This window comes from Hermetia illucens, chromosome 1 (genome assembly GCF_905115235.1).
Source record: "Hermetia illucens chromosome 1, iHerIll2.2.curated.20191125, whole genome shotgun sequence".
NCBI classification, from domain to species: Eukaryota; Metazoa; Arthropoda; class Insecta; order Diptera; family Stratiomyidae; genus Hermetia; species Hermetia illucens.
In genome coordinates this window covers 122,335,455-122,457,350 of record NC_051849.1, presented here as the reverse complement: position 1 = coordinate 122,457,350, position 121,896 = coordinate 122,335,455, and the positions used below count along the sequence as shown (strand labels likewise).

General features: G+C 41.6%; 1 protein-coding gene across 1 annotated transcript; it reads left to right on the top strand.

Annotated features, from left to right (window-relative positions):
- The first annotated feature begins 1,546 nt into the window (after positions 1-1,546).
- Positions 1,547-106,929, top strand: LOC119649930 (lysine-specific demethylase RSBN1L). Its single transcript, XM_038052351.1, has 8 exons — positions 1,547-2,130; positions 2,201-2,379; positions 28,227-29,545; positions 29,609-29,749; positions 64,590-64,726; positions 64,786-64,925; positions 104,621-104,911; positions 104,977-106,929. The coding sequence occupies exons 3-8, from the start codon at positions 28,532-28,534 to the stop codon at positions 106,230-106,232; spliced, it is 2,979 nt and encodes a 992-aa protein (XP_037908279.1). The 5' UTR covers positions 1,547-2,130; positions 2,201-2,379; positions 28,227-28,531; the 3' UTR covers positions 106,233-106,929.
- The last annotated feature ends 14,967 nt before the right edge of the window (positions 106,930-121,896 follow it).

The window sequence follows — 121,896 nt, the reverse complement described above, 5'->3', positions numbered from 1 at the left end:
GCGATGTGCAGCACTCCAAGCGGTGAAATTGAGAACGGGAAATGTCAGTTTCGGTTGCCACATGGAGAGCGCCGGTGGCGTCATCTATCCGCTCGCATTCGCAACATTCGAAATAAATTTCGAATGCCGCGAATCCTGCCTCGCCACATCACCATGCACAGTCAGAAAATAAAAGTGCACGAACCCATGTTTATACATTAATAGGTATGCCCCAATCCCCCAGCTGGGGTCACGCCTGATCTGGCCACTCCTCACAGGTCCGTCTGTCTGTTAAAGCCAATTTACTCGGGAAAGACCAAACCGGTTGCCACGAAATTTGGTGAGAATATGTTGTCTGTGTATAGTTTTACATGCAGCCAGTGGAATCATTTTGTGTTGAGTTTAAGGGGGGCTAACCATATATGTGAGGGGGGGGGGGGTGTACATTTTTTTTTTCACAGAATATAGCCATTTAGGTTATCAAATGAAAGGGCTCGGTGAGTCCTTTTTGATATTGGTCTTAATTTTGATATTGGGTGAAAGGCATGGGAGTGAGGACTTAAAATGTGTGCCACGAAAAGTGAAACAGGTCTTGTTCTCAGAATCTATCCAACCGAAAAATTTGAGAAAATTTGCGTTTCGATATCTGAATAAATAAAGTTAATAATGGCATATTACGATATTTTAAAAATTTAACCGAAAACCCCCTTTCAGTTCATCCTACAAAATACAAAATAGCAATTATGAGACATGATTTGAGTTTGATCGCAATGCAACTATTACTAAGCCTACTCTCTAAGACGTGTATGAGTTAGATGTAGAATACAGGAATAGGTAATGTTTGTTTGTGTACGATGAGCACAATTATTTATGTCTTTATTTTTGGAGTTTGGAAATACATTATATGAAGGAATATTTTGCATTATTAGCTATGGAGGAATGGAAAAACTGGCGTAGAGAATTCCTAAACCTTTATACCCGAAGCGCTAAGCTTCCAGTATTCCTCTTTGACAACGAAAACCATTTTTTTTTTGGAATTTTCTCTGAATAAAGGTTGTTTGTTTGTTTATCCTTTTTGGTTAAGTTTTTTGCATTGTATCCATTACGAGAACGTAAGATATTCTTTCTTACAAAATAAAAACAAAATACACTCAACTTCTTGTTACCTCTTTTCTGAATACTTATTTATTACTCGCCACAGATACATCTATTAGTTGTACTGTTCCTAACGACGCGACGGTGTCCGGATTTTGTTTTTGCTCACTGTATATAAAGTAATTTAATCATATGGCAAGTAGCAGATCTTTAATTTAAACAATTTTCACATATGTATGCTGACTCATTTTTTTCATTTTGGAGCAACCTGAAGACATATTAAGCATTTTTGCTACGTTTATGTTTTGTACAAAATGTGTGTTTTCTTGTTTAAAACCAAAGATTTTCAAATGGAATTGTATTTCCCTCTTTAGCCATCAACCGTTTCCAGATGAAGTACAGATGTTACCCGCGAGATGCCCCCACATTCTGCAAGCGGATACTAACATACTACGTGACCCGATTGCGGAGCAGACAAAAGTGCAAAATGGTTGTTGTGTACGGCCGCGCGTGAGACGTTTGAGGTGCTTGCAAAGATATCTTTGCCAATGGTAAAGGTGCAAGTTGTTGACTTTATTCTAAAAAGTGTGTGGCGTAGTGTCTTCGAAATTTGTAATCTGGTGAACCCTGGCCGAATTACAGTTGATTTTGAAAGTGGAAGTTTTCTTTTGACAACTATTGACTACGCGAGTAGTCAACTAGTGAGTTCCTACTGTGCCTAAGAAATAGTGATTATGGCGTCCCAAATGCAAGAAACGCCGCGAAATCTCCAAGAGGGAGTTTATTTTTGCAATGATCCGGAATTTGTAGTTAACAGTGTTGAAAATGACTTACCGGGGTCCAGCGGAAATAATGACACCCGTCACTTTCGACATTTTGATGAAAGTAAGAAGTGTGAAATTGGGATTATGCCTGGAGGAGACGGGCTTATTAGGTGCAAGTCACCCAAGAATCTCAGTTTACAATGTCCTAATCCAGATATACTTCAGAAGCAATCTACTGACCGAAACGTTTCGCCCATTCGCGAGATACTTTACCCAGAAAAAACTTCCAGTAGTAAGTAACCCTCGAAAAATTTGGAATTTTCAGTTGAATGATACTAAAGTACTGCTCCACTTAATTCTAGAGGACACTTCCCGAAAACATCAAAAGAAAGGAGATCACCGCGACAAGGAACATACGAAGAAGAAAAAACACAAAGATCGCGAGAGATCATATGAGCGCGATCGAAATCGAAGTTGTAACAGAGAGAAAGATCGCTATAGAAAATCGAAGGAAAAACTGAGTGATAATGATCGCTATAAGGTAGTCTATTTCATTAAACAACTATCGTTTGACTGAAGTACGCTCATTTTTGGAATTTTATTAATATTAATTGAAAGGATCGATTCTTCTCCAAAATATATAACTTACGATTTTAGTTCGTCATTAAGTCATAGTTCCGACTAAAGAATTTTTGAATGACCAGAGTGCTGCTTAAGGTGGTTATATACAGGAGATTCGTCTCCCAGCGCAAAGCTTGAATTTTTATGCTGAGAGAAAATTATTGCGCATGTTCGATGTTCTTCAATCACTTGCTCGCAAATAATTCCGGCCATCTTTTCGATGCTGCTGGTGTTCTGTAGGAGGGACCCAAAGGAAGGAGAAGTATACATAAGAAGGCCGTCTAGTCGTCACCGACACACGTGCCAATTAGCTACATTGTACCTAACCCTCGTATATGCAATGACAGTCACTGCCCCCTAGAAACTCTATTTGCTCCGTCTGTATGTAGTTTTCTTGGTGTTGTTTAACATGCTGCGCGCAGATGTTACACGCTGCCGAGCAATGAGAACAGACGGAAAATGCCACGTCGAATGAAGTCATTCATCCGCTCGCCATTTCGCAATTAGTGGTCTTTCATCATTTTCATCAGCTTTTCTAAGGTTTTGTGTTAAACAAAGTCAAAGTCAAAATGTACGCACTTAAAGTGAGAAAGAACTCATTTTCGGAAAATTCTAACTCAAAAATCCGAAAAATACCAGGAAAGTGCGCTAAGATGAAATCTAGGCCTCCAAATATGTCCCATTCCTTTATATATGCTCAAATAAACTTACTTTACCAACTTTTAGAAATTGACTGAAAAGCCCCCCTTAGTTTCATCCTACTAAATTTTGCACCCTTTTTAAGGTTTTGTGTGAAGGCTCAAAATATGACCCCTCAAAAAGTGTAGCAGGTCTCGTTCTCCAACCAAAAAGTCTGAAAAATCACAGTAGTGCATCTTTACAAAATGTAGGCCTCAAAATTCATCCGGTTCTGATATCTACAAATAAAGTTAATAATAGATAGGTTTATGGACCAAATATACCAGATTAATGGCGAGTTAAGATTTTATTGTTCTAATCAAATTTGAATTTTCCAATGCGTTTTTCTTGAAACTACATGTTAACAAGTCGGACGTTTCAGGTATGAAAGGTTTTGTGTATTTCTTTTATAAAAAGATTTAAGGGTACATTTGCCCCAATTAGTACGTAGCACGTAATATATGCATATACAGGGTGCGGCAGCATAACTTCTTTTTTTCAAAACTCAATAAAAACTATTGTATGCATCGGAAAATATTTATTTATTTTTTATAATTTAGGTACATGTCTAAAGTTTTTATTTACATTGTTTTGAAGATCAAATCTGTTAGGTGACGTCCCCCACTCTCCATACATTGCGTAAACCGATTTCTGGCGTTTGTCATGACTCTTGTTAGCATAGCAGGTATTATGTTGGCAATTTCTTCTTGGATGTTGGTCTTCAAATCTTTAGGGTTCTTGGACGGTTCACATAAACACGGGATTTCAAAAAACCCCATAGAAAAAAATCACAAGGGGACAGATCGGGGGAGTGTGCCGGCCATTCCTCTAATTGAGATAAGGCGCTCTGGAAGATGTTCCCTCAAAACAGCCATCGATGCTCTTGAAGTGTGTGCTGTTGCACCGTCTTGTTGGAACCAAGTGTCCCCCAAATCCAAATTTTCTAGCCGTGGGAAAAAAAAATTCTGTAGCATGTTTACATACCGGTCCGAATTCACTGTCACTGTAACCTCATTTTCCTCAAAAAACCAGGGACCAACAACTCCAGCTGAGGAAATTGCACATCACACTGTGACTTTGGGTGAATGCAAAGGCTTTTGATGCAATTCTCGAGGGTTGGTGTCAGCCCAGTAGCGCATGTTTTGTTTGTTAACCGACCCACACAAATGAAAATGGGCTTCATCGCTAAAAAAAAACAATAGCACAGAAGCTCACACGCGTTCATCCGAGAATTGAAGTCACGTTCGCCATCTTATAGGGATGAAAATGAAGATTATCACCAAGAATTCTTCTCACAGAACGATCGGATAGTCCAAGGGCAGATGCGTGTTTGCGCGCAGAACGCCGTGGCGATCGCAACATTGACGCTCTCACTACTTCAATGTTCTCAGGTGATCTAACGGGACGAGGGACTCCAGTTCTTGCTTTTGTCGCACTTTCAGTTTGTCTGAATGTAGTGACCCATGTAACAATTGATTTGCGGTCTGGGACGGGAGCCAACGGGGCTAAATTAAAGCGATTCCGAAATGCACGCTGTGTTGCAATAACCGAACATCCGCTTGAAAAGTAAACCTCAACGGCAAAGGCACGCTCCTCACTATTCCAACGCATGATGGTGAGTGAACCGTGTCGGGACAAAATTTTACAGTATCCCCTCTTGAACGAGACCACTAGCGCTCCGCTATGACATCAACTGAGTGGCGCGCATTTGAAAAAAGGAAGTTATGCTGCCGCACCCTGTATTATGTAAAAATATCAACATTCAAATAATATTGACATTCAAATTTTGGAATTTGCGAAGAAGCGACAAATTTGATCTATTATAACTTAGTAAAAGGGCGATTTCCACCAAACTTGGTAGGATCATTGTGGTACTAACATGATCTTAAGGGGGGATTTCCAGCTAATTACTAAAAATTATAGTAATATAATAGTATTAACTTTATTTGAGCAGATATAGGTATGTAGAGTACTTCGCATCCTAGGGACCATATAGTGGCAGCCTCTTGTTTTTTTTCAGATTTTTGGGTTGGGTACTTTCTGAGAATGGGTTCATTAAAGAAATGATTATTTTCAACCCCCACTCTTCCCAACTTTTCAACAAATGTTAAAACTAAGATCGGGTTCGAAAAGTACTAACCGAGAACTTTCATTTGATGCCCCACATGACTATATTTGATGAAAAAAATGTACACCCCCTTTAGGATGTAAATTCGACGTAGAATTATGTAACTCACTGTATGCATGAGAGTTCACGGTTCCCACCTCTCAGCCAAGTTTGGTATCAATCGCTATAACTATCTATTATTCAAATACACTATGTCACAAATATTTTCAAGTTTTAGCTATTTTTAAGGCGTTTCTAGCAAATTCGAAGAATTTGAATGTCTACAGCACACAAAAGTGAATATTCTGACATAATAGAGGTATATACATCACGTGCCAATTATAAATGGAACAAATATTCAAATAGTTTTATATAAAAACATACAAAACTTGTGTCCAGCCTTATAGACTTTCCGGGTGGGATCATCCTCATCCATACGGATTAAGTGACCCGCCCACCGTAACCTATTGAGCCGGATTTTATCCACAACCGGACGGTCATGGTATCGCTCATAGATTTCGTCATTGTGTAGGCTACGGAATCGTCCATCCTAATGTAGAGGTCCAAAAATTCTTCAGAGGATTTTTCTCTCGAACGCGGCCAAGAGTTCGCAATTTTTCTTGCTAAGAATCCAAGTTTCCGAGGAATACATGAGGACTGGCAAGATCATAGTCTTGTACAGTAATAGCTTTGACCCTATGGTGAGACGTTTCGAGCGGAACAGTCTTTGTAAGTTGAAATAGGCTCTGTTGGCTGACAACAACCGTGCGCGGATTTCATCATCGTAGCTGTTATCGGTTGTAAATACTACTCGCAAACTTCATTTGCACATCCATATTCGTTTACTTACGAATGCCTGTCTTCACTGATGTACAAACAATTAAAACAAGCCAAAAAAACTAAAATGTCCCCATGGACCCCGCCGTTAATATAAGTTTATTTTATACGATGATGACGTCATACACGTCTTACAGTGCAATAAGTTTACCTGAAATCATCATCATCATCAATGGCGCAACAACCGGTATCCGGTCTAGGCCTGCCTTAATAAGGAACTCCAGACATCCCGGTTTTGCGCCGAGGTCCACCAATTCGATATCCCTAAAAGCTGCCTGGCGTCCTGGCCCACGCCATCGCTCCATCTTAGGCAGGGTCTGCCTCGTCTTCTTTTCCTATCATAGATATTGCCCTTATAGACTTTCCGGGTGGGATCATCTTCATCCATACGGATTAAGTGACCCGCCCACCGTAACCTATTGAGCCGGATTTTATCCACAACCGGACGGTCATGGTATCGCTCATAGATTTCGTCATTGTGTAGGAATCGTCCATTCTCATGTAGGGGGCCAAAAATTCTTCGGAGGATTCTTCTCTCGAACGCGGCCAAGAGTTCGCAATTTTTCTTCTTACCTGAAATGCAAAAGTTTAATCTTCTATAACTTTGTTAGTAATAGATTGCATTCAAATTCAGAATTATGTCCTATATTATCGCCTGTATTGATGCCAGATTTTGCACTTCTAGGATGAATTGTAGATGGTCGTTCCGGTAAATTTTTAATTCGATTTTTTTCAGATTTTTCGGTTAATTAGTTTCTGAAAATGGGCCCTTTAAATAAATGATCAATTTCGATCCCCCGCACTCCCTACTTTTTCGATAAATTTCAAAACTAACATCGGCTTCGAAAAGTACTAGCCGAGACCTTTCATTTGATACTCCGCATGACTATATTTGATGAAAAAATGTAAACCCCCTTTTTCATGTATGGGGATCTCCCTCCCCTTAAACTCGACGTAAAAAGATGTAATTCACTGTATGCGTGAGCGTTCACAGTTCCCACCTTTCCACCAAATTTGGTGTCAATCACTATAGCCGTCTCCGAAAAAATACGTGTGACGGACAGACAGTAAACCGATGTTAATAAGGTTTTGATTTACACAAAACCTTGAAAATCGGCTGCCACTATACCTCAAAATCTACCCAATAAAATTCTTTGAAATTTTCACAAGTTATTCAAAACACTACGGTTCGCAAAATAGGATAATGGTGATTAATCGGCCGGGGTTTTTCAGGCATTAAAAAAACGTAAAAAATACCAGGGGGATGAAAAATTTTGTTTTCAAAGAACAAACAACCCCCATGTGGGGTATCAAATAAAAGGGCTCGATTAACACTTTTTGAAAATGATCTTATTTCTTATATTGAGTAAACCATAGGGGATTAAGGGCGCAAAATGTGTCCCCCAAAAGTGAAATTTCTCAGAACTTTTCCAATCGAAAAATTGGAATGATTTATCTATATGGAATCTAGGATTCCAAATACATCCCGTTCCGATATCTGCACAAATGAAGTTAATAATAGTATACTGCTGCCTTTATATGGTGCCTATGCTCCGAAAGATGCCCCACATCAAATACTTCCAAATTAACTTAATAATGGTATATTATTATAATTTTTAGTAATTGGCTATAAAACCCCCCTTAAGTTCATCCTAGTACCACGAATTTTGCAGTAATAGACTATAACATATAGCGTGATCCTACCAAGTTTGGTAGAAATCGCATTGTTACTAACAAAGTTATAATAGGTCACATTTGTAGCTTCTTTGCGAATTCAAGACTATGAATGTCAATATCACCTGAAAGTGGATATTCTTACATGAAATATGCATATATTTCGTGCTACGTACTAATGGGGCAAATTTACACTCAAATGTCTTTATATAAGAAATACAAAAAACAGTTGATACAAGTGTCCAGGTTCCGGTTTATCGACTTGTTAAAATGTTGTTTCAAGAAAAACGCATTGGAAAATTCAAATTGGATTAGAACAATAAAATCTTAACTCGCCATTAATCTGGTATATTTGGTCCATAAACCTTCAGTTTCTTCAAAAACGACATGTAAAGCCTTGGATTCAATACTTGGTAAAGAGCGCTAAAAGAGGCGAAGTCGTTCGAACATACTTCGGACTGATAAATTCACGCTTCCTTTACGGCAATTGACATAAACCTGACATATGAGGCAAAGTTTCCGGTTTAACTATAGATTTTATTTTAAGAATAGCAGACACGTGTTTCTGGCACAACATGTGTCCTTCAGTGCTGGTTTTATAAACACGTGTCTGCTATTGTAAAATAAAATCTATAGTTAAACTGGAAACTTTTCCTTTTAAGGGTTTTACTTAAAAAGAACTATAGAAAACAAAGAAACTATTTTGATAAAACTGACCTATGACATTTTATCTGTTCGACACTATATTTCCAAATGACTCGGAATATGGAAAAATAAATCGCTTTCCCCAAATATTCTACGTTATATCTGAATACAATTGATGGCAAAAAAAATCGATTTCTCGGATCCAACACACGAAATGACCCCCTTAAGAGATTATATACGGTTGTGTACCCAGAGATATAGGAATTTTTTTATTGAATATTATTAAAGTACATTATGCCGAGAATATTTTTACCAGATTTTATAAGGATCGGAGCATTATGTCTGAAGTTATACCAATTTATAACGTGTTAGGTGGCTGCAGTAGTGTAGTTGTGTATAGGCTTCTGAACCTTTGATGTCATATATACTGCTTGTAGTTGGAGCCACGGAATAAATTAGAATGGCCTATAGTCAGCACTGGAATCGACAACTCCATGTAAGTTCAAAGTTAGTTTTGAAAGAACAAACTTGAAACTTTAAACGCGATTATCTCATAATCGTATTTTTTGGTAGTACTGTCGCGATGGACACGGTTACTTAACAAGTCGGGAAATCGGAAGCTAGCACTTCAAGTGTGAAAGGTTTTGTGTGTTTTGAGTGGACATTTGTACCTAACTCGTAATGTTTATGAATTTAGTATACCAGACCACTCACTTCAGCGTGATACTGACATCTAAAGTCTTACATTGCAGTAAATTTGCACTAAACGGCAATTTTGATCCATTAGAACTTTTTTAGTAATAGTGCGATTTCTACCAAACTTGGTAGTATTATGCTCAATATTATAATCTATATTACTGGTAAACTTGATGATTCTAGGGCAAACTTAAGGTTACTTTCCACTCAAGTTCTGAAAAATATAGTAATAATAAATACAATAGTATACTATTATTGACTTTCCGTGATATTATGACGTAGGCCTATATACCATGTGCATGGATTGCTTTAATTTCTTCGAATTTTTCAGTTGAGTACCTTGAAATAATTGACCCCTTTCAACCAATGTCAAAACTAATATCGCTTCGAAATGTACTAATCAACTCTAGAGTTAAGAATATTTGTATTTGTAAATACGAATATATTCATACCATGATTTTCTATGAACACCAATAAATATTTGAATAAGTGAATATTCTCATATTTATACAAGAGAATATGAATATGGCTATATTCTTGGTTCCCAGTGTGAATACAAATGTATTTATATTTTCGAGTGTGAATACGAATTTTCTGGGTTCATGTTTCCACGTACCAATACGAATTCTTTTATATTCTAATGTCCTTGATATAAGTACTTCCAAACGCTAACTCCGCCGTTCTGATGCAACACTGTTAAAAATGGTTTGAGAACGAGGCCTGTTAAACTTTTCGGGGCACAGATTTTTAGCCCTCATTCCCCTATGTTCCGCCTAGTATGTAAAATGGGACCAGTTTCGAAATGTACTAATCGATCCCTTTCATTTGATACCCCGCATGATTTCCCCCTTTCTAATGTACTCGTTAGTTTTGACTTAAATTGCAAAATGAGTGAGTGTGGGGACTAAATGTACAGATTTAAAGTGAGAACTACACAACCCAAAAATCTGAAAAAAAATCAGAGCAGTGCGTCTGTAAGTTTTGTCAAAGATACCTAAACCAACTTGTTGAAATTGACTGGATAAACCTCCCAAAGTTCATCCTAAGAGTGCCAAATTTTGTAGCAGTGTAGAGGATAATATCGAACATAATACTACTTTTAGCAGTTCAAAATTATCAATTTCGTGCAAATAAGCTGACGTTATAATTAACGTACCTAGTGAAATTCTAAAGTCCCATATATAAAAAAGCAACTTTTTCCCAGCCCTTTTTAAGTTTTTCGAAATTGTTTTACTGTCTGTCTGTGTGTCACACCTATTTCCTCAGAAACCGAAATCATCATTATTATCAACGGCACAACAACCGGTATCCGGTTTAGGCCTGCCTTAATAAGGTACTCCAGACACCCTGGTTTTGCGCCGAGGTCCACCAATTCGATATCCCTAGAAGCTGTCTGGCGTCCTGACCTACGCCATCGCTCCATCTCAGGCAGGGTCTGCCTCGTCTTCTTCCTCCACCATAGATATTCATCAATGTGTAGACTGCGGAATCGCCCATTCTCATGTAGGGGACCAAAAATTCTTCGGAGGTTTCTTCTCGCGAACGCGGCTAAGAGCTCGCAGTTTTTTTTGCTAAGAACCCAAGTCTCCGAGAAATACATAAGGACTCGCCAGATCATTGACTTGTAAGTAAGAGCTTTGACCCTATGGTGAGACGTTGAATAGACGTTGAGACGATGAATAAATGGTGCAACTGATGTCCATATTCCAACAGCTTCACAGCGAGAAAATCTGATCTGTTGCTGATCTGCCTGGAGTGAAGCCTCTTTGGTATTGGCCAATGATGTTCCGGCCGTATGGGGCTATCCGCCCTAGCAAGATAGTGGAGAGATGATAGATGGTACTCAGCAACGTGATACTTCTATAATTGCTGCACTGCGTGATATACCCTTTTTTAAGGTTTTGTGTAAACACAAAACCTTATTAAAATCGGTTTACTGTCTGTCTGTCTGCCCGTCTGTCTGTCTGTCACACGCATTTTTCTCGGAGACGGTTACAGAGATTGACACCAAATTTGGTAGAAAGGTGAGAACTGTGAACGCTCACGCATATAGTGAGTTACATCCTTTTACGACGAATTTAAGGGGGAGTCCCCACACCTACAAAAGGGGGGTGTAAATTTTTTTTTCATCAAATATAGTCATGTGGGGTATCAAATTAAAGGTCTCGGTTAGTACTTTTCGAAGCCAGTCTTAGTTTTAACTTTTGTTGAAAAGGTGAGGAGTGCCGGGGGTTGAAAGTGGTCATTTTTTTAACGAATCCATTCTCAGGAACTACCCAACCGAAAAATCAGAGGGCTGCCACTATATAGTGCCTAGGCTCCGAAATACCCTCCATACCGATGCCTATTCAAATAAAGTTAATAATAGTATATTGCTGTAATTTTTAGTAATGGACAGGAAAACCCCCCTTAAGTTCACCCTAGAATCACAAAATTGCAGCAATGTAGCCTACGGTATAGAGCATGATCCTGCCAAATTTGGTGAAAATTGCACTATTACTAACAAAGTTATACTAGGTCAAAACTGTAGCCCCTCTGCAAATTCAAGACTATGAATGTCAATATCACTTGAAAGTGGCTATTTTCACATAATATATGCATATTTTACGTGCTACATGCTAATGGGACAAATGCACATTCAAATCTCTTTATAAAAGAAATACACAAAACCTTTCATACCTGAAGCGTCTAGCTTCCAGTTTCCCGACTTGTTATTTATGGGATAGATAATGCCTCATTGCCAATCGTCAGGCATTGATTCGTTATCCCATACTTTGAGCATCAGTTGATGAGCCACTTGGTGTAATTGGTCGCCCCCATATTTAACCAATTCGGCTGTAATTCCATCGGCTTCTGGCGACTTATGGTTTTTAAACCGATGAATTGCAACATTACTCGGTATGCAGCATTCTTCTGTTTCGTTGCTGGCGTACATTCATCGTCAAACCAGCCGTTCCGACTCTTTTTGCGGCTGGGGCCGAGTATGTTTGTGGCCATATTTATGATAACGTTTTTCAGGTGATTGTGAAGATTATTTGTTGATGCTTCATCTCCAGGATCTCTGTTGACTGCAGTTATTGCGGCATCCATTTCGCCCTTATAGGTGTTGCGGAGGGCTGTGTTGTGAATGGCTTCGGTATTCACTCTCACCTGATTGTCAGAGGGGATTGTAGGTGGTGTCGTAATTCGAGCTCGGAGCACTATTCCAACGAGATAGTGGTCTGAGTTTATATTGGCCCCCCTGCATGTTCTGACATTTATCAGGGCTGAGAGGTGGCGACGTTCAATCAACACGTGGGCAATTTGGTTGAAAGTGGTCCCGTCTGGAGAGGCCCACATATGTTTGTAGACTGGTTCCAAAAAGGGGAAATTATTTCAAAGACTCGTTCTCAGAAACTGCCCGACCTAAAAATCTGAGAAGTAATGGTGGTCCGCGCGCATTTTATCTCACTTTTCTTCAGTCTTTGTTTTCCTGAGTATAGTGCAAAGTACGTTGCCTCAAACCCTCCTCCTTGACCTGGGCTACTATCTACTCAAATAGAGTAAATAATAGTATATTACTATATTTTGTTATATTTACTGCGAATCCCCCTTAAGCTCATCTTAAATCCGTGAAATTTCACAGAAATATAGAATTGAATAGTTTGAAATCGTACTATTATTAACAAAGTTATGGTAAGCCAAAGTTAGAGGAGGGGGGTGTTTCGGCTAGTTTCGAAAAGTATCAAATGAGCCCTTCCATTTGAAACCCTTTCGCATATTTGGGAAGTTGTTTTATTTGAAGAGTTTCACAGACTATACGTTCTCACTGAATTTCGTGACAATAGATTCAGCCGGTTCCAAATAAATTGGGTGTGACAGACAGACAGTCATTGAATTGATTTATATAAGATTTTGTTTTACACAAAATCTTAAAAACAAAAGCAATTGAACATTTTTTTAAAATCGATGCCATTCTTTAAAAAAAATGCATTTTGAAAAATCTTTCTTTCGGCAATTAAACAATACAATGCACTAACCAACATTTTTTTGAAAATCTGATTTTTTTCGTAAAAACGTTGTATGTTAGGACTTGAAATGATTACTTAACCAACCAATCTTTAATGATTTTCGCGGTATATCTTGGGTCGTTATCGGAACGGAAAACTATTTCGCTTTTAGGTGCTGGGATATTTGCAATAATTTTTTAAATATTAAATATTGATATTAAATTGTTATGAATATATCGGAATATGTCCCTTTTTCAAGTTCAGTTTATTAAGTTTTTCTCTATGCTTCATAGTTTATACGAAATCTCTTACATTTATCTCCACTTCTCTTCCAATTCCATTTTCCTTCATCTGCATAGTAGCTGTTTTTTGCTCTATTTTATCATTAGCTGTTCACGATTCACACTTCTTGACAAATTCTAGACGGGTACTGCCCAATTTAAAACGATATACATAGCCCGAGCCATGGTGTGTCATAATTCAAGCCAAGAAACTTCAGTAGACTGGCAACTCGCAGTTACTCATAAAAATATAAAACCGTCAAAATTAAATTCCCGCGTGAAATGCCAAGGACGTTGAAATATTGTTTCATGCCTTGCTGCACAAATAAACCACAAAACACGCAGAAAGCATTTTTAGCTGTCTCGAAAGGAGATATTCGAAAGAAGTGGATCGCCATCATCCGACGGAATCTAGTTTCTTTGGAGTCAGGTTTAAATTGTGAGGATCACTTGAATTTGAATTTACATTTTTTAAACTTTATCTTCAGTCTTAATTGATAATATATAACTGCGTTAGAAGTTTGTGTCACTGTTATTCAAGTTCAAATCAAGTCATAAGACAAGAGATCCTCCAGAATATTCAACCGGCCCAAGGTTCGAATACCGCTCAGTGCAAATCCATATTTTTTGCGGCCTGTGAACCTTTCAGAAACGTATGTTCTATCGCCGCCCAGGTGTAGATGCGAGTGAAGTTTCTCGTACACCTGTGTTCGGGCATTATATTCCCCAAAGCCGTATAAACATTGTCCTTGCGCATTAACGGCACTCCACCACTGCATTGTTTCTATAACTTTTACTCTGGCACATGTAAATCAATTATGTAAAAATGTGGCGAAGATTTGCATTAATTTAATTTCTCATACTTGTAAAATGCAAAATGTATTTGAAGCAATCGATGGAGATAGATATTAATGAATATTTCAATACTTGACTAACAACTACTTAGTATAATTAATATGCGGTAAACAACATATTGAATTTTCCGTTTTGACACCTTTCTTTCCGGGGACGTGGAAGTTGCCACAATTGGCTATACAGATTTTTACCATTACTGCTGAAACGTAAGGTAAATTGAAGGATTGTTCTTTCGCATAACAATTTCCCACTTCTTCTGTTAATAGTTGATAGATTACTTGAAAAGTAAAAAGTAGCAAACATTAAACAGCAAGTTTTCACGTAGATAAGATTCAAATTCCTCGCTCCGTGACGTCGCATGAAGTGCGAGCTAATCACCACGTTTTCTTTTCCGGCCTATGAGACATCAATTTTTAAATCATTATAATTAATAAATGAGCGGTCCGAAATGATTTTTTTTAACGAATATGGAAATTGGGCAAGTGAAACTACTATTTCGGTGTAAAGAAAACATATAGCTATTTTCTAATGCGGGGAGTCTATTGAGCCGGGTTTATCGAGAACTGTGGAACTACTGCGATTACTTATGCGGGAACACTGAGAAACATTGCATTCATGCATCTAGAGAAAGCATTTGACCGTGTGCCAATAAAAAAAAACATCTGGTATACATAGCGCAATATCTAGTGCCAGAGGAACTCGTACGATGAATTAAATTGCTCCGCCGCGGTCCGAAGAGTAAAGTTCAAAATGTGGCGGGTATATAAAAATTGCTCATACCTCTATTGTGGTTCATCAAGGAAGTGCCTTCTCTCCACTTTCCTTTCTTCTTGTTATGGACACTGCCACACGAGACGGAAAACTTGTGTAATTCGCGCTGACGAGAACCCACTTGCTAAGACTGACTTGCGGTTTCGTCCAGGGCAGAGCCAACTCGTCAAATGCTGCCTCACCTCTGCCCTGGGAGCAGCGGTATTTGTTCCCTTATATTAATTCAAAAACACGACATACGTATGAATTATAATGAATACAAAACCACCTTGTCAAATTTTAAGCCTAGCTGGTCGAGACTAAACTAAAATTTTCTTTAAGAATCGATGGATTTCTAAGCCCACCATCCACTTAATGGTGGTCCGGACCAGTTGGAAAGCAACATACTTTCTCGAAAATGTCAAGCGATGACGGCTTTAGGGTTTCTTACCAGGGCAGAGGCAAATCGTCAGACGCTGCGTCACCTCTGCCCTGGGAGCAGCATGACCGTAGCGGCTCGCAGATGTTGAGTGGTCCTTTATATAATTCGTAGAACACGAAATGATTACGAATTATATTGAACGCAAATCCGCCTTATTGACCAGAGCTTGGCCAGAGCTGAAAATATCTTTTTTGAGAATGATGGGGTCCTAAGTCCGCATCAACTTAATGCTGGACCGGACCAAATGGGGAGCAACTTACTCTCATTGGTGACAGTGGGATTTGTATTTGTATTTGACGTCGGATACCAGTCGACTCAGCTGTGAATAAGTACCTGAAACACATCAGGGTAATAATCTCGGGCGAGCGCAATGCTAACCACGTTGCCTCTTATAGGGTACTTCCTGTTGTGTACCGTCACGGTCCCGAATGAAGTGCTCTAACACATCTCAAAGCCCTGACCCAATTGGATTAATGCGCCAACGGTTATTATTATTATTTTTACATAAAAAAAATCAGAGAACCTATTCACACCTGACACTCGCATTTTCGGTTTACGATTCGGTAAGGTTAGCTTGGCCATCATATCGATTGTTTTTTAAAAAGTTCGATACTGCCATGTAAAAACACGATTAAGCCTTTCCATGAGATGCACTATATCCACGTACCGGAAGTTTAAGGGGGTTTTCCTATGTTACGGTTTCCAGAATTCGTTTTTTTTTATATATATTTTGAAACTATAATAATATAAGTGTAAACTACAAAAATTCTAGAGCGGAATTCAGAATATTCATCGAATAAATAGAATAGTAAATAGAAGAGCGCCGGTCAGCTTACAAAATCTGTTCCGCTCGGAACGTCTCATCATAGAATCAAAGCTCTCACTGTACAAGACAATAATCTTGCCAGTCCTCATGTATTCCTCGGAGACTTGGGTTCTAGCAAGAAAAATTGCGAATTCTTGGCCGCGTTCGAGAGAAGAATCCTCCGACGAGTTTTTGGCCCCCTACATGAGGATGGACGATTCCGTAGCCTACGTAACAACGAAATCTATGAGCGATACCAGTCAGGTTGTAGCTCAATAGGTATGGATGAGGATGATCCCACCATCTATAAGGGCAATATCTATGGTGTAAAAAGAAGACGAGGCAGACCCTGCTTGAGATGAAACGATGGCGTAGGCCAGGACGCCAGGCAACTTTTAGGGATATCGAAATGGCGCAAAACCGGGATGTCAGAAGTTCCTTATTAAGTAGGCCTAGACCGTTGATGATGATGAAGTAAAGTTGTTGATTTGATCGCTCTGAAATTTTCACACATTATTCTACCCATTTGTAGTTCTTGTCCGAACCACGATTATGTAGATGTTCGCCCCATTGATTATTTTTATTATTTATTTTGAATGACAAATAAATTCAATTTTTGAAGATTATACTTTACAATTCCGCCTATTTAATGTTTAGCAAGGTAAAATTATAATCCCATCTGTGAATTAGGAATTAAGAATACACTCAGAGTTTCCTGATTGTCGTAAGAGGGAACCAAATGGAATAGAAACTTGTGAGCCAACAACCTACAAATTTTAAAATTTTATTGGTTTCGAAACGTCAACAATGGTTGGCTATCGAAAACGAGACTATGATTGGTTCCTGTAATGTGCGCGCGCTCCTTAACAACCGTAACAAGAGTCCTCAAAATGCTCGGTTTCTCCAATTCGAACGAGAGTTCCTACGATATCAGCTGGACATTCTGGGCGTAAGTGAAGTAAGATTGCGAGTGTGTGTGTCTGTGTGTATGGTGGGGGAGAAGCTACAGCCTCTGAGCACTCAGGCCGTGTTGGCCCATTGTACTCACCTCCCCCGTCTAACGGAATATTCCGGATTCGTTAACGTATCGCAGGATTTCCGTTAGTGGATGTGATGCTACCCGTCGCAATTGGAGAACATCGGCACCAAAGATCTGATGCCTGATGCGTCCATAGGCGGGGCATTCACATAGGAAATGCTCCGTGGATTCTGCTTCCTCATTACAGGAGGGACACGTATCATCTTCGGTAATTCCTATTCTGAACATATGCCCAGCAGCCTGTCAGAATGCCCACAATACACCTGCAACTCCTCCTGCTTTTCGACAGGATAAACTTTGCGGTACGTATGTTGGGTTGTGGCAGGAAAAGTTTGGTGTGTCGAGCAGCATTTAGACTCTGCCACTTGTCATTATGGGAAACTTGTTCCTAGTTTTTGAAAACAGATTTAGCCAATTGCTGGCTCCGGTCCCGGCATAGGGGAGATTGACCCCTCTTTCGCTAAAGCGTCCGAGATTTCATTTCCCTCTATGCCACAGTGACAAGGTACCCAGAGTAGTTCCACCGTATTGAATCTAGACATAGAGTTCAAACGGTTTCTGCATTCCTGAACGATTTTCGAGGTGATCAAAGGACTGCTCAATGCCCTCAGTGCAGCTTGACTGTCACTGCAGATTGCGATGCGCCTGCCTTTCAACCGCTCGTCAATCACCCAGTTTGCCACCCTTAGGATCGCATAAACTTCGGCTTGAAAAACCGTTGCATATTGTCCCAAAGGAAAAGCCCACTTCTCATTTTTATTCGAGAGGTTGACTCCGGCTCCAGAACCGTCTTCTGTTTTTGAGCCATCGGTGTAGAAGACTTCCGTATATTCCGCCACGCATTCCTCTGGGTCTTCCCCCTCCACATCCGTTGTTTTCCCATAGATCTAATCGAATTACTCTATGAGCTGCTCTCATTGCAGTGCTTTGAATAAATATATCCAAGGGCTGCAAATTGAGTAGTGCATTCAGAGTTGCGCCGGATGTCGTGCTCATGGCACCAGTGATACCCAGGCAAACAGTTCTTTGCAGTGCGGCTAGTTTACGGTGAAAACCTTTTTGTCTCACGTTAACCGACCACACTACGGATGCATATACGAACATCGGCCTAATGATGGCAACGTATATCCACATTACCACATGAGGCCAGAGTCCCCATGTGGAGGCAAAGGTCCGTCTGCACAGCCTATAAGCTGTGAGAGCTCGTTTCATCTTTACCTCTACATGTTTGTTCCAAAGAAGTTTTTTTATCTAGAGTGACCCCCAGATATTTCACTTCTTCGGAGAGTTGAAGGGTAGTACTCCTCATCTCAGGGAGACAAATTCCATCCAGTTTTCTCCTTTTTGTGAATAAAACCATTGCGGTTTTATTTGGATTAACTGACAAACCATGTCTAAGGCACCAGCTGTCTATCAAATCAACGGCACGTTGTATATTCCTACACACCGTTCCAAGATCCCGATCAACAGCAAGTATAGCCACGTCATCAGCATAAGCTTGAGCGTGTATTGGCAAATTTTGCAGTTCGCATAGCAGTGAGTCGATCAGCATACTCCACAGAAGCGGCGAAAACACCCTTCCTTGGGGGCAGCCCTTCGTTGCTTCCGTAGTCAGGTAGCGATCGACCCCTACCTCAGCGCACAGCAATCTTTGCGTTAGCATAGCATGGATCCACTTAATTAAAGCATCATCAACACCATGCGCTCTGGCGGCATCACAAAGTTTTTGAATAGGCGGACAGTCAAAAGCCCCTTCAATGTCCACGAACACCCCCATCGCGTACTCACCATTCAAAGTTGCATCCTCTATCTTTGTGACCAAAGAATGAAGAGCAGACTCACAGGACTTTCCACGTTGGTAAGCATGTTGGTTTTCACTAAGTGGGTGTGACCTAAGTGCGTTTCCACGAATGTGACGCTCCACCAGTCTCTCCAAACCTTTCAGCAAGAATGAAGTCAAGCTGATCTATCTGAAGTTCTTTGGATTTGAATTGTCATCTTTCCCAGGTTTCGGTATGAAAACTACCTTAACCTGCTGCCAAGAAGAAGGCACGTAGCCCAGAGCAAGACATCCTCGAAAAATATTTCTTAGAGGTCGCTCCAAATGCTCCATACCCTCCTTTAGCATTGCCGGATAGATGCCATCCACGCCAGGTGCTTTGAAATGTTCAAAGGACAGTATGACAGCTCTCACCTTTTCATGGGTAACAACCGCTTTCGCAGTGTTCCAGTTCCCCTTGCAACGCTTGCGTGTTGAAGGGGTTGCAAGAACCGTCAACTCTCCCCCTACCACTTCTCTCACCCGTTCTCCCGGGTGGTGTACTTCCAGGAGGGTCTGTACTGAGTCCAGTCTGGAGCTCGTGAAAGTACCGTCGGGTTTTCTAAGAGAATCCAACTTGGCCGACTCATCCCTTTTGAGGGCTGCACAGCCTTGAAGTCTCCCTTTCGCCTTCCAGTTCCCCACAGTACGCTCTAAAGGATTCTCGTTTCGAACACCTCACGAGCCTCTTATATTCACGTTGTGAGTTCCCGAAATTTAACCAATCTTCGTTCTTGTTACTTTTGCAAGCACGATTTAGAAGTCGCCTGTTTGATTTCCTGAGTTTTTGCAGTTCTCGGTTCCACCAAGGAACCGTTTTACCGCTTTGGCCTAGGACAAGCCTCTCCATAGCACTCTAAAAATGTGCAGTTCAGAGTTTTCAATTCAACTTCCAGCACCAAAGGAGTCCTTAGTCGCCTAGGGAACTGTACTTTATTGCCAAGAAGTTCATTGAACTTTGCCCAATCCGTGTTCCTAGGGTTCCGTCTTTGTACTGCAGACTGTTCGCCCGCAATAGTCAGATTGAATTCTAGATATCGGTGATCTGACAGTGAGACTTCGTCTAGCACTCGTCAGTGTGTAATCAACTTTAACAATTTTGGGGTACAGATTGTTAGGTCAATTACTTCGCTTTTTCTTGGTCCCACGAACGTAGGGGCGCACCCTACGTTTGCAGTCATAAGACCAGCTGAAGTGATGAAATCAAATAGCTTCTCTCCTCTTGGATTGCATTTGCTATTGCCCCAACAAATATGTAAGATTTTGGGACTCTGGATAGTATTCCTCTCTTGACCAGACTAACGGCATGTGCTTTTGTCCTCTGGAAAGGCCCCCCCCCCCCCCTCATAAGATCTGGCTGACTGCGGAGTCGTGGAAGTTGCGGCTGCCGGTGGGCGTGACCCGGGCTGATACCGTACGAAATCCCTGGAAGATCAGCGTAGTGTGCGCCGTAACAAAAGAGGATTTGTTAATGCACTGTTAAGGGATACCGCAGAACGCAATGACTTCAGAAGCGTATGCCGTATCAAAAAAGAGCTTGCATGGGATCGCAAATCTTTCGATGGTCTTGTGAACGACATCAACGGTCGACTTCTCATCCACCATGACGGAACTTGACTGGTACCATATAGTGGCAGCTTCTTGATTTTCTTCAGATTTTTCTTTTGGTAAATTTCTGAGAATGGGCGCGTTAAAGAAATGATCACTTTCGACCCCTCGCACTTCCCACCTTTCTAACAAATGACAAAACTGAGACCGTCTTCGAACGGATTTGTCAAGAACTGCGGAACTACTGACGCAATACACGCTGCGTGGTTACTCATGGAGAAACATCGTGAGAAGCATCGCCCTCTTTACATTGCCTTTCTGGATCTAGAGAAAGCATTTGACCGTGTACCATACGAACTCATCTAGTATGCTTTACGACAACATTTCGCTGCGCTGGGTTCAATTGCTCTACCACGATCCGAAAAGTAAAGTTCGAAGTATGGCGGGTGTATCAAAACCGCTTCGTGTCTCTGTTGGTGTTCATCAAGGAAGTGCCCTCTCACCACTCCTCTTTGTTCTTGTTATGGACACCGTCACACGGGATATGCAACGTCCAGCCTCCTACACACTGCTTTATGCAGATGATGTTTTCCTAGCATCTGATAGCAAAAATGATCTCGAGCAACTTGTTCAAAAATGGAATGATCGCCTCATGCAACACGGTCTCAGATTGAATTTAAACAAAACTGAATTTTTGACGACCGATCCCCATGAAACAGGCACAATCACTGTCAGCGGCAGTGATCTGCCCAAAACTGAGCGATTTAAATACCTCGGGTCAACGCTATCAGCCAAGGAGAACTGCGTTATGAAATTCCTTAACGCATTAACGCAACCTGGATGAAGTGGCGTTCCACAACTGGTGTTCTTTGTGGTCGACGTATTAACGAACGTTTCAAATCTAAAATCTACCGCAATGTCCTCCGTCCAGTCGCTCTCTATGGTTCTGAGTGTTGGCCGACCATAAAAGACAATGAACGGCGTCTTGTGGTAATGGGGGCGAAGATTCTACGTTGGACTAGTGGCGTCACACGTTTAGATCACATCCGAAATGAGGATATCCGCGATCGTTATGGGGTTGCACCGATCGTGGAAAAGTTGCGAGAGAGGCGTCTTCGATGGTATGGTCACGCAATTCGTGCAAACGAGAGTTCACTTGCCAAGATTGGTCTGAACATCGAAGTCGATGGTAAACGACCAAACGGCAGAACTAAACAACGGTGGCTTGATAGGGATTTGAAAGCCTCGAGATTGCACCCAGATCAGGCATTCGATAGAACCAAATGGCGAAGCCGATCACGACGAGCCGACCCCGCTTGTGAACGGGACAAAGGCTGAAGAAAAAGAAGAAGAAAAACATCTAGGCGACATCGACACTCCAATACCACTTACCTATCTCGTCCCTATCCGAAAGGTGCAGGATGACATTCCGTGCCCCTTTGCCGCTGAAGTTGCTCCTCTTGTGTATAGTCTTCTTGCGACAGCAATTCAAAAATAGACCTGAATCTGTGGAAGAATCAAATCTAGAGAAAGTGCAGCAATCAAGAAGCGTTGTATGATTGACTTAAAGGACTTGCTTCAATATTGTCCTATAATTTGACTATTGAAAATATAAACGAAAATAGTCTTTTTACGGTTATTCATTACCTTATTAAAATCGATTCAATGTCTATCACACTCGATTTACTCAAAAGTGGCTGAACTAGTTGTGACGAAATTTAGTGAGAAAGTGTGGTCTGTGAATCCTTTTACAAATAACATAGCAAGTGGCGCCCTTTTGTATAGAGTTTGTGTGGTTTGGTTATTTTCAGCGATTAAATTATGTCCACATGGAATTTAAAGAGAAGCTCCCAATATATACAAAGGAGGGTGTCAATATTTTTCTCACAGAATATAGCCAAATCTAAAGAGTTTTGACTTCAATTGTGAAGTGTGCGACTAAGGATTCAAAATGTGCACATTTAAAGGGAGACAGGACTCATTTTCAGAAATCTGCCAACCCAAAATTCTGAAAAAAAATCAAGATGATGCGCTTATATGAAATTTAGGCCTCCAAATATGTCCCATCCCGATATCTGTTCAAATAAACTTACTAATAGTATATTGCCAACTTTTAGAAATTGACTAAAAATCCCCGTTAAGATCATCCTAGGATTATTAAATTTTGCACCAATATAGACACAGTATCGCGTATTAGCAAGTTTCATTGATATCCGGGTACCAAACTTATGGCAGTTCAAATTTATCAATTTCGCTTGAATTTACTGCATTTTAAATCATGTAAATTAGCTGAAATAGCTTGAAATAATTAATATTCAAGGGAAAGATTAAAATTCCATTCATAGGAAATATACTTCTCCTCAGCCATTATTAAGGTTTTGTGTAAAATCTACGAAATCTAGGCCTTAAAATATATCCGTTTTCAATATCTGCACAAATAAAATTAATAATAACATATTTCCATATTTTAAAAATTTACCCGACATCCCCGCTTAAATTCATTCTACTTCTATTGGTGTAAGGATTAACATAAGGCACAGTTTGGTCAAGTTTGAAGAAAATCCAACTATTATTAACAAAGTTATAGAGGGTTAATTTTTTTCTTTTTTTTTTGTGAATTTCGTGCATTCTACAAGGTATATGACGTCATCATCACATATCAATTCGTAAATACCACAACAGAGTGAGCTCATATGACTGGAAGGGTCCAAGGAAATATTTTGTTTTAGATTTTTTTAATCATTTGTATATCAATAACAAGCAGACATAGTATGTATATATACGTGCTATTGAAGTTTGCTGGTGGTGTCTAATTCAGATATATATTATTATGCATTAAACCAGCAGGTATTCAATATACCTACTATATATGCTTTTGTGGACAAAGTAAATCGCAAATATGGATAGGATCAATTTATATACTGCAGGTTTATGTATGGGAAACGCTTGGTGAACCAACACCACCAGCTCTACTACCAAACCCTATCTCCACCTTCACATGGCGACCACTGGGAACTCTTTCTTAACGAAAAGCTGCAGACGGAGAAGGATGAAGGCGAATCTCCCGCACCACAAAAACGGGACAAATTGTACCAACTGGTCCTCCAGCTTCGGGGTTGGGTAGGACTGACAACCCTACAGGGAAAACCGAAGTTACGAAGCCAGAGCAGGAGCCTCGGACTGGATGGATTTTACATCGACGAACCTGGCAACGAAAAAGGAGTAACGATTTGCGCATTTTCTCATGGAACGTGCGCTCCCCTGTACATAGATGGAGTTAAGCTGGCCTAGATATCCTGTCCCAATATAGGGCTGATGTGACAGCATTGCAGGAGATGCGTTGGACAGGGAGCGGTTTCCTGGAGAAGAGTCGCTACACCATATATTATAGCGGCCATCCAGTAAAAAATGTGCTCGGAGTAGGTTTTTTAGTCAGCCACAAAATGAAACTTGCTGTTATCAACTTTGAAAACATAAGCGAACGTTCGTTTTGAGAATGAAGGGGGTCCTAAGTCCGCATCAACTTAATGCAGGACGGTTATGTACTCTGCGCTTGCGAGGCAAACTTAGAAACATAAGCCCCAATAACGTTCACGCCCTACAGAGGAGACTGCAGAGTCGGAGAAGGATACCTTTTTCTTCAGGTCTGTGAATTCGAAAAGTACAGGGAGCAACCGTATCAGGCGCGCAAGTTTTACCAACAAGTCAGCAGGATGAAGCCTTACACACCTCGATGTTCATCCTGCCGAGATAAAGAGGAAAATTTGCGACAGAATGGGCGTATAGAGGTATATGGGACAGCCCCATATGCCCAGAACATCATTGGCCCATAACAAAAAGGCTTCACTCCAGGCAAATCAGCAACAGAGCAGATTTTCTCTCTGCGGCAGGCGATGGAAAAACTGTTGAAATATGGAAATCCGTTTCACCATCTTTTTATCGACTTTAAAGCCACCTATGATAGGATAGCCAGGGTAAAACTGTACATGGCCGTGAGAGAATTCGGTATCTCGAAAGATTGACTAGACTGACCCTGACCAATGTGCGAGGTCAAATAAAAGCAGCAGGATCACTCTCAAGACCATTCGACATCAACAACGTTCCACGACAAGGGGATGCCCTATCATGCGATCTCTTTAACCTGGTCCTGGAGAAAGTAATCCGTGTTGCTGAGGTAAATGCGTGGGGTTACGATCATCTTTAAGTCCACTTAACTACTGGCCTATGCTGACGATATTGACATCATGGGAAGAACGATCCGAGACGTACAAACTGCTTTCATCCAGATCGAGCAGGCGGCGTGAGATCTTGAGCTGCACATCAATGAAGACAAGGCAAAATATATGGTGGCAACGTCAGCACCGAAAACCAAACAACAAGCAACATCGAACCGCACTGGTCAAACGGGAAGAATAAAACTAGGAGACTACAATTTTGAGACCGTTGATAATTTCTCCTGTCTAGGGCCGAAAATCACATAACAGCTACGACGATGAAATCCGCGCACAGTTGTTGGCAGCCAACAGAACCTATTTCAGCTTACAAAAAATGTTCCGCTCGAAACGTCTCACCATAGGATCAAAGCTCTTACTGTACAAGACAATGATCATGCCAGTCCTCATGTATTCCTCAGAGACTTGGGTTCTTAGCAAGAAAAATTACGAACTCTTAGCCGCGTTCGAGAGAAGAATACTCCGAAGAATTTTTGGCCTCCTACATGAGGATGGACGATTCCGTAGCCTACATAACAACGAAATCTATGGGCGATACCATGACCATCAGGTTGTGTATAAAATCCGGATGAATAGCTTACGGTGGGTGGGTCACTTAATCCGTATCGATGAGGATGATCGAGCCCGGAAAGTCTATAAGGGCAATATGTATGGTAGAAAAAGAAGACGAGGCAGACCCTGCCTGAGATGGAACGATGGCGTACGTCAAGATGCCAGACAGCTTTTAGGGATATCGAATTGGTGGACCTCGGCGCAAAATCAGGATGTCAAAAGTTCCTTATTAAGGCAGGCTTAGACCGGATACCGGTTGTTGCACCGTTGATGATGATGATGTTTATGTACAGTACTCGGTATTAGGCAGTTTGTTTGTTTAAAGTGAGGATAATATCTATGTCTGTAATATGTACGTATATATCGCAGTTTTGAAAAATATGAAGGAATGTGTCGGATTTGTAGCTATATGCGGATGGAAAAGTGTGCGTAGAAGTTTCTCACATAAAATGAACACAATGCGGTATTCCGATATATTTTTATTGCCAAACAAAAATTCTAAAAAAAAATGTTAAATTATCAAGTGTCATATAGTAGCACATGGATTTTGAATGTGATATGTAAATACCTTTTAGCGATTATTCTGGTTGAGATAGTGGCTACTTCACAAAGCTGCAATTAATTTGAAAGACACTATATATCATCTATCCCTTCGAAGAAAATGACGTAGACTGCATATTCCCTGTACTAAGCTTGAGGACGGACATTTGTAACGTTACGGTTCCAAGCCCTTAGAAAAGCTTATTAGTCATAATAACTCCCCGACTTCAAGCTGTTTCAAAATCTTCGCACCGTTCCCTTTTCAAAGTTTCTTGCGTGCCTTCTCACACAACGTTGACTTGCATAGCTTGCGACACTTATTCGTACTACCGTTGATAAAGTTCAGCCATAAAGTTTTACAGTATACACTTACTGATTTAAAAGTTTAGTTCCTTGGAGTAATTCTCATTCTGCCCGCTATCGTATTCAAAATTGTGTCATCATACAAAACCCGTTAATTGGCCCTAATAGCCTTGATTGCAAGTTGTACTTTGGTTTGGTTCTCCAAAATCGATTCACTGTCTGTCTGTCTGTCACATGCACTTTCTCCAAAACGGATACACCGATCTAAAAGAAATTTGGTGAACATGTGGGAAACTATGAAATCCCACGTATACAATGAGTGACATAAATTTGGATGGAGTTTAGAAGGGGCATGCAAAGGCAGGGTATAATTTTTTTTTCACCGAATATAGGCAGTCATGTGGGGTATCAAATGAAAGATCATTATTAGTAGTTTCCGAAACAGATGTTAGTTGACGTAAATTGTGAATCACGCGAGTAACGAGTTAAAAAGTACACACTTAAAATGAAACAGTATTCATTCTCGGAAAATAACCAAACAAAAAATTTGTAATGCGCTTATGAAATTTCTAGGCCCCAAGTGTGTCCCAATCTAATATCTGCTCAAATGAACTTACTAATAGCATATTATCAATTTTCTGAAACTGACTGAAAAGCTCGCCTTAAGTTCCTTTTAGGAGTACTAAATTTTTTCACCAGCATAGAGGACGATATCGCGCGTACTGCTGCCAATTGAAGGAAAATCCGGTAAATTATTGCATCTTAAACCATGTAAATAAAATACTCACATCATAATTAGCGGGAATTATTGACATTTGAGGGAAATATTAAAATTCCATTTATCATTAATCTATCGCTCCCCCAGGCTTTTTAGGGTTCAATGTCAGTCTGTCTGTCACACGCACTTTTCTCAGAAACGGCTATACCAATTGACTCGAAATTTGATGAGAATGTGGTGGATTGTTGACGCAATGAAAAACTGAAGGATATGAAAAAAATCAGTGTGATGCATCTATATAAAATCTAGGCTTCAAAACATTTCCCGTTCCGATATCTGCACAAATAAAGTTAATAATAGTGTATTACCATATTTTGGAAATTTACCTGGAAGCCGCCTTAAGTTCATCCTAGAAGTACAAAATTTGGATCTATTAAAGTAATAATAATTTGAAAAAAAAAAATCGAAATGCTATTATAATAACAAAGCTGAAAAACAAGAATGTCAAAATTGTGTATTTCATGTGAATTTATCCCACTCTAATACGTATCATATAAAGTACATGATATGAATGGCAGGGTTCACGGGGACATTTTCGATTGCCTTGCTGCTGCTCAATAGGATTGACATTTGTGTATATATGTATGCTTTCATGCAAAGAGTAAAGAAAGGCGTCAAGATGCACTGGGTAAATGATGCGAACATATATACAGTATAGGGTAATATGCAATGTTTTGTTTTAGCATGAGCAATATTGTGCTCTTGATACGTATGTGCATATATATCATATAATATGTGTGGCATCTGAAGGAATATTTTGCATTCGTAACTATGTTTGAATAGAAAACGTGCATAGAGAGTAGGTCATATAAGATCGGCGTAAAACCTTTATACTTGAAGTGCCGAGATTCCGATATTTCGACTTGTTTGTATCTGTTATAGGTTACCTTCTTCACATGCGCTAATAATTTTCAACTAGTAGTGTGAAGCATTTGAATTTGAATATTATCAATACAGTGCTTACAAGATCAAATTATTTGAGGAAGTGTATCTTTAAAAAAATGCAGGATAGTTGAATTTTTAACTGTGTACACCCGGAACTGTCATACACATCTTTCCTCGAATAGGGAAACACAAAACTTGTTATACCGAAAGCGTCTAAATTCCGGTTTCCTGACTTGTTCATTTTTAGTCTAATTTGTTTAAATTTCCTTTCTAAATTATTTTTTTGCTGTTATTCCTTTTTGATACTTACAGTGTGGAGCAGGCCGCCGTCATAGTTCAGAGAGCATTAAAAGCTACACTTCAAAAACTAGCATTGAATCGCATGGGGGCTTCTTTGAGGAAAAAGTAAACATGAATGCATTAGGATTGGATTCAAATATTACCCAGATAACACGGTTTACGCGAGAAAGTGCCTCGGAACATGAAACGAATAGAATTCAAGTCAATACATCCAAAGTTGAGAGTTCTCTTCTAGACAAGTCGATTCTTGGACTCCCTCCTGCTTATTCATCACCACATACCTTCAACAACAACAATTCAATTCAACAATCAGGTCTATGGATGGTAGAAAAAAGGATGATGACCCAGCTGATAAAACAAAAGCAGTTGTAAATGAAATTGAATCAGAAAAACGAACGATTGAAAATACATCAATATGCAAATTGGTGCCTTCAATATCGTTTGATCACAATTATGAGGTTACTTTCCCAAATTTATTGAAGGTCGATAAATCACGGGAAGAAATTTCGCGAGTTTTAGATTTCGGTAATGATAATTTCGAAAAAGAGCTTGTGCCTAAATTTGATCTCACTAAAAACGCAGAAAAGTGGAACAATAAGGATGAGAATAAAAGGGTAACCGAAAACAAAGAAAATAGCGAATCTAGTAGTGGAACCACCCTTAATAACAATGCAGTTCCATCTGTGACTGAAGCTGATCAGAAATCGCGAATGGGGAACAACATTGCTATAACTAGAAATCTCAAAACTTCACTGGCTGCATCAAGTACATCTGCTACAAATCACCCGACTAACAATACTGCTAGCCGTAGTAATAACAGTCATCACCAAAAGTCCTCATCGTCACGGCGGTCGAGTCGAAGTAGTGATTGCTCGAAATGTTATCGAAGGTCGAAAATTCGAAAAGCCAATGTCGCATGTCAAACTGTTAAGCCTGAGCTGCAAGTTGAGCCTCTAAAGCTTGCCATCCCTAATCGTGACTTAAATTGCAATAGAAATGGCCTGGAACATTTGAAGTATGGTCAATTTTTTCGAATAGAAGTTCACGCAAATGGCGGCGCAACTATTATTCATATGTACCAGGACGAAATTGATAAATTAACTCCAGATGAAATGGAAGAATTAGTTGAAGAATTCTTTCAAATTGCGTTTGCAGAAGATGAGAATGGGCATGCACATCATGTAATGGCTATCGTTCATGATGCCGCAGCATATTTGCCAGATTTACTTGAGCATATGGCAGAAAACTACCCAACGCTGACTGTAAAAGCTGGCGTCCTAGGTCGTAATTCAGACATCGAAACCTGCACAATGAGCCAGTATAATGAACAGGTAAAACATTTAAACTTAGTAATATATAAATCTATAGTGAGATTCGTTGCTTAATTTTTGTAGGTTGTAAAAAATTATTCACATGGCACTTTCCGCTATGGACCCCTGCATCAAATAAGCTTAGTCGGAAAAGTGCACGAGGAAGTTGGAGGGTATTTTCCTGACCTTCTGGGCCGTATAGAAAAAAATCCATTTTTGAAGAAGGTGAGAGATAGAAATTGTACGCACATTATATACAGTTTAGTAACTATTTATTTTGTATTTTATTAGTGTAAAGAAATAATCCGTAGTTAATCTTAATTTATCATAAATTATTACATATCAAAGTATGATCGCTTGTAGCTGGGCATTAGAGGTGATTTTCTAATCTCCAAAACGGCTACCATGCCTCAGAAAAGTACTAATCTTTCGGCTATGAACTTTTGCTGTTGACAAGAGTTGGTGTCTGGATTCTGGAATATGCGAACGCTCCCCGACGACGGTATATTCTGAGGACAGAATGCTTGCATTCTCTCACTTGCGCAAGTGCCACAGGCTGTAGTACAATATCAGGTTAAGTCATGTTAGATAATGGAACTCTAAAGAGAATTCCTCTCTCTCTCTCTTGCGGATTTGTCCTGCTATTACTCTCGAAAACCTGACAGCAGTGAGCGTGAATCTGGATTGGTTACCACAAGGAAGATTCACTTTGCTTGTTTGTTTTCTCACTGAATCATGGACCTTGGCCAAATGTTCGATGTTTTTGATTGGCACAATTAATACTTTCTCGATATATTTGACGACGAGCGGATCTCGCGGGTGAATGGGACGAAGGCTAAAGAAAAAGAAGAAAACTGGAAGTCTCCGCCTGATTGTATTTGATGACACCAACTGGTCCTTTCCTGTAATTTTTTTTGGATGATAGCCTTGACATGTGCTTTGGTGGTATCTCCATTTTCCCTTCTTCCAGAAAGACCATCTGTGAGTTTAAAAATCGTTAATCCATTGGAAGTTTTTAAGTGCCTAAATATCTGGGCCTTTTTATTTTCCATGGTCATGTCTTTTTCACTTGTTCTCCCCACGCGACGAAACCAGTCTTTTCGTTATGGTTAATTAATTAGATTTTAAAGTACCGTGTTTGCCCATAAAAACCATAATCAGGAGTGCTTATTTAGAATATCAATAATGGACTCTCTCGAGCGAAGAAAATTTAAGCCCCTCTCGTCTCACGTTCGAACTTCCCGCTCTTCGATTGCTAGAGGCGCCGGCCGGTTACAAACTTATTGGAGTTTACCAATTTTGCCCTTAATTCAAAGTTGGTAAAATCATAATCATAGTTATGATTACGATTACGGGAATGAAAACATCATGAAATCATGTGCTGTTTATGTTTTACGAATCAGGGATTGGCTGCAATGAGCAGAGGAACTAACAACTGGATTGATTTTTTAAGGTTTGTGTAAAACAAAACCTTATTAAAATCAATTCAATGTCTGTCTGTCTGTCACACGGCTAAACCGATCCGAACGAAATTTGGTGGACAGATGGGAACTATGAAATCCCACGCATACAGCGAGTGGCATAAATTTAGGTGGAATTTGAAGAGGGGCTCCCCATACATGCAAAGGGGGGATTCAAATTTTTTTTTCACCGGATATAGTTGTGTAGGGTATCAAATGAAAGGTCTCGAGTTGTACTTTCCGAAACTGATATTAGTTTTGGCAAAGTGCGTGAGTAATGAGTCAAAATGTACGCGCTTGAAGTGAGACAGGACTCATTTTCGGAATCTACCCATCCTAAAAATCCGGAAAAAATCGGAGCGGTGCGCCTAGATGAAATCTAGGCCTCAAATATGTCCCATTCCGATATCCACTCAAATAAACTTACTAATAGTATATTACTACTTTTTAGAAATTTACTGAAAAGCCCACCTTAAATTCATCCTAGGACTTCCGAATAGCATAGAGGACAATATTTCGTGTATACATGCAAAATTTCATAGAAATCTGGCAATTAACGCCAAAGTTATAACAGTTCAAACTTGGCAAATTCCCGCGAATTTACCGCTTCCAAAGCCATGCAAATCAGATGCTGACGTCATAATTACCCGGAATAATTGACATTCGCGTGAAATATTAAAGTCGCATTTATGAAGAATCTACTTATCTGCAGCACTTTTTAAGATTTTGTGTAAAACAGTTATGTGAAATCTAATTTCGAGAGATGTCCTATTCTGGTATCTGCTCAAAAAATTTACTAATAGTATATTATCAACTTTTAGAAATTGACTAAAAAACTCCCCTTAAGTTACTCCAAAGTGTACTAAATTTTGCACCGACATAGAGGACAGCCTCGTGCATACACATGCCACATGTTTCATGAAAATCCAACTATTATTGGGAAAGTTATAGCAGTTCAAACTTATCAATTTCGTGCTAATTAACAGCATCCTAAGCCATACAAATAAGATGCTGACGTCATAATTAACGAGAATAATTGAAATTCGAGTAAAATATTAAAATTCCATTCAAGAAGAATCTAATTCTCCCTAGCCCTTTTTAAGGTTTTGTGTGAAACAAAACCTTATTAGAATCGATTCGATGTCTGTCTGTCCGTCTGTCTGTCTGTCTGTCACACCCGATTTATTCGGAAACGGCTGAACCGATTGTCACGAAAATTGGTAGGATTATGTAATCTGCCGTTCCCTTTACACGCAGCAACTAACGCCATTTTGTGTTAAGTTTAAGGGGGGGCTCCCCATACATGTAAAAGGAGGGTGCAACATTTTTTTTTATAAAATGTGGCCATGTGGGGTATCAAATGAAAGGTCTCCATTAGTACTTTTCGAAACTGGTCCAATATTTGACATTGCGTGAAACACAGGGGAGTGGGGGCTCAAAATATGACCCCAAAAAGTGTAACAGATCTCGTTCTCAGAACCTATCCAACCGAAAAATCTGAAAAAAATCTCAGTAGTGCATCTCTACGAAATCTAGGCCTCAAAATATATCCGGTTCCGATATCTGTACAAATAAAGTTAATAATAGTATATTTCCACATTTTAGAAAATTTACCCGGCACCACCCTTATGTTCATCCCAGAAGTACAAAATTTGGCATGCGTATAGTGAAGAACATAATGCATAATTTGGTCAAGTTTGAAGAAAATCTACTAATTATTAGCAAAGTTATAGAGGGTAAAACTTTACAATTTTTTGTGAATTTCGTGCACTCTACAACCTGCATGACGTCATCATCACATATCAATTCGTCACAACGAAGTAAGTTCGTATGAATTGGGTGAAAAGGAATTATTTTGTTTTAGTTCTTTAATCATTTGTATATGTATATCAATTATTCCAACGAGACATGTGTGTATGTAGGTATATAGTATATGCGTGCTAATGAACTTTGCGGGTAGAGCCTAATTCAGATAGATATCAGAGGTAAATCGGAAATATGGGTACGATCAATTTATATACGTGCATATATGTGTACAGTATTCGAAAATAGGCAGTTTGTTTGTTTAGGGTGAGCGTAACATCTACGGCTGTAATATGTACGTACGTCTCCTAGTTTTGTAGCTGTATACGGGTAGAAAAATGTGCGTTGAAATTTCTTAGATAAGATGAACACAAAATCTTTATACCCGAAGCACGAGCTTCGGTATTCCGACTTGTTTAAATTTGTGACGTCCACTATTTATAAATAAAAATGTTATTTTCAAAAAAATTAAATTATTGTTAGTGAATGCTGCATGATTTTATGTAGTTTAGGGGGGAGTCCTAATACAAACGAAAAGAGTATAAGTTTTCTTCCCGGATATGACATGTGGGGTGTCAAATGAAAAGTCGTGATTTGTATTTTACATCTAGTTTTTGTTGGCAGCGATATAGAGCAAAATGGGGTCAAAAATTATGAAGCTATGATACGAAATCGAATTGATAATAGTATACCCATAGAACCTATTTCAGGTTACAAAAGCTCTTCTGCTCAAAACGTCTCTCTATAAGGTCAAACCTCTTACTGTACAAAACAGTGATCTTTCCAGCCCTCAAATATTCCTCGGAATCCCGGTGACCGGGTTCGAGAGAAAAATCCACCGCAGAATTTCTGACCCCTTACAAGAGGATGGATGATTCAGTAGCCTCCCATCATTGAGCGATACCATGACCGTCTGGTTGTGGATATAATCCGGCACAATCGGTCGCGATTGGCAACTCACTTAATCCGTATGGATGTGGATTATTCAGACCGGAAAATCTATAAGGGAAATATCTATGGTAGAAATAGAAGACGAGGCGGGCCCTGTCTGAGATGGAGTCAGGACGTAGTCAAAAATGCGAGAAAGTTTTTAGGAATATCGAATTGGTGGACCTAGACGCTAAACCGGGATGTTCGGAGTTTCTTATTAGGGCAGGTCTTGACCGGATACCGGTTGTTGAGCCGTTAATGAGGATGTATAATATTTGTAAATTTGATCCGAATTCGATCAACAAAGATATATTTCGCACGTATGCATTTTTTAGATGTAACTGAGGACCATTGTTATAAAATAGTCGTACAAATGGAAGAGTGATGTACACAAATCATCTACGCAAAAGGAACCTACCATTTTTAAGGTTTTGTGTGAAACAAAACCTTATTAGAATCAAGTCGATGTCTGTCTATTTGTCTGTCTGTCTGTCACAGCCGATTTATTCGGAACGGCTGGACCGATTGTCACGAAAAATTGGTAAGAGTATGTAATCTGGTGTTCCCTTTACATACAGCAAGTGGCGCCCATTTTGTGTTAAGTCTAAGGGGCCTCCCACATACATGTAAATGGAGGGTGCAAATTTTCTTTTCATAAAATGTGGCCATGTAGGGTAGCAAACGAAAGGAACTCAATTAGTACTTTTTGGAAACTGGTTCCATATTTGATATTGGGTGAAACATAGGGGAATGAGGGGAAGTGAACCCAAAAGTTGCAACATGTCTCGTCAACCTAAAAATCTGAAAAAAATCACAGTGGGTGCATCGCTGCTAAGATCTAGGCCTCAAAATATCCGGTTCCCGATATCTGCACAAATAAAGTTAATAGTAGTATATTTTCACATTTTAGAAATTTACCCGGCAACCCCCTTACGTTCATCCAGGAGTTTAAAATTTCGCATAGGTGTAATAAGAATATAGTGGTCATAATTTGGTCAAATTTGAAGAAAATCCAACTATTATTACAAAAGTTATAGGGGGTAAAACTTTGCCATTGTTGGTGGGATTTCGTGCACTCTACAACCTGGATAACGTCATCTTCACATTTCAAATCATCAATACCACATCGAAAATGAGTTCTTATGAAATGAAGTTTACGGGTAGTGTCTAATTCAGATAGATATATTTCTACATTAAACCAGCCGTATCTAATAATACGTACTATATGTGTACAAATGTATGCTTTTGTACATGAAGTAAATCGGAAATATGGATACGATCACGTGCATATATATGCACAGTACTCGGAATCAGCAGTTTGGTTGTTTAGGGTGAGGATAGTATCTATGGCTGTAATCTCTGTAGTCTGTGCATCTTGTAGTTTGGAAGAGAATGAAGGAATATGTTGGATTTGTAGCTATATAGGAATAGAAAAATGTGCGTTGAAGTTTCTTGCATAAGATGAAAACACAAAACCGTTATACCGATAGCGCGAGCTCCGGTATTTCGCCTCTGTTTTATAGTTGATGTTGGTTAAATTGTTGGCATTTGCTAATAATATTAAACTCAGAGTGTGAAGCGTTAGGAGGTGTACTATTTCAATACCAGGGCTTCCATCAAATGATTTATTTAAATTACTTTCTAAAAAATAGATGCCAATAGAATTTTTAACTGTGTGACATGGAACTGTCAGGCTCATCGCTCCTCACATCTTCTTCTTTTCTTCAGCCTTCAGTTCACAAGCGCGGTCGGCTCGTCGTGAATCGGTTTCGTCATTTTATTTTACCAAATGCCTGATCAGGATGTAATCGCGAGACCTTCAAACCCCCATCCAGTGTATCATGGCGACCATTGTTTTGGCCGGTTTTTGGTTGCTTACCATTGACTTCGATGTTCTGACCAATACTGGTTGTTGAATTCTCGTTAGCGTGAATTACGTGACCACACCATCGAAAACGCCTCTCTTGCAGTTTTCCCACGATCGGTGCAAACCCATATCGAAGGCGGATATTCTCATTTCAGACGTGATCAAAACGTGTCCACGCCACGAGTGCAATGCAACATCTTCGTCCCATTACCGCAAGAGCGCCGCTCATTGTCCTTTATAGTCAAAAATCAAACTATAGAGAGTGACAGACGGACGACATTGCAGTAAATTTAGATTTGGGACGTGCGCTGATACGTCGATCACAAAGAACATTAGTTGCGGAATGTCACTTCATCCAGGTGGCGTTAATGCTTGAAACATTTCATTACGCAGTTCTTTATTGGCTGGTAGCATTGACTCGAGATATTTAAATCGCTCAGTTCTTTCAATGGCAGTAATCTGCCCCTCCAGATATTTAAATCGCTGAGTTCTGGCAATGGTGGTAACCTGCCCAGAACTGAGCGATTTAAATACCTCGGGTCAATGCTATAAGCCAATGGAGAACTACGTTATGCTACTCACATAGGGAAACACAAAACCTTTTATACCTGAAGCGTCAAGCTTCCGTTTTCCCGACTTGTTATCAATTGAAATGATCATTTCACGCGAGTTGGCAACAGCAAATCAAATGGGATTTTGATGTGAAAATGTCTCTGTTTGATGTCGGAGACAAACACAAACATTTGTCTGGTGCAGCCACAGAACTTTTACCTGTCTGATATCTAACATAGGTACAAGCATTTGTCCCCTTCACCTGAATTCAATTGACCCACTGAATGCATTTGGTATTATTACTCGCACGACGTTGTGAATAATGAAGTTGTAATCTAAGGAACAACGTGATAAGGAATCAGGAATTTATAGACGTCCGTATTTGATTAAATATTCTTGTTCCTCTGCCTAATGGAAATATCGTTTGCTTCACACTATTAAATAACCATCACTCTGGCCAAGTATCGAAAATCATTATCCTTAATATTATTTGTCCAAATACATCGCAGGCTGAAGTTATAAAAGTATACATGCCATCAAACAGTGAAACTAAGGAATCGCGTCAGAAAATACACGATGATGATTACGAGATTACAATCATGAACACGAAAGCCCAATTATGATTACAATCATGTAATCATGACATTCGTAATCAAAATTAACATAATCATGATTATGATTTTACCCAACTCTGCCTTAAGAACAATGAAAAAAAAAGATGGTATACACAATTTATGCTGACTTTTCCAGCCTTTGATTCCATTGAAAAATATTCCCCCCCTCAAGAAGTTATACTCATATAATTCCCTCATCTATTCTCCTTTGACGGAAAAAAGTAAAATCTCCTTCCTTTCCTTCCAGTAGAACGACATTCAGGCGTGAGAAGACTTCGCGAGCAATATGCGACCTCTTGCAATTCGTTTCGCGACTACCACAATTTTCTACAGTCAAGTCTACTCTGAAGGGTGAAATTGTAAGAATTCACGCAGCCGAGTGGAGAAATTTGGACTCTTGTCGGCAGGCAGGCCTAGGGCCACTACAGCGGCATTTTTGTGGTCCTTTAAGAATGGTGGGACATGAAAACCCTACTAGGGCGTTTAAGGGGGACACTACTCCTATAAACTACCATATGGGCAAGATTGGGGGTGGTGGTTTAGGCTATGTTGCAGCCAATGTGAGGAGGGGGAGGAGACGGCCCTGCAATTTTATGCAGCTAGCCCGGCCTACTCAGATCTCAGATGAGGACAACCTTGAAAGGTTTTCTTCAATGAAGAATCTGTACACTCTCTACCTCTGGAGAATGTGCTCAGATTCGCTAAAGCCTGCGAACGCCGTAGGCGGGAAGCTATTGAATAGGGATTTATGGGGATCGCTTTGGAGTCCGCTCTGGGGATTTCCTGTAGTATCCCTATGGCGTTTGCGGGGCTCTGATATATTTTTTTCATCTCGAAGGCGATCCACTACTGGATTATCACCTCCAGTCCGAGTAGGTGGCGGGCTGTCAAACCTGTCAATTTTCATCAAAACAAACTGACTATTTCACGGCGGATTTTTTGCACAGATAACCAACAAAGACCCACCAAACACAGGGCAAATTTGTCCATAAGGGTAGGTGGAAGATAAAGGGCTGTCAGAAATCTTAAAGTTGCAAAACGCACGTAAAATTGCGTGTTAAATAGTACTTTGACAATTATATCTTCCACGTATACAAAGTGTTCCAAATTATCAGATAAACTGTAGGCCAGCCTTGAATTTTTCTGATTTCTTTAGCTGCAGCAGGCATTTTAATTTCTAAAAAAAATCGCCGCCTTTTACACCGGCTAAAATCATAATTACTTAAAAACTACGATAGCTAGAGCATTGAAATAGACGTCTTCTTTTTCTACCTTATAAAACTTTTGGGCTGGATCATCCTCATTCATACGGATTAAGTGACCCGCCCATTGCACCAGGCGATCATGATATCGCTCATATATTACGTCGTTTGTAGGCTACGGAATCATGTTTCCTCATGTAGGGGGCTAAACATTTTTGGAGGATTCGCAATTTCGCAATTTTGTTGTTAAGAACCCAAGTTTCCGAGAATACGTAAGGACTGGCAAGAACATTTCTTGTACAGTAAGAGCTTTGATCCTATGGCGAGACTTTTCCAGCGGAAACAGTTTTTATAAGCTGAAATATGTTCTGTTGGCTGCCAACAATCAGTACGCTGATTTCATCGCCTGTGATTCTCGACCAATTGATAGGAGAAATTATCGCCTGCTCGATCTGGAGAAAGGAAGTTTATACGGCTCGGGTCGTTCTCCCATGATGTCGATTTAGTCAGAATAGGTCAATAATTGGATGGACTTAAAAGAGGGATGGTACCCTTGCCTTCCACACACGGACCATTTTTGTCAGGGCTTCCCCCTGTCTTAGAGCGTTGTTGATGTTGAATGGGTCTCGAGAATGATTCTGCTGCTTTATCTGCCCTCCGCGCATTGGTCAGGGTCAGCGTAGTCAGTTTTATTAATTTCGTTGAGATACTCTCATGCCGTGTAGTTTTATACCATGGCTATGCTATTATAAGCGGCCTTGAAAATCGATGGAAAGATGGTATAACTGATGCCCATATTCCAACAGTTTTTCATCGCTTGCGGCACAGAGAAAATCTAATCTGTTGCTGATTGGCTGGAGTGAAGTCTCTTTGGTGTGGGCCAATGATGTTCTGGGCGTATGGGGCTATCTTACCTGGCAAGATAGCGGATAATAACTTATAGATGATACTAAGCAACGTAACACCTCTATAATTGCTGGCACTGCGTGATATCTCTCTTCTAAGTATGGGACAGATGTCCTCGTAGCCAGTCATCAGGCATGGCTGGACGTCCAACTCGCCGATGCTCTGGTTGTTGAGCAGTTCATCAAAATACTCAAACCCATCGCTCCCAATATGCCCATTCTGTCGGAAATCAGGTTTCCCTCTTTATCTCAGCAGGATGAATATCGAGGTATATAAGACTTTTATCCTGCTGATCTGTTTCGTAAAACTTCGCGCCTGGTGCGGTTGTTCCCTGGACTTTTCGAATTCACAGACCTGTTGGTTCTCCAGGCTTCCTTTTTCTGTCTGTGAAGTCGCTTTTTTCGCTCGACGGAGCTCTGATAAGTCTCCGCACGTGCCCGCGTTCTTTGTGAATGCAACATTACTCGGTAGGCAGCGTTTCGTTCGTTTTTTTGCGACTGGGGCCATGTGTTTTTGTGCCGTATCAATGGTAACGCTCTTCAGGTGATTGTGAGGATTATCTGGTAATACTTCATTTCCAGGAATTCTTTTGACTGCGGTTATTGCGGCACGCTTTTGCCTCTTATAGGATTTATGGAGGGCTGCGTTTTGGATGGCTTCAGCATTAACTCTCATTTGGCTGTCAGAGGGAATTCTAGCTGATGTTGTTATCCGAAGCTGGAGCACCGTGCCAACGAGATAGTGATCCGAGTCTATATTGCCTATCATCCTACTATATTGATTCATACTTGGGATAGGCTTCGCTCTTCTGCCCAGTATAAAGTATCCATCTCCGACTCTGGAGTCTCCTCTATAAGGGCGGGCACGGTTACTTGTATTTTTAAATTTGCTTCGCAAGCACAGAGTGCACAGCCGTATGTTTTCAAACCGATAACAGCAGGTTCTATTTTTTGGCTGACTAAGAAACTGACTCCCATTACATGGTTTACTGGGAAACCAACGCTGTTACATCAGCCCTATATTGGGACAAGATATCTAGGCTAGCTGCTTGGCAAGCGCTTTTTCTGCACAGGGACACATGTTCCATGAGAAAATGCGTAAAATCTTTATGCCGGATTCTTGGTTATGTTATCGGTCCAGTCCGAGGTTCCTGGTTGTTTCTTCTTAACAAGTTGTTTTCCATGTAAGATTGTCAGCCTACCCAGCCTGGAGGACCAGTTGGTAAAATTTGTCCCGTTTTTAGGCGTGAGGCTTGCTTTCATCCTCCGTCTGCAGCTTTTCGGTAAGAAAGAGGCTCCCAGCGATCACTACGTGCAGATATAGTTTGGTAGTAGAGCTGTTGGTGTGGGTTCAGCAGGCGTTTCCCCAGGTATTATGCTCCATCGTGGGTACGAATCCACCTTTCGCCCTGGAACCTATACTACCCTTCGACAACTAGGGACAAATTGTATGCCAGTAAAAAGTATTAAATAAATTTTTTTTTCGACTTTCTTGCCACAGGCATTTTAATTTGTAAAAAAATCGCAGCCTTTATACCACAACAATCATAATAACTCCAAACCTGTGATAGCTACAACATTGGAATGGATCGCCACTGGGACTTTACTCTAGAATACAAAAGTTTCTTTGAGAAAATAGGGTAAGTTGTGTCGAAGCAATTGCTTTTCCAAATTCAAAAATTATGTTTTTCTCCCAAAAATTTTGCTGTTTAACTCAATTTTTCTTGAATTTTTAAATTATACAATGTACTAATATTCTAAAAAAAAGAAATCTCGTTTTATTTTCTTAACATCATTTCATCCTAATTACATAAATGGCAGTTACCAGGCTGGAAAATTGAACCATAAAAATTAAAAAAACAAATCGGAAAACCGGGAGCTTGACGCTCAGGTATAAAAGGTTTTGTGTTTCCCTATATGAGGAGCGATGAGTACATGCCCTCTATTTTTAGAAAGCCATTTAAATAAATAATTTGATGGAAAGCACTGTCTTGATAATAGTCAACCTCATATGCTCCGCACACGGAGTTTAATATTAGCAAATGTGAAGAACTAAACCTACAACAGATACAAACAATTGTTTAGGATAAGTGAGGGATCCTAAAGTCCACATCCACTTCATGTTGGACCGGACCACAGAACGAGTTGCCTCTGCCCTGGACGAAACCCTTTGTCCCTATATTTTTTAAATGCTTGGGTGCCATGCCCCAAATGACGGATCCGTGGACCAAAAAGACGTGAGAGTAAGTTGCTCTCCATTTGTCCGGTCCAACATTAAGTGGCAGTGGACTTAGGATCCCTCGCTTATCCCAAAAACTACAAAATTTGGCATGGGTATAATGGATAACATAATGAATTTGTTCAAGTTTGAAGAAAATCCAACTATTATTAACAAAGTTATACGGGGTGAAACTTTGCCACTTTTTGTGAATTTCGTGCATTCTACAAAGTGTATGACGTTATGATCCCATATCCAATTAATAAAAGTTATAGTAATATATTATTATTAACTTTGTTTGAACAGATATCGGTATGTATTGTACTTCGGAGCCTAGGCACTATATAGAGGCAAACTCTTGATATTTTCAGTTTTGCTGGCTGGGTAGTTTATGAGAATGGATACCCCCCCCATGACAACATTTGTTGAAATGGTCTATACTGGTACGAAATTTGATAGTCTTGGGATGAAGTTTGGGACGGTTTTGCGTCAATTTCCAAAAGTTGGTAATATACTATTAGTAAGCTTATTTGAGTAGATATTGGAATGGGATATATTTTGGAGCTTAGATTTCACCAAAGCGCACTTTCCTGATTTTCTTGGAGTTTTCGGTTGAGTATGACTATGAGTATATGACTACATTCGGTGAAAAAAAAATGTTACATCCCCCCTTTACATGTATGAGGAGCCCCCTTAAATTACACGTACATTTATGTCATTCACTGTATGCGTGGGATTTCATAGTTCCCAGTCCACCAAATATCGTTCAGATCGGTTCAGCCGTTTTGAGAAAAGTGTATGTGACAGACAGAGAGACAGTGAATCGATTTCATTTTCAACATGCTAAATGGTATAACGCACATTTCATGAATGAAAATTAAAAGACGTGGTATTTCAGTGTTTTCATTTGATTTTTTATGAAAATCTTCAAAGTAACTGCCCTCCACTGTTAAACAGTAGGAGAGCTTTGCAGCAGCATTACATATTTTAGAAAAAGTGCTTTAGGGTGTCCTTATAAGTCGTTCCTTTCAAATACTCTCACAAAAGTGGTCCAGTGGATTTAAATTGGACGATTTTGCAGAACATTGTACCACCCGGTAATGGTCTTTTCATCATTAACGATATTTTTGGTTAAGAAAGGATGTAACATCTCTGAAATTAAGTGGAAACGCCCCGTCTTACTGAAACCCCTGACCCGTCAACTGGTTTGGGTGAATATAAAACTCTGTCTACAATAATTCTGACAATGCGTTTAAATTCTATAATTTTCAGTAAAATGTTTTACGATTCAATCACCGGTGATTATGTATTGTGGTAATTAGAAGTTCCTTTTTGGGTAAAAAGACATTCCCCGAGATATAAAATATTTTTAGTGAAGTAACGATTTTCCTTAATTCGATAGAGTTAAGGTTACGATCATTTTAGCAAGTTACAGTAACACTTAAATAGAATAGCAGCCAAATTTATTGGTATTTTTTTTCTATTGATCTAATTTTTCCAATGCTCCTACGAACCATTGTTATTGAAGGCCAGTTGCTAATGGTATATCCTAATAAATCAACGTTAACAAAGTAGTAGTTATGAAAGGTTACCTATTTTCTGCCTTTGGGTTTAAATGTTTAGTGTTTCTTTTCAATGAGTGGGTTTCCATTTAACCTATTAAATTTACCACAAATTGAGCACTTAGAATAAAATGATGTTAATAAAATTCTATCACGGTGAAACGGAGATTAATTTTTGGTAAGAAAATTGGTATATTTTGTATGTTAAAATTCGAAAAAAATAGGGTTAAGCGGCGTAGTTTGGGGGAAAAAAACAATTTTTGCATTTGGAAAGTTTTAATTTTTACACAGCTTATGCTATTTTCACAAGCAAACTTTCATGAAAAGAGGGACGAAGATGCCTACGGTTTCGTACCAGGGCAGAGGCACCCCATCAGACGCTGCCTCACCTCTGTCCTGGGAGCAGCGTGACCGAGGCCGCTCGCAGGTATTGTACGCTCCCTTTATAATTCATAAAACACAACAAGGGTACGAATTATATTCAGCGGAATCAAAGCTTGAAATTAGCTAGACAATTTCTTTTTAGGGATTGAGGAGTCCTAAGTCCGCATGCATTAATATCGGACTGGATCAAATGGAGAGCAACTTGCTCCCACTCTTATGTTCCACGTAGCCGTCTTCGCCCCTCCTCCTTCTGGAACTTTGGATGTTAACCCAAAAAGACGAGTCCGTGGACCATAAAGAGTGGGAGCAAGTTGCTCTTCATTTGATCCGGTCCGATATTAAATGCATGCAGACTTCGGACTCCTTAATCCCTAAAAAGAAATTGTCAAACTTCCATGTTTTAAATTGATGTCGTAGGTTTTAAGTAATCATGATTTTAGTAGTGTAAAGGTGCCGATTTTTTAGAAATTAGAATCCCTTTGTCAGCTAAAGGGTCAAGAAATCGAAGAAAAATACTACTATTTTGTCTTAGAATTGCATGAGGAAATGATTTTAGTGGTGTAAGGCCGGCGATTTTTTTTAGAAATTAGAATGCCTGTGACAGCTAAAGGGGTCAAGAAATTTGAAAAAAAAATATTAATATTTTTGCTTAAAATTACATTAGACACAGTTTGTTCGGTAATTTTGCAACAATGTATAGGTGAAAGCTATAAATGCGAATTGTCAAAGTACTTTTTAATATACAAATTTTACGTTTGGCTTGGAACTTTAAGCCTACTAACGGCCCTTTATCCACCTAGCCTTCTGACAATATTTGTCTTGTATTTGCATGCAAAAATCAGCCATGTAAGAATTGGGTTTTGACGAAAATGTGACAGGTTTGACAGTTTGACCAAGCCGTGGTGTTCTGATTGCCCGCCTGTTGCTTCACCGACAACAATCCAACCATTTCCAAGTAAAATTTTTCGTGGAACGAGTAATGTTAATTTTCATATACGAGGGTAGTTCAATAAGTCTTTAGAATGACCAACGGATGGCGCTCGAATCGCCCTAAATCATCTGTTTTTAGTCAGCGCCCCTCCCGACAAGATATATAGTGCAGTCAGAGTCCACATCTTCTGAGTTTACGTGTTTTTTATAGTCAATTGGAAAAATAAATTGCTTGTCAAAAAAAAAAATGGAAAAAAACGAGTTCAGAGCGGTAATAAAACATTTTCATTTAACGGGCTTAACTCCATATGAGATAAAAAATGAATTAGACTCGGTTCATGGCACATCTGCCCCCGCCTTAGCAACGGTTTATAATTGGGTAGATGAATTTAAGCGTGGTCGTAAATCAACAAGTGACGAACCACGTTCAGGAAGGCCCGTAGAAGTGACTACTCCCGAAATCATCAATAGAATCCACGATATGGTGTTGAAGGATAGAAGATTAAAAGTGCGCGAGTTAGCTATGGCCACAGGGATTGCTCTCAGCTGAGAATAAACGAAAGAGGGTGGTCACCTCTGAGGCTCTTTTAGCGCGCATAAGTCGGAATCCTGAGGAATTTTTTCGTCGGTTTGTGACTGTGGATGAAACATGGATACATCACTACACTCCTGAGACGAAGGAACAGTCAAAACAGTGGATCGGCACGGGTGAACCAGCTCCAAAGAAAGCGAAGACCATAAAGCCAGCTGGTAAGGTTACGGCTACAGTTTTTTGGGATGTCCGTGGAATTATCCTTATTGACTACTTGAAAAAGGGTAAAACAATTACTGGTGAGTATTATGCATCATTATTAGGGCAGCTGAAAAAAGAAATTAAAAAAAAAAACGACCACATTTGGCGAAAAAGGCAATCTTTTTCATCACAACGCCCGAGTTAACGCGTGCTTCGTTTCAATGGCTAAAATTGAAGAATTAAAATTTGAATTGGTCGAACACCCACCATATTCACTAGATTTAGCCCCTAGTGACTTTTTCTTATTTCCAAACTTGAAAAAATGGCTCGATGGACAGAGATTTACGGACAACGAAGACGTCATTGCCTCTGTAAGTGCTTATTTTGAGGAACTTCCGAAAACACACTTTTCTGAAGGATTAAACAAATTTGAAAAACGATTGACCAAGTGTATAGAGCTCCAAGGAGATTATGTTGAAAAATTAAAAAAAATTTACTCAAAAAAATTGTTTTTACACTTTATTCTACGACTACCCTCGTAACCAAACTCTCCGCCTACAGTAACTGCGGTTATTTAGAATTAAAATTTTCCACCCCCGGGAAGGGGAGGATCTGACATCGAAAGCTACCTGCCCTCCTATTGTCTAGAGATAGGTGACTGATGAAACAAGACGCCCATTTTGTAATTATCCACAATTTCACTACTGCAACAGCAGATTGCTTAGAGAGATCAGGAAGTCGAATGCCTGGGCGCTGTATCACAGCATTTAGCTACCCAAAATACAACAGTGCAGAACAGAGAACAAGTCGGGAAACCGGAAGCTGGACGCTTCAGGTACGAAAGGTTTTGTGTATTTCTTAGTATGTAGCACGTAATATATCCATATATTATGTGAGAGTATCCACTTTCGGGTGATATTGACATTCATAGTCTTCAATTTTCGAAGAAGCAGCAAATTTGAGGTATTACAACTTTGTTAGTAATAGTGCGATTTCCACCAAACTTGGTAAGATCTATATTATAGCCTATATCACCGCAAAATGTCATGGTACTAGGATGAATTTAAGGGGGGTTTCTAATCAATTACAAAAAATTGTAGTAATATACTATTATTAACTTTATTTAAGCCACCACAGGCACCATATAGTGGCAGCCTCCTGATTTTTTTCAGATTTTTCGGTTTGGTAGTTTCTGAGAATGGCCCCCTTAAAGAAGTGATCACTTTCAACCCCCCGCGCTCCCCACCTTTCCAACGAATGTCAAAACTAAGATCGGCTTTGAAAAGTACTAATCGAGACCTTTAATTTGATACCCAACATGACTATATTTGATGAAAAAAAATTTTATACCCCCCTTTTGCATGTATGGGGACCCCCCTTAAATTCTACGTAAAAGGATGTAATTCACTGTATGCGTGAGCGTTCACAGTTCCCACCTTTCTACCAAATTTGGTGTTAATCGCTATAACCGTCACCGAGAAAAATGCGTGTGACGGACAGACAGACAGACAGTAAACCGATTTTAATAAGGGTTTGTGTTTACACAAAACCTTAAAAAACAGAACAGAGAAGAAAGAAGAAAGAAATCCATTATATGAGCAATTTCGCGGGCATTGGCGAAGTGACCCTAAGTGTGTTCATCAACAGCATAGAATATTATTTGAATAATATCGAAGAAGATCTGCAATAAGAATCATATATCATGAAAATATCCAGGGCGAGGCGAAGTAACTATTATGGGATTACCAAAATCAGATAATTGGGACCAGATCAAGGCGAATCTGAATTTACGAAGAAAATCGGATGCGAAAACAATTGAAATCTACAAATTAATAAGCGAAATAGGTGTAAGTACAGTAGAAAAATTATCTCTAGAAGTGCAGGAAATCAAATATAAATGTAACGAAATCTATTATCACGACGATTCTTTATAGGCTTAAATAATGTCCTACATACATCTACTAGTGAATATTATTAAAAATATGATACAATTTGCTCTTAGATAAAATTTATATCAAAAGAACTCTGAATGAAAGATTAGCTATCATGCGTGAACGAAGGTTTGGAGACAGTTGCAGCCGGCTGGAATTCACAAATAAGTTAAAGAGTGATCAGCATAAAAAACTTAAAGTATAAAATCAAAGCTATTGACAAAATTCGCGAAACTACCGCCAAAACTCACACAATTAACGTCAACATTCACAAAACTATCGACAAACTTCACAAAGATACCGACGAGATTCAGGTAATTACCGGTAGAATTCAGAGAATAATGGTCAAATTTCGGAAAAGTATCAATTAAACAATTCTAATAATAACAAGTCGGGAAACCGGAAGCTGGGCGCTTCAGGTATGAAAGGTTTTGTTCACTTCTTCTGTGAGTATATTTAAGTGTAAACTATCCCAATTGTACGTAGTCCGTTATGTATATGCACTTAGCATGTCTGACTACCCACTTTAGTGTGATATTGATATTTAGTTGCAGTAAATTTACACGGTAAAGTCAATTTTGAGCTACTGAAACTTTGTTATTAATAGTATGATTTTGATCAAACTTGAGGATAATATGCTTCATATTTTACACTACTACCAACTTTTATAACTCTGGGATACACTTAAGGGGAGTTTTACTCAATTTCCCCAAAAAATGGTAATATACTGTTATTAACCTCATTTGAACGGATATGGAGAGCATTTTGAGACCGGGGCACCATATAGAGGCAGCTTGATTATTTTTTTCAGATTTTTCGGTTGTGCAGTTTCTGAGAATGAGTCCGTTAAAAAATCATCACTTTCGACCCCTCCCACTCCCCGCCTTTCTAATAAATCTCAAAAGGCTTCGAAAAATACTAATCGAGACCTTTCATTTGATACCCCACATGACTATATTCGGTGAAAAAAAATTTTACATGATCCGACGTCAAATCATGATGCAAATCCCACTGCCAGCAGTAAGATGAGCGCATGAAGCTATCCGGCCTAGCAAGATAGCGGAGAATATCTTATAGATGGTACTCAGCAACGTGATACTTCTATAATTGCTGCACTGTGTGATATTCCCTGTTTTATGTATGGGACAGATAATGTCCCGTTGCCACTCGCTAGGCAATGATTCGTTGTCCCATACTGTGAGCATCAGTTGGTGAACCGCTTGGTGTAATTGGTCGCGTCTATATTTAACCAATTCGGCTGTAATTCCATCGGCTCTTGGCGACTTATGGTCTTTAAGCCAATGAATTGCACGTACTGTTTCTTCTATGCTTGGTGGCGGCAGCATTTTTTCCGTCGTCTTCAGTTGGCGGGACCCCCAACTCGCGGATATTTTAGTTGTTGAGAAGTTCATCAAAATACTCAACTCACCGCTGCAATATGCCCATTCTGTCGGAAATTAAATTTCCCTGTTTGTCTCGGCAGGATGAGCATCGAGGTGTATAAGGGTTCATCCTGCTGACTTGTTGGTAAAACTTGCGCGCTTGATGCGGCTGCTCCCTGTACTTTTCGAGTTTACAGACCGGTTACTTCTCTCAGGCTTCCTTGTTCCGTCTGAGAAGTCGTTTTTTCCGCTCGACGGAGCTCTGATAAGTCTCCGCACGTGCCCGCGTTCTTTGAGAGCGCAACATTACTCGGTATGCAGCAATCTTCTGTTCCATTGCTAGCTTACATTCCTCGTCAAACTAGCCGTTCCGACTTTTCTTGCGGATGGGGCCAAGTATCGTTGAATCAATGATAACGTTCTTCAGGTGGTTATGAAGGTCATTTGCCGATGCTTCATCTCCAGGAAATCTGTTACCTGCGGTTATTGCAACATCAATTTCCCCCTTATAGGTGTTACGGAGGGCTATGTTGCGAATGGGTTCAGTATTCATTCACCTGAGGGGATTGTAGGTGGTGTTATCATTCGAGCTCGGTGATCCGAGTCTATATTGCTCCTGCAACGCTGTGCCATGAGAAAATGCGCAGATCGTTATTCCATTGTCGTTTCCGGGTTCGTCGTTGTAAAGTTCATCCAGTCCAAGGCTCCTTTTGTGGCTTCGTAACGTTGGTTTTCCGTGTAGGGTTGTCAGCCCTAGTCAACCCCAACCTGGAGGATCAGTTAGCACAATTTGTCTCGTTTTTAGGCGCGGAAGACTCGCCTTTATCCTTATCCGTCTGCAGCTTTTCGTTAAGAAAGAGCTCCCAGCGATCACCACGTGGAAGTGGAGATAGGGTTTGGTAGTAGAGCTGTTGGTGTTGGTTCAGCAGGCGTTTCCCACCATGAGTACCAATCCACGTTTCGTCCTGGGACCTATACTACCCTTTGACCGCCAAATTACTGGAATAAATTCAGATTGTCCTCAATCAATGCGAGGTTTGCCGAGAAGTAAAGTATAATCGAAAACCTATCAAAATAAAATTTCAATACATCGAGAGACCAATCAAATTAAATCAAATTATTTACTACTCTTTAATGAAATAACTTCTTTACGATAATAGACAAATTTTCTAAGTTTGGCACAATTTATTATTTAACTGATAAAAATCGGTTCGAGGTATTAAAAGAACATTTTACAAAAACAGGAAAACCCAACAAAATATTAACAGGTAATGAATTCAACGGAGCTTTCGTTAGACTTCCTACAAAAAGAAAATGTGAATGAAGGTCATTTTACGGAAGCACACAGCCAGGTAGCATTTGCAGCTTTCGAAATGTCCCACGAAACATAAGTCGAGAAGTTTAGAATTTTAACATATCAACAAAATAAAATTTTCACAGGGAGAGCCATCCAAGAAGCAGTGAGAAATCACAATGAAAGGTTTCATTCAACCAATTGAAGTCTAATGTTATAAAGCCGATTTTGATAGGATATGAAGAAACCTACAAGAATCCAAGGAAAAATGGACATTTCAACTCAATAAGGAACGAGAAAAACTACATTGAAGCTAGAACTACCGGCTTTGTCAAGAATTACAAGGCAGTTAGACAAAAATACCTACCTAAATTCAGGAAACCTAAATTGGAAAACATCCATCTAGTGAAAAACAAAAATCCACCCAAATTTGAAACTCTTAAAAAAGAAGATAACATATAGTCGAAAAAGGAGAAAGTATCCCAAAATTAATTCAAGATCATAGAGGGCGACGTCGATCACAAAGAACACCAATGGTGGAATGCCACTTCATCCAGGTTGCGTTAATGCGTGAAGCAATTTCCTAACGCATTTCTCCATTAGCTGATAGCATTGACCCGAGGTATTTAAATCGCCCAATACTGGGCAAGCCAGTCCCGCTGACAGTGATTGTGCCTGTTTCATGGGCATCGGTCGTCAAAAACTCGGGGTTTTATTCAGATTTAATCTGAGACTGTGTTGCATGAGGCGAACATTCCATTTTTAGACAAGTTGTTCGAGATAAGTTTTACTATTAGACGCTAGGAAAACATCATCTGCATAAAGCAATGTATAGTGCGCTGGACATTGGATGTCCCGTGTGACGGTGTCCATAACAAGAACAAGCGCCCGGCTTCCGGTATCCCGACTTGTTTTCAAACTAACAAAAGTTGCTTTACTCAAAATATCTTATCCCACAAACTAATAGTCCGACAACTTATTATACACATTAAATGTTAGGGTTAACTAAAAAACATGGATTTAATACTGGTAGCGCCATCTGTGTGTTATCCTATGAACTTTTCAGCCTAATTGGTAAGAAATTCAATGTTTATGAAGCCATCCTTTTCCTAAGCGGACGCCGGACAAAGCTTGGAAATACTTTCGTATCGTGATTTGACCTCGGATACCAGTCGACTCAGCTGTGAAAGAGTACCTGAGTCGAATCAGGGTAATATTCTCGGGCGAGCGCTGACCACATTGCCTTCTAAAGTATACTACTGTAGTGTACCGTTACAGTTTTGAATGAAGTGCTCTAAAAAACCTCAAGGTATGGATTGTTGCGCCAACGATTATTATTATTTTATTACGATCTGTCTGTCAAACGCATTTTCCTCGGAGGCGGTTATAGCGATTGACACGAAATTTGGTGGAAAGATGGGAACTGTAAACGCTCACGCATGCAGTGAGTTACATAATTCTACGTCGAATTTAATTTTTCATCAAATATTCAGTAGTAGTTAGTATTTTCCAAAGCCGGTGTTACTTTTGCTATTTGTTGGAAAGGGGGAGGGGGTGCGGGGGTTGACAGTGATCATTTCTTTAACGGACTCATCCTCAGAAAATACACAGCCGAAAAATATGAAAAAACCAACAGGCTGCCACAATATAGGGCCTAGGTTCCGAGATATTCTACATACCGATATCTGTTCAAATATAGTTAATAATAGTATATTAATATAATTTTTAGTAATTGGCTGGGAAATCTCCTTAAGCCCATCCTAGTACCACAAGTAGGCTACAATATAGAGTATGATCCATCCAAGGTTGGTGGAAATCGCACACTTCTTTTTCTACAGCCTTTCCCAAACGGAGTCAGCTCGACGTGATCGGTTTCGCCCTTTGGCTCACTCAAATGCCTGATCTGGATGCAATATCGATGTTTTTAAATCCCCATCCAGCGTATCATGCCACCGTTGTTTTGGCCTGCCTTTTGGTCGTTTACCATCGACTTCGATGTTCAGACCAATCTTGGCAAGTGAATTCTCGTTAGCGGTGGAAATTGCACTATTGTTAACAAAGTTATAATTGATCAAAGTTGTCGCTTCTTCGCAAATTCAAGGCTTTGAATGTCAATATCCCTTGAAAGTGGATATTTTAACATAATATATGGATATGTTACGTGCTACGACAAATGCACACTTAAATGTCTTATAAAAGAAAAATACCAAACTCGAAACTCACAAAGCTCAAAGTATTCTAAACCCCTTGTTTAGATCTCGGGTCCAAAATAGTTGTTTCAGCCAGTAGCATATTCTTTTCAATATGGCCGAAACCCATATTAAAATGTTTTTTAAGCTGAGAGATATATGTAAATTGCCATTATCAAGTTAATTTTCAGAATATTTTTTCTTACAGAAATGTTGCGTTTTGAATATTTTCAATAATGTAGTCTTAATTAGTTATCTTTAAATGAAGTATTTCATTTGTTTCATTCTTTAAAAAACAAAATGGTAGATTATATTTGCACTTGTTTCAAGGCCATCGCAATCCGTGTACTGAGAGAACGGGGGCAATAGTTGTATTGACAGCGTCTTTCATTGTTAGCATTATCTCTAGGATATCGTGTTGCTATGTCCTGTTTAACCTTTATTTTATTTATTTATCTTGTTTTGTAACTTCTTCATTTTTTTTGAAGAAGTGTTCTGCAATACTTTTAACTTTACCAATTGTGGAAGCGCTTCGAATAATATTGGCCTGCTCTACTAACTAGTCTGTGCAAAGCAACTCTTAGAGCACCACCCCTCAAACGGACAGCTATAGTATGTGCAATATTCGATTGCAAAAATTTTTCTTTTATGAGTTAGTTCAAGCTGGTCTGCTTTTCATAGAATTCATCACGAAGCATAATTTGCCTGTTTTTTCATCTACATAATGAGCCGTGATTGCTATATATCGTTCGTTATATGCACACAGCTAACGCTTTGGAAATTTGTTTTCTTACAACCTATAGCATGTTATTATTTGTAGACCCTAGGTAAAAGGCTTTCTAAAGCATTTAATCGAATTTTCTAAATTATTTTTCCTTGTTGGATTATGATCAAAATAAAGATATGCTTTTAATTTTCCAGACAAAAAAAAAACAATATAACCCCCAGGTCTATCGTAAAAATTCAAATTAAGCTTGATAATTTACTCGTACTTATATCCTGACAATAATTTCGGAAAGTTCGCTGGATTTAAATTGCATAATTATTTTATTTGAGAATTGAGGGAGTACATTAAGTCCGCGTGAACCACAAAAATGGAAAAAAATTTCTTCCCATTTGGTCCAGTGTAGCATCAACTGGATATGGACTTACAACTTCCTCAAATTTCAAACAAAATAATTTCGTTTCGGCTTCGGCCTAGTTTGGGTCTGAATACAAGGTGGTTTTCACTTGGATCTAATAATCTCATGTCATGTTTGCGATTATATATAAAGGAGCGATTACCACCTGTAACCACTTTGGTGTAGTAGCATCAGCATCTGATGAATTAGCTCTGCCCTGGACCAAATCGACAATCATCCTTTTTAAAGTGCGTAGTTTAAAAAAAACTTTTCTTATATATAAAAAAATGTTCGCTTTTAAATATGTCAAAATATAGAAACAGGTAAAAATGCTAGAGTGCAAAACATTTAGTGATTGATACTAATAAACAAATTTAGTTAGCTTTTGTTTTGTGTGAAAAAAATATTATTAAAATTGATTCAATTTCTATCAGTCCGTCATATCCCATTTACTCGGAAGCGGCTGAAACTATTATCACAAAATCTGGTGAAAACATATGGCCTGTGAATCCTTCTACATGGGAGGCTCGACATATATGCACAATAAGGTCAGGTGCGATATCAAATGAAAGGGTTCGATTAGCACTTTTCGAAACTGGTCTGTGTGAAACACAGCACGGGTGGGGACTCAAAATGTGCCTCAAAAAGTGGAATAGGCTTCCTCCTTCTCAGAATCTATCAAACCGAAAAATCTGAAAAAAATCAGAATAGTGCCCCTTATAAAATCTAGGCTGCTACGCTTATATCTGCGCAAATAAAGCTAATAATAACACACCACATTTTGGAAATTTACACGAAAACCCTCCTTAAGTTCATCCTAGAATTTCAAGATTTAACATTCTTGTAAATGATAATATACTATTACTAACAGAGTTATAGAAGGTATCACTTACGGAGTTATAGAAGGTCAAACCTTTGTATTCCAAGTGAATTTAGTGTACTCGAAGACGTGTATGGTGTCATCATCATATAAAGTGAACTCATATGAAATCGGGGCTCACTTTAGTGTTCCCTTCATTTGTTTATCAGTATCAACTACTCGGGACAGAAATATACATACATATGTAAGTGAAGTTTGTGGGTAGTAGTCCTAACAATGATGGACGTAAAGTACCTTTTAACATTATGCTCATTTGGCGTAAGGATGTGAAATTATTAGACTTAAGGCATGGCTCTAGTTTTCACAAGTGTTCATAAATGGCGTATTTTCATCTTCAAATTTGTTGTCTGATATTGCCGTGATTTCTCTTAAACAAGCGTGGCAAAATCGTTTGATTATCTAACGAATATAAATACTGAATATACCGTTCAAATTCCCCCAAAAATTTAGATTTGTGCGAGATTCTCCGTCAAATCTTGTGTTGAAATATAACTTAGTCGCAAATTACCACCCTTCATTGTCGAGCCCGACATTCAGATTGTTTTTTTCGCCTGAAGCCAAATGTGTTTATGGCCGCGCTGATGATAAGTTTCACCTGGGGGTTGTGAAAATTTTTGGTTGATGCTTCATCTCTAGGACCTCTCTTAGTTGTAGTTATCACATTATCTATTTTCCCTTTATAAGTGTTACGAACAAAGCCACGGATGGCTTTAGCTTTCATTCCCAACTAATTTGTCAGAGGGGATTCAAGGTGGTTTTACTATTCGAGCTCGATGCGCGTTGCCAATGACATTAATTGAGGGATGTCGGCGTTACATTAGCAAGTGGTTAATTTGAAAGTGGTTCCGCGAACCAGTTACTTCCAACCTCTTAAGTAGAGGCCTCAACGTTGATAGGGCTTATATTTTGTACCGTGGTTCGCAAAACACAGAGTGCGTAACTCTTCGTTTATTTTTTTAAAGCCGATAGCAGCGGGTTTTCATTTTTGTGCTGAGTAAAAAACCTACTCCGAGCACATGGTTTACATCAGCTTTATATTGGGATAGGGTATTGGCTGGTTGGCAGCTCCCTTTCTGTACAGAGAACGCACGTTCCATGAGAAAATGTGCAAAGCATTTGTCCATTTTCGTTATTGAGTTTGATGAAAAGTCGCATAAAAACAATTATTCGTATGAATGGTATGGTACTTTTTGGAATTGATGTTTTTTTTTAATGTGAAACAAAACCTTATTAGAAACGAGTCGATGTCTGTCTTTCATACCCGATTTATTCGGAAACGGCTGGACCGATTGTCATGAAAGTTGGTGAGAACACGCGGTCTGTTGATCCCCTTATATACAGTAAGTGGGACCTTTTGTGTTGAGTTTAAGGAGGGGCTGCCCATACATGCAAAAATGGGGTGCAAATTTTTGTATTCCCAGCCATGTGTGGTATCAAATGAAAGGGCTTAATTAGTACTTTTCGAAATTGGTCCCATATTTGATATTGGGTGAAACGGGGGAGTGAGGACTCAAAATATGACCCCCGAAAAGTGTAACAAATCTCCTTCTCAGAATCCATCCAACCGAAAAATCTGAAAAAAAATCACAATAGTGTATCTTAATGAAATCTAGGCCTCAAAATACATCCCATTCCGATGTTTGCACAAACAATTTAGCCGGAAACCTCCCTTAAATTCATACTAGTAGTACAGGCAGTGGTATAAGGGACAACATAGCGCATAACTTTGGGAAGTTTAAAGGAAATCCAATATTAACGAAGTTATAGAAGGCGAAAACTTGCCATTTTTTGTCAATTTTGTGGGTTCTACAATATGTATGACGTCATCATCATTTGTATATTACTATCAATTACTCGAGACAGACATATGTATGCATTTATATTTTTTTTTTGTACGTACACGGAGGTGGAAAATCTTAGAAAGACACGTCCGCCGCAGCTCCGCCGCCCGAACGGCGGAACAACAGCGGGCGCGTGTGGGATTCACACCCACTAAAAACCACCCCCGGTCTCTCCAGCCCCAGCCCCGCAGGACCACCATTGAGGTATTACTTCGCGGGGTAGGTTTGCTCTTAGGCACTCATCCTTCTCCTACTCGCAGCTTTCCTCCTTTGTTCCTTCAGCAACTCCTCCTGCATTTGGATGATTGCGGAGCCAACCGCAAGCCACTTCTCCTGGGACTCCAGCATCTCAGTAACCAAGCTCTCCGGGGTCCCGCTCCTGCCCAGCACCTGGTTTAAGCTCCTTCTCTCCATCGCAAATCTTGGGCAGTGAAACATCACATGCTCTGGATCCTCCGGTATGCCATCGCATCTGGGACAGTTCGGAAAATCATCCAACCCAAAGCGGTGCAGATACTGCCTGTAGCAACCACCGTGTCCCGTGAGGAACTGGGTAATGTGGTAGTTGGTCTCCCCATATTTTCGCTCAAGCCACACCCTAATGTTGGGAATGAGCCTGTGCGTCCACCGACCTTTCGCAGACTCGTCACATCTGCTTTGCCAGAGATCAAGCGACTTTGACCTTGCCGCATTTCTACGCTGTGCATGCCCCTCCATGTGTCTTGCATTGTTCAGGACACTCATTTCTTTGGCCAGAATGTCAACCGGGATTATGCCTGCCACCACCAATACTTCCTCATCTGATGAGCAGGATGGAGCGCACCACTCCGGCTAGCACCAACCTCCGGCAATGTTTCGGCCCACCAATATTTGCCAACATTTTTGCAAGTGCCGTGGTGGCACTGGCTGCCTTTTGGCATGCATACTCTAGGTGCTCCCTAAAACTCTAATTTGGTGTCAATTATTACCCCCAGGTATTTGATAGCCGGCTTTGATACGACCGTATGTCCACCGACCTCCACTTTTACAGTGTTATTTTTCCTGCGTTTCGTTATTAAGACCGCTTCCGTTTTCGCGTCCGCCAAGGTCAGCCCGGCCTTTTCTAGCCAGGACTTTACCGCTCTCACTGTTTCTTTTGCGTAAATCTCCACATCTTCTGGGTGTTTTGCTGCAACAACCACAGCTAGGTCATCAGCAAAGCCGACAATCGTAGTCGCCTCTGGGACGGGAAGAGCAAGCACCCCATTATACATGATATTCCACAACATGGGACCAAGTACCGATCCCTGTGGTACCCGGCTGTGACAATGTACTCTTTGGGGTCCTCATCTGTCCCGTACCAGAGAGTCCTCTCTGAGAGGTAGTTTTCCACCAAATTCGCTAAGTATCCGGGGACACCCATGTCAGCCAACGCCCGTTTAATTCTATTCCAGTTGGCCGAGTTGAATGCGTTTTTGACATGCAGCGCCACCACGGCACAGCAGCCGCCAGAAATCAGTGCACCTTTTGCCAGGTTTACCATCATGCCAATTGCGTCCACCCGTTGTATCCAACAGGCAAATAGGACGATACGACGCTGGGTTTCCAGGTGGCTTGCCAGGCTTCGGAAGCAACGCCAACTTTTGCTTTTTCCACTGGGCAGGGAATATTCCTTCTTTTAGGCGCGCCTCGAAGGTGTTGGCGAAAAGGTCGGACCTAGTCTTCACTGCCAGTTTCAAAGCTCGGTTGGGGATGCCATCCAAACCTGGGGCCTTGTTGTCACCGAACCTACCACATATTTCCCGCAGCTCCTCCACAGTTACAGGCGGTATTATGCCGTCATTTGGCTGGACAAAAACTTGCCTTCCCCTATTTTCGTGGTGAGGGAACAGAGTGGTAACAATCTGTTTCAGGAGGCGCGGACAGGTCACCTGGGGTGATTTCCGCAGCCTTTTCATCACCACTCTGTAAGCCTCGCCCCAAGGGTTTATGTCGGCATGGTCGCACAGCTGTTTGAAGCAGTTCTTTTTGCTCCTCCGAATGGCTTCCTTTAGGCGGCCACGCAATTGCTTGTGTGCATCCTCTCGACCGTCGCCACCGGGTTTTCCCCTGAGCCTCTGGCAAAGCCTCCTTGCCCGAAAACATGCGGCTCGCAAACTTGCGATTTCGTTGTTCCACCAGTAGTTGGATGGCCTACTGGGGAGCAATCGCCTTCTGGGCATAGTAGCATCGCATGCTTCCGTTACACATCGAGTGATCTGGGTGGCTTTCTCTCCAGCCGTACCATTCAGGGATATGTCGGATTTGAGCACCGCGGAAAACGTGTCTCCCAAGAACGCTTTCACTCTGCAGCCAAGCATACCACCCGGCATTTTGCGAAAACTCTTTTTCGAGTTCAATCCGCCCTTGATCTCTATGCAGATTGCCTGGTGGTCGCTGTGAGTATAGTCCTCACTGACATGCCAAGCGACTCTACTGGCTAAAGTGGCACTCACGTATGTCAGGTCCACTATAGGTCCCAGGCCCCTTCCCCGGAAAGTGTACGAAGACCCAACATTCGCCAGTACCACGTCGAGCTCCGCGAATGCTGCGAGGAGAACACGTCCCCTGACATTAGTTATCCGGCTGCCCCATTCAAGAACCCACGCATTGAAATCGCCTCCTATTATGATCGGCCAACGTCCTCTTGCATCCAAAACAAGAGCAGCAAGCATCCGCTCATACTCGACGAGTGTAGCGCCGGGTGGAGCATAGCAGCTGTAGATGTGGATGCACTTCATCTTCGCTCTGATGAAGCCCTCCTCCGGGTGCTCCATTATTTCCTGGAAGGCTTGTTCTCCACAAGTCCACAGCGCTGCTTGGCCCGTTTGGTCTTCGACCCAAACGCTACCACCGCGGTTTCGGTATGGTTCACTTAGTATGGCCCCATCGATGTTTTTCTCGCGGATGGTTTGCGCGAGTAGATCCTGCGCCGCCTCGCAGTGGTTGAGGTTGATTTGTAGCAACCTCATCTGCGATTTGTGCTAAGGGCTCTCCTGTATTCCGGGCACCTGCTGCTGCCCGCAATGTGCCGATGGTCCACACCCTCCTTTCCTTTGCACAGTAGACAATTTGGGTCAGCTCCGCAGTCCTTGCTGATATGGCCTTCCACTCCGCATCTCCTGCATTGCTTTGACCTGTCATTTGGGTTAGTGCATGACTTCGCAATGTGACCAAAGCCAAGGCATCTAAAGCACCGTTTTAACGCCACCTGTTCCCTAAGGCGACACATAACCCAGCCTATTCTCACTCTCCCTGCTGCTAACAGTTTGAGTGCGTTCTTCACTGGTAGGCTGACGATGACGGTTTGTGTTTCCCCATAGGCTTTCCTTAGCGTTTTCACCACTGACTCTTGTAGTCCGGCAAGATCGAACTGTTTCTCCAACGCTTCGCGAACCTCCTTCGTCGTGATTTCATCTATATCTTTGCAGATTATAGTGATCTCCGGCCTGCTAGCTCTTATGTCGACTTCCTGCCCTAAAGTCTTCCCGATTTGGCTTAAAAATTTGTCCGCGGTTACATCCTTGGATTTCTTAAGTCCCAACATAAGATCTCCCTTCTGCGACCGTCTAATACGGCTGACGTTGTCTCCCAAATTGGTGAGTTCGGGGTCTGCCTTCACTTTCCGGAGAATGTCGGCGTGTGACCCTTCGCCTCGTTTGGAAATGAAAATCACCTCCGGTCTAATCTTCCTCCGATAATTTCTTTTCCGCGGTTCTACCTTCCTCCAAGCTTCCGTATCGGCCTTTGAAGGTTCGATCCCTTTTCTCGAGGTAGCCACTGCAGTATTTTCACTGGTAGCTTCAGACGTACTTTTCATGAACTCCGCCTTTTTGGGAGTTGAGTCCTTTTTTCTTTTCAGGGTTTGCTGGCCTGTTGAGTCATTCAGCTTCTCGCGCAGCCTCTTCCCCGGTTTCTCTCCTTTTGTGTTTTGAACCGGCGTTACTTGAGTTGCCTGGTTCACTTTTCCAATCGGCGACTTCCCTACTCGTTCATCCTGGGCCTTGCCGTACGTCAAACGGATGCCTCTTATCATGGCCCTTATATTTTGGTGAATGTTCCTGCGCTCCTTTATAAACTCACACAGCTCCATGATCTTTTTACCGAGGTCAGTAAAAGAAGCTCCAGACTGATCATTGCCCAAAACATCGCTCGGGTGAATCGGCGTCAGTGATTCTTCCTCATCGAAGACTCCCGCTATACGCTTCCCACTGGGGGTAGCGATCGTGGGGGCTTGTGCCCGTGTGGGAGGAAATCTGCGAAAAATCGAGCTCCTTCTGAACGGATCCATCACTGGAGCCAGTTCAAGTTCCTCCCGTACGCTTGTAACATTAGATGCGACAGTAGCCAAGGTTCCCACTACTGAGGCACTGCGGTCGTTGGATATCGACGGCCGGGAGCCCGCTTGCTCACTCCCAAAAGCCGCCGGCACTGGGTTTCCGAAGCCCTGCACCGTAACTTCATTCTTCTTCTGCTCCTCCATGTTTGGTTTCATTTCTGGGTATCCTTCCCATAGCCAATTTTTATCCACGGGTGGGCGTTTACTTCCTGCGCATAAACATGCCCATGCACGCACATATCCGTATGCGTGCTTGTGCAATGGCATGACACATTCGCCGAGTATTCCCTTATCCGCACGAAGGGACGCGCCTGATGGGAGATTTGGCAACTCCACACAGGTGTATGCATTTATATCCATATATGCTAATGAGGTAGTGCATAATTCAGATAGATATATTAAAATATTAAACCAGCGGTATCAACATACATACTGTATAAGTAAGTAACTCGGAAATATGTTATCATGCATGTATAAGTGTAGTATTCGGGAACAGGCCAAGTTTGTTTGTTTAGGGTAAGCATAACATTTACATCTGTAATATGTACGTATATGTCGTAATTTGAAAAAAAAAATGAAGGAATATTTTGGGTTTTTTAGCAATATACGAATGCAAAAATGTGCATAGGAAGTTTCTCATAAAGCTGATCACAAAATGTTTATACCCGAAGCACCAGCTTCCGGTATTCCGACTTGTTATACTTCAATACAAGATTTGACGCTTTGATAATAAACGATTTTGCCACGCTTGTTTAAGAGAAATCACGGCAATATCAGACAACAAATTTGAAGATGAAAATACGCCATTTATGAACACTTGTGAAAACTAGAGCCATGCCTTAAGTCTAATAATTTCACATCCTTACGCCAAATGAGCATAATGTTAAAAGGTACTTTACGTCCATCATTGTTAGGACTACTACCCACAAACTTCACTTACATATGTATGTATATTTCTGTCCCGAGTAGTTGATACTGATAAACAAATGAAGGGAACACTAAAGTGAGCCCCGATTTCATATGAGTTCACTTTATATGATGATGACACCATACACGTCTTCGAGTACACTAAATTCACTTGGAATACAAAGGTTTGACCTTCTATAACTCCGTAAGTGATACCTTCTATAACTCTGTTAGTAATAGTATATTATCATTTACAAGAATGTTAAATCTTGAAATTCTAGGATGAACTTAAGGAGGGTTTTCGTGTAAATTTCCAAAATGTGGTGTGTTATTATTAGCTTTATTTGCGCAGATATAAGCGTAGCAGCCTAGATTTTATAAGGGGCACTATTCTGATTTTTTTCAGATTTTTCGGTTTGATAGATTCTGAGAAGGAGGAAGCCTATTCCACTTTTTGAGGCACATTTTGAGTCCCCACCCGTGCTGTGTTTCACACAGACCAGTTTCGAAAAGTGCTAATCGAACCCTTTCATTTGATATCGCACCTGACCTTATTGTGCATATATGTCGAGCCTCCCATGTAGAAGGATTCACAGGCCATATGTTTTCACCAGATTTTGTGATAATAGTTTCAGCCGCTTCCGAGTAAATGGGATATGACGGACTGATAGAAATTGAATCAATTTTAATAATATTTTTTTCACACAAAACAAAAGCTAACTAAATTTGTTTATTAGTATCAATCACTAAATGTTTTGCACTCTAGCATTTTTACCTGTTTCTATATTTTGACATATTTAAAAGCGAACATTTTTTTATATATAAGAAAAGTTTTTTTTAAACTACGCACTTTAAAAAGGATGATTGTCGATTTGGTCCAGGGCAGAGCTAATTCATCAGATGCTGATGCTACTACACCAAAGTGGTTACAGGTGGTAATCGCTCCTTTATATATATAATCGCAAACATGACATGAGATTATTAGATCCAAGTGAAAACCACCTTGTATTCAGACCCAAACTAGGCCGAAGCCGAAACGAAATTATTTTGTTTGAAATTTGAGGAAGTTGTAAGTCCATATCCAGTTGATGCTACACTGGACCAAATGGGAAGAAATTTTTTTCCATTTTTGTGGTTCACGCGGACTTAATGTACTCCCTCAATTCTCAAATAAAATAATTATGCAATTTAAATCCAGCGAACTTTCCGAAATTATTGTCAGGATATAAGTACGAGTAAATTATCAAGCTTAATTTGAATTTTTACGATAGAACTAGGGGTTTATATTGTTTTTTTTTTGTCTGGAAAATTAAAAGCATATCTTTATTTTGATCATAATCCAACAAGGAAAAATAATTTAGAAAATTCGATTAAATGCTTTAGAAAGCCTTTTACCTAGGGTCTACAAATAATAACATGCTATAGGTTGTAAGAAAACAAATTTCCAAAGCGTTAGCTGTGTGCATATAACGAACGATATATAGCAATCACGGCTCATTATGTAGATGAAAAAACAGGCAAATTATGCTTCGTGATGAATTCTATGAAAAGCAGACCAGCTTGAACTAACTCATAAAAGAAAAATTTTTGCAATCGAATATTGCACATACTATAGCTGTCCGTTTGAGGGGTGGTGCTCTAAGAGTTGCTTTGCACAGACTAGTTAGTAGAGCAGGCCAATATTATTCGAAGCGCTTCCACAATTGGTAAAGTTAAAAGTATTGCAGAACACTTCTTCAAAAAAAATGAAGAAGTTACAAAACAAGATAAATAAATAAAATAAAGGTTAAACAGGACATAGCAACACGATATCCTAGAGATAATGCTAACAATGAAAGACGCTGTCAATACAACTATTGCCCCCGTTCTCTCAGTACACGGATTGCGATGGCCTTGAAACAAGTGCAAATATAATCTACCATTTTGTTTTTTAAAGAATGAAACAAATGAAATACTTCATTTAAAGATAACTAATTAAGACTACATTATTGAAAATATTCAAAACGCAACATTTCTGTAAGAAAATATATTCTGAAAATTAACTTGATAATGGCAATTTACATATATCTCTCAGCTTAAAAAACATTTTAATATGGGTTTCGGCCATATTGAAAAGAATATGCTACTGGCTGAAACAACTATTTTGGACCCGAGGTCTAAACAAGGGGTTTAGAATACTTTGAGCTTTGTGAGTTTCGGGTTTGGTGTTTTTCTTTTATAAGACATTTGAGTGTGCATTTGTCGTAGCACGTAACATATCCATATATTATGTTAAAATATCCACTTTCAAGGGATATTGACATTCAAAGCCTTGAATTTGCGAAGAAGCGACAACTTTGATCAATTATAACTTTGTTAACAATAGTGCGATTTCCACCGCTAACAAGAATTCACTTGCCAAGATTGGTCTGAACATCGAAGTCGATGGTAAACGACCAAAAGGCAGGCCAAAACAACGGTGGCATGATACGCTGGATGGGGATTTAAAAACCTCGAGATTGCATCCAGATCAGGCATTTGATTGAGCCAAAGGGCGAAACCGATCACGTCGAGCTGACCCCGTTTGGGAAAGGCTGTAGAAAAAGAAGAATGCGATTTCCACCAGCCTTGGATGGATCATACTCTATATTGTAGCTTACTTGTGGTACTAGGATGGGCTTAAGGGAATTTCCCAGCCAATTACTAAAAATTATTGTATAGCAAGAGAAAGAGATGAAAATAACACTTGCCCATTAATATGTCTGTATATATAACATGAATATGCGCACATATACATAACACTATAAGCACGTTCACATACTACGACCAATTGACTGAGGATAGTTATAATTAGAATGATAAACGGTCCTTGAAGAATACTTAAAATACTTGCTCCAAATGAATTTCTGTGTTGGCTTATTCTGCGAGAATCATCGCACAAGCGAAAAGTGGGTGTCAATTTCTTTCCTGAATGATAGGTCCCAGTTCGTACTTTACGAAAGAGGTCTTAGATTGCAAAGTAGGAGGGTAAGGAATTAAAAAGTACAAATTTGAAGAAGACAATACTAATTGTTAGAAACTAAGCAAAATAAGCCGATCTCTGTTGAAATAAATTTAATAATATTCCCATATTTTCGGATTTGATCTTAAAATCATCCTAGGATTATAAAATGTTGCAAAAACCTAGAGCATAACATAGGGAATACGATTGGAAATTTTGAAGGGAGTCATACTACCTTTGACAAAGTTATACTAGGTCAAATTTGTCTATTTTATGTGAATTTAACGTGCTGTACTCCAGACAGCATAGATTCCCAATACCACATTAGAGTAAATAGTCTGACCTATTAAATTCATATACCCTATGACCTGCCCGCTACGTACAAATGGAATCGAACTATAACAAATTATTCTCACATATAAAATATACAAAACCTTTCATACTTGGTTTGCGACTTGTTTAGCTCTAAGGGTAATTTGATTCAATCATCGTCGAACATTCTTGCGTTAACCGATGTCATCTTAATAAGATGTTGGGCATGCTTATGATGAATGGATGGGGAAGGAATACATTACTTCTTGCTTGATTCCTATCGAACATTGTACAATTTCATACATGTATTCATTTCTAGAACACTTCGATACGATATCTTAAGATACAGAATATTTGCAAAAGGAATAACTTTGACATATTTTCACTTTGTCAATAAGCATATGAAATTCTACTAAATTTTACTCAAGATTATGACCTCCAAGGGGGCATTTCTAATAAATTTCCAAAATATATTATTAATTTTATTTTAGGAGATATCTGGATGAGAGTATTTTAAAGTCCGGATATCATACAGGGGCAGCATCAGATGGATTGATTTGGTTATTTCTGAGAATGGACCTCTAATTTATTAAGTGTACAATTTTTCATATTTGCTGTTATTGTAGAAAATTTGAATATGTATGTGCTTTCTGCATTACATTTTATAATAGGTGCGGCGTTTCATGCAATCTACTTATGTTTGTCTTTTTAGACCATGCCTTGGGGCGCTAAGTCAATTCTACAAACTGATCCTCGAATGTCAAATGATGGGCCTATTCTCTGGATTCGCGCTGGGGAGCAACTAGTTCCTACTGCAGAACTAAGCAAAACTCCCATGAAAAGACAAAGGTGAAAATTGAATATCTTTTTTAATGCGCAAGTTAATATAATAATCCTATGCATTACAGGACTAGGATTAATGAATTAAAAAATTTGCAATATCTTCCGAGACTATCAGAAGCTAGAGAAACGATGATTGAAGATAGGACTAAGGCGCACGCTGATCATGTTGGACATGGTTACGACAGAATGACCACTGCAGCAGTCGGTAAGATTATAGTAAAGCTAGCACAGCGCATTTTTTAAAAAGTTATGTATTTCTGGGCACATGCCTTTTACATTTTTCTATTTTTCAGCCAAACTGTAAATTGTTAAAAATGTTCACTTTGTGTTATATATAGCTAAAAATGCCACGGACCCTCTTCCCGCCCAATCGGACCGAGGGACGACCAACCTAAGGATGGGCTAAAAGCAACTTCCAAAGGCCCGCACCACAGCGATGATGCGTTTTAACATAAAGTGTGCGACCATGCGAAAATGTATTGCTACATCCCGATTGTCGCAAACATTTAAGCCAATAACGCGGTGGTTCGATACTACAAAGACATGGATCTTAAATCGAAGACAGTGCGGATCAAGACTGAAACCCACTAGGTCAGATTGTTACCACACAAGACTCTTCGGACTATAGCACAGGTTGCAAGGATGACCGCTTTTTGCATCTCCATGTATAGTTCAGCCCTAAGATCGAGCATTTTCAGCGCTTTATGTAAGTTCTGCGGGACTAATCCCGTCGCTGAAATTACCACTGAGACTACTTCGATCTTTTGTAGTCTCCAAGTCTGCTTCATATCGTCTGCCAAAGGGCCATAGTTCCGGATTTACTGTACTATACTGTTTTTCAACAGTGTTCCGGTCCAACGGTCATGAAGCACGCTCGTTCCTCCTTGAGAAGCAGAACTAGATCGGGTCTGTTATGATTAACACTATGATCGGTGGTAATAGTGTGATCCCACAGTAGTTTGATCCCATCATTTTCCAAGAGTCTCTGCGGAGTATACTTATAGTAAGGATGATAGGTTGCCACTAAGTTATACTTCAACGCAAGGTTTTGATGGAGAATCTTGCAGACGGAGTTATAACGATTGGTGTACTCGGTACTGCTCAACATCCTGCACGCAGATGTTATGTGCTGCATGGTCTCCTTTTCACAGTTGCATACCCTACAACTGGAGTTGGTAATTGAGGAGCCGTGAAGACTGTACCGTTTATAATTTTTTGTTGGGAGCGAAGCATTCTGAATTGAAGTTAGGAATGCTTCGGTCTCATAGAAAAGTACACCATTAGTCAACCATTTGTTGGTCAATACCTGACAACAATATTTTCTTTATAACATATGATCACCGTAAATGGGATTCTCTTTCCACATGTCGATCTTCTGTTGCACTGAAGTAACATTCGACATGGGATCCCATTCTCTGCTTCTCAAGTTCGAAGGAGATAATTTAATATGTGCCATTAAGGTAGCCTGATGTATTTGGCTAGAGGATTGTTTCTCATAGAAAAACTCACGAAGAGAATGCACTAGATTGTAGTGCAATGTTTTATGTTTAAATCAAGTACCCCCCCTTCCCCCCTTATGGCATAGGATAGTGATCCTCAATTTTTCGGCAGCTCTATTGTGCATATAGTTGTTTGCAAGAACTACCCTTACCCGTCCATTGACAGATTCTGGATCAGACCGAAAGTATGTAGAAGGACGGGAATGGCGAAGGTGTTGATTGCCATGATTTTATTTTTCCCGTACAGCTCAGTTTTAAGGACAAAATCAACACGCCGTTCAAATTCCCCCTATGTTAAATAAAGCATCAAATTTCGATCACAAATACGACATCTACAAACAACAAAATTAGGTAAAATTAAAAAAAAAAATATTAAAGAATTCCACGTATTTATTAAAAGATACTTTGCAATACATTTCATACAAATTTTACTTGTATTAAATTCCTTTAAACGTTTTGACGTTTGATCTTTCAAGTGGTAATGTTGGTACATATTAAACGCAATTTTCAATATTTTGTTAAATCGCCTTTCGCTTTTATAACCGCCATAACTCCCCGTGGCATTGAACTGATTAAATTTCTCGAGACTTCTGCTGGAATGCCTTCGTACCAAATCTTTTGGATCATTCTGTCTAACTCTTCCAAATTAGTCGGCCTTTCGCTATCTGCACTTTCATTATGCGCCAAAGGTTCTCTATTGGGCTAAGAGCCGAACTGTTGCCAGGCCATAACACACAGGAAACATCGAGTTCGCGTAAATAATTCTTTTCCTGTGAAAAATTAGGAAAGGTAAGACAGTCGAAATTGCGGACAATTGTTGAGGATGGCATAATAATTAAGGAAAAAATGATGCTTACAAATTGAGCTCGATGACGAGGAGCAGAACCATATTGGAAATTCATTTGGTCCACATGCGAAAAATGCTCTGCGAGGACAGATACCAAATTTTCTTCCAGGGTGTTTTTATAATCAACAGCCTTGATTGTCCCTTCAAGCGTAGCCAATCGTCCAATTTGGTGATACGAAAAGCACCCCCAAATCATTCTACTTACTGGATGCCTTGATGTTCGTAGAATACACTGTTTGCTATAATGCTCTCCGATCCTTCTGTGCACATACTGCATTCCATCATTGCGAGAAATGTTGAACTTCGTTTCATCTGAGAAGATCACATTCTTCCAATCATCAACAGTCCAATTTTTGTGGTCCTTAGCACACTCAAGGCGTTTCCGTTTCATTTGAGCGATCAAGCGCCGTTTCTTAGCGGGCAGGTGGGCACTTATCCCAGCCTGTTGGAGCCTTCGTTATACAGTTCTTGTAGAAACTGGTGTTCCTCCAAGTCCAACAAAATGCCTCTTAATGTCCTCAGCCGTCTTGAAGCGGTCTCTAAGACTAATCCTCTTTAAAGAGTCGCCATGCACGATACGAATGTGCTTACGAACCACCTTGGTCTGGCCTTGAGCCCCACTCAGAGCCTTGTTCGGAATTCCGTCCAATCCCGGAGCCTTGCTATCCCCAGTACGTCCGCAGATTTCCCGAAGTTCCTCTTCGGTAACACCAGGTTCACTTTCATCCTGCCCCTGCTGCGCGGAAAGAGTTGTGATTATTTGCAACAAGAGCCGCGATCTTGTTCATTACAACTTGGTAGGCTCTACCCCACGGATTCGTATTAGCCTCCATGCAGAGCTTCTGGTAGCATTCCTGCTTGCTTCTCCGTATGGCTTTCTTAACGTTGCTTCGCAGATTAATGTATTCCTCCTCACGCTCCTGGTGTTCCGGCCTTCCCCTTGTCCTATGGGAAAGTCTCCTCGCTCGGAGACAAGAGGATCTCTAGGCAGCGATCTCCTTGTTCCACCAGTTGTTTGGCCTCTTACCGTGGTGCGAATGTCGTCGTGGCATCGTATTGTCGCATGCTTTGGTTACACGCTGAGACAGCTGTGTGATCCTTTCCACCGTTGTTCCATCCGGATCATGGTCTCTTTCCAATGCCGCCAGGAATGTCTCCTCCTCGAAAGCTCCGGTAGACCAGCCAACCGCTTTAGCCTTTTTATCTCCAGTTTCCAATGCGGAGGAAGATGGCCTGGTGGTCACTGTGGGTGTAGTGCTCACTCACTTGCCAAACCATCTCCCTCACCAATAAGGTGCTAACAAATGTCAGGTCAAAGATCGAACCCGACCCTCTACCTCGAAAGGTGGGCACGCATCCAACGTTCACCAACACGATGTCCAACTCCGCAAAAGATTTCAGCAGAATTTGACCTCTGGTGTTCGTCGATCGGCTTCCCCACTCCAGGGCCCATGCGTTGAAGTAGCTCGCAATGATTTTAAGGCTTGCCGCATTTCTACTCTGTGCATGCCCCTCCATACGTCTTGAATGATACAGGACACTCATTTCTTTAGCCAGAACGTCAATAGGGATCATGCCTGCCACCACCAATACTGCCTCATCTGATGTGGTTCTAAAAGCACTGCAAAGTCTCAAAGCCATGGGCCGGTAAACCGAGTTTACCTGCTTCCGTCTACGAGAGTTTTTAAGCGCCTCTGCCTACACAGGTGACGAGTAGAGCAGGATGGAGCGCACCACTCCGGCTAGCACCAGCCTCCGGCAATGTTTTGGAACACCATTATTTGGCAACATTTTTGCAAGTGCCGTGGTGACACTGGCTGCCTTTAGGCATGCATACTCCAGGTGTTCCCTAAAACTCAATTTGGTGTCAATTATTACCCCCAGGTATTTAATAGCCGGCTTTGATACGACCGTATGTCCACCGACCTTCACTCTCTCAGTGTTATTTTTCCTGCGTTTCGTTATTAAGACCGCTTCCGTTTTCGCGTCCGCCAAGGTCAGCCCGGCCTTTTCTAGCCAGGACTTTACCGCTCTCACTGTTTCCGTTGCGTAAATCTCCACATCTTCTGGGTGTTTTGCTGCAACAACTACAGCTAGGTCATCAGCAAAGCCGACAACCGTAGTCCCCTCTGGAACGGGAAGAGCAACCATCCCATTGTACATGATATTCCACAACATGGGACCAAGTACCGATCCCTGTGGTACCCCGGCTGTGACAATGTACTCTTTGGGGTCCTCATCTGTCCCGTACCAGAGAGTCCTCTCTAGGAGGTAGTTTTCCACCAAATTCGCTAAATATCCGGGGCCACCTATGTCAGCCAACACCCCTTTAATTCTATTCCAGTTGGCCGAGTTGAATGCGTTTTTGACATCCAGCGCCACCACGGCACAGCAGCCGCCAGAAATGAGTGCACTTTTGCCAGGTTTACCACCATGTTAATTGCGTCCACCGTAGAGTGGGTGCGTCGGAAACCAAACTGGCGTTCCGACAAACCATTGCTGGCTTCGACGACCATTTGCCTTCCCCTATTTTCATGGTGAGCCTTCCATTCCGCATCTCCTTCATTGCTTTGACCTGTCATTTGGACTAGTGCATGCCTTCGCAATATGACCGAAGCCACATATTATATATATATTCCTGGCGTACCAGGTTTATCCTCACCTGAGTTGCAAACGCAGAGCTGCATGCGACCAGGCGCGTGTCATGGGTTGCGGATAATGACATGACCCACCGGGTCAGCTGCGAATATCGCAAGTTAATCTTGTAAATAAGTAGCCGCGGACAAGCAGTACGTTTCCCTTTGTGTTCGTCCTCCCTTACCGATTCTTCCCGTTCAGGGGGAGTAAACCTCCTTAACAAATCCGTAATCCGGGGTGAAGGGATCGACGCACCTATCGGATGAATTGCATTGACGTTACACTGTATTTCAGCGGCTCCCCTCCAAATACCTTCCCTACCTTTGGCGGTAACCATGGGACATTGCAACATTGGGGCTCTGTTGCAGGGTTGACTGCCTCCCCGAACATGGGAACAAAATTGGGGATAATATTTCAAATTCTTTTGATAGGATCCCAGGGACACGAAGACAGTACCCAACACGGTTAAGGGTCGTTCAACAACACCAGAGCGGCTCTTCGCCCTTGGATGTTTTGGCGGTGATGCCGTCAACCACCAGGGACGGGAGACCTAGGCGTCGTATGGTTTGGACGAACCAACTCAACGAATTTATCGTCGGCGCCTATTACCGTGTCACGAATTTGGAACGAAATCCATCAGGGTACAGACACCGACTCCATGACGCGTTCATAACCCGCTTCCCGGTTCTAAGTCATGTTCCGGAGCAGAACGTTGTCAATCAATACTGGGTGAAATTTTCCAAGAAGTTTCACTTGAGCTCGGTCTGGAGTCATCAACTTTCCGGACTGAACAAAGGAGCAACACGAATCCTCCACTTATAAGGCACTCCATGAACTCAGTAATCAGGAGAAGCTTAGTAACTGGGGATTTCGACCCAATTTATAATGAGGTTTAGACTGCATTCCAAGTCTGGATCTTGTCTTTAAAACTGAGCTGTACGGGAAAAACAAAATCATGGCAATCAACACCTTCGGCATTCCCGTGCTTCCATATACTTTCGGTGTGATACAGTGGAGTAATACGGATTTAGAATCTGTTAATGGACGGGTAAGGGTAGTTCTTGCAAACAACAACATGCAGAATATAGCTACCGAAAAATTGAGGATCATTATCCCACGCCATCAGGGTGAAAGGGGGGGGTACTTGATTCAAAAACGTTGCACTACAATTAAGTGCATTCTCCTTTGAACTTGAGAACCAGAGAATGGGATCCCATGTCGAATGTTACTTCAGTCCATCGGAAGGTCGGCATGTAGAAGGAGAAACCCATTCACTGAAGTCATATAAAAAATGTGTTGCTGCCTGGCATTGACATCGAAGCCTCCAACAAACGGTTGACTAAGGGTGTTCTTTTCTATGAGACCGTAGAATTCCTTATTTCAATTCAGGATGCTTCGCTCCCAACAAAAAATTATAAACGGGACATTCTTCACGACTTCTCAGTCAACAACTCCAGTTGTAGGTTATGCAACTGTGAAGAGGAGACCATCCATCTGCGTGCAGGATATTAAGCAATAATGAGTATACCAATCGTCATAAGTCCGACTGCAAGATTGTCCATCAAAACCTTGCGTTGAAGTATAACCTACCATCCTTATTATAAGTATACTCCGTAGAGAATCGTGGAAAATAATTGGGCCAAACTACTGTGGGATCACATTATTGTCACCGACCACAGCGTTAATCTCAATAGACCCGATCTAGTTCTGCTTCTCAAGGAAGAACGAGCGTGTTTCATAATCGATGTAGCCGTACCGTTGAATTGGAACACTGTTGAAAAACAGTACGAAAAAATCCGAAACTACGGTCCTTTGGCGGACGATATGAGGCAGACTTGGAGATAAAGATCGAAGTGATCCCAGTGGTAATTTCAGCGACGGGATTAGTCCCGCAGAACTTACATAAAGCGCTGAAAATGCTCGATCTTAGGGCTGAACTATACATGGAGATGCAAAAAGCGGTTATCCTTGCAACCTGTGCTATAGTCCGAAGTGTCCTGTCCAGTAACAATGTGATCTATTGGGCTTCAGTCTTGATTCGTACTGTCTTCGATTTAAGATCCATGTCTCTGTAGTTTAGAACCACCGCGTCATTGCTTGAAGTGTTTGCGACAATTGGGATGTAACATTGTCCTGTAGTCGCACACCCTTTGCGTTAAAACGCATCATAACTGTGATGCGGGCCTTTGGGTGTTGCCTTCAGTCCATCCATAAGTTGGTCGCCCCTCGGTCCGATTGGGCGGGAAGATTGTCCGTCAGCTTTTTCAACTATATATACATCTGGACAAAATAATAGGTGTGAACCTCACAATTTGTAAAATGTAGAGAAAAATTATGTATGTATGTATGTTCTACAAAACAAAACCAGTGTTTTGAAATGAAATATGGGAATTCCCGCAATAAAACTACTTCTTGGTTAATATTGCGGCTTGTCTATTCGTTCAATCTTGAAAAGGTGTTGGACAGTCAAATAGGTGTGTGTTAAAAAATTGAAGTGAATTTATTTAAAAAGTTATTTAGTTTCAGACGGTAAGATTATGAGCGAATTAAACTAAATAAAAAATTATAATATTATCGTAATATTAGATGGGTCGTAGACCTCACTGCAGTGTAGAGGTGAGACAACTTTTCGTCAGCTCCGGGTTGAAGGGAAAAGTTACAAATTCATTGCCACATTAATGGGGCGGTCAAATCCATTGAAACGCGTGGGTCACCTAGAAAATTTTCGCCAACGACCCACAATCGTATCGCTACATTAGCGAAATGCGACCTGTTCAAATCATCCAGGACCATTGCAGGCGAAATTGAGAATGTTGTTTCATCGAACAGTTCTCGACGACGATTAGTAAGCGCGAATGCTACCTTGTAGGATTGCCCGCGAAGTCCCTTTGCTTACAACTGCAAATTCCTATATTTTCACGATTGTCTCCTCGGACCTCGGCATCTCTGCAACTAAGTTCTCCGGGCTCACGCTGCTGCCCAACATTTGGCTCAGGTTCCTCCTCTCTATTGCAAATCTTGGGCAGTGAAAAATCACATGCTCCGGATCCTCCGGTATGCCAACGCATCTAGGACAATTCGGATAATCATCTAACACAAATAATAGTGGTAGTAATGTGGTAGTTGCACTCCCCATGTTTCCGCTCAAACCATACCCTAATGTTGGGAATGAGTCCGTGCGTCCACCGATTCTTCGTAGACTCGCCCCATCTGCATTGCTAGAGATCATGCGACTCTGACCTTGCCGCATTTCTGGCATTTATGGCCCTCCATACGTGTTGCATGGCAGAGCACACTCATTTCTTTCGCCAGAATATCGACAGGGATCATGTCTGCCACCACCAATACTGCTTAATCTGATGTTCTAAAGGCACTGTAAACCCTCAAATTCATCGGTAAACCGGAGTTTACCTGCTTCCGTATCTGATAGTTTGCAAGCACCTCTGCCCACACAGGTGACGAATAAAGCAGAATGGAACGCACCACTTCGGCTAGAAGTAACCAGCGATAGTGTTTCGGCCCACTAGTATTCGGCAACATGTTTGCAAGTGCCGCGGTAGCAGTGGCTACCTTTTGGCATGTATACTCTAGTGTTGCCTGAAGCTCAATTTGGTGCCAATTATCACCTCCAGGTATTTGATTGGCGGCTTTGATACGACCGTATAACCACCGATTTCCACTTCCACAGTGCTATTTTTCCTCCAAAATCAGCCCGGCTCTTTCTAGCCAGGAATTTAAGCTGTTACTGCTTCCGTCGCGTAGACCTCCATATCTTCTGGGGTTTTTTGTAAGAAATACAGCTTGGTCATCAGCAAAGCTGACAATTGTATTTCCCTTTGCGACAGGAAGAACAAGCACCTTATTATACATGACATTCCACAACAGGGGACCAAGTACCGATCGCAAAAAAATACAAACGGTAGATCCTTCAAGACTCCTCAATCACCAACTCAAGTTGTAGGTTACACAACTGCGAAGAGGAGACCATGTTGAGATGTTGAGCAGTACCTAGTACACCAATCGTCATAACTCCGTCTACAAGATTCTCCATCAATCCCTTGCGTTAAAGTATAACGTAGTGGCAACCTACCATCCTTACTACACGTAGACTCCGCAGGAAATCTTGAAAAATGATGAGATGTCAGGCCAACACACTCTGATGGCACGACGCGAACACGTATTGGCGAAAGCTTGGAGCTTTTGGATAACAGTGGAGTTCACTTTCCATGTGCTACTCCGATATAGCAACACGGAAAGAATACTCGCACAGAACAGTCTCAACTTGATGTTGGTGTTTAAATAACTTCATTTTCAGATTTTAGATAGGGCAGCGAAAGCAGATCTGTCACTGTTAATACGTCGGCGCCTTCAATGCAGATAGGGAGTGAGATGACTCGTCATACTGAGAACCTTGGTTTTGTTGGTGTTTATCTTCAATCCAACTTTACTTGTCTCTCCTTTCAATTCCAGAGCCATTTGGCCAAGGTCCATGATGTCATCAGCGTAGTCGACGTGCTTGAGAAGAGATGTCATTGTTCATTGAACTCCTCCACGTCCTCCGGAAAAGGCAGCATGAAGAACGTCACCGGCTCCCAGGTCAAAAGAGCGCGCCTTGCGGTAGAAGTCAGAAGCATCCCGACATCGGATTCGTGTCTACTACCACTTGGCTTTCCAGAGTACAAAAGCTCATTGCCGCAGGAAGGAGAGGAATACTCCTGACAGTTCCATCATCTTACTTCGCTTAAGCCCACAATGTCCAGCTTATATCGCTGGAATTTCCGTTCAAGTTGGACAAAGCGAACATTCTGAGGACTCTCGCCACCGTTATCGAGGAGCGTGTGCATTTTCCAGAAATCAATCATTGTTCGTTTTCGACAGCCAAAGGTCGTTGCCGTGAGGTCAGTCCCTGCTTTCGGTAGCAGTAAAATTTCAAAATTTGCAGGCTGCTAGCCAACAAATTTCTATCCATTTTAGTCGCCTCTTACGACAAGTGAGAAGACTTTGAGTGCATTCTTAAGGAGGGAAATCCCTATAAATGATGGCTTTTCAATATGTTTTTTTTTATGAACAATTAGAAGCATTTATTGTGATTCGGAAAATTGCATGATATTATTGACATTGAAAGGTATTCAGACAAATTGTGGGTAAAAAAAAGTGGCTACAGCCCATTAAAGTTGACTCCTTGGGTTGCGGACCCAGTTCCTTGTTAGGATCTGTAATCAATGTGTAAACTTTTTTTCTTTAAAATATGTTATTCTGCTTTGCATGAATCTAAATTTAGCAAAAAAAAAAATGAAAAATAAAATTTAGAGTCCAAAAAAAAAGAAGAAAACGCTGTTGTTCGCATAAGCAACATGTTGAAAACATTATTTATTATAACAGCTTGATCGCCAATCTTTAGGTTCATGCAGAGGCCAATGAGTCAAGGAATAGTTATGCCAAATTTGAAGTCGATTGCTTCATTATTTTTTTAATTACATTGCATGGCGCGGGAAAACGCGTTTAAAGTTTTCATTCGTGAAAAGTAGAGTTTATAGTGATTTATGCTTAAATTTCCTCTACACACATGTCATATAATCGTCACATGTGGCCCCTATTATTAAAAAATTAAATAGCAAATTGTAGTAATAGTTGTTGGGCTAAGCACGCGCTTGTCTACTTCGGTAGATTTGGATAACTATACAGGATTTTTTTAGGCTTCCTATAAAGCTCCTAATACTGAAAATACATGGCAAATGAATTTTTAAAGGAAAAGACGAAAAATTAAAAAAAAAATAGTTTTTACAGGGATTTCCCCTTAAATCCCAACTCACAGGGCATGACAATTTTTTTCATCGAATGCAATCAACTAGGGTTTCAAACGAAATGCCTCGATGAGTATTTCTGAATATTGGCATCAGTTTTGATATTCGATGCAAAAGGAGCGAATACGGGGGTAAGAAAGGAGTCCATTATATCGAGGACCCGTTATTATAACCATGCACATACTATTTAAGCATCAAAATACTCTCCATATTGATATCAGTTTAAATAAAGTTAATTACAATACCGCCTACAATCTCCTCTGACAATCAGGTAAGAGTTAATACTGAAGTCATCCACAACAAAGCCCTCCGAAACACCTATAAGGGGGAAATGGATTCCGTAATAACCGCCGCTAACAGATGTCCTAGAGATAAAGCATCAACAAATGATCTTCACAACCACCTGAAGGGCGTTATCATTGATAGGGCCACCAAAATAAATGGCCCCAGCCGCAAGAAAAGTCGGAACGGCTGGTTCGGCGATGAATGTACGCTAGCAACGAAACAGAAGAATGCTGCATACCATACCATACCTCAAAGAATGCGGGCACGCGCGGAAATTTATCACGAATTCCGTCAAGCGGAGAAGCAACTTCACAGACGGAAAAAGGAAGCTTGGGAGAATCAACAGATCTGTGAACTCGAAAAGTACAGTGAACAACCGCAACAAGCGGGAAAGTTTCACCAACAAGTCAGCAGGATGAAGCCTTACACAGATCGATGTTCATCCTGCCGAAACAAACAGAAAAATCTGATTTCCGACAGAATGGGCATATTGGAGCGATAGGTTGAGTATTTTGATGGACTGCTCAACTACCAAAATATCGGCGAGTTGGAGGTCCGCCAACTGAAGACGACAGACAAATGTTGCCACCACCAAGCATGGAAGAAACAGTCCGTTTAAAATTCATAAATCGCCAGGAGCTGGTGGAATAACAGTCGAACTGGTTAAAAATGGAGGCAACCAACTACACCAAGCCGTTCATCAACTGATGCTCAAGATGTGGGGCAGCGAATCAATGCCTGACGAATTCTTCTGTTTCTTCAGTCGGCTCGACGTGATCAGTTTCGCCATTTGGCTCTATCGAATACCTGATCTGGGTGCAATCTCGAGGCTTTTAAATCCCCATCCAGCGTATCAGGACACCGTTGTTTCGGCCTGCCTTGTGGTAATGAGGCATTATCTGTCGCATACATAAAAAGGGGGGATATTACACAGTGCAGCAATTGTAGAGGTATCTCGTTGCTGAGCACCATCTATAAGATATTCTCCGCAATTTTGCTAGGACGGATAGCCCCATACGCCCAGAACATCATTGGCCCATACCAAAGAGGCTTCACTCAAGGAAATCAGCGACAGATCAGATTTTCTCTGTGCAGCAAGCGATGGAAAAACTGTTGGAATATGGTCATCAGTTGCACCATCTTTTCATCGACTTCAAGGTCGCCAATGACAGGATAGCCAGGCTAAAGTCGTACACGGCTGTGAGGGAATTCGGTATCCCGACGAATTAATAAGACTGACTAGGCTGACCAATGTACGAGGCCAGATAAAAGCAGCCGCATCACTCTCAAGACCATTCAACCTCAACAACGGTGTAAGACAAGGGGGTGCTCTACTATGCGTCCTCTTCAATCAGGCCCTGGAGAAAGTGATTCGCGATGCAAACGTAAATGCGAGAGGCACCATCCTCCTCAAGTTCAACCAACTAGTACAGTCTACTTTCATACCTTCATCCAACCGATAATACGCGCACGGTTGTTGAAGAAAAATCCTCCGAAGAATTTTTGGTCCCCTACATGAGGATGGACGATTCCGTAGCCTACATAACAATGAAACCTATGAGCGATACCAAGACCGTTTGGTTGTGGATAAGATCCGGCTCAGCAGGTTGCGGTGGCCAGGTCACCTCATTCATATGGATGAGGATGATCCAACCCGGAAAGTCTATAAGGCAAAATATATGGTAGAAAAAGAAGACGAGGCAAACTCTGCCTGAGATGGAGCGATGGCGTAGGTCAGGACGCCAGACAGCTTTTAGGGATATGGAATTGGTGGACCTCGGCGCAAAACGGGGGTGTCTGGAGTTCCTTATTAAGGGAGGCCTAGACTGGATATCGGTTTTACGCCGTTGATGATGATAATGAATAACAATATGTTACTGCATTTATATTTATAATATTTTAAAGGTTTTGTGTGAAACAAAATCTCTTGTTTGTCTTTTTTTTTTTTTTTTTGGGTGGAGGAAATCCATCATGGATACGCATCTGGAATCTAGGACACGCATGCCGGGCTCTTACCGACTAAATCCTCCCATATTTTCTCCACACTCTCCCCGCGGAACCACCGTTCTGGTATTGCTTCGTGGGGCTGTTCAGTTCTTAGCTGTTCACTCTAAACGAGCTGCTACCGCTTTGTGTGGCGTTAATTGCAGTAGCTTCCCTTCTATGTCTCCGCTGTACTTCTGCTGCTTTTAGCTGCTGGTGGATTCGTTTTATCATTGCAACCACTGCGTCCCATGTTGTAATTGATTGCAGCATTGACCTTACCAGATTTTCAACCGTTAAATGGATATTTAGCTCTGTTTCAAGCTTTCTCCTTGAGCTTTGAAATCTGGGGCAGGCGAAGAAAACGTGTTCTGCATTTTCGGCTGTACCTTCACACGTAGGACTCGGGCGATTCATCTAGATCGAACCTATAAAAATAACTCCTGTATCAACCTGTCTGTCTGTTTTTTTTTTAAGAGGTGGAAATTTTCAAAAGTCATTGGTCTGGACACACCAGCATGTGAGATTTGTACCCACCAAAAACCACCCCCGACTCCCTCCCTGCCCCGCGGAACCACCATAAGGTATTACATCACGGGGCGGAGTCAGCTCACTCTGGTTTAGTCACCTTTCTTCTATCCGCGCACATGACCGCGCTTTTCTCCTCTGCCTTTCGCAGTTTGCTTCTGATGGATGCGGTCATGGAGTTGGCCGTATCCCAATTCTCTTGGTGTGCTACCATTTTCGGCCCCAGGTTTTCTGATACCAGTCTCCTCTAGATTCCTCCTTTCTGCCACAAATCTCGGACAGTGGTAGAATACATGCTCTGGGTCCTCTGGGACTCCATCACAATTTGGACAGTCGGATGAGGTCTCCAATCTAAACCCGTGCAGGTATTGGCGATATTCTCCAGATTATAATTAATCTCACCGTGTCGTCTCTGCAACCACTCCTTGATGGCAGCAATGAGCCTGTAAGTCCACCGACCCTTTCCCGAGCGTTCCCACAGCTCTTGCCGTCTGCGGTAAGGGAGAGATTAACTTCGCATTATATATATTCGCAATCTCATCTGCCAAGATGTCAATCGGCATCATTCCAGAGACGAAGAATGGTGCATCATCTGAGACAGTCCTGAAGGCAGAGCATACACTCAGGGCTGTCCTCCTGTAGACTGCACTCAGTTTGTTAGTGTTAACTGATATCCACATCGCCTCCCTTCAAACTGGGGTCGGATAGAGCATGATTGAGGTCACCAGCCTGGCTATAAGCAACCTAGAGGTATACCGTGGCCCTCCCACGTTCGGCATCATCCTCGCCAGGGCCATACTAGCAGTGGATCATTTATTGCAAACATATTGTACCTGTTGCTTATAGCTGAGCTTCCTGTCTATCACCACCTCCAGCAGCTCGTCTCTGGTGTGTCGGTGTCGGTGCTGTCCTCTTGCTGGGGGAATAACCCCTGAATGATTTTCAGAAAGAGGATGCGACACGTGATCTGCGGAGATGAACGGAATTCTGAATCGTCCCATCACGATTCTCTCCCACGGGTTTACGTCCGCTTCTGAGCAGAGCTCCCTAAAACATTTCCTCTTGCTTTGGTGGATGGCGAGCTTGAGGGTTTTGCGGGCTGCCTTATAGGTGCACTCTTTCTGACCCTGATCGACTCTACCTACCGCCCTCTGAGCCGCTCTTCTGGCTCGGTGGCAGGCTGATCGAAGGCTGGTCAGTTCATCATTTCACCAGTAATTTGGTCTTCTACTGGGGAATGAGCACCTCCTAGCCATGGACGCGTCACATACCCTGGCGATGCATTGGGCCAGATGGACGGCTCTTTCCATAGAGGCGCCTGCTTTATCAGGTTGATCTAATCACACCTCTATAAATATCTGTTCATCCAAAGATTTTGCAGACCAGCCTGGAATCTTTTTCGGTTTCGGGCATAATAACTCTTTACCCTGTGGTTCGACGCATGTCTCAAAGAAGATTGTCTGGTGATCGCTGTGGGTGTAACGCACCAGGACATACCACGCGCCAGCGTAGGGCTGACAAAGGTCAGGTCTACAACCGAGCCTGACCCCCCTTTCTGAAAGGTGTTCACAGCACCTTCGTTAGCCAAAATTATTTCCATCTGTGCGAAAGCTTCTAATAAACTGCGCCCCCTAGCATTTGATTCTCTGCTACCCCACTCTAGGTCCCAAGCATTGAAATCACCTTTGGACTTCGTCCCCTTGCATTGAGAACAAGATTATTAAGCATTTCCTCGAATTCAGACAGTCTCAAACTTGGTGGGGTCTAGCAGCTGTATATATATACACCACTTATTTTCGCCCACATAAAACCACTGGCTACATAACTTGCAGTACATTGTATGGCCAGTCGACCACAAGCCCATATCGCCGCTCCACTAGTCGAACCTGTGACCTATATGCCCCGTGACGGTTTCTGTACGGTTCACTTATGATAGCAATTTCCATTTCAGATTCGAACGTGGTTTGCTCAAGTGAATCTTGAGCGACCTTGCAATGATTCAAGTTTATTTGACCTTGTCGCGCAGCGGGCTTAACAACATTCGAAATTTATTTCGAATTTAATTCGATTGACAGTAGCCAGCACCGGTATTCTTCGTGGCGGAGCAGGCCGTGATTTAGTAAAAAGTAATAGAATTAAATAAATGAATTTAGTGACAATTGATTTGTGAATTAAGTAAGAAAAGGGAAATGACAAATTGTTATTTATGATTGCGAGAAAGGAACTCAGTCGCGATCAGTAAATTCGAAGAAATACGGGGTTGACTTGATACATTTCACGCACGGTAACAACATAGCAGTTCGCAGGGAGACGAAATTGACTTGATACATTTCACGCACGGCAACAACACAGTAATTCGCAGTAAGTCGAAATTAGTGACCCCGAAGAACTCGCTCGATTGGACCAAGGAAAAGCTGCAACCACGGCCCGAGCTGTCAAAGTGCCCCCGGCGGACATTTTCCTTACCCTTCCTCGAATTCAAGGCCCTACCTAATGGCCTTGCACGCTGGTCTGTCTGCAATTTTTGTAGACACACCAGGTGATATTTGGATATTTTCACCCAATTTGTGCTTCAAATCTTGTGTCGTCAGCGGCGATGAGAACACGAGCTAGGAGCGACTGTCCGGTCGTCGGCATCATATAATTTCACAGCAAATCGACTGCAGCCAGTTCGACGAGACAAACTCAACAACCAGCTGACTTCGACGGCGTCGCCGCAAGGATTCATCGAAGGAAAAATTGAAGTTTTTAACTTATAGTATTACTTACTTATTTCCGAGTTACCACAATCTCGGCAGATGTTGGATTTTACCTAATACTAGCACTAAGTGCCAAGCATTTAGGCTCGGACGATCCTACCTACTTAAAAACAAAAGGGACGCTACTAGCAGGTTAATGGGATAATCCGTCGAGAACTCCCCGCAACATCAACCACCTATGCAGAATGGTGTATGTTTGAACCAGCCTGTGCGATAGTCCTAGGACATGTAGCCGACCTGTAGCTGACAATATTATGGGAACTACAACCATCCGCTCGAAACGCCAAATTTCTCTGATTTCCCGAGCCAATGGCTCATAGTTCATCTTCTTCTCCATATATTTCCGTTCAATGTTGCTATTATGGGGGATAATATACGCGGAGCGACCCGTCTTGTCAACTAACAGTACGTCAGGCTTGTTTTGTGCAGTATGGCGATCAGTCAGAACTTACCGGTCCCAATACATACTGTAAGCAGAACTATCAAGTACTGTTTGCGGCTCATATCGGTAAACCGAACATGTTCCCGTGATCAGTCCATGCTTGTATGCAAGATTTTGATATACCTTACATACAGCATCATGCCTGGTAATGTATTGCACTGGTGCCATAACAGTACAGCCAGAAATGAGATGGTCCAACGTCTCTAACGCTGGACCACACATTCTGCACTGGTCGTTCTCCACCCGTTCTTTCATGATGAGCTTTTTATAAACTCCTGAATGGCACACATGAACCCCTCCGTCTCAGCAAAGGGCTCCCCAACACAGCCATCTGTTGGTCCGACTTCACCCCACTCACAGGATTGAAAGATCGTTCCTTCAAGTTAAGTGGAGTCAGCCCACAGTCTGCCTTACAGACAACCGCATGCAAGGGACTCGCCTGCTCTTTGCTGTAAAAATAAGCGGGCAGCGAATCGACTTGGCGATGATGTTGTGCCGCCACATCAACCACGCCCCTACCCCCGATGTCACGAGACAGGTTAATCCGCTCCACGGCAGACTTTATGTGATGCATTCGGAATTTGGACATAGTTGTCCGTATCCGCCGCTGGACGTTTTCCAGATCGGTCTTCGTCCACGGCAATATTCCGAATGCATAAACCAGTGAAGGGATGCGAACACATTCAACGCGCTTATTTTATTCTTCCCCGAGAGATGCGATTTTAGCACCAGCTTCACACGTCGCAGAAATTCGAAAAGCAGAGCATCCCTCAGATCACCGACTCGAGCATGGGTTCCTTGCAGAATTCCTAGGTACTTGTAGAAGAATGTCTCGACCATAGCTTCGATGTGGAGGTCACCAATGCTATGTCCGGCATGTGGCTCGTAATGACCTTGGCGAATGGCTTGGATTCGACACTCGTCTAATCCAAACTCCATCCGAATATCACGGCTGAACATTTCTATTATTCGCAACAGACTTCTAAGATGGTTCTCTCCCAGCATACAGCTTGATGTCATCTAAGTACATCAAGTGTGTCAGTTCGCACTTAGCACGTAGGCCATGCTTTATTGCAAGACCATGCCCTCTAGCATCATTCAGTAACCATGAAAGGGGGTTCAGTGTCATACAAAACCAAAGGGGGTCAATGTGTCCCCCTGGAAGATGCCTCTCCGTATACGGATGGGCTGTGAGGTATTACCACCCTCAGATGTACGGACTGATAAGGTGGTATGCCACCTTTCCATGACTGTCACCAAAAACTTTATTAGTTTCGGATCAATGCGATACAGACGTAGGATGTCGCTTAGCCAGGTATGCGGAACGCTATCAAAAGCCTTGGCATAATCGACATAGCAACTAAAGGGGTTTCTTTGGCCTCTAGTTGCTTGTCCTACAACTACCGAGTCGATAATGAGTTGCTCTTTGCAACCCCTTGACCCAACTCGGCAGCCCTTCTGCTGATCCTTCCACCAATAATGGACGTGATGAATTTGTAGAGGGTTGGTAACCAAGTAATCACGTCTTGTGTCTTCGGGGTCCTGCACCGTGTTCTTCTTAGGGATAAGGTAGGTAATCCCCGCAGTGAGGAAAGGTGGAAATTCCTCCGGCCGACTCATGACCTCATTTATACTGCGTGCCAACCGCCTGTGTACGCTGGTAAGTTTCTTATACCAGAAATTCTGCACCCGATCCAGACCTGGTCCCCTCTAGTTCTTCCAGCTGTTTATGGCTCGTCGAACTTCCTCTTCGGTAACTTCCGCAAAATTCATGCCAGGTGTATTGGCATGGCGGGGTGATGCACTCAGCATGCTGAGCGGGAAACCAGAAAGTCCACCCCAATATTCTTTCGCTTCCGTCACCGAAAACTGCACTGTCTGGACACTCTGTTGGGATTCGTTGAGAGATCTGCAAAGCTCTGCTGGAATGACTTTCGCCATACCATCGTAACCGACTGCATTTGACAGAAAGTTTCTGCTTTAGTGTGTCCAGAATTTCAATTAGGGGTGTCTTACTGGGAATGACACAGTTCCGGTAAACCCTCTGCACTTCATTTCTCACCCGTCTACTGGCATTGCCAGTGCTGATCTGAAAAAAGGAGGGTGGAGAAGAGTGCTTCGGCGAGTACTGAAACTGTTGCCTGCAGTGCGGTGTGTTGTTGTTGATGCCGCCGCTTGTACCCCCATCGACTCTCGGTCACCAGTTTCCCCGATGACCTCAAGTGGAACACGCTCCCTGATGGTGGCCGGGATTGTATCGCTGCGAGTAATAAAGCGGTACTGGTCTCCGACTCGCTGCACAGTCACGCACGCGAGTTGCGGCAAACGCTCGACGAATCTCCCCCCGCCGTTATTTCGTAGTAGGAGCGGATGATGGAGAGGTTCATTTCTTCAGTCGACTTCATCTGCTGCCTACGCGAACCTGCTGAAGTGGTCGCCACAGATTGTGGTGAAACAGCTGCAGCAGGCGAAGCTGTGCTCCTGGTCGTCGTGGCGCCAAGACGTCGAACCGCCCCACAACCAGCGGTTTCGACGCTGTGCTGTCCATTACGGGAGCCCAACACAGTCACCAAGTCTGACGACTTCCGCCGGTTATCCGTACCGGCCCTTAAATTTCTTTTCCTTGTCATATATGGATTTGCATTTTATAGCTTCCTCAGTGAGTAATCTGCAAGACTGCAAAGCTCCTGCACTTTCCTCACCTACCCCCTGAGACGCTGCGGTGGCGTACAGCCATTCAGACTGAAGCTATTCATCCCTCCTCCTTTCGCAACCAGGCTTGGGACCGGCTTCGGCGGAGTTATTATTATTATACTAGTTATTAGTGTTACTTCTTTATTTTTTTTTATATACAAATAATTTTCAACCACCGCTTTTAGAGATTCATCGGTTTAGTTTCGCTCTTGTGGCGAGTTTCTTTTTATTATGGTCTACATATCCGCTTCGGGGTGCGTTGTTGATATCTGCGTTTCGCTTGTGCGGGCATTTGTGGGTACGGCCTGTCGTAATCAGCCGCGTCTTCGACCACACTCGCGTCGTTAACTTAGCTTTAGTTATGTCGTTCGGCAATCAAGACGCGGCAGGCCCATCGGACCCTCAGGTGACCGCCCTCGCTGTTCGGGTCCCTCCATTTTGGCGACGGAATCCAGAACTGTGGTTCGTCCATTTGGAGGCGCAGTTCCACATGTCCGGAATAACGCGGACGCAACCAAATTTAACCAGGTCTGGATGAGGAGTCCATCCTCCTGGTAGCCGACATTGTGAAATCGGCCTCCTACACACTGCTGAAGACCGAGTTAATCAAACGCCTGTCGGTAAGTGAGTCAGCTAAGCTGCATCACTTGCTGGCAGGTTTGTCGTTGGGCGATCGAACTCCCAGCCAATTCCTTCGCGAAATGAGGCAATTGGGTGGGAGCAGGATCGACGATAACTTGTTAAAATCACTCTGGCTGCAACGACTCCCTCCCCACTCAGGCGGTCCTCGCGTGCGTCTCCGGTTCTTTGGAGGCGCTGGCGGCTGCGGCCGATAAGGTGCACGAAGTGCACGTGCGTCCAACAATAGCGGCCGTTCAGCAGCCTTCTGACGAAGTTGGCGAGCTGTAGCGTGAAATAGTCGCGCTAGTGGCCAGTCTGGCTGAAATGAGGGCGACGCTGGACGCTCAGCGATCGGGTAGCAGGTCGTCAGGACAATCTACGGACCGAAGTATTTGTTGGTACCATCGCAGATTTGGCCACAAAGCCACCAAATGTACGATCCCGTGTAAATTCGCGCCTACCTCAAAAAACTAGGTCCGCGGGGGGGCCTGGTGACGACCACCCAGGACGCAGCGCCACGTCGCCTAATAATTTATAACCCTCTCAGCAAGCGCAGTTATCTTGTAGATACTGGTGCGGAGATTTCGGTTCTTCCCGTACCCCGACACCATCGACTATTTCCTTAATCGTTAAAACTGGCTGCAGCAAATTCCTCCCGAATTTACACATACGGGTATAGGCAAGTGGACGTGAGTCTTGGCTGGCGTACGGCGTTTTCGTGGCGATTCATCCTGGCGGATGTGAGCTTCCCCATACTAGGCGCAGACTTCTTGTGTCACTATGGGTTGCTGGTAGACTTACAAAACAAGTCTCTTATAGATCCTACGATAAAACCTTAATCCGTCGGGCCAAATGGCATCCCAGCTAAGTAACAATCTTTCTGTACTTTTAAAGGACATTACCAACTCTCGTGTTCGGGCACTCCTCCATAAGTTCAGCCATCCACGATTTTGCGCATCATCTCCAAACTGCCGCATCTTTTCGACCTTGGATTTAACTAAGGCCTATCACCAAATCCCTGTAGCTCCAGAAGGCATTCCAAAGACGGCAATATGCCCACCCTTTGGACTCTTCGAGTTCACACGGATGACTTTTGGATTGTGCAATGTGGCGCAAACCTTTCAAAGGTTCATCCACTCGGTCCTGCGAAACCTCGACTTCTGTTTCGTATATTTGGATGATGTTTTGGTCGTTTCTTCCTCAGAGTCTGAGCACTTAGCTCATCTTGAGTGCATTTTTCAACGTCTCCTTGAGGCCGGTTTAGTCCTAAACGTTGAAAAATGCAAGTTCCTCCAGTCACAGGTGACATTCCTCGGCCACTTCATTTCCCCGGACGGAATACAGCCTCACCCAAACAAGGTGCAAGGGATCTCAGGCTTCCCGCGTCCGAAAACCGTGAAGGATTTACGGAGGTTCTTGGGCATGCTAAACTTCTATTGTCGTTTCCTGCCAAAGGCCGCCCAACACCAATCCGTTTTGAACGCGTACTTGTCTGGCCCCAAAACAAAACACACACGAGAGATTATGTGGCCTGATAAACACCCTTGGCATTTCCTCGACAAAATGCACTCCTAGCCGTTTTTATTGATGCCTCTGATATCGCAGTAGGTGCTGCTCTTCATCAAAAGGTGAATCAAGTCTGGCAGCCTGCTGCGAATACTCGGAAAAGGGACCCCGGCCACCTTCCACAAGGAAATGTTCCACGCGGTTCACGACTTAGCGCGTCCAGGCATCAGGACGAGAAATACTATATAGAGTGCATCCCATGCCAAAAGTGCTCATTTCCCCGCACTACCAAGCGGTTCCATACCATACACCTCGACATTGTAGACCCTTTGCGGGACTCGCACGGTTACAGGTATTGCCTTACAATCATCGACAGGTTTACGCTGTGACCTGAGGCAATTCCTTTGAAGGACATTCCGGCGCAATCTTATGCCAAAGCCCTCTGTCGAGAGTGATCATCACTGAACAGGGAATGCAATTTGAATCCACCCTTTTCTCGGAGTTAGCCAAACTCCTGGGATTCAAACGTCAGCAAACTACGGCTTACCACCCGCAATCCAATGGGATGCTAGAACGTTGGCACCGGACGATGAAAGCCGCCATTATGACTCGCGATGATCCGTCCTGGACTCAGGTCTTCCCTCTGGTCCTACTCGGCCTACGAACAACCCGCCGAGAGGAGTTTGCTGCCAGCTGGTATATGGAGAGAACTCAAGACTCCCAAGTGATCCGGTCTTCGACAAGAGATCGGGTCTCACAGATTCGGGATTGCTGCGCCTGCAGAAAGACAATCTCGTCGTCTGGTCAGAACGGATGCTGTCCGGAAGCCACTGCAGCCTCTATACGAAGGCCCGTATCGTGTTCTCGAGCGGAGAGAGCATTTCTTCCAGCTCGAGATCGGGGGACAGAAAGAGGCTATCTCCTTATCCAGACTGAAGCCCGTTTGCGTCCCAAATTAACGTCGCGTTCGCTTCGCCGTATGATGGAGAACGCAGTTCCGAGTTCAATCGCTGAAACCCCTAGGCTTCATCTGTTAGCGGAGTGATGTGGCGCAGCAGGGTCGATTTATTTCGAATGTTGTTAATTCGATTGACAGTGACGGTGTTCTCCGTGGCGGAACACGCCGTGATTTAGTGAAATAATAGTTGAATTAAAAAAAGGAATTTAGTGACAATTGCTTTGTGAAGTTTTTGTTAGCATGATATTTTAAAATATGAAATAACATAAAGTTTTTTTTACGTTCGACTTTTCGTTAAATGGTGAACATTTGATTTCATGCAGTGAAAATAACAAATTGTTATTTATGATTACGAGAAAGGAACTCAGTCGCGATCAGTGAATTCGAAGAAATATGGGGTTGACTTGATACATTTCACGCACGGCAACAACAAAGCAATTCGCAGGGAGACGAAATTGACTTGATACATTTCACGCACGGCAACAACACAGTAAGTCGAAATCCTAAATTCCGGACATTTACTACTTCCAGCAATATGCTGGTTATCCTGACCCCCTTTTACTTCGCACAATAGGCATTTGGGGTCCTTATTGCACTTTCTGGCAATATGGCCTTTCTTCCCACACCTTCTACATCGATCGGATCCATCAATGCTGCTAATACATGCCTTGGCGAAGTGCCAACCGTGAGGCATTTAAAGCGCCTCTTTAGTGAAGTTTGTTCTCTTAAACGGCAAACAACCTTTCCAATCCGAACTTTTGCGGCCGCCAACAACTTCTGTGCTGCCTCCGCTGGTACTCGTATTGTGGCCGTTTGAGTACCGTAGGCTCTTCGTAAAGTTAGAACAGACTCCTCGGCAAGTTCTTCCAACTTATTGTTTCATGTTTTTGAGCACGTACTGCAGCCTTCTCCCCAAGTGAGTTTTTCACTTGAGTGCGAAAGTCATCAGTTTTGTCCATGCTGGATCTTTTCAGCTCTAACATGAAATCCCCTTTCTGGGTTCTTTGGATTCTGTTCACATTTCCGCTCAGATCTTTTAGGTCGGGATCTGTTTTGACCTTTCTGAGTATCTCCGCGTAAAACAGATTGCCCTTACTGGAGATAACAATCGCATCTGGACGGGTTCGCACTTTTGCTTTCCTTTCGTTTTTTTTGCTGGTAACTTTAGTCCATCCATCGTTTTCGTTCGTTTTGGGCTTCGCAATGCTGGTCGACTTTCCTACATTCGCTGTACACTTTCCTCCTTCAGAGCTATTGGTGCTGGTTTTCAGAGCTTCCTGCCCGCCTTTTTAAGGTTTTGTGTGAAACAAAACCTTATTAGAATGGTGACGGTGTCTGTCTGTCCGTCTGTCCGTCTGTCTGTCTGTCTGTCTGTCTGTCTGTCTGTCTGTCTGTCTGTCTGTCTGTCTGTCTGTCTGTCACACCCGATTTATTCGGAAACGGCTAGACCGATTGTCACGAAAATTGGTGAGAGTATGTAATCTGGTGATCCCTTTACATGCAGTAAGTGGCGCCATCTTGCGTTAAGTTTAAGGGGGGCTCTCCGTACATGTGAATGGAGGGTGCAAATTTTTTTTTCACAGAATGTAGCCATGTAGGGTATCAAATGAAAGGTCTCAATTAGTACTTTTCGAATCTGGTTCAATATTTGATATTAGATGAAACATAGGGGAGTAAGGGTTAAAAATATGACTCACAAAAAGTGTAACAGGTCTCGTTCTCAGAACCTATCCAACCGAAAAATCTGGAAAAAATCACAGTGGTGCATCTCTACGAAATCTAGGCCTCAAAATATATCCGGTTCCGATATCTGCACAAATAAAGTTAATAATAGTATATTTCCACATTTTAGAAATTTACCCGGCACCCCCCCTCATGTTCATCCCAGAAATACAAAATTTGGCATGAGTGTAACGAAGAATATAATGCACAGTTTGGTCAAGTTTGAAGAAAATCCAACTATTATTAACAAAGTTATTGGGGGTGAAACTTTACAATTTTTTGTGAATTTCGTGCACTCTACAACCCGCATGACGTCATCATCACATATCAATTCGTCAATACCACAACGAAATGAATTCTTATGAATTGGGTCGCAGACAATTATTTTGTTTTAGTTTTTTAGTTATTTGTCAACCAGACATGTGTATATGTAGGTATATAATATATGCGTGCTAATGAACTTTGCGGCTAGTGCCTAATTCAGATAGATATAAGACGTAAATCGGAAATATGGGTACGATAAATTTAGATACGTGCATATATGTGTACAGTAGGTAATAGGCAGTTTGTTTGTTTAGGGTGGTCGTGATATCTATGGCTCTAATATATACGTATGTCTCGTAGTTTGGAAAAATATGAAGGATTATGTTGGATTTGTAGCTATATACGGACAGAAAAATGTGCGTCTCTTACATAAGATGAACACAAAACCTTTATACCCGAAGCGCGAGCTTCCGGTATTCCGACTTGTTTTCTCTTAGGCGCCTGCCGGTTTTGTCACGTACTCGTTTATTTCGCCGTTATTTGTTGGTAGTACGGTTAGGTGTCACTTGGGTCGCTTGTGACACTGTTTGTGCAGCGTGGTTCGGCGTATCCTTAGTATTCTTTTCCTCCATCTGTGGTCTACTATAGAGGATTCTAATAGCCCTCACCATATTCTTTATGGCTTGGTGCACATTGTGCTTGTCCTTGATGAACTCGGACAGCTCAACTATTTTTGCCCCAAGCTGGGTGAAGGGTAATTCCTCCGGATCGGAACTCTGTTCCTTTTATATGCTGCTTCATTTCTGGCGTTTATCGATCTTGCCTGTACTTTATCCTTCATGGATCCCTTTCTTGTTCCTGGAGCACCTCCTGCTGTCGCACATCTTGAACATATACGGTGGATGTTATCACGGTTTTTGTCGTCCAACGATCTGCCTTCAGTTCATCTTTGTTTGGTCTTGCTATTGGTGTTTTCGGTTAGGTCGTACTTCGCTTGAACACCTCCTTCCCCACATCCAAACCACTTGTAACATTATATACCAAGTTGGCCAAGATTTCCACCATCGAGGCACTGCGGTCGAGTGATATCAACGACCAGGAGTTCGTTCGCTGACTCCCAAAAGCCGCCGGTACTGGGGTTCCGAGCCCCTGCACCGTAAGTTCCCTCCTTTTCTCATCTTCCATGGTGGTTGTATGTTCTGGGTATCCTTCCCATAGCCATTTTGGTCCACGCATCAGAGATGAGCCAACACTAGCCCATGCACAGTCAGAAAAGAAAAGTGCATGAGCACATATTTACACATCAATAGGTATGCCCCAATTCGCCAGCTGGGGTCGCGCCTGATGGGAGATCTGACCACTCCTCACAGGTCTATTTGTCTGTCTGTCACATCCGATCTGTTCGGAAACGGCTAGACCAATTGTCACCAAAAATTGGTAGGAGCGTATGATCTGTTATTCCCTTTACATGCAGCAAGTGGCGCCATTTTGTGTTACGTTTAAGGGGGCAATCCCCGTACATGTGAATGGAGGGTGCAACATTTTTTTTTTCATAAAATGGGCTCAATTACTACTTTTCGAAACATATTTGGTATCGGGTGCGATATAGAGGAGTGAGCGCTCAAAATATGACCATCAAAAAGTGTAACAGATCTCGTTCTCAGAACCTATCCAACCGAAAAATCTGAAAAAAATCACAGTAGTGCATCTTTACGAAATCTAGGCCTCAAAATACATACGGTTCCGATATCTGCACGAATAAAGTTAATAATAGTATATTTCCACATTTTAGAAATTTACCCGGCAACCGCCCTGATGTCCATTCCAGAAGTACAAAATTGGCATGGGTATAAGGGATAACATAATGCATAATTTGGTCAAGTTTGAAGAGAATCAAACTATTATCAACAAAGTTATAGGGGGTGAAACTTTTCCATTTTTTGTGAATTTCGTGCACTCTAAAACCTGCATGATGTCATCATTACATATCAATTCGTCAATACCACAACGAAATGAGTTCTTATGAATGGGGTCGCAAAGAATTATTTTTAGTTTTTAGTCATTTGGATATGAATATCTATTACTCCAAACAGACATGTGTGTATGTAGGTATACAGGGTACGTACGGTATTTGAGGACAACTTGAGAGTAAAACTAATAAGCTTTTAGTTTGAAAATGAATGAATGAATGAAACTTGTCGATTTTTTACACAACATTAACTTATTATATATCAATAAACTCATTCAATAAAATTTCCGTTAGCTGCAATAACCTCCTCGATCCGGGTCCGAAAACGATTGCATGCCCGAATCAAATGCTCCTTGTTCATATTGACCATAACGGTATTAATTGCAGCCTTCAGAGAAGAAATAGAGTTATGAGGATGTTTGCTGGTTTCACACTCAACTACGCCCCATACATTGCAATCCAGAGGACTAAGGTCTGGGTAGCTAGGCGGCCATAAGTTTGGAGCAGAGTCTTGTGGAAAGATGTATGGGCTGTCACCGCAAACACTATCAATCCAGGGTTTCACTACTGTCTCTAGAACCTTGATGTATGCAGTAGAATTCACTTGAAGTTCTTAAGTGAAAAAGTGAGGTGGCATGACATGTCCTTTATTGCTCACAACACCCAAAACTATAACAGTAGCTGGAAACTTCGTGTGGATGAAAACAGGAACCTCTGTAGGATCGTAACAGAGCGATCTGCCATTTCTGCGGTTGGCCTTTTGCTCTTGATCAACATTTCTTTTATCAGGAAAAAACCGTAATATCTCAGCCGCTTCAGGGTGTTCAATTTTGTTTAGAAGGCGTTTTCATCGGATAACTCGCTGTTCCCGTGTTTGCTTTGACATAAACTCTCGTCTGCGCTAAACGTAGGATTTATACCGGAGATCTTCTTGGAAAAGTCGACGGATAAGACGGTCAGAAACATTAAGCTCCCTCGCAAGGGCCCTCATTGATTTTGAAGGGTCCTCGTCAACGATCATTTGCACTTTTTGAATAAATTCTGGAGATGGGAAAGTGTCACAACGTCACACGTGTTTGTTGCGTTTTGCAACAGATTCTGTATTGCCGCCTGATGCTTCCAACTCGCGGTGAACCTTATGAACGAATGAACGGGGGCATTTAAGAAAATTAGAGATTTGTAATTTGCACATATAGCGACGATAACCGCATGTTTCTTCATTTCTTGAGTTAAGTTGTGGTCCTCCATGTCTTGTCTAAAAAAGAGCGAAAAGAAAAATAATGGTTTCGGGAAATTATAGCGACATATATGCATGTCCTCAAATACCGTACGCACTCTGTATAATATATGCGTGGTAATGAAGTTTGCGGGTATATTTGTACATTAAACCAGCCGTATTTAATATTACGTATATATATATATATATATACCTGGCGTACCAGGTTTATCCCCACCTGAGTTGCAAACGCAGAGCTGCATGCGACCAGGCGCGTGTCATGGGTTGCGGATAATGACATGACCCACCGGGTCAGCTACGAATATCGCAAGTTAATCTTGTAAATAAGTAGCCGCGGACAAGCAGAACGTTTCCCTTTGTGTTCGTCCTCCTTTACCGATTCTTCCCGTTCAGGTGGAGTAAACCTCCTTAACAAATCCGTAATCCGGGGTGAAGGGATCGACGCGCCTATCGGATGAATTGCAGTGACGTTACACTGTATTTCAGCGGCTCCCCTCCAAATACCTTCCCTACCTTTGGCGGTAACCATGGGGCATTGCAACATTGGGGCTCTGTTGCAGGGCTGACTGGTTCCCCATTACTCGTGGGAATAAAATTGGGGACTTTTGTTTAAATTCTTTAAATGGTACCCCAGGGACACGAAGACAGTACCCAACACGGTTAAGGGTCGTTCACCAACATCAGAGCGGCTCTTCGCCCTTGGATGTTTTGGCGGTTATGCCGTCAACCACCAGGGACGGGAGACCTAGGCGTCGTATGGTGTGGACGAACCAACTTAACGAATTTATCGTCCGCGCCTATTACCGTGTCACGGATTTGGAACGGAATCCATCAGGGTACAGACATCGACTACATGACGCGTTCATAACCCGATTTCCGGAGCTAAGTCATGTTCCGGAACAGAACGTCGTCAACCAGTACCGGGTGATAGTGAATAACAACCGAGTTGGCTTACCAACTAGGCAACAAATCTTCCAAGAGGTTTCACTTGAGCTCGGGCTGGAGTCATCAAATTACCGGACTAGTCAAAGGAGTAACTCAAGTACTCCACCTGTAAGGCACTCCATGAATCCAGTAGTCAGGAGAAGCTTAGTAACTGGGAATGTCGACCCAATTTATAATGAGGCTATGACCGCATTCCAGGTCGCATTCACAGAATATGCTGAGATTTTCCCAGTCGCTAGGCCACAGATCCCAAAACTGAAGTTTACTTCGGCAACTACTAACATCATTGCTGCCGTTGACAGAATTTTGGCTGATCGTTTGGCTAGCGAGATTACTGCTACAGAGGTTCACAGCCTGATCTACGTTGCAGCTGCCACGGTTATTCGTCTCCATAATCAACATCTTAGAGCGCATAACAGAGGTATGCGCAGAGGGACTTTACCGTTCTGGGTATTTCGACTCAACAAAAGAGTCGAAAAATTGAGAAAGGAGATTGGTCGTGCGACGCAAGCACTCCTTGGAAATCTATCACCAAGAGTGCACAGATGCATTGCGAACATCATTGGAAACTACCATCTGTCCAGTGATATGCCAATCGAAGAAATCCTCGAGGTGCTGAAGCAGAAACTTGCGGTATGCTCCAATCGCATCCGTAGGTATCAAAAAAGTTTTCAGCGAAGGACAGACAACACCTTGTTCTTCCAGAACCAACGGGGATTCTACAAAAATCTCACCAACTCAAGTCGGGAAAGCAACCTCGATCTGGATCAGGCAGAAGACTTCTGGAGAAGTATTTGGAGCGAATCCAGCCGTTGCAATTTAGAAGCACCGTGGCTCCCACACCTTATGCGTTCATGCGGGGCCCTCTCCGAAATGACCATGCCTGACGTAACTCAAGTCGACGTTCAAGCAGCCCTTGACAAGACAGGTAACTGGAAGGCGCCAGGAGTTGACAAGATTCACAACTTCTGGCTGAAGCGGTTCAAGAGCACTCACAGGATATTGGCAAATCAATTTAATCAGATGATTGCCGATCCTGATTTAGTTCCACCATTTTTCACCAAGGGGATAACTTTCCTCATCCCCAAGGAACAGGGTGTCTCTTGCCCTTCAAAATGTCGACCAATTACTTGTCTTCCTACCATCTACAAGGTCTTCACTTCAGTTCTGTGCGCGAACATCTCAAAACATCTTCATAAATTGATAGCTGAGGAGCAAAACGGATGCGCAAAAGGCTCCCGAGGCTGTAAAGAACAGCTTATAATGGATACGGTAGCTGTAAAGCAGACTGTCCATCAGAAACGAAATATCTCGACAGCCTACATCGATTATAAATCAGCCTTTGACTCCATATCACATTCGTGGTTACTACAAGTGTTACGCTTGTATAAAATCAACCCGAATGTCGTTCTTCTTCTGAGAACGGTAATGAAGAATTGGAGCACGAAGCTATCGGTATCCTCACAAACATCAGGAGAGATACCAATCAGGCGTGGCATTTTCGGAGGCGACTTTCTAAGCCCACTGTGGTTTTCTTTGGCTTTGAATCCACTATCCCATCTTTTGCATGAAAGCAAATACGGGTTCCAAGTCAAGCATGGCATATTGTCGAAATGTACATTAAGCCATTTAATGTACATTGACGACATCAAATTGTATGCCTAAAACGAGAACCAACTTCGCTCCTTGCTGGACATCACCATCCAGTTCAGCAGGGATATCGGCATGCAGTTGGGTTTGGAAAAATGTGTAAAAACAATCGTTCGGGGAAAACACACCGGCAACGAAGGATACAGCCAGAATAACATCCGAATTGAGGGTATGGATTCGGACGACGTGTATAAATACCTCGGCAAGTGCTGGGGGAATTTGAGCGGCGTTTGAATCTTGTCTTTAAAACTGAGCTGTACGGGAAAAACAAAATCATGGCAATCAACACCTTCGGCATTCCCGTGCTTCCATATACTTTCGGTGTGATACAGTGGAGTAGTACGGATTTAGAATCTGTTAATGGACGGGTAAGGGTAGTTCTTGCAAACAACAACATGCAGAATATAGCTACCGAAAAATTGAGGATTATTATCCCACGCCATCAGGGTGAAAGCCCCCCAAGTACCCCCTACTTGATTCAAAAACATTGCACTACAATTAAGTGCATTCTCCTTTGAACTTGAGAACCAGAGAATGGGATCCCATGTCGAATGTTACTTCAGTCCATCGGAAGGTCGGCATGTAGAAGGAGAAACCCATTCACTGAAGTCATATAAACAAGTCGGAATACCGGAAGCTCGTGCTTCGGGTATAAAGGTTTTGTGTTCATCTTATCTAAGAAATTTCAATGCACATTTTTCTACCCGTATACAGCTACAAAACTACGAGACATACATACATATTACAGCCGTAGATGTTACGCTCACCCTAAACAAACAAACTGCCTATTTTCGAACACTGTACACATATAGGCACGTATATAAATTGATCGTACCCATATTTCCGATTTACTTCTTATATCTATCTGATACATCTGGGAGAACACTTAATACCAGATGCAAAGCTGAAACTTCTGGAAGTGGGGAACATACTAAAGTTCCTAACGGTTACTGGCCTGCTTGAGATACTATGATCAACAGGTACACTATAACCAGTAAAAGGGGCACAATAGTTCTTCAAGGACGCGGTGCGACTTTCCCTTAACAAAATAATAATATATCTATCTGAATTAGACTCTACCCGCAAAGTTCATTAGCACGCATATACTATATACCTATACACACACATGTCTCGGAATAATTGATATTCATATACAAATGATTAAAGAACTAAAACCAAATAATTCTTTTCCACCCAATTCATACGAACTTACTTCGTTGTGGTATTGACGAATTGTTATGTATTGATGACGTCATGCAGGTTGTAGAGTGCATGAAATTCACAAAAAATTGTAAAGTTTTACCCCCTATAACTTTGTTAATAATAGTTGGATTTTCTTCAAACTTGTGCATTATGTTCTTCATTATACGCATGCCAAATTTTGTACTTCTGGGATGAACATAAGAGGGGTGCCGGGTAAATTTCTAAAATGTGGAAATATACTATTACTAACTTTATTAGTCCAGATATCGGAACCGGATGTATTTTGAGGCCTAGATTTCGTAGAGATGCACTACTGAGATTTTTTTCAGATTTTTCGGTTGGATAGGTTCTGAGAACGAGACTTGTTACACTTTTTGGGGGTCATATTTTGAGCCCTCACTCCCCTATGTTTCACCCAATGTCAAATATGGAACCAGTTTCAAAAAGTACTAATTGAGACCTTTCATTTGATACCCCACATGGCTACATTATATGAAAAAAAAATTTGCACCCTCCTTTCACATGTATGGGGAGCCCCCCTTAAACTTAACACAAAATGGCGTCAGTTGCTGCATGTAAAGGGAACGGCAGATCACATACTCCTACCAATTTGTGTGACAATCGGTTTAGCCGTTTCCGAATAAATCGGCTGTGACAGACAGACAGACGGACAGACAGACAGACAGACAGACAGACAGACGGACAGACAGACATCGAATCGATTCTAATAAGGTTTTGTTTCACACAAAACCTTAAAAATGTGTTGCTGCCTGGCATTGACATCGAAGCCTCCAACAAACGGTTGACTAAGGGTGTTCTTTTCTATGAGACCGTAGAATTCCTTATTTCAATTCAGGATGCTTCGCTCCCAACAAAAAATTATAAACGGGACATTCTTCACGACTTCTCAGTCAACAACTCCAGTTGTAGGTTATGCAACTGTGAAGAGGAGACCATCCATCTGCGTGCAGGATATTAAGCAATAATGAGTATACCAATCGTCATAAGTCCGACTGCAAGATTGTCCATCAAAACCTTACGTTGAAGTATAGCCTACCATCCTTATTATAAGTATACTCCGTAGAGAATCGTGGAAAATAATTGGGCCAAACTACTGTGGGATCACATTATTGTCACCGACCACAGCGTTAATCTCAATAGACCCGATCTAGTTCTGCTTCTCAAGGAAGAACGAGCGTGTTTCATAATCGATGTAGCCGTACCGTTGAATTGGAACACTGTTGAAAAACAGTACGAAAAAATCCGAAACTACGGTCCTTTGGCGGACGATATGAGGCAGACTTGGAGATAAAGATCGAAGTGATCCCAGTGGTAATTTCAGCGACGGGATTAGTCCCGCAGAACTTACATAAAGCGCTGAAAATGCTCGATCTTAGGGCTGAACTATACATGGAGATGCAAAAAGCGGTTATCCTTGCAACCTGTGCTATAGTCCGAAGAGTCCTGTCCGGTAACAATCTGACCTAATGGGTTTCAGTCTTGATCCGCACTGTCTTCGATATAAGATCCATGTCTCTGTAGTGTAGAACCACCGCGTTATTGGCTTAAATGTTTGCGACAATCGGGATGTAGCAATACATTTTCGCATGGTCGCACAAACTTTGCGTTAAAACGCATCATCGCTGTGATGCGGGCCTTTGGATGTTGCCTTCAGCCCATCCTTAGGTTGGTCGCCCCTCGGTCCGGTTGGGCGGGAAGAGGGTCCGTGGGCTTTTTTTTAACTATATATATATACATATGTATGCTTTTGCGCATGAAATATCGGTACGATCAATTTATAGACGTGTATATATATACAGTATTCGGAAATAGGCAGTTTGTTTAGGGTGAGGATAATATCTATGTCTGTAATATGTACGTATGTCTTGCAGTTTGGAAAATTATGAAGGATTATCTTGGATCTGTAGCTATATACGGATAGAAAAATATGCGTTGAGAAGCTTCTTACATACGATGAACACAACACCTTTATATTCGAAGCCCGAGCTTCCGGTATTTTTGTTTAGAAATTGACTTAGAACCCCTTTAAATGTATCCTAGAATCATTGTGCCGTAATATAGGCTATACTACAGAACATGATACTACCAATTTTGGTGGAAATTGTGGTTTTACTAAGAAAGGAATAATAGGTCAAAGTGGTCTCTTTTTTGCAAATATATTGTATTTCAAGGTTTTGGATGTCAATATCATACTAAGGTGAATATTGTGGCAAACTGAATGCATGTTCATAAACATTACGAGCTAGGGGCAAACGCCAGTTCAAATATTCTTATATAAGAGATATACAAAACCGTTCATACCTGTAGCGTTCAGCTTCTGGTTTCCCAACTTGTTTTTAACTTGTGCATCCAAGATCATTTCTACTGCGTTTTAGATTGGATTTCTCTTAAGTTTTATTACCAACAAAGACTCCAAACTTTCATGGAAGCCTTCCTCTGTCTTCTTCTTTTTCTTCAGCCTTTGTCCCGTTCACAAGCGGGGTCGGCTCGTCATGATAGGCTTCGCCATTTGGCTCTATCGAATGCCTGATCTGGGTGCAATCTCGAGGCTTTCAAATCCCCATCCAGCGTATCAAGCCACCGTTGCTTAGGTCGGCCGTTTGGTCGTTTACCATCGACTTCGATGTTCAGACCAATCTTTGCAAGTGAATTCTCATTTGCACGAATTGCGTGACCATATCATCGAAGACGCCTCTCTCGCAACTTTTCCACGATCGGTGCAACCCCATAACGATCGCGGATATCCTCATTTCGGATGTGATCCTCATTTCTAGTGTGACGCCACTAGTCCAACGTAGCATCTTCGTCTCCATTACCGCAAGACGTCGTTCATTGTCTTTTATGGTCGGCCAACACTCAGAACCATAGAGAGCGACTGGACGGACAACATTGCGGTAAATTTTAGATTTGAGACGTTCGTTGATACGTCGATCACAAAGGACACCAGTTGTGGAACGCCACTTCATCCAGGTTGCGTTAATGCGTGAAGCAATTTCTCCATTAGCTGATAGCGTTGACCCGAGGTATTTAAATCGCTCAGTTCTAGGCAGATCACTGCCGCTGACAGTGATTGTGCCTGTTTCATGGGTATCGGTCGTCAAAAATTCAATTTTGTTTAAATTCAATCTGAGACCATGTTGCATGAGGCGATCATTCCATTTTTGAACAAGTTGCTCGAGATCATTTTTGCTATCAGATGCTAGGAAAACATCATCTGCATAAAGCAGTGTGTAGGGCGCCGGACGTTGGATATCCCGTGTGACGGTGTCCATAACAAGGACAAAGAGGAGTGGGGAGAGGGCACTTCCATGATGAACTCCAACAGAGACACGAAGCGGTTTTGATACACCCGCCATACTTCGAACTTTACTTTTCGGTTCGTGGTAGAGCAATTGAACCCAGCGCACGAGTTCTTCTGGCACGAAGTGTTGTCGTAAAGCATACCAGATGAGTTCGTGTGGTACACGGTCAAACGCTTTCTCTAGATCCAGAAAGGCAATGTAAAGAGGGCGATCCTTCTCACAGTGTTTCTCCATGAGTAACCGCGCAGCGTGTATTGCGTCAGTAGTTCCGCAGTTCTTGACAAATCCGGCTTGATTCACGGTTATTTCAACGATTTCGCGAATACGGTTGTCAAGAATGCGTTCAAAAATCTTCATGGTATGGGAAAGTAATCAGATCGGACGGTAATTTGAACATTCTGCTGGGCTACCTTTCTTTTTCCATATTGGAACAGTGGTACTTTCTTGCCAGTCAGATGGTGTTCTTCCTTCCTGAATAACCCGGTTAAAGAATTCACTGAGCCACAGTGTTGGGTCCCAGCTCTTCGCTTTCCAAAGCTCAGATGCAATGTCATCAGGTCCTGTTGCTTTTCCCGATTTCATTTGTTTTATTGCCTCCTCGACTTCGGTTGCGCTGACTGGTGGAACTGCTCCAAATATCGGCAATGATTGTGGAAGTGAAGGATGAGCAAATTGTTCAGTTGAAATCTGCTCGAAGTATTCTCGCCATCTATCCGTTTCGGCTCGACGGTTGGTAAGCAAAGTACCGTTCTTGTCATTAACACAACAGAAGTGTTCGATATCCTGTGTGCGTTCATCACGGCTTTTAGCAAGTCGATGCAGATCTCTCTCGCCATCCCGAGTGTCCAGTTTATCGTAAAGATTTTTGAAATGGTTCGCTCGGGTGACAGCGACCGCTTTCTTTGCTTCCCGGTTGGCGTTCTTATAAATTTGCCAATTAGCAGGCGTTTTATCGTCGAGAAATTTGTGGTAGAGACGTTTCTTTTCACGGACCTTCATTTCAACATCATCATTCCAAAGCCAAGTATCTCGGTTGATGTACTTACCCGGCTTGGTGACCCCGAAGGTTGCAGAGGCCGCTTTGTGGGTCGTGTCTTTCATTTGGTTCCATGATTCTTCCACATTCGTAATGGTTGGCAATCGTATGAGTGAGACCGTTTCTTCTTTCTTCTCACCAAATCGCCACCATTTAATGCGCGGCGAGCCAGTGCGTTCCTCACGCCGTTTTATCGGTGGCTTAATTCGCAGGACAGCAATCAACGGCCGATGTTGAGGTGCGATGGTCTCATAGGGAACGACTTTGCAATCAGTGACAGTGGTAAAATGTTGGCGTCTTATGAGAATATAGTCGATTTGCGTTTTATTGCTCCCACTATAAAATGTGGGAAGATGAGACAATCGTTTGATGAACCATGTATTCATTAGTACAGGGTCATGGGTGTCCGCAAAATCTATTATACGCTCCCCACCTTCATTGCGCGCTCCGAACCCCTTTCCCCCATGGCACCTGTTACCGTCTGCCTTTTCACCCACATGACCATTAAGGTCGCCGGCAATGATTATGTAATCGTCAGCAGGCACGTGGCAAGTCTTTTCATCGAGAAGTTGCCAGAAGGCATCTTTCTCGGCATCAGGTCGGCCTGTCTGTGGTGCATACGCGGTGAAGAAGTGAATAGTGCGATCAGCTGATATAATGGTGAGCTTCATCAGCCGATCATCAAATCGTTCGACTTCTTTAATGGCATCACGGAAACCCTCTGAGATGGCAATGCCAACACCATATTGAGTGTGTGGGTTACCAAAATGGAGAAGTTTATAGCCATTTTTACCGCGTTTGCGTTCAATGTCGCAGCTTTTGGAACCAGACCATCGGGTTTCTTGCAGAGCGCAGATGTCAATGCACCTTTTCCGAAGGGTTCTTGCGAGTTCCTCCGTCTTTCCAGTTAGGGTACCAACATTTAGCGTGCAGACACGTATTTGTTTTGTTCGTTGTGTGTGGACTAACTTGCTTACGTCCTGACGCCGTCCATGCGTCAAGAACCCTTGCCCATTTCTCGACAGGACCGGGGCCCGTCCTGCCGCGTCGACTGAGGTGGACGCCCTAGCATTTCTCCGAGGCCTGTGACTTAATCCGATCATCATGTTTGTAACGACATTCTATGCATTTTCTTGGTCGACCTGTCGCGGGGCCTGTCATCAAGAGTGATCAGGTAGGATTTAGAATAGTAGAATAACTCCAACTATACTCTATTTATCTCTTTCCCTGATCTCAGCATTTTATTTTTGTTTTACTGAGGATAGTACAGAGTACGTTGCCTCAAATCATCCTCCTTTACCTCGGCTTGGGACCAGCATACTATGTTAATAGCATGACGGAGTTTGGAAGCCTTCCTCTGTATTATAATTAAATCGAGATGGATTGTGTGGAAAGGGAGGACTTGCTCTGGACGGTCGTGTAATGACTGCTAGACACCTTGCTAATGCTGTTGATATTTCGAAAGGTTTTGTCAATATCATTTTGAAAGATATTTTGGACAGGAAACGTGTAAAATCTCGGCTAATATCACATAACTTAATTTCTTCGAAGAGAGCTTCGAAGATCTGTAAAAAGTGCTTGCTGACTAATTATCATTGGAAATAAGAGTAGGATTTATGCTTACGTCCCGGAAACCAGCGAACAATCCAGTGAATATCGTGCAAAAGGTGAAACCAAACCGAAAAGATCTCGCTAAAGTAAATCAAAAATTAAGGTCATGTTGACAGTTTTCTTTGATTATCGGTTTGTTCTCAATTCAGAATTCCTTCCATATGGTCAAATGGTCAAGAAGGATTATTATTTGAGTGATATGATTCATTTGTATGAAGCTATTCGGGTGTGAATTGTGGGCAGACACACACAACAACTACCAAATTTTGGTTGTTCTCGAAACTCAGAAGAGCACTGCGCGAAAATTGCTTTGGGACCATAGAAGAAATACAAGGTGAACACGCGCTCTGAAAGATCCTGAAGGCGACTTTTATTCTTGTTTGGTTGGTGAAAGTGTATTGTGTCCGAAGATGATTACTTTGAAAGCGGCGAAAAGGATTTCTGAGAAACAAATAAGTACATTTTGAATTAAATATTTTTTGAAAATTTACTTCGATCATCCCCATTGACTTAATCCTGGATCCGTAAAATTTTACAATAGGTTTTAATCTGAAGCATCATACTAGGAAGTTTGGTGGAAATTTTACTATTGCTAGCACAGTTATATTAAGTCAAATTTGCTTCCTTCGGATCAAATTATTACTTGCTAAGATTTGAAATGTCAGTACCACAGTGAATTGAATATCGAATATATTGAACTTATATATACACTATACTAACTTATATTCGCTATGTATAAATGGAAACATTCCAGGTCTTCGATGATTTCCATCACTGCCCAAACAGGTTGCTTTTTCTCTTAGAATGTCGGCTGGCATTCGATGGCGACGCTGTTGATAGTTGCTGCTTCTCTTGTTAGCACCACGACACGTAGCGGCTGCCGCAAAGGCAAAGTACGAGAGGCTAACTAAGACAAGCGCAATTGAGAAGAAACTCGCACACATTATATTTTTGGAAGATATAATTTTTAGGAGGATGGGCATAGTTCCAGCATCTTATTATTTTAATGCAACTATTTTATTTAAAATCACCAACTATTTTTAAAACTAGTGCAAAACGCCGATGTCTTTTCTTTAGTTTTCAATTCGACCTTTGATTGAGACTGACTTTGAGAAGCAATTTTTTAGTAGCTGTTAAAAAATTGTTTTTCATAGTCATGGCCGATTCTTTTCAGATCGTTCACAATTTGCATGTGTTCCTCCCGCAAATAGCTCGCTCAAAGATCATCATCAACGGCGCAACAATCGGTATTCGGTCTAGGCCTCCCTTAATAAGGAACTCCAGACATCCCCGTTTTGCGCCGAGGTCCACCAATTCCATATCTCTGGAAGCTGAATCATCCTCATTCATATGAATTAGATGACCCGCACACCGCAACCCGTTGAGCCGGATTTTATTCACAACCTGACGGTCATGGTATCGCTCATAGATTTCGTCGTTATGTAGGCTACGGAATCGTCCATCCTCATGTAGGCGGACCAAGAGTTCGCAATTTTTCTTGCTAAGAATCTAGCTCTCCGAGGAATACATGAGGACTGGCAAGATCATAGTATTGTGCAGTAAGAGCTTTGACCCTAGGGTGAGACGTTTCGAGCGAAACAGTTTTTGTAACCTGAAATAGGCTCCATTGGCAGCCAACAACTGTGCGCGGATTTCAGCATCATAACTGTTATCGGTTGTGATTTTCGACATTAGATAAGAGAAATTTTCAACGGTCTCCATGTTGTAGTCTCCTATCTTCATTGTTTTCGTTTCACGAATGCGATTCGATGTTGTTCGTTATTTCTTTTAGCGCTCACGTTTCCACCATGTACTTCGTCTTGCCTTCATTAATGTACAGCTCGGATGTTGCGTCGCCTACTCGATGTAGACTGTACATCTCGGGGTGTTCTTCCCATAATGTCAATATCGTCAGCGGAGGCCAGTAGTTGGGTGGACTTGAAGAGGATGGTGCCTCTTGCATTTACGTCTATATCGTGAATCACTTTCTCTAGGGCCAAGTTGAAGAGGACGGATGATAGGGGATCCTCTTGTCTTAGACCATTGTTGAAGTTGAATGGTCTTGAAAGTGATCCTGCTGCTTTTATATGGCCTCACACATCGGTCACGGTCAGCCTAATCAGTCTTATTAATTTCGTCGGGATAGCGAATTCTCTCATGGCCGTGTACAGTTTTACCCCTCCTATGCTGTCAGTGACGACCTTAAAATCGATGAAAAGATGGTGGAACTGATGGCCATATGCCAACTTGCCAATTGCACCCCAGTTTACATTATCAAGTATTCATTTACTCTACCAAAAATAGCTTGAAATTATATTCGAAAAGTTTGAATCAATAGTAAGAAAATTCGATTTTTAATTTTTGTTTAATTTTGCAGGTGTACTCAAAGCAGTTCACTGTGGAAACAAATATACGCAAAATCGAGTGACAAAGGATGTTGTAGCATTTTCTGCACAGGATTTCGCTTATCTTGTGGAAATATTACAGTTAGACCTTCATGAGCCACCCATTTCCCAGTGCGTTCAATGGATTGAAGATGCGAAATTGAATCAATTACGTCGTGAAGGTATACGTTACGCAAGAATACAGCTTTACGACAACGATATTTATTTTCTCCCTAGAAACATTATTCATCAGTTTCGTACAGTAACTGCTGTCACAAGCATAGGTAAATTTTATAACTGGGAAACGAAAAACACATTATGTATTTGCATAAATTTTGGATGTTTTCAGCATGGCATCTTCGATTGCGAGAATATTATCCAGGGCAAGAAGTAATCAACGAAAAAAACAACCCTGTATTAGCAGAACCACCACATTATAAAGAAAAACAAACTATTTTACCTCATCCCATCATTTTAGAAGATAAAAAATCTAATACACCCCATAAACGGTCACATGACGGCAAGCTAAGAAAAGATAAGAAAGAACTCGAGAAACGGCGATCTAGCGAAAGTGGAGCTGAAGATATGCCTAAACAAACAGAAACAAAAACTAATCGGAAAACAGGTGAATTTGTAAAAGAAACAAACAAAGCGTCAGACAATATAAAGAACAGTAAGAAAGCGGCCATTGACTGTGGAAAAAGTAGACAAAAGTCGACCGCACATGAGCTACAAAAGAAAAAAATGGTCGATGAGGCGATTATTGATATGAGAAAATTGGTTCCCGAGCACAAAATTCACAAAAGTAGTAGAAGTCACAGTTCTTCCCACGGTGAGAGAAGAACATCGTCAGGTCATCATAGCCATATTGATAAACAAAAAATAAGAATCAGTGATCATCGTAGTAAGTCTCAGTCGAAACACCGCAAATCCACCTCGTCTGTACTTGAACATACTGCTCCTGGTTGTAGTAAAGCTGTGTCGCAGTCTCCAGGAAAATTGAAGGCTGAATATTCCAAAGAAAGAATTAAGTTCAATGAACAAATTTCCTACAGATTGCCTGAACCATTACCACGAATGCCTACAAATCTATTAACTGAATCAAATTCATCAAGCAATTTAATCCCTATACTGGAAAATAAAGTGTATAGACAAGAGTCATCTCTGAATATAACAACACCACTACAAACCTCGCTTCCACTTTGTGGGATTTTAACATTGGATGTAGAAAATACATTATCATCACCACTTTCGACAACACCACCACATTTTCCGCTACCTCCTCCTGCGATAAATGACCCAATGAGCTCTTCGAATCAAATAACCCAATCAATGGAAGTATATTCTCGATTTGAAAACAATCACCGTCAATCATTGGATTCCAACGCCGATTCTTTAGCAATAAGCACCACGAGTCAAGAACAATCCTCGTTGGTGCATATAGGATCATATCAGCGGAACGCAAGCAAAGATAGTCGATTACTGCCTGGCCCAAATACAAATTGCAATACGTCAGATCCACCTTCACCTGATTTGTTAACGTCAATTATGGCGAGCATGGATAGTACAACAACGGCAAATCGAAATATTTCGGCAACTTATTAAGTTATTGAGTTAAATATGAATTAGTAATATAATTTACTTACAGCACAAGCTTGAGATATACACTTTAATTATATTATGACACAGAACGCAGATTGTGTGCGTGTGTTAATATAAAAAGATCGTAGGCTCATTTTAATGTTAAATTCACATCCATATATTTGCAACCTTATATCAGAATGTAGTCAAATGTGAAGTTCTTCGTAAAAATTTAAATAGAAACTGTTTTATTATTATGAAAATATTAATAAATTATTTTTCTAGTGATAAAAATGGGGATTTTGTAGAGTGCGAAACAGACTAAAGTGTGTCGAAGTAGCTATAATAAAGCAAATAAAAACAAGTATCCGTCGAAAATATATTAATTTCTACTCATGTTTCAATATATATATATATATATTCTAAAGAGATTTTTTATTTCGTTTTGAATTGAACAGTAACGCGTATATATTACAAGATCAAAGTAGAGAAAACATTACCAAATCAAATTTATTACATACACAATTGCGTTTGAATGTGAAAACAAGCTTACAATATGTTTGCAAGAAACAATAAAGTTGCACTTGATAATTGTAATTATAGAATACCAGTAATGCACATAAAATAATATCCTCGATTTACATTCTGTCTAGCACCTATGCCTAACTTTAAAGTGTACAGTATAAGTGAAACGTCAATAAACCAGTTTGAATTGAAAAAATATCGTGGGCTTTATGCATGGTTTTTTTTTTTGGGACAGTATCGCGACAGTATAGTTCCTTCTATATCAAATTACTGAGAATACCGAGATGAATTATTTAACATATTTTTATTTTTATCTGATTAGAATACCGGGAATTCGATGTGTTAGCGATAAATGATGGATGGTAGTGATTAGCAAAATATAATAGGAATGAAAAAGATTCTATGCTGCGGTAGAGACATCAATTCAAGATAGATTTCATGCGCCATAATCTATTTATTCAGGATAGCAAATAAGTTTTCTATAGTATTTCGACATTATTAAGTAATCTGGAATAAACAAAGAAATGTTATGCAATATCGATTGTTATGTCGGTTAATGTTTCGGATGATAGTCGGTAAATTGTAATCAATCCTCTGGCAAGCTGAGAGACACCACTGTTGAATATTGGTCTACTGAAGGTAAATTACCAATTCCTTATAGACTGGATATGTATTCAATAGAAGCGTAATTCGCTTTGGATTCTTTCTAGATATGAATCTTGCTGCTTTCTCCCATATAATAATTTCGAATCGGTCATGATGAAATAAAAATAAAAAATGTATTCGGTTGTTTTTGTACGCAAGGCTGTATTTGATGTTGAAATTGCTCTTTTTAAGCTTTTGTATAAAACGAAGCCCTTTTTAAATTGGTTCAATGTCTGTCTGTCACACTCGATTTACTCAGAAACGGCTGAAAGTATGAAAGGGAGTGTACAACTTTTTCCCACTGAGTGTGGTCATGTCTGGTATCAAATGAAAGTGCACCATCTTTGATACTGAGTAATGAGGGAAATGAGTCCCTTTCGTTCTCAGAACTTATCCAACTCAAAAATCTGAAATGTAAACCCCAAAATGCATACTATTCCGATATCTGCTAAAATAATATATAATAATAATGTAAAAAATATTACCATATTTTAGAAATTTACCCGTATCAGAATAAATGATAATATCTAACATAATTCTGAAAAGGCAACTCAGCTTCTGTTAACATAGTTATAAAAGGTTAATCTAAGACATCATACACGTGTCATTATTTTCATATATATTAAACTCATGAACGGTAACATTTTATCTTTGGGTTTTTAGGGTTTATCAGTTATTGGTATATCAGTATCAATTATACCATTACGCCATTAGGAGGGCGATTAGGCCATATGAAGCAGTCTGGTGGATGTTATTTTCAGTTTTCAGCATCTGGATCCTGTCCGTGGTGTTGATGTCTTATCTCTGGATCTCTTTCAGCATTTCAAGCAAAAGATGCTACCGCTGTAATATCCCTTCCGGTGTTGGTTGCAATATAGCGGGAAGGATATGAACTGTTGACGCTTCCCGAGAAACGTAGACTTGGACATCAATCATAATCGTTTGGGAATACAATTAGTGTTACTTACATCTATAACATCTGATTCCTTACAAATAGACAGATTATTAAAATTTTACAATCTTTCTTGATTCGGTTTTTTCTCCATTCTTCAGAATTTTATTGAATACAATTTTGTTTATTACATTCTTTTTTCCTGATTGGTTTAACAAGCAATGTTTCATATGTTTCCTTCTGTGTGATAGGAATATGGATTATATAAAGAATTGATACATCGTTTGTGATTACCTTAATATATGCTAGGTCTAATGCCTCTTCGATTGTTACAAATGGTAACATTTCTTTATTTAAGGTATCAGTTGCTAATTTAATTTTTTTAGTATCATAGAGTTGATGGTATCCATTTTTGCCGAATGTATTGCATAATTAATATTCTTCAGTTCTCCTTTAATCAGTTTGATTTTAAATTGAACTTCTCAATTTACTGCTCGACCGTCAAGTATCGGAAAAGAGGATGGTGCTGAATTATAGAAAGGTTAAGGATAGGCTGGATGTCCGTGTCCGTATCTTATGTGTATTATTTTAAAAGTTCCGTTCCTTATTTTCACCAGTCCTAGGTAAAAAGATATTACTTGGGAATTGGTATAGTCTGTATTTGCATACTTGTGTCAGTGACATGGTAAATGAGTCTGAAAAATAAATTAATTTAGAATTTTATCTTTGTGTACTATCTTTCCGGATTCCGTGAAAATTGTTGTGTTTCTGTGTTTTCGCGCTACTTATTATCGATATCTTGGATTTAGTTTTAATTCGATACGTTTATTCTGTTTTACAAATACTACTTGTCCTGTCTCGTAGTCTTTTATCGGCTCTTTGTTTTTGTTATGGCTGTTTTTTTCTTTAGTCTTTTTTAGTCTAAGTTTTTCTATATTGGTTATGCGAGCGATTTCGAGTTCGCTCTCATCTGTACGAATGATTCTTTCTTCCTGTTCTGTTTCATTCGTTACGTCTTTGAGCATCTTTTGGGTAAAACCAACCTTGTAATCCTTAAAGTGGTGTGGGTAATCTCTTGAATAAGACCCATTGTTGGTTCGTCTGTAAGCAGTCCATTTACTATATTAGGGTTTAAGTATCTTCTACAAATGCTGGTTATATCTCTTTCAGGCTCGTGTAGTTCTCGAAAGGTTTCAAAATTTGATAGATGTTTTCATCACCTAGTTTCAAAATGAGTAGATTCCTAAAAACATTAACAGCAGTTTCCACAAAGGGAATTAAATTCTGTGCAAAGCTCTCATCGCTGTGCTCATGGAATTTATTTCTGTGTTTTGAGATTTAGGAGTTGAGATTTACGCTTGGAGTGGCCTTGAGAGTGAATCGGCAACCAGGTTTGCTTTACCTGGCTTGTATTTTAATTCTTGTTTGTTGTAATATTTGATTTTTCAAGTTATATCTATAACTTATGAGATAATAATGAAATAATGTATTTTCATTCTACTCCCTGGATTCCCTGCGGATGCTTATGGCCGCTCTTGCTGAATATCCCACGGTCTGCGGGTGGACCGCTTCCTTAGCACCGAGGGCCGGCTGTTAGTGAAATTAACGCCCGTTTGCCTGGGCTACTAGGACTTGTTCCCTAAAAAAACACCACTTTTCCCGGCTTGATCCAACTTTTACGTCTTTGATCAATTCATCATCATCATCAACGGCGCAACAACCGGTAGCCGGTCCAGGCCGGCCTTAATTAGGAACTCCAGGCATCCCGGTTTTGCGCCGAGGTCCACCAATTCGATATCCCCAAAAGCTGTCTGGCGTCCTGGCCTACGCCATCGCTCCATCTCAGGCAGGGTCTACCTCGTCTTTTTTTTCTACCATAGATATTGCCCTTATAGACTTTCCCGGCTGGATCATCCTCATCCATACGGATTAAGTGACCCGCCCACCGTAACCTATTGAGCCGGATTTTATCCACAACCGGACGGTCATGGTATCGTCGTTATGTAGACTACGGAATCGTTCATCCTCATGTAGGGGGCCAAAAATTCTTGGGAGGATTCTTCTCTCGAACGCGGCCAAGAGTCTGCAATTTTTCTTGCTAAGAACCCAAGTTTCCGAGGAATACATAAGGACTGGCAAGATCATTGTCTTGTATAGCAAGGGTGAGACGTTTCGCGCGGAAAAGGCTCTGTTGGCTGACAACTGTGCGCGGATTTCATCATCGTAACTGATATTGGTTGTAATTTTCCATCCTAGATAGGAGAAATTATCAATGGTCTCAAAGTTGTATTCTCCTATCTTCCCGTTTGACCAGTGCGGTTTGATGTTGTTGGTTGGTTGGTTTTCGGTGCTGACGTTGCCACCATATATTTTGTCTTGCCTTCATTGATGTGCAGCCCAAGATCTCGCGCTGCCTGCTCGATTTGGATGAAGGCAGTTTGTGCGTCTCGGGTGGTTCTTCCCATGATGTCGATATCGTCAGCATAGACCAGTAGTTGGGTGGACTTAAAGAGGATCGTACCTCTTGCATTTACCTCAGCATCACGGATCACTTTCTTGAGGGCCAGGTTAAAGAGGACGCATGATAGGGCATCCCCTTGTCGTAGACCGTTGTTGATGTCGTATGTTCCTGAGAGTGATCCTGTTGCTTTTATCTGGCCTCGTACATTGGTCAGGGTCGGCCTAGTCAGTCTTATTAATTTCGTCGGGATACCGAATTCTCTCATGGCCGTGTACAGTTTTACCTTCGCTATGCTATCATAGGCGGCTTTAAAGTCGATGAATAGATGGTGCAACTGTTGTCCATATTCCAACAGTTTTTCCATCGCTTGCCGCACAGAGAAAATTTGATCTGTTGCTGATTTGTCTGGAGTGAAGCCTCTTTGGTATGGACCAATGATGTTGTGGGCGTATGGGGCTATCCGGCCTAGCAAGATAGCGGAGAAGATCTTATAGATGATACTCAGTAACATGATACTTCTATAATTGCTGCACTGTGTGATATCTCCCTTTTTATGTATGAGACAGATAATGCCTCATTGCCAATCGTCAGGCATTGATTCGCTACCTTAAGCACAAGTTGATGAACCACTTGGTGTAACAGGTCGCCTCCATATTTAACCCATTCGGCTGTAATTCCATCGGCTCCTGGCGACTTATAATTTTTTAGCCAAAGAATTGCACGGACTGTTTCAATTACTATTATTAATTTTAGGCAACATAAAATTTACACTACGTATAGCGACCAAAAGTTTATCAGAACCGTATACGATACGATGACCGCCAGACCAGTGATTTCCGACACAACCGACAGGAGAATAATAATAATAAGCGTTGGCACAACAATCCATATTGGATATATATTGGAAATCTGTAGTTATATAATATATAGAACGGAACAATATGAACAAAAGAAGGAGCGAATATGCTCAGAGTCACCAGGTTTGTACCTTGATGGCACGGGATCGAATGGGCACTTTAAAGGCGAACAATGATCATCTGCTTCAATTATTAAATCCTCCCTTTCAATCGAAACCTTGTTTCGGTCCGTCTTTTAGTCGTTTCCCATGGATTTCGATATTCAGAACAATGTTTGCAAGTGAGTTTTCATTAGCGAGAATGATATGTCCATCCATGGAGACACCATTCGCAATTTTTCCATGATCGGTGCAAAGGAGGGGGGGGGGGTATACTAAGTTTGCATCCACTTGATACCACACTGGCCACATTCGCCTTTTAATTTCGAAATCTAATTTTTCGATAGAGTGCAAACCTCTGTAAAATTTCCAATGCTTTTATGATTTCCTTTCTTTTGGGCATCTTTAGTTTCTCGGCCGTTGGTTCTTCCTTTTCAACTTCATTTTCTCTACTCTGCTCTTCGGATAAGCTAGATACAACTGTAAGTCTTCGATCAGTGAAAAGATATTAGAAAAAGTAAGAATTACAGATGGTTCAGTGGCCAGCACAAGTCTCTCCCAGCCTTCCAATGCATCGATCATCGTTTCCACGTGTAATAAACCCAAAGATGTTGGATCAAAGAATTATCCGAGTTCAGTGATCCAAGCTTTTTTTAAGACAATTTGAAATGGTTATAGCAATTACTAAATATTTTTATTCCTTGATCAAAATATTTACAATTTTTAATATAGAATTATCAGGGAGGAGTGCTTCTCTCTTATTGTTCAACTCGGCTGCCGCAAGTCAAAACAGATTCATCGCGCGCCCCTCCTCCTGGTTGTGCTGGACGAAGGGCTTTAGTCAAGCCAATGGGACCCGTTTCACCGTGCTCCGACGTTGAGGCTATGCCGGCCTCTCCCGATGACTTCGAAGGGGCCCTCATAAGGTGGCTGCAGCGGCTTCCGCGGGGCTTTCGTCCTAATTAGGTCATGCAGGAATCGAGATGCCCAGCAAGTTATCGACGGGTTTCGCGTGGTTGGTGGTGGCTTCACCTTTGGAATTGCGTACTTGAGCAAACGCAACAGACTGGGAGCGTTGAGTCCCGACTTTATGTCGAAAACAGGGTCGCTGGGGAGTCTACTGTTCTCCCCGTATACCAGCTCCGCGGGACTTGCAACAGATTCTTCCCAATTAGCTGTCCGGAGTCCAAGTAGAATGATTGGCAAAACCTGCGTGCTGTGCTACCTTTCGAGCATCCGATTGGGCTGCGGGTGGTTATTCAGTGGCGTCTAAAGCCGAGAAGTTTGCCTAAATCTGAGGGAAGGGAGGACTCAAACTGCATTCCCTGGTCGGATTATAATTACCAGCACATCAAAGCCTGGAATCTATTCTCGACAGAGGGGCTCACCACAAGATTGTGCGATAATATCTGTCAGATGTATTACCTCAGGCCACCGCGTGAACTTATCGATGATTGTGAAGAAACACCTGAAACCGTACGAATCCCGCAAAGGGCCAACGATGTCGAGGTGGATTGTGTGGAAACGCTTGGTGGACCGAGCGAACACTCCTACTTCTTTCCTAACATGCTTTGTAGCCTTACGCTTCTGGCATGCGATGCATTGTCTGGTCTTAGAATGAATAGACGACGGTGACGGGAACCTTGCTCTCTACAACACCTGACAACGCGTCAGCAATCAAATCATTTTTTCCAGATACGTGTTGAATGTCGGAAGTGAAGTGAAATGCCGAAGTTGGCGAGGGGACGCTTTGTCGGGCTTTTGGTTCAAAGCAAAAGTGAATGACTTATGGTCCACGAACAATGTGAATGGCCTGCCTTCCAGAGAATACCGGATGTGTTTAATTGCGAGGTATGCCGTTAATAACTCACAATTATTGGTGCTGTAATTCCGTTGAGCGGGATTCAGCTGTTGGGAGAAGAAGCCCAACGGCTGCGAGCTTTGATTTACACAACATACGGCAATCTCTCAGGTATCGACTAGGAGTGCATTTTGCTGAAGGAATGCCAGAAGTGTAGCATCCACTAGATGTTGCTTGGTGGTCTCCAACGCCTGAACAACCTTTGGAAACCACACAATCAGATAGGAGTCTTTGGTTTTTGGCCTAGACAAGAAAGCGCTAAGGACCGATTGATTGTGGGCGGCCTTGGGTAAGAAACGACGATAAAATTTACCATGCCCAAAAACCTTCTCAGATCCTTAACAGCTTTTTAAAGCGGCAAGCTCGAAATCGCTTCCACCTTGACTGGGCCCGGTTCAGGGGTAATCAGGTGGCCGAAGAATCTCACCTGCGAGTGAAGGAATTTGCACCTCTCAACGTTAAGTACTAGACAGGACTGAAGAAGACATTGAAAAATGCACTCCAGGTGCTGTAAATTTCGGAACCGTGACCAGAACATCATTCAAATATACGAAATAGAAGTGAAGGTTCCGCAGCATGGAATGGATGAATCTCTGAAAGGTTTGCGCCGCGTTACACAGTGTAGTCACCCTAGTTAATTCGAAAAGTCCAAAAGGTGTGCGTATTGTCATTCGTAATGTCTTCGGGAGAGCTCCTGGGTTCTGATGGTATGCCTTAACTAAGTCCAAGGATGAGAAAATGCGGCTGTTTACGATAGAGTGTGCAAAATCGTGGATGAATGGAATGGGTATCGGTCTGGAATCGTCTGAGCATTTAGAGGCCTCTAGTCGCCACAAGGTCTCCTTTCGCCATTGGATTTAGGGACCATGTGAAGTGGCGAAGACCAACTACTGTCTGAGGGCTGCGAATACTCTGCTTAAGAAGTTCTTCGAACTCTTTCTGCGTAACTGCAAGTCTCTGCGGATGGTTGGTTGGATGCACCTTAGAAAAGATCGGGGAGCTAGTAGTGTTGATGTGGTGGTGGTGTTGAAAATCATTCTTAACGGGCTCAGAGAGACTAGGGTCGGTAATTTTGCGGTATTTCTGAAGAAGTGCATGAATATGTGTGCCGACAACGTCTTCAAGAACGATGGAAAGAGTGCAGGGTGAGCAGGAAGAGATTTTTCCTGATGAGCTAAGGGAAGTTGTGAGGTCAATAGTGGCACAGGAAATCCCCGCCTAAGCATGTCCGTGATAATAAAGTGCTAAGAAAATGTTCGTCGGAGTCCTAAACTCAAGTCCACCTGCCTGTAGACATACGTGCGGATCGACGAAGAATTTGCTGCCTTGAGTTTTAACGATTACGGTATTAAATTATTACGGGAAAAAACGAAACTTCAGCGGCTATATCGACCAGGTAGTTGCGCCGGCTTAAGGGATCGCAGATTGTGAGGCAACGTGGTCGTGCATTTCGGGTAGCAGTCGTTAGATCTCCTGGAAAGTCTGGTTTCTTCAGTGCGTGATTGTAGGGACTGGTACATTTCTTTGTTTTCAGCGAACCTACGATGGTACCACCATGCCCTGGTACTTGCCGAAGGTCGCTACGATCTACTACTCGATCGCTCATGGCGGTCATCAAGTGGTGGATCTTGATCTAGTTCTGTTTTCGGAACGCAAGGCACCGGCGGCCTCTGCCAGCTCAGAGAGGGTGGCTGTTAATGCTGCCACCATCTACTGCAGTTGAGCCACCTAACTTGAGTTTCGGCGAGACACTTCGTCAAGCCGAATTCGCACATCCCAAGATGGCCTGTATGCCCTCCGGGAGCCTCTAAAGCCACAAAAACTGTAGCAGCTCTGTGCCGACTTTGTCACCACCCAACTGGCTTCGCGCAAATGACATATCAGTCTAGATACAAAGAGATATTTGTAAATGCAATGCAACACTTTCCACATGCAGCTGAGTAACCAGTTTGCAACTTGACCCTTCCCAAAAATTCCACTATATGAGAAAATTGCATATAGTAAGTCAGTATTTTGAAAAAATTAGCGACTGGTATGTGGTTTCTCGCAGTCCGTTCTCGATAGTTTGAGCCGAAACTCTGTCCGTGTTTTCTTTAAACGTTTTTAATAATAAATTTCATATAGTAGAAAGTACTGTTGTTTTTCTTGTGTGATTTAAAGAAACTTGGACAATTAATTTTTTTTTTACCACCCAAGGCCACGACACAACTAGCGCAGTCGGTCAACTTTTAAATCAAAAGTGATTGTTCGTGAAAAAATTAATAGAATAAATTGATTGTAATCTTTAATAAACTGATTTGTAAATCATAATTAGTGAAAACCCTTTGATTGAAAAATCTAGAAAAAAATTAAAGTAAGTGTTAACCTTTAGAACGCGAAGGCGTGACACTCCCCCTCCCTCCTCCGGGGTGGACATTTTTTTTCGAAATAACCACATTCTAAGCAAAAAACGCTTATTGAAAATTGTTCATACAAGTAGTAATTTTCGACTTCTTTATGTTCAAGCATGTCGTTTTCTTTCATCGAAAAAATGCATGCTTTTCAACGGTTTTTCGCAAATAACTCGAAAACCATGCATTTCACGTAGAAATGTCATTAAGCAGAAACAAAGCATATTAAATAACAACAAGTTGGGAAACTGGAAGCTTGACGCTTCAGGTATAAAGGATTTTGTGTTTCCCTATGTGAGGAGCATAACACAGTTCTCCATTGGCTGATAGCGTTGACTCGAGATATTTAAATCGCTCAGTTCTGTCAATGGCAGTAACCTGCCCAGGTTTGTAATCCTAGAATGAATTTAAAGGGGTTTTTCAGTAAATTTCTAGAACTTGGAATTCTACTATTGGTAAGTTTATTTGGGCAGATATCGGAATGGGACATATTTTGGGGCCTAGATTTCAGCTAAGTGCAGTTTCCTAATTTTTTTTCGGGTTTTTGGGTTGGGTAGTTACCGAAAATGAGTCCTGTCTCACTTTAAGTGCGTACATTTTTATTCCTTACTCGGACAATTTTCAAGTCACACCGAAATCCGTTTCGCAAAGTACTAATCGAGACCTTTCATTTGATACCTCACACGACTACATCCGCCTTCCTTTAAACTCCAACTAAATGTATGTCACTCACTGTATGCATACGATTTTATAGTTCCCATCTGTCCACCAAATTTCGTTCGGATCCGTTTAGCCGTTTTGGAGAAAAGTGCGTGTGACGCACAGACAGACAGACAACGAATTGATTATAATAAGGGGCATTCTGTGACGTACGCTGACCTTGCAGCAATCACTGCCGGTGATTTCTGACGATGTTTACGCGGACTTAGGGTCGATAGCTTGTGGGAAATCGCTCAAACATTGTCCCACCCGAGAAAACTTCCTGCTGAGTCGTAGGATTTTTATTCCGGTTATAGAAACTACTGTTGAACTGCTACTCTTAGTTGTAGAACCCTTGGTAAGAATCTGCTTGTGCCAGATGAGTAAGTCGTGTGGTCTTTCAACTTATTTCTTAATATTACAAAATTATTTCTTATGGATTACATGACGGATTGCAAGACGTGTGGACTTCGCACTTATTTCCTAATATTTCAAAATTATTTCTTATGGATTACATGACGGATTACATGTTTTTTTCATTTGGAATTATACACAATAATTTTAACAAGCTTACAAAAATCTTCTCGAGATACTTATCAATTACGGTTATGAATGGTTCCTTTCAAAATTCTTTTTAAGGTTTTGTGTAAACACAAAACCGTATTAAATCGGTTTACTGTCTATCTGTCTGTCCGTCACACGCATTTTTTTCGGAGACGGTTATAGCAATTGACACCAAATTTAGTAGGAAGGTGGGAACTGTGAACTCTCACACATACAGTGAGTTACATCCTTTTACGACGAATTTAAGAGGGGGGCTCCCCACACATGCAGAAGGGGGGTGTAACATTTTTTTTCATCAAATATAGTCACTTTTCGAAGCCGGTCTTAGTTTTGACATTTGTTGGAAAGGTGGGGAGTGCGGGGAGTTGAAAGTGATCATTCCTTTAAGGAGGCCATTCTCAGAAACTACCTAACCGAAAAATCTGAAAAAAATCGGGAGGCTGCCCCTATAGGGTGCTTGGGCTCCGAAATACCCTCCATACTGATATCTCTTCATATAAAGTTAATAATAGTATTTTAGTTATTCTTCGCTCCGCAGCTAGTCCTAGCGACCTGGCTCGTTAAGCTCGAACGTTATTATGGAAAAGGAATATCATCAATTAGAATTCGTTCGCTGGCCGTTCGGCAGCTCATACAAAAATCAAATTTCAAGATGTTTTGTTTCACCTCACTGTAACAATTCCACTTTCGCATCGAGCGCAGAATTCCCAAAACAATGAATAAACAAGTCGGAATACCGGAAGCTCGTGCTTCGGGTATAAAGGTTTTGTGTTCATCTTATCTAAGAAATTTCAACGCACATTTTTCTACCCGTATACAGCTACAAAACTACAAGACATACGTACATATTACAGCCGTAGATGTTACGCTCACCCTAAACAAACAAACTGCCTATTTTTGAATACTGTACACATATAGGGCACGTATATAAATTGATCGTACCCATATTTGCGATTTACTTCTTATATCTATCTGAATTAGGTTCCAACCGCAAACTTCATTAGCACGCATATATTATATACCTACATACACACATGTCTCGTTGGAATAATTGATATTCATATCCAAATGATTAAAGAACTAAAACAAAATAATTCTTTTCCACCCAATTTATACGAACTTACTTCGTTGTGGTATGGATGAATTGATATGTGATGATGACGTCGTGCAGGTTGTAGAGTGCACGAAATTCACAAAAAATTGTAAAGTTTTACCCTCTATAACTTTGTTAATAATAGTAGGATTTTCTTCAAACTTGACCAAATTGTGCATTATGTTCTTCATTATATGCAAGCCAAATTTTGTACTTCTGGGATGAACATAACGGGGGTGCCGGGTAAATTTCTAAAATGTGGAAATATACTATTATTAACTTTATTTGTACAGATATCGGAACCGGATATATTTTGAGGCCTAGATTTCATAGAGATGCACTACTGGTATGTTTTTCAGATTTTTCGGTTGGATAGGTTCTGAGAACGAGACCTGTTACACTTTCTGGGGGTCATATTTTGAGCCCTCACTCCCCTATGTTTCACCCAATATCAAATATTGGATCAGTTTCGAAAAGTACTAATTGAGACCTTTCATTTGATACCCAACATGGCCACATTTTATGAAAAAAAATTTTGCACCCCCCTTTTACATGTATGGGGAGTCCCCCCTTAAGCTTAACGCAAAATGGCGTCAGTTGCTGTATGTAAAGGGAACAGCAGATCACATACTCCTACCAATTTTCGTGACAATCGGTTCAGCCGTTTCCGAATAAATCGGCTGTGACAGACAGACAGACAGACAGACAGACAGACGGACAGACAGACAGACAGACAGACAGACAGACAGACAGACAGACGGACAGACAGACATCGAATCGATTCTAATAAGGTTTTGTTTCACACAAAACCTTAAAAATGACCGTAAATGCTTGATCAGAATGATTTATACATATCGATACTCTCTACGAACAAACTCCACCGCTAGGCAACGTACGAAAAAAATCCACTAATTGGAACGAAAGAGTTTAAATAAATTATGAGTCGCTATTTCACAATAATTGGAACTGAAGAGTTTTAAAGAAATTATGAGTCGCTATTTCACGATAATTGGAACTGAAGAGTTTTAAAGAAATTATGAGTCGCTGCGCCGCATGAACAACCGTCTATCGCAAGGTTGGGGGCAGAAGAGACCGATCCGTCTCCATGTCGTTCTTTCTGACCCCAACCAACGGCACACTCTCACCGCTAGCTCTCCACTCCCGTGACGAGTTCTAAAGGCGTGCGCCATCTATCCGTCGTATCCGCAACATTCGAAATAAATTTCGAATGCCGCGAATCCTGCTGCGCCATAGTATATTACGAGAATTTTTTGTAATTGGCTGCAAACCCCCCTTAACTTTATCCCAGCACCACGAAATTTTGCAGTTATGTAGACTGTAATATAGAGTATGATCTTAAGTTTGGTGGAAATCGCACTATTACTAACAAAGTTATAATACGTCAAAGTTGTTGCTTCTTTGAAAATTGTAGACTATGAATGTCAATATCACCCAAAAGTGGATACTCTCAAATAATATATGGATATATTATGTGCTACGTGCTAAGAAATACACAAGACCTTTCGTACTTGAAGCGTCCAGCTTCCGGTTTCCCGACTTGTTTTTTTTTTTGAAAACTACTTTGCGAAGTAATAATTCGTTTCAAATTTTCTGTTCATTAGTAGTTAGTTAGTTAGTTTAGTTAAATGGGGGGAGCCGCAGCTCCGAGCACTCAGGCCATTATTAGGCCCATTGTACTATCCCCGTAAGTTGCCTATTCAATGGCTTCCTGCCTACGGTGTTCGCAGGCTTTAGCGAATCTGAGAACATTCTCAAGAGGCAGAGAGTGTGCAGATTCTTCATTGAAGAAAACCTTGCCAAGGTGTCTTCGTCTGAGATCTGAGGATGCCGGGCAGCTGCATAAAAAGTGCAGGGCAGTTTCCTCCTCCTCCTCACATTGGCTGCACACAGCCGAAACCACTACCCCAATCTTTTCCATATGGTAGTTTAAGGGGCAGTGTCCCGTCAAAAGCCCTACTAGTGTTTTCATATCCCACTTCTTAAGGGACAACAAAAATGCCGCTCTAGTGGCCCTAGGCTCCTTCACAAGGATTTTCGCTTGCCGGCAAGAGTCCAAATTTCTCCACTCGGTTGCGTGAATCCTTGCAATTTCACCTTTCAGAGTAAACTTGACAGTAGATGGTCGGATTCCAAGAGCTGGTTCTGGGCCCACCATTGTGGATCCAGACCCTCGGCGAGCCAGTCTATCAGCCCCCTCATTACCGGCGATGTTAGAGTGCCCCGGCACCCACATCAGGAATGTTTCGTTCAGTCGGCCAAGTTTCAGCAGCACCCGATGACAACTCCACACCAACTGGCTTGATATGTTGTTGCCATCTAGTGCTGATAATGCCGCCCGACTGTCGGAACAGATTCGAATGGTGCGACCCCTCCATTTTTGTCGCAGACATTCTTCTGCTGCCAATGAAATGGCATATATCTCCGCCTGGAATATGGTCGTCATTTTTCCGAGGGGTCGGGCCAGTTCTATAATCGGATTCTCCGAGAACATGCCTGGACCCCATCCATCCTCCGTGACTGACCCGTCGGTGAAGATTATTAGGTCTGTAATCTGAAAAGACTCATGGCCACTTGTCGACCATTCTTCTCTTTCGGTGATTACGACAGTGTATGTCTTTTCAAAGACAAATCTGGAAACCATATGATCGGTCGGCATCAGGGCTACCGGATGTTTTTCAAGGAATTTCCATATAGACGCATGCCCGTTGGATTGGCCGCCTTTCCACGCCCCAATGGTATCGAGCCTATATGCGTCGTTGGCTGCTTTCCGTTTCACCTCCAAGTGGGTGGGGGGTAAATTTAGGATGGCTTCAAGTGCCGCAGTCGGCGTAGTACTCATTGCTCCAGTAATACTTAGGCAACCAAGTCTCTGAATCTGCGTTAGCAGCAAAGTTCAGTCTTGGCCACCAGACGATGCATGCATACATCAAAATGGGTTTTATTATGGATGTATACATCCAATATATCCGTTTAGGTGAAAGTCCCCAGGTCTTACTTATCGCATTCCTACAGCACCAGAGCAATCTGCAGGATTTCTGGTATTGTTCCTGGATATGATGCTTCCACGTTAACTTGGAGTCGAAATGTACTCCTAAGTACTTGACTGTTTGTGCCAGCTGGATTTCCGCCCCTGCTAAGGTGGGTAGCGTATAGCTGCCCCACCTGACGTTCTTAGTGAACATAACTAGTCCAGTCTTTCTAGCGTTCACCGTGAGTCCATTGCGGAGGCACCAGCTGTGGATTACATGCAGAGATGCATTCAAGCAGTCACATACTGTGTCCGCAAACTTGCCGGTAATTATTACGGCTAGGTCGTCCGCAAATGCTTGCGCGAAGACTTTTTTGTCCTCCAGGAGCCACAGCAGGGTATCCATCACCAAGAGCCATAACAGTGGAGAGAGAACCCCTCCCTGTGGGCAGCCCCTGAGACATCCTGCTTCAATAGACTTCTGGCCGACCGATATGTGGATTTTTCTCCACTCTAGCATGTGAAGGATCCAACTGATTAGCAGCGGTTCGATTCCATGCTGTCTTGCCGCATCACAAATTGCCGCAAATGAGGCATAATTGAAGGCACCTTCG

What these genes read in the sequence shown, in the direction of transcription:
- LOC119649930 (XM_038052351.1), top strand. Translation starts at nt 28,532, where the DNA reads ATGGATGGTAGAAAAAAGGATGATGACCCAGCTGATAAAACAAAAGCA. An exon ending in AAAATCCATTTTTGAAGAAG is followed by an intron (nt 29,750 to 64,589) that starts GTGAGAGATAGA and finishes TTGTCTTTTTAG; the next exon opens with ACCATGCCTTGGGGCGCTAA. An exon ending in AACTGCTGTCACAAGCATAG is followed by an intron (nt 104,912 to 104,976) that starts GTAAATTTTATA and finishes GGATGTTTTCAG; the next exon opens with CATGGCATCTTCGATTGCGA.